The sequence below is a fragment of the Monodelphis domestica genome, chromosome 7, assembly GCF_027887165.1.
Source record: "Monodelphis domestica isolate mMonDom1 chromosome 7, mMonDom1.pri, whole genome shotgun sequence".
Taxonomy (NCBI): Eukaryota; Metazoa; Chordata; class Mammalia; order Didelphimorphia; family Didelphidae; genus Monodelphis; species Monodelphis domestica.
This window is the reverse complement of record NC_077233.1, coordinates 85,370,635-85,514,813: the sequence shown is the minus strand read 5'-3', so window position 1 is coordinate 85,514,813 and position 144,179 is coordinate 85,370,635. Positions and strand designations below refer to the sequence as shown.

Below are 144,179 nucleotides of genomic sequence, written 5' to 3'. Positions count from 1 at the left end.
GAACAGGGGGAGTCTCGTCCCTTCAATCTGCGGAGAGTTATTTTTTCTCCCTGCCAATCAGCTGCTGAGCACGAAGTTACTGGAATGTTCAGAGATTGCTTTGAACCTGACAGCTCCAGTGGGGCTGGCACACTGTGGGGGTAGGGGAAGAAAGGGGGAAGAAATGGGCAGAGGCTTATTTTTGGCCTTGCTCTTTTCAGCAGTAGCAACTGAATTCAATTCATTTTGCATATCGTGTGTGTTCGAAATCCTATTTCTGGGCTTGAGAGATCCAAGGATCAGTGAGGTCCCAAGTAACCTCCACTCATTAGTTATAATCTAGCAGCATTGATTTATATTTATTTAGTGAATAATTTGCTGTCTATGGTGCTGGGGGGATGAGGGAAAGGATCCTAGAACCACTGATCTAGGCAACTCTCTAAAAAGGAGTTCTTAACCTTTTTTGTGTATGTCATAAACCCTTTGGCAGTTTGGTGAAACACCGATTCCTTTTCAGAAGAGGGAAGAAGAAGTCACAATAAACTGAACAAACCTATTCTCTACTCTACAGGAACTCACATTCCATCCCAAATTGCAGACATAAACTTTATTTTCTCTTTTAAATTTATTTATTTTTAAATATTTTTCCATGGTTACGTGATGTGTGCTCTCTCCCTCCCCTTTTCCCTTTCCCCTCTCAGAGCTGACAAGCAATTCCACTGGGTTATACAAGACATAAACTTTCTCAATAACCTTAGGTAAGTCTAAATTTCCTGAACTATACAATTGGGAGAGTAGACATAGCTTTGTAAGATGTCAAAACTGGAAGGATTTTTTTGAAACTGAACAAATAGGAGATTAGGAAGAAGACCTGTGATTTCAACATAGATGAAGAGCACTCCCTATACCAGTACAGACTGACACCTTCTCTGCAATGTATTGTCTGAGGGGTTCTTAATCTGGTTCAGGAATGTTTTTTGGTCCATGAATTAAAACATTTTTGGACATTGTATTTCAATATAATTATTTTATTTCTATGTGTTTTATTTTATGAATTTAAAAACATTTTTCTGAGAAGGAATCCATAGGTTTTGCCAAATTGCCAAAGGAGTCTATGACACAAAAAAGTTAAGAATTCCCATTTAGATATATGACTTATCACTTATCGTTTGTATATATGGGTATAAGATTGCTCTATAGCAAAAATGAATAATACGGAAATAGGTATCGAGTGATAACATTCAGACAATTCAGTGGAATTGCTTGTCGGCTGGGTGGGGGAGGGCAGGAAAATGAATCATGTAAATATATTTTTAAAATAAAAATATTTTTTAAAAGGATTCCCATTTAGAGAGTTACCTAGACCAGGGGTTCCCCTTTAGGGGCTCACAAATCTTTTGAAGATTGGAGAGGATAGTCTAAAAGATGCATGCTAAAAATACTTTAATGTTACCTTAAACAGTATGCTATCATATAATCTGACATAGTACATGATATAATATCATACTATAACTTAATATGGCATATTAAGTTACTCTGGAAGTTTGCAACACCTTCTTTTGTTGTTGAAAGAGAACAAAAGTTGAAAACCACTAGCTTAAACCATGTAGAATTTATGTGACTTGTACAAGTCCATCCACCTGCTGCCAAAATATAACAAATCTTCTTGACTTCCTGGCCAGCTGTCTATCCATTCTGCCACCTCTACCCACACTCTGCCCAGGTTAACTACTCATTTTACAGATATGAAAACTGAGGCCCAGACAGGGATAAGGTTTTGCCCCAAATGCCTCACAGTTAGTGACAGAGTTAGAACTAGAACCCAGATTCCCTGACTGCCTGTTTGGCATTCTCTCCACCATGTCTTGGTGACCCAATTCTCTTTTACTGGGATGATATAAGGAACAAATGAGATACCACATGTGAAAGGGCTTTCCAAGCTATAAAGCTACTGGGCAGTATGAAGTATTATTATTATAAGGTAACTCATCTACTGAGATTTGCTCAATATCATTTTCATGATGCTCCAAAGCCCATTAGCTTCCCTACCAACTTTGCCCTGAAGTATTACTTAAATGCAGTGACTGGCCTTCTTCTCCCAAAGAAAAGAACCTTGTGCCAAGAGCCAGGAACTCTAGTTGCATTCCTGGCTCCACCATTGCTGGCTCTGTGACCTAAGGTCAGTCCCTTCTTTTTTTTTTTTTGAACCTCTATTTCCCTTCTCTATCCAATGACAGAGTTAGATGGTCTCTCTGAATTTCCTTCCAGCTCAAATGATCTACTCATTATGCATTACTCAAGTGGGCTTGGGAAGCACAGATTTCCCTTACCAGCCGCTATCCCAGAAGAATCACAAATGACAAGAGGAAAGAGGTGAGTTTTCATCCCAACATGCTCTGTAGGCATGAAGATGATCATATGATCCTTAGCGGCTCCCTTTGTCACCCAGTGACCACTCCTCCCACCACTGATTCCCTGTGGCTCAGGAATGATGCAATTGCCTTATGATCTTCCTGGACAGTTGTAAAAAACAATTACTTAAACTGATTAAGAGACATTTTGTAAGTGAGTGTTGCTGTGACTTAATAGCAGTCTGGAGAGCTGGCCTGGAGATGCCTGGGCTGTGCAAAGAAAGGAGGAAGGGAATCAGTGAAGCAGGGCTCTTGAGAGTCCCTTTGGGTTAGAGCTTAGGAAGCTGGGAATGTTCTAAGAGCCTATATATCATTGCTTTTTATGGGAAGCAGCTGCAGTGGAAGTAGAAGCTAGCAATGTGGACACTGGAGAACCACACGTGCTGGACAGCTAAGCCCAAGAGGACATCTTTGCTTCTTTCTGACTGGGCTCTTATTTCCCTGGCCTCTCACCCCTTCCAGCTAACTCCTTTGGCATGTAGGCAGTGGGGTCAGTCCCATGGCTGACAGTGTGCTGAGCTCATGGTACAAGGAAAAAATGTTTTCAGAGAGGGTGAAAATAGTTCTCTTTCCAAATATGATCATCGAAGATAAGAAAAATAAATAGAACAAGGAGGGGAGAGTGGACAAGGGACTGACCAGCCAAATAACCCATACAAGACTAGCTCTGATATTTATAACTATAGGACTTGGGGACTCTCAAGACATGAGGAAAAGCAACAGTTTTTTGAACCTTCAGCATGAGTGTGTGTGTGTGTGTGTGTGTGTGTGTGAAATCACAGGATGTTTGAGGCTGTTGTTAAGAAAGAAGACTGGGAGATTTCTCCACCTCCCCAATTGCCACTGTATGAAAGAGATTGCACACTCAAATTCATTCATTTGATGTGTAATATATGCTCCACTGTGTAAACTACTTGCCCTTCTGGGTTCAGTGTGAAGGAAAAGGAGATTTCAGATCTGATGAAATATAGTTTCTTCCCTAAGGTGTCCTTTGAGCTACAGACACAGAAAACTTACCTGAAGATATTTATAATTGGGCATCTGCTTCCAGGTATGTCCTAGGGAAGGCAGAGCTGTCCAAAGAAGAAAAAGAAAACAAAACATCCTGAGTCCTCCATCAATTAAAACACAGAGCCTCTGAGTACACCATTAATCTGATCTTTCCAGAAAGTAAAGAAGAAAACCTTCCCACTTTCCAACAAGGAAAACCAGAACTCTCAAAAAAGAAAGTTTGGAAAGCCAGGCTGAATCTTTGAATTTGGTAGATGGGGTAAATATGAGAGGGCTTTTCAAAGCAACCAAACTTGACCCAACTCCAACCTTATTTCCCATTCTCCCCAAAATGTAGGATCAAAGAATCATAGAGCTAGACAGTACCCTTTCAAATCATCCAGCCCCACTGCTTCATTTTACTTTAGAAAAGTAAAATGTAAACATAAATTTACTTTAGGTTCAGAAACTGAGACCCAGAAAGATCTGACTAAGATCACTTGGGTAGTAAGTAGCAGAGCAGAGATTTGAACCCATATCTGACTCTAAATCTGTTACTCTTTCCCCATACCATGCTGCCTACAGCATACACTTAAGTTAAGCCATTCTCATCACCGACCCTTGAAAACTCCATGATTGTGTATATACACTCAGATTGTTTCCCTGTTTTCTATGTTTTCCCAAGTTCTTCATCCTTCAAAGCCTAGATCCAATCTCACCTTCTCTAAGAAGCTTCCCTGACTCTATCATCCCATACTAAATTCACCCTTTTCGACTTCGTAGTGTACTTATAGTCTCTCCTATGTAATTGAATCATAAAATACTTTGTATTATTCACTTTTCTTCTATGAATATCTGGCCTCATTTTTCTAGACAGATTGTGAGCAAGCCAAGGAACTACATTTTCATCTTCTCTGTTCTCCTACCAGACTAGAAGAATATAAGGGCTGGGACCAATATGGTAGTTTGCTTGAAAGTTGTCCCTGATTCTGGCCCTGATACTGTAGGCATTCAGGTCTTTGGAGAAGGGTATCTGTTTAAGGTGTCTGCTTGCTAGTTTACCAAGACAATATCTAGGTGTATCACTTATTCACTTTTCTAACCAATGTTTACAAAATTAATTTTTTCCAAAAGGTAGGAATTATGTGACTAGGGTAGACTAAACAGGCAAGTGGTGTTTCTCCACTTTTTAGGGTCAACAATAATTCAAAGGCACTTGTTTTGACTGTGGGACTGTTTGCAAAAGAAACATGGGTTCCAATCAGTTATTCTCATTCTCTCCAAAGGTACCATGCTCCCTCAGAGGAGGAGGTAAAGGAAAGGAAGTGTGTGAGCTCTCAGGGGAAGCACCTGACTCAAATACTTTGTTGAGAAACCCAGGAGGGGAAAGTCCACATGTCACCACCCATCTTTGGAGGTAGGATGAAGGGGGAACTCCACAGGGTAGCTTATGCAAAAGAACCTCCCAGGACTATTTTGGGGCTTTCAGAAACCTTCAGCCCCATGACCACCATTTTCATTCAGTCTGGTCTTGAGCAGTTACTATGGTACGAACTCTGAGACAGATTCATGGTGAGCCAGATGAGTGTATCTTGGGGATCTAGAATGTCCTTCATATCATTGTAGGTCTGGGGCTGCCTTCATACCAAATATTTTATAGGACAAGCTTTTAGATTTTTCAAGTGCTTACAATAACTACAATAATGATTTTTGCTCTCCAAGGATCCCAATTAAAATTTATATTATAATAACTCTATAATTATGAAAACACTAAACATAAAATTATAAAATAGTTTGTAAGACTTTATGTCAAATTTCTTCATTTTATAAATTCTGTTGACTATAAATAACAGTTTAATGAAATAAACTATAATTTGCAAGGTATTTAATATAATAAGCACACATAAACTTAATTTTGATGTTGGACTTTTTTTATTTGAGCAGAGATTTGCAATATTTGGCAAGCCAAATATTTTTGGCAAACTAGAAATAAGGTTTTAAATCTGGTTCTGCATAAAGATTATTTCTGAATTTTTATTTAAAATAAGAATAAAATAAATTTGATTGTTTACATGAATATGTGGTAGAAAATGTCAGGAGAATTTTACAAGCTTTCTTAATGAGATGTAAAATTTCATGTTTTTAATTTTAGCCACCAGATCCATGACTAGTTATGACATAACATATTTACTTTTCTATAGTTAGGTAGCTCAGTGAATAGAGAGCCAGACCTGGAGACAGGAGGTCCTGAGTTCAAATTTAACATCAGATACTTCCTAGCTGTGTGACCTTGGACAAGACCACTTGACCCCAATTGGTATGCCTTTTCTGCTCCTCTATTTTGGAATCAGTAATTAATATTGATTCTAAGTAATTAATATTGATTCTATTTTTTAAAAAAATTATAAATGGACTTGAAATTCAATTGTACATACAAGTAATGCTTATATATAAATTAACTTTTGTAAGGAAAGAATCTTTTCAAATATGACTTTCTTCTATCACTGGAACTGCAGCTACACTCTCACAGAAATGTCCCTTAATGACAGTCTAATGTCACCATCCAATTCATTTGAAAATCTGCTAGACAAAAGAATAATAATATAAATGGAAGATAAGTTTAAGTTAGAAAACAACCTTCACACTACAATGAGAGGCAAGATAAGTAGAATGTTTGTGATGATTTGTGATAGTTTCAAGATGGCTTGTGATGTGTATGCCCAGTAATCGTGGTTTTCAAAGTCTGACATTTGTACTTCAAGAACACAAACATTCATAATATCTCAATCACATGATTACATGTCTCATGAGGTAAAATTACACAGTAAAAGAGGAGAACAAGAGAACTGGTGCAATATACAGAGCACAGATGAAGGCATATGGATGCATGTGACTATCAATTGGGAATCAGTTTGCACCTGTGGAAGTTTGGAAATATTTTGATGACAAGTTGAGAAGCTGCAAGAACACATTTCAATTAGTAAGGAGAGATCAGAGTTTGATGTAGTTGCTACACAAGTACCAAAATTGCATACATGAATATGATGGTTTTGAAACAAACCTATAATGCTTCAAACAAGAATATGATTTTTCATCATAGAGGAAAAATAGATTAATAACATAATTGGTTAATTATCTACTGTTCAAAATGCCATTAAAGAATTTTAGGATGAATCCCTTGGGCCCCTATTGCAAACTTCTGAGGGGTTTTGGAAGGGCTATATGGGCACCATTGGCATAGAAGCAGGATTGCACTATTATTTGAAATGTCTGGATTAGATGGTTTATGTTGAGAGAAAAGGAGGGAGAGGTAGTTTGGGGGTCAAACTTTGGAAAACCTCAAATGTCACGTTGAGTTTGCATTCTGTCCTGGCAGCAATAAAAAACAAAGAGACTTAGAGTAGTAGAATCTCAAAGTTGGAAGAGCTATCTCCAAAGGAAGTCTAGTCCAACCCATACCTAAGTGGAATCCCTCCTACAACACCTTTATGAAGTCATCATTCAGGCATCCAAGATCTCTCACCAGCAGCCTGGGTAAGAGCAATAGAAGATTGAGAACTGAGTCAGAACTCTTCAATACACAGTACAATCACTGAGGGCCTGAGGAGAGAAACTACATAGAAGGGAATTTAAAGATGAGGAAGGCTGGCCCACAGAGCCAATAGTTATAGACTGGTTCCTATTACTGAGTTTCAGGGCAGTTTTTGGTTATCTTTGGAAAACAACCTAGGGTCAGATGAACCCCTAAAAAGATAGGAGTCCTTAATCTGGGGTCCACTAACTTGTTTTTATTGTTTTTTTAATATTTTGATAGCTATGTTTCAATATAAAATAGGCCCATAGGTTTCAGTTGTGTCAAGGAAGTTCGTTCTCTTCCCCTCCTGAGTAGCTTGACCTGTCCATTAACGTTCCAGACATAACACAGTTACTCCAGGTTACATGCTATGCATCAATAAGAGTGAGGAGGGAGGTCCTGAAGGGGCTTCTTGCTTGGGAGTGGACTCAGGAGGGACTTGGGAGCAGAGCAGGGAGGTGAGGGGAAAAGAGGAAGAGACTGGCAGATTAGGTTACTTATAGGAATGATGAGATTTAAACTGATTATCTACCCTTTCTAATAAACTTTATAAGATATATATCCTGGTAGAAATATTAATTCAATTCTTACACAGTAGACTGCCAAAGGGGTCTATGACACACACACAAAAAAAGGATAAGCATTTCTGTTCTAGGATTTGGGAAAGGTGTAATTACACTATTGGGATCCTCTGTAAGGTGAGCATACCAATACATATCTAAGCCAGGACACTGAGTCTCAGAAAGTCATCCAGGGGATTTGCATATATGTGTCATGTTTATGTTACCTTGGCATAGGCTTCTTGTGTGTTGTAACTACCTCCCTCTTGTTTGGTGGCCAGTCTTCTATTAGAGGAGTCTATGAGAAAGTCTCTTTGAGCTACTCTAGGGATGTGTATCTGATATGGTGCCTTTTTGACACGATCTCATCAACTCTGGAGGTAGTTTGAGAGGTCTAAATATTATAGTTTACTGTTCCCCAAGGTAGCCCTTTCCATTGTTGGGCAACTTTCACTGTTAGCAAGGATTATTCTCCCCCCCCCCAATACTCTAAAATTCCATTAGTTCTTTTATCTTGAGGGAGGGTTCAATAATGATTCAATAATGAGGGTTCTATTCAACAATGCAGATAGATTCAGGCACAACACCCCTTGGGTCAAACTATCCTGTGAGACTCTTGTTCCCCCAACATGCTAGAGTCATGTCTCATGTCATCTTTATATTAAGTGGAGACCATTGGATTCTAGAGGCTTTGTTTATCAGTCATCCCTCACTCTTACTATATGACCAGCATGTCTTTTTTTTAAATATACAATTACACTTTGATGGCATTCTTACACTGCTTCTCCATGGTAATTACTCATTTATAATGTGTTACAACCTGTGATCACCACCAGGTAGCTCTCCATTACTCTTTGGATGACTATCATCAGTTCTTCAGAGACTCTAGAATTTCATAACTTGTACTCATATGCCATCAACAGAACAATGCTAGTATTAAAATTGAACTTTTGTTTTATCAGTGATAGAGTAATTAAAAGATAATCTAGCCAATTTCCCTCACACCCAAATCTCTCTCTGTAACTTCTACCCTTCTCGTTCTGTCTCTTAGGACCAAGCATAAAGGTACTCACTCGGATTCTTACAACTCCCACCTTGTACCCATCCATGAATTTAATGACTATATCATACCTCTATCACCTCATCGCCATCCCCACTGATCATGAGTCTTCTCTCCTGGACCTCCAACCTAGTTTTTTTTTAAATAATATTTTATTTGATCATTTCCAAGCATTATTCATTAAAGACAAAGATCATTTTCTTTTTCTCTCCTCCAACCCCCATAGCCGATGAGTGATTCCACTGGGTGTCACATGTGTTCTTAATTCGAACCCATTTCCATGTTGTTAATATTTGCATTAGAGTGTTAGTTTAGAGTCTCTCCTCTGTCATGTCCCCTCAACCGCTGTAGTCAGGCAGTTGCTTTCCCTCGGTGTTTCTATTCCCATAGTTTATCCTTTGCTTATGAATAGTGTTTTTTCTCCTAGATCCCTGCAGATTGTTCAGGGATATTACACCGCCCCTAATGGAGAAGTCCATTACATTCGATTATACCACAGTGTATTAGTCTCTGTGTATAGTGTTCTCCTGGTTCTGCTCCTCTCGCTCTGCATCACTTCCTGGAGGTTGTTCCTGACCTAGTTCTTTTAACTGCTGCTCACATGATATGGTTTGGGAATGACCATCCCAATCACCCTCTGGCTACTCACTCCAGTTTGTTAATGTTCTTTCTAAAGTGTGGCACAAAAATTCTGGCTACAACTGATCAAACCAGAAGGTGACATGATTCTAAGCAGCCTGAATTTGGACATTCTGTCTTTAATTAATGGAGCCTAAGATCATATTAGCTTTTTTGGCTCCCATGTCACACTGAGCAGTTGATTGTTTAATTATATTAATCTCCAGGCTGCATTCTAGGTTTTCTCTGCTATGCTCCTGTATCCCTAATTCTGACTTTTGAACTTCCTTGTAGGTATTAAATTTCCCCCATTAGAATGTAACCTCTTTGAGGGCAAGAATTTGCCTTTCTGCTTATATTTATATTCCTAACCATAGCACAGTATTTGGTACATAGTAAGGGCTTAAGAAATGCTTGTTGACTAATTGATTAACTATGTAGAATTTTACATTTATCCCTACTAAATATATTCAGCTGAATGATAGTCCATATTACTAACCTGTTAAAATCTCTTTGGATCTCCTGAATCTGTTATTTAAAGAATAAGTTTATTAAAGGTTGTTGGTTTTTTTTTTTAATCTGTAAAGCACACCATCTATGCTTTCATCTAAGTCACTGATGAAAATGTTGAACCAAATGGAACCAATGATGAATTGCTTGCTGAGTCATTCCCTGGAGTCCTCCCTTCGAGCTGATAATTAATCCATGTTGACATCAATTTTTTTTATTTGGGTCTGCTCATTTCACTATTTCCTAATGTGCCTACCTATATGCTCATTTAGCCACATCTCTTCATATTTATTACAAGAATGTCATGACAGGCCTGTCAAGAGTCTGGTTGGAATCCAAGTATGAAATGTCTATGGCATTCCCCTGACCTTTGACTGATGTTAGTAGATTTTGCTTTTTTAACACAATTATTGGTCTGCCATTATTCTTGGTGCCCAAGATTTGCCTATACTAACCATCCTTCCAATCTTCTTATACCTTTTCACCCACACCCACTGAATCAAGACAGTGGCTGACCCAATGTCTGGAATGTTCTCCCTCCTCATCTTCACCTCCCAGCTTCCTTTAGGTCCCAGCTAAAATCCCACCTTCTATGAGAAACCTTTCCCTATCACCCTTTAATTCGAGTGCCTTCCCTCTGTTGATTATTTCAAATTTAGCCTGCATATAGTTTGTTCATACACAGTCATTTGTATGTTGTCTCCCCATTAGACTATGAGATCCTTGAGAGCAGAGACTATCTTTTGCCTTTCTTTGTATCACTAGCTCTTAGCACAGTGCCTGGTACATAGCAGACACTAACTAAATGTTTATTGACTGAATATGGTCTTAATAATTCCTTCTAGAATTTTGGTAGATAGGTTGAGGAATCTACCTTCCTCCCCTGTGAAAACTGAGACTACATGTAGCATATTCTAGCCCCACCACACCTCTTTCATTCTCCTTGATTCTTCAGAGATCATTTACAATCATTTAGCAATCACAGTGGCCAAGGCTTTCAGCTCATCCTTAGCTTTAGTGTTCCAATGCTACTCTCAAAAGCTCCTACCACTCTTTTATATCCTTCCTGGGTTAATTAATTGCTTTTGCTACCTTCCCTAAAAAGTGTCCTTTTTTAAAATCAAGTTCATAAAGGAGCTCTCTGCTCAGCTTCTTTAGTCACTTCCTCCCTTTCTTTCCTAATGGAAAAAATTGTTTATTGCATCATAAGGATTTTATTCTTGAAAGCTTCTTATCCTTCTTGAGCTCACTTCCCTTTTAGAGTTTTTAGGATTCAAGAATTCGTTGAAATAGGGGCAGCTGGGTAGCTCAGTGGATTGAGAGCCAGGCCTAGAGATGGGAGGTCCTAGGTTCAAATCTGGCCTCAGACACTTCCCAGCTGTGACCCTGGGCAAGTCACTTGACCCCCATTGCCTAGCCCTTACCACTCTTCTGCCTTGGAGCCAATACACGGTATTGACTCCAAAACGGAAGGTAAGGGTTTAAATTAAAAAAAAAAAGAATTCATTGAAATATGCACTACCAAAGTCCAGGATACATGCCAGAATGGGCCTGGCTTTCTACTTCTTTATCTATCACAAACTCTAAGATGGCATGGTCACTTCCCCTCCCAAGATTCTTGGTATTTCTGCTTCCTTTTTGGTCAGAAAAGGTCCATAGGCAGTTTTGTTTACCACTTCCTCACTTTCTGTAAGATGAGAAGTAGGGAGAAAATTGCCAGTCACGAAAGAATATTTTCTAGCTGAGAGACCTTCAGCATATCTGTATAATTGAATAACCTGTCATATCAATCTATCAAATAGCATTTATTAAGTTCTGATGATGTGCCAGACACTGGTGTAGGTGCTGGGGATACAAATACAAAAGTGAGAGTTCCTGCCCTCAGAAAGCTTCCATTTAACAAGGGGGAATATAACGTGTTCACAGATAAGTAAGTACAGAATACATACAAAATAAAAAAACAGTGATGGGAGAGGCAGGGGAGTAAGTACAGAATACATACAAAATAAAAATACAGTGATGGCAGAGGCAGGAAAGTAAGTACAGAATACATACAAAATAAAAATACAGTGATGGGAGAGGCAGGGGAGTAAGTACAGAATACATACAAAATAAAAATACAGTGATGGGAGAGGCAGGGGAGTAAGTACAGAATACATACAAAATAAAAATTCAGTGATGGGAGAGGCAGGAAAGTAAGTACAGAATACATACAAAATAAAAATACAGTGATGGCAGAGGCAGGAAAGTAAGTACAGAATACATACAAAATAAAAATACAGTGATGGGAGAGGCAGGGGAGTAAGTACAGAATACATACAAAATAAAAATACAGTGATGGGAGAGGCAGGGGAGTAAGTACAGAATACATACAAAATAAAAATTCAGTGATGGGAGAGGCAGGAAAGTAAGTACGGAATACATACAAAATAAAATACAGTGATGGGAGAGGCAGGGGAGTAAGTACAGAAGACATACAAAATAAAAATACAGTGATGGCAGAGGCAGGAAAGTAAGTACAGAATACATACAAAATGAAAATACAGTGATCGGAGAGGCAGGGGAGTAAGTGCAGAATAAATACAAAATAAAAATACAGTGTTTGGAGAGGCAGGGGAGACAGAGCGATTAGTAGGGGGGGAAGGTAAAGCTATAGAATCAAGAGCTGGTTATCCAATTCCTCCTTCTGTCTGGGCAGTCTATAGTGCATTATCTTTATATTTTTCTATCTTTACTTTCTTTTTCCCTCATCCATATGCTGTCTATTGTTCTTCCTCTTGAAAATTTGTGGCTTTGCCCACAAGAGAAGAAATTCTTGATATAGGATGTCATTTTGTTCCTCCTTTAGTCAAATCCAGTGGTTCCCAATATTTTCAAATATGAGTCCATCTAATGTTTAAAAAAATATGAATTGTGGAATTCCATAAAGCAGTAATGACATTGACACTGTATCTTTTGTTGACCTTAAGGAACAATCAAAAATACTTGGTTTGCATATGAATTCACAGACCCCTTACAATAACTGTGGATGACTAAAGATCTGAGGGCTCCAAGATGCAACGAGGATCTGTTTGTTATTTGTGAATATGGTATACCCTTATTTTGTCCATCTCACCATGTCTTGGGAATGCCTATGAGGTCATATTACCACTTTTCATTACGGAATCTATTTTGCTTGATTATTTAGACTCTGAGTAGTCATGTGTTACAGTAGACATGTGTGGCCATGGTTATTATATTTGAACTTGCTTCCATTTATTTCCTGCAAATTCCTGGACTGGTCTGAAACATTTATTTTCCTACTTGATACTTGTTGCTCTCCTTGGTTTGGGATTTGTTTCCAGACAATGCTCTCGCTCTCTTTTCTTTCCTTTTCAGGGAAAGGCTCTGCAGAGCAGAGCAATGCATGTCCAGGCAAATACATTTTCCTGGCCCTTGTAGAAGCACTCTGTCCCTGGCCAAAGGCCCTTCTTCCAGTACATTCCTGTACCTTAAGCTATTGAGGGAAAGTAAAATTTCATTAACATCTTATGTTATCTTAGCCACTATATTCACTCCCAACATCAATCCCTACCTTCAGTGGCAGTGGTGAAGAAAGGATCACCTGGGTTCCATCCCAGTCCTTCAGTTTCACACCCGGAGATTTTTTTAGTCATAGTAACACTTTATCCTCTCAGAAATCATTAAGGATCTCCTCATTCTTCACCATCCTCCACTGAGAAGAGGCAGGGCCAGGGCTTATCTCATAACCTGATCTTTTGGGAATGACTGGGTTGCTTGGTGGAGTATAGACATCTCCCCTTGAGAGTATAGCTACTTTTAGATGATCCCTGACTCAGTACCTGCTCCCTAGGTATCAAGATCACCTTTGGGGGATCCAGACTTTGGATTATGTTTGAGGAAAGATAATAGGCAACTTCAGTGCTCCTGCTGAAGAAGCCTAAGGATTTGGAGTTGTAGGTGCTGGAAATATGCAAGAATTAGGCTAAGAAACCCCCATCAGAGAGGTTGGGAAGTGAGGAAAGGAAGCATGTTCTGACCCAGGCCAAGAGGCCAGACTAAATGTGTCTTGGGTTATTTTCAATTCTATGAGCTGAGGAAGGGGGTGACGTCTCCATAGGACACTCAATGGGCAGTGACACACCTTACAAGTATGACCTTAGACAAGTTTTTTTCACCTTTTTGGCCTCAGGTCCCTCCCCATAAGACGCAAGAACCGGACCAAATGGTACCTAGGAACATTATTAGTTCAGGTTCTCCCCGGTGCGTTTAACTTCTCCTTCCTTGTCTTCTTTTGCCCTCTCTAGGGAGGCAGTACAGCCCGATTTCTTGGCAACACGTGAACTCCGTGAGCTTCTGTTCTCTTCCTCGAAAGCACCTTGGATGACCTTGTGGTCCCCACCCTTCCATCCGGCCACCAGTCCCTGGGCAGCTCCTCCCCCCTGCTGGGACCACATTTCCCTCCTCACTCCAGACACCAGGGAGTCTGGCCAGCCAGTACACATAGCCCAGGTGACGCGTGGCTTTGGAGACCAGATGTGATTCCAGCTGTGTGGCTGCCCAACCTCTCTCCCCTCCTGGGCTCAGAGCCTTGTTTCCGTAGGGACTGGGAGAGGGAAGAGAAAGGAAAGCCAGCCACAGGACTTCATTTCCGCTGCTCTTTCTTCTGCTATCTCCTTTTCTTTCAAAGCTTTGGGTTTGGGGGATGACTTGGAATACTTTCCAGAAGAATTTCTATTCTCGTAGAACAGGAAACCAGGATTTAGCAGCAGGTCTCATACTTGCTGAGGCCTGAGTAAGGTTTGGAGAGTTCAATCTACCTTTCCAGTCCATTCCAAGCGACCCACTCCTTTGTTGTCCACATTACACCCCCTTGTTGTATGCTCCACTTCGTGTACTTCTAGAAGCCGTGTTAGACTCCTAGCTGTTCCCCAAACTATCATCTGTAGCCTACTAATCGGCGTTTCATCAGGCCCTCTCTTGGCTCCTCTTGGTTTCTCTAGATTTTTCTCTTCCATCGGAGCTTAGCTAAGGTCTTTTCTCCTTAGGCTCCGTTAAGCCTACTCTGATTCTCCAAACTAAAAGTGTGTTCTCCCTCTCGTTTTCCTGGAGCACACTGTCAGAACCTCTCCTTGGCCCTTCTTACACTTTACCTTCTATTATTTTTTTTATATGTGTTATATCCTAGCTCTTAAGGACAGTGCTTGTAATTTTTTATTTTTGTACCCTTTGCCCTGGGACCTGAACAATGGAGGAACCTAATTAATCAATATTTGCTGAATTGAGTCATTGTTGCATAGTAGTGTGATATTATACCAATCTCTGGAGCTCAATTCAACCACCTGTAAAATGGGCCTGATGTCCTCTAAAGGAGGTTGTGATGGTGAGCCACGACTTTGAAGGGTGGGATTGGGAAGAAGAGAAAGCAGTAGGCTGAAAATTGGGACACCTGGCATTGATCCCTAGTTCTGCCAGCTGTGTGACCTTGAGCAAGTCCCCTCTCCTGCCTCAGTTTGCACATCTATGGAAGAGGGGACTGAGAGAAAATAAGCATCTATATATAGCACCTACTATATTATCTCATTTGATTCTCACTGACCTTAGGAGGCAGGTGCTTTTGTTAGCCCCATTGTACAGCTAAGGAAACAGGCTAAATGACTTGCCCTCGTGAAATGACTAGCTAGTAAGTGTCTGAGGCGGGCTTTAAACTTCAGTTTCCTTTACTCCAAGCCCAGTGCTCTAACTGTGGTATTAGCTAGCTGCCTAGTTAGGCTTGGACTGGAAATCTCCTAGATCTGGGAAAGAGCTTGAGGCTCAATGTGGACTGAATTCTTAGGAGGGAATCTTTATCTACAAAATGGGAAAGGGGGAAGGGAAAGTTGCACTTAGTGATCTTCAAGTTCCCTTCCATCTCTGAATCTATGACTCTTTGATTCTAAAGTCAAAGAAAAGAGAGTACCTTGTGATTTGTCTGAATGGCTCTTCTTCAGATTTCATCTGGGAACCACAGCATCCCTCCAAGCCTTCTTGGGGAACCCAGAAACCATCTACTCTCCCATTTCCTCTACTCCTGGCTACACCCCTGGTGAACTCTGCACAGTCCAGCAGGATCTACTAAGAACTAAGCCACACTGCATCATTATATGGTGCTCAGAAAATGCAGGCATCCAAGTCAGGAGCAAGCATGGGCTTCTGGGGAAGGATGACTCATGTGCCCAAAGAGAAGTGTCTGTGCTCTAAGAAGTTGCCTTAGTGGAACACTGTAGTAGAAGTAGCTTCAGAGGAAGATCTGCAGTTCTCTAGTACTGTGTTCCAATGGTTAGAGCACCAAGTCTGAAATCAAAAGACCTGAATTTGGGTTCTGACTCCTATATTGACTAGCCATATAAATGCTGGCAATTTATTTAGTCTCTGGGACCCTCAGTTGTTTTATCTGTAAAATCAACATAATACTTATTTCTTGTTTAGTCATGTCCGCCTCTTCATGGCCCCTTTTGAGATTTTCTTTTTTTTTTATAGTATTTTATTTGATCATTTCCATGCATTATTCCTTTTGAGATTTTCTTGGCAGAAATAATAGAATGGTTTGTCATTTCCTTCTCTAGTTCATTTTATAGATTCATTTATAGATAGTTAAGTGACTTACCCAGAGTCATAGAGCTAGTAAGGATCTGAGGCCAGATTTGAACCCAGAAAAATGAGTCTTTCTGAATCCAGGCCTGGAACTCAATTCCCTGTGCCATTCCCTACCATAGAGGGAATGTTGTAAAGAAAGCTTTGGGAAGCTTAAAGTACTATTCCTAGGGTTTAGAGGTAGTAGGAATCTTAGAGATGATCAAAATCCAATTCCTATCAATTTACAGACAAGGAAACTGAGTCCCAAGTATTGATCTATGATCACACAACTAGTAAGGAACAGAGCCAGGATTTGAACCCAAGTTATCTGGCTTCAAAACCAATGATCTTTCACTGTTTTTAGTACAGATTATTACTGCTGTTAAATCTCCTCCTTCCTACCCTCCAAGATACCTTACCAGCTTCCAATGTCTCTCAACTCTGAAATAGGTGAGTTCCTTTCATTCAGAACAATCCTAGATTTCCAAAGTAATGGGATGAGGACTTCAGAGTTTATTTAATTCATTCTTCCTTGAAACTGGACTTTCCCCCTGTAGTAACTATGAAAGTAGTCTTCTACCCTCTTCTTGAACACCTGCAGAAATAAGGAGCTAACTCCTCTCCCCTAGGCCATCAGTTTTATTTTCAAAGTCAAGGTAGCTGGGTCCTAGATTCTGATTCTTCTTTGTGAGTTCAAATTCAGTCTCAGACTCTTACTAGTTATATGACCCTAAGCAAGTCATTTAACTGTTTGCCTCAATTTCCTCATCTGTAAAATGAACTGGAGAGAGAAATGGCAAGCCACTCCAATATCTTGCCAAGAAAAACCCCAAATCGGTGGGAGGGGATGGTTTTCATGACCAAATAGGGTCACAAAGAGTTGGACAGGACTAAAAAATGACTGAACAAAAAGAGTCAGGGATGGGGAACTGCCAAAAACCTGAGGGTCAGTATATGTTAGAGTGGAAGGCTGATTGGGAGAGACTCTAACAGTTGTAATTCTTTGCTTCTAATTACTGCCTAATACTGTATACTTGGTTAAGTGCCTGGATCTCCTATAGCCTGCTCTTTGCTATGTGGAACAGATACCCCAGGCCAGGGTCAGCCTTGGATGAGTAGGGAAGGAAAAAGAAACCATAGAGAACAAGTATTGTCCTCATTTCTGGCTGGGCTCATTCTCGACCCAATTTGGAGCATCCTCCTCTTTCTTCTTCCTTCTATCCTTGGGGGCAGCTCCAAGTCACCTACTTTGCTTGCCAAGAACCCCAGCCCAGAGAAATAAATAACATAAATCATTTGGAAGCCCATGTAAATATTTGATTGCTAACTCATAAATAATGTAGAGTCTTGAGGAAGCCAGACAGGCAAAATCTGATGGTTACCTGTAGCCTTGGCTTGGCTCTGGAAAGGGATACAGGCATCTAACAAGCCCTAGATCTAAAGGATAAACTTTGGGACTTTTTTAAGGTCAAATTGCCTGTTACACAAAGACACTGTCATTCTTTTGGGTTATATCACTAGCTAGGTCATCCCTGCTTTAGAATAAAAGGTAGAAGATAGATGGTCTTGTCTGAATTCTCTGTCAGTCCTTCGGAAGCAACACAAAGAAGCTGATTAAGAACAAGTTATTTAAAAAATCAGGACAAAGGAACATAAAGCAGAAGAAAGGGCACATTGAATCCTGGTTCCCTATACTGCCCCTCTTCTAAGTAGCTCATGGGTAATTTTGGTGTCTTTCATCCTATGCCTTAGTCCTGCTGATCTAAAGATAGGCTAGAACATAAAAATGGTCTATGGGGAGCAAAAGTAATTTTGAGAGAAAGAGCCATACTCTCTCCTCTCAAGGATATGACTAACTCAACAGAACTGTAGGGTGGGATTTTGTTGTTTGGTCGGTTCACTCAAATCCTGCTCTTTATGATCCTATTTGGGATTTTCTTGGCAAAGATACTGGAGTGATTTATTTGCCTTTTCCTTCTCCAGATCATTTTACAGAAGAAGAAACTGAGACAAAGAGGGTTAAGTGACTGTCCCAGGATCACCCAGCTACAAAGTGTCTGAGGCTAGATTTGAACTTGGAAAGATGTCCTCCTGACTCTAGGCCCAGCACTCTACCCACTGTTCTGCCTTGCTGCCCTAGCATAGGATGGCAGGAGGATTATTGGACCTATAAAGTTTCTGACTTACTGGATGTGTGACCTTAGAAAATTAATCAATCGACAAACGTTTATTTTTGTGCCAGGCACTGAGTTAAGTGTTGGGGATACAAAGAAAAAGCAAAAACAATCCCTGCCTTCAAATTTCCTTGCCTATATAATTAAGACAAAAATACCTATATTTTCTAACTCACAAGGTTGTTGTGGGGAAAGCACTTTTCCCAGCTTTAAAGAACTCTATAAATGTGAGTTGTCATCATCATCGTCATTGTTGTTGGTGCTATTGTTTTGTTTAGGGTCCTGTAAACTTTGACGTTGGTGTTTTCTAAGAAATAAGGTGTCTCATGAATGATGTCACAAAACTTTTGGTGGTCTCTGTGCCCAAGAGCTCAGGTAGCCCCCCGCATAGACTTCCCCAAGAACATAGACAATGTGGTGGAACCCAAACCTAGACACACCAGGAAAGCCACCCTATAAAGTCTGGGTGGGAGAGAGAGGCCTTGGTATGAAGAGTTTCTTTTTGAAACCCTTGCTTTCTGTCTTAGTATTAATTCTAAGACAGAAGAGTGGCTAGGGATAGGCACTTGGGGTTCAGTGACCTAATCAAGGTCACATACCTAGAAGTATCTGAGATGAGATTTGAACCCAGATCCCTCCTTCTTCAGACCTGCTACCTACAAAGAATTCTACTCAGGATCTTGAGGTCCTCCTCTGATAAACACATATAAACTACAACAGTCCTGTACCTCAGTCAAACACAGGCCCAGAAAACCTCCGTCTACATGATTTCACCTGAACGTTTAAAGAATTGTTCTTATTTTTCTTAGAAAAGAGAAACTGAGAAGAAACCTGGAATCTTCAAGTTTTAGAAAAGCTTCTGGACTGTTCTGAATTTAGGTCACACTTTTCCCCCAAATGTGGCTCATAGAAACCTGAATGTGGTGGCCTATAATTGGCAGTATTGTTCATTGCCTTTCTATTTATTTTTCTTTCTTTCAAAGAGATCTTACTTTAGGGATGTGGTCCACATTCAGCCCAAGGCAGTGTTATATTGAGGGATGGTGGCTGGCTCTTTTCCATACGCATAGAGGATAAGGTGAGGAGATTTTAGATTCCTAACAGGGAAGAAGACTTGACAGCTGTAATTTAGCCTTCAGAGGAGGGAATTTTTTAATCTGGTCACCCAGAAAGGGCTTAGTTTGTCCTATTTGGAGACTGAGTTCTCACTAGGGCGTTCCAGAGCTGGGTATCTATGGATATTTTGACTACCGTGTCCTCTAGACATAGGAGCTACAATGTCTTGGGGTTCTGGAACACAGGTGGCCCCACTATCTGGTGGCACGTCATTCCTCTCCTGACCTGACTTGGGTTAGCATCTCAGATGTCCTTGAAGGAAGCCAGTCTCCGGCAAAGTCCATTCCTCTTATCACAGCTGAGTCCTAGAGGGCACACTCGTCTGACTCAGTGGAATTTAAGAGTTTCCTGAGTATCTGTTACCCACTCAGCGCTGCATTAAGTGCTGAGGGGAATGTAAAGAAGGCTAAAGTACAACTTTTGCCCTCAAATTGTTGACCGTGTAGCTAGGGAGACAGGATCTATGCACATGAGATAGATAACACCAACCAGTGTATGGTAACTCCTGAATAGGAGGTGTAGACAGGGAGTCTTGTAGGCTATCACTGTGGGCAGTAATGGGTGCCATACTGGCTTCTTTGAGGTCTGGGGACTCAACTTAGATCTTGAAGAGTGGGAAGATTTAGGGATAGATAGAAAGTTCTAGAAATGGTATCAACAAAGGCAGATGAAACTGGAGCTTAAAAATATCTAAGGATCCATAAGCAAGCCAATCTGTCATGAATATAATACTAATATATAATTATACTGTTCAGTGTGGTCTGAAGCTATTAAAGCTTAAATTGCACTGTGGCTTTGGGGACATTCTGTCTTTCAGAATGTCCAAAGCTCTTTTACTCTCAGTAGCCCTTCGAGGTCAGTAATACAAATATCATTATCCCCATTTTATAGAGAGAGAACTGAAGTGCTAAGGGGAGGGAAGTGCCCAAGATCACACAGAAGCAGAACTTGAACCCAGATTTCTTGACTTCTTACTTCACCATGTGGCCTCTTGAAGTCATGGATCATTCTCGGAAGACTTAAACAAAAGGGTGGGGAGGGAGTGTGTACTAGGAGCTCAGGGGTTAAGCAGGTGAAGCTCTGAAGCTCTCTCCAGAACAGGGAACAAGACTATGTTTTTGAAGCAGTCCGACATTCAGTCAATCAAAAGGCATTTATTAGGTTTGTTGTGTGTTCAGCATTCTGCTATGTGTTGGGATACCAAGAAAAGGGGAAAAAAAAGTCCCTGCCCTGAAGGAGCTTATATTCTAATGGCAGGCAAAAAACTATGTACATGTGGTAGAAATGGAAGGTGACTTCAGAGGAAAAGCAGGGGAATAGGGGTTGGAAATCACTTATGGGAGCACTTCAGTGTGTGCTGGAGCCAGGTCAAACCAGCTCTCTAGAGCCAATTGTTAAATTTTTAGTGTGGGCATTTATAACTCAAAATTGGCAAATGCAACAAATCAGAACTTGATTTATTGGGTGACTGTCATGACTTGAGAAAGTGATAGAAATTAGTTTAATAGAGATTAAATTTACAAATATGGTATGTCTCCTCCCCCCCCCCCAATCTGATTGTTAAATATTTACCACCCTCCTGTATTTGTTCCATCCTGACTTCAAATACAGGTTTTTTAACCACTCCTAGATTAATAATATCCAGCTTTGAAGGCACCTAATGCTGTAAAACCCACTTTGCCATACTCCCCTTACAGCATTCTAAAACCAAAGGACAGGACTATTAGATGTCCCAGTCAGACTCAAAAATCCACATTTGACTGAATATGTCACCACACTAGTTGTCACCAAAAAGGCAAAGTGGTTGCATCTATGGGGCTCTTTCCTATTTCTTTCTCTGGGTCTTTGACCCAGAAGATGGGAGTGGTAGCAGGAGGTGAGGGATATTAGAGAGAAGTTTCTGGCTAGCTAGAAACAACTCTGGCCCAAGTCCAGGCTGGGTCCCAGAGGTCCCCTATGTCTGGCTTAGCTCCGGATGGGCAGTAAGTACTAGATCATCCCCAGGGCTGCCTGTAATTACCTCCCGCCCAGCGATTTGTGGTGGGCGCTGCCCATTTGGTTGCTGGGTGGGAATAGCAATTTTCAAGTTTTATTTTTGATGTCCAGACAGTGACTTCTGTGCCACCATATGCTCCTGTGGACTGTTGATGACCAAAGGGACCACCCTTCCTTGGAGATGAAGTCCTAAGCTCAGGACTCCAATTTTTTTACCTTTGGAAAAATAGGGTCTTTGTCATTTCTCAATCTCATCATTATCACCATATTATAATCACCATCACCAACATCTTCATCGTTCTTTTCATGTAACTTTTTTATTTTTTCAAATTACAAGTAATATTTTTCTCTCCCTCCTACTTCCTTCCATTTGGAAAAAAAACAAGAAGAAAAACTCTTGAAGCAAATATGAGTAGTTGAGCAAAACATGTTCCCACGTTGGCCATGTCCAAAGATGTATGTCTCATTCTGCATCTTGAATCTCTCATCTGTTCATACAAGTCTTCCATATTGCCACCATTCTCCCCATCACTAACACCATCATTTTTCTTTTTGGACTAGAGCTATGAGTTCATTGTTTCCCAGTGAGGAAATTCTTTCTACCAATGACAGCATATGCTCTGCAATTTATAATCTTACAGAATTGCTTGGGGGGGGGCACTGGGAAGATTAAATGATTTTCCAGGTTCACATAGACTGTAGGTGCCAAGGGTGGAAACTGAACCCAAGTCTTCCTAACTTAAAGGTCAGCTCTCACTCATCCTCATCATCCCCTTTCCCATCACCCCTTGCTACACAGAACCTGGGCTGTGCTGGGCACAGATTAAGTTCCCTATTTTCACTCCCATTCTGTTTTTCCCTTTACTCATCCCCTTCTTCCTCTCCATCATGTTCAATTGTCCACTGACCATATTCTAGATTGCTTATTATTGAATGTGAGCTCATAAGGGCTAACCTGAGGCTCCAAACCTCAGTACCACACACTTTTGCATCTTGTAAATGCTTTTGTATAATCCAAATCTTAGTAATGATGATGAAAATGCTAGAAATAGGGAGAAGGAAGCTAGTGTGGTGGGACTGCGTGTTATAATGATGATTATAATGATGGAGATGGCATGACGATGATTATGGAGAAAGGAAAGAGTGGGGGGAACAGTTATGTAGATAAGGATAGGAACATTCCTAACCATGTTGGCAGTTGGTATCAAATAGGGAAAAAGATGACTTGTTTTTAAAAGGCAAATTATGATATTGTTGATGTGACTGCTATGACAAAGCTAACTCCTACCAGCCTCTGAAGGCTGCCTGCCCACCAGCTACTTTCAAAAGGCTTAGAGCTTTCTATTTCCCTGCCGGAAGCCTATTGCTATCCTCTGACAGTCATCCCAGTGGGTTGCTAATTACAGTGCTGAGAAATCATTATGCCTAGTAGGTAGAGAAGTGATTTGGTGTGTAGGGAGCCACTTATGGGACTCTGATGAGTGCTTTGTGCTTTCCTGGGTCCCAGCATGACAGCCACCTGTGACCATCCTGTTGCCCAAGTGTCAGGCCACCAGGTTGAATCATGAAGAACTGAAAAAAAAAAAAGCCATGGCTGCATCTCTAAACCTTTCGGCAAAACAAGAAAAAAATCACATAATCAGCTAGAAAAATTGGTGTAGAGTCCACTCTTTTCTGTGCCTGTGAGCTCCTTAGTGTGGGCTGGTGGTCAGAGATTAGCCTGGAAATCAAGAGAGACCTGGATTCCAATTCTCCTCTGATACTAAACTGGGTGACTCTGGGAAAGTCCTTTTCCCCCTCTCAGTTTAACCTTCCTCATTTGTTAAAAGGGTACGATACTGGCATTATCTATTTTCTGGGCTCTTGTGAGGAAAGGTCTTTTGAGTTAAGCCAACAAGCATTTATTAAGCATTTACAACATGCCAGGCATTGCAGATATAAAAATAAGCAAAGAACCAGGGAAACACTACCAGGTCTGTATCCCAAAGATCTAAAAGATGGGGGGGGGATTTGCATAAAGATGTTTAGAGCAGCTCTTTTTGTGGTGGCAAAGAACTGGAAACTGAAGGGATCATCAGTTGGGTAATGGCTGAACAAGTTGTGGTATATAATTGTAATGGAATATTATTGTGCCATAAGAAATAACAAACAAGATGATCACAAAAAGCCTGCTGGAAAGACTTACAGGAAGTGATGTAAAGCAAAATGAACAAAACCAGGAAAATATACACAATAACAACAATAATATATGATGATCAACTGTGAATGACTTAATTATATCAGCATTGCAAGAATCCAGGGCAACTCCAAAAGACTCATGACAGAAAAGGCTATCCACCACTAGAGAAGGAACTGATGGAGTCTGAATGCAGATTGAAGCATGCCATTCTTCACTTTATTTCCTCTATGAATTTTTCTCTAGTGTAAGTGATAATGTGTCTTCCCTTGTGACATGACAAACATAGAAATATGTATTATATGATAACATATGTATAATCTATATCATCATATATCACCTGATGTCTTGGGGAGGGAGGGTGAGAATGTGGGTCACAAAATGTCATAAAACAGTGAAAATTGTATTGACATGTAATCTGGAAAAAAATTAAAAAAACAAAAATAAGCAAAAAGAAAGACAATTCCTGTCCCCAAGGAGGTAATCTTCTTTTTTTTTTAGTTTTGGAAATTTTTATTTAATTAATTAATTTAGAATATTTTTCCATGGTTACAAGATTCTTGTTCTTTCTCTCCCCTACCCCCACCTCCCTCCTATAGCTGACGCCCAATTCCACTGGGTTTTACGTCATTGATCAAGAACTATTTCCATATTATTGAAATTTGCGCTAGGGTGATCATTTAGAGACTATATCCACAATCATATCCCCATCGACCCTTGTGATCAAGTAGTTGTTTTTCTTCTGTGTTTCTATTCCCACATTCTTCCTCTGGAGGTGGATAGTGTTCTTTCTCATAAGTCCCTCCTAATTGTCCTGGATCATTGCATTGCTGCTAGTAGAGAAGTCCATTATATTTGATTGTACCACAGTGTATCCATCTCTGTGTATAATGTTCTCCTGGTTCAAGGAGTTTACCTTCTAATGGGGAAGATGGTATATCAAATGGAGCTGAGATGGGATGAGAGGAAACCCACAGGGGCTTGGTATGGAAGAATGAAGGCTAGCTAGTCTGGACCCTTCCTCAAAAATGGAGATTCCTGTAGGAATTCATTCATAAGACAAGAGTGGAGGATGTAGTCAGCTGAAACATGATGGCCAATTCTATTTTTTAGGGCAACAGAGAATGGTGTTAACTAGGAAAAACACAGAACCATTAAAATGGTCAGAAAAACCAAATCTTTAATCAGGTAAGAGACAAGTCCTTAATATTTGGCTGCCACACAGAGTTGAGCGCTTAGAAACCACACAGAGCCAAGGGCTCTTGGACCCTGGGGAACAGTGTCTCTGAGAAAATGCACTGCCAAAGATGATTCTTCAGAGTAAGAGAAGTTGGGGTGGGGGGAACAAAGGGCAGGGAAGGATGATTGATTGGTTCTACACTGGATACAAGGAAAGGAGGAGCCCAGAGCTTAACTGACAGGAAGAGGCTGATGCTTAGCACTAGCTGCAAAAAGATGCTTCTACCCAGCTCTGACCACTGATAAACTTTTAAAACTAAACAAGGATACCTAAGGCTTGATTGACTACTAATCTCACCTAACTGGGATCATTAAGTATCTCAAAGCCTATTGCTCAGTTCAGAGGTAGGGTCAGTTAGGTCATTCAGGTCAGTCGGGGGCTTCCCCCAAAGCAGTTTTCTAAAGGACAAGGGGAAAACTTGGGTTTTCCAGAAATAGTGTTGACACTGGAAATACCCATGGGGCAAACTTGGGTTTTCCAGAAATAGAGTTGACACTAGAAATACACATGACTTCCTCATAGAGAGTTTCTTCTTCCATTGCAGATCATATGTATCCAGGACTCAGTAGCTAAGTCCTAGGGAGACATGTGGTGGTGAAATTACCTGCAAGGAGTCCCACAGCTAGTAAGTGTCAGAGCCATGATCTGAATTCATCTTCTTGACTCCAACCCTGGTAATTTTTCCATTAGACTTCACTGGCTCAAGAGCTTAGATAAATGTAAATCATTATTGTAATTACTCATGGGTCCTATCCTTGTGGAGCTCACGGTCCAGCTGGGGAGGGAATATAAGGCAATAGATTAAGTGCTAATTGCAGGGCACACTCCAAATGCCACTAATCAAAAGGGCATAGGACAATGATCAATTAATCCATCAAAGAGCGTTCATCCTATGCCCATACTGTGCCAGAATCTATGCACTAGGATACCCCTTCAGCTGCACTGCCAAGTGACCTCTGATATGTACTCACAGATATGTAAGCAGGGCTGGGCACCAGAGTCCTGATATCAGGCCAATTCCCTAAGGACTGGGCCCTTGCCACTCTGTCTTCCTCCTCCCTCTAAAGACCAGAAAGACAGGAAATAGATATGCCAGCTAACTGATGAATTTCCTTTTACCCTCTGAAGGATTCCCATGCTAAATACAGAATCCTCTTTCTGTTTGCTGCTTATTTTATAATAAGAGAAGGATTCAATGTCACAGAGCAGTAGAAAAGATCTAGAGTAGGAGTCCCCAAATCTGCGGAATAGTCATGGTTCTATTGCTAATATATTGCATGACTTTGGCCTTTAATCACAATAAAAGATAGCATTTATATAGTCCTGTAATGAAGTAGTGTCAAACTCAAATAGAAAAGGAGGTACTAAAGCATTCCTGCAGGCCACCGTTTGAATTAAAAAGCCACATATTAAAATTATGTTTTGTGGTATTCTTATTTATTTTGTTACATATTTCCCAGTTCATCTGATTTGGGCTATATGCTCTCTAGAGTATTGTGGGCCCACATTTAAGGTCTTGTGTTTGACATCTCTGCTTTAAAGTTTGCAAAACAAACATCTCATTTTATCCTCACAACTGTGGGAGGTAGATACTATATTACACTCATTTTTCAGATGAAGACAGACAGAGGTTAAGTGACTTGCTCAGGGTCATACCACTATCAAGAGGATGGTCTGTGGTAGGATTTGAATTCAGGTCTTCCTGACTCACCTCAGTTTTCCTATTAGTAAAATGATTTTGGGACTAGATGGTCCCCAAAACATTAACCTTATAGGACAAACTGATTTTCACAGAGTCGTTTAATGTGTGATACTTCCTAGGAGTATTTGTATCATAAAATGGGTATGTGGAGAGGGCAGCTTACCCCTGCCAACATGAAGTCTGGACACCTCTATTTTACCCCTGCCCTTTGAAAAATCCCAGTATCAGTCATACCTGTTTTGGGTTGAACTATAGATCTTAAACTGTTTGGGGACCCTAGTGTGGGCAGGCTCTGTGGACATAGTCAAAAGGCTGAGTGCCTTTACTTATTTTAGAACCTTCTCCCATTACATTAAAGTCCTCTCAGGAAGCCCAGCTCTTAGTTTGACCTTTTCCTTTGTAATTGTAATAGTTGACCACTCCCTGATACTCCTGAGGCTGACTGCAGACCTCTTTGCAGCCTGCTTGCAGTTTGTCTATGCAGGCTTGCTGTACCAAGTTCTCCAGAGGATATAAAAGACTCCCAAATTCTGTCCCTTTTCAGAGCTGGCATCTAGAGGGTATCTTCTCCCAGGGATCCATCCCCAGAGTCCTCAGGGTGTAGGTCCTGTGTAGATCTTGGCGCTGGGCTCTGTGTGGCAGCCAAATATTGTATCTATCCCTATCCTAATGAAAGGCTTGGGCTTTTCTGACTATCTAATAGTTCTGTGGTTTCCCCCCCCCCCAAGTTAACACCCCCAAAGCAATGAGTTAATATTGACTGAATTTGAGCATTTGTTACAAAGGCTACTGCTTACTTTGCCTCTTCTGCCATTTGGTTCTAAGAATCAGTTTCCCATCAGGCCACCTACTGGAATTAGTAATAATGGCTTACATTTAAGTATCGCTTTAAAGTTTGCAAAGCACCATATACATACACATGTGTACATCTGTGTAAATTTATTTATTGTTATTTTCAAATATTTTCCCATAGTTACACGATTCATTTTCTCTCCCTCCCCTCTGCCCTCCCAGCTCCCAGAGCTAACGAGCATCCCACTGGCTTATCATGTGTAAATTTAACATTCTTAAAGCTATTTTTTCCTCCATTTTACAAATATGATTAAATTGTAAGCTTCTTAAGGGCAGGGAGTATGTTTTGCATCTTTTTGCATCCCCAGCACTTAGAACAATGCCTGGCAAATGAACTCTCAAATATTTCATTGAATGACCCAAATGTGGAAACTGAGGATCTGAGAAATTAGGTGACTTTGTCCAGGGTCTCACACCCAAGAAGTTTCAAAGCTAAGAGTAGAATCCTAGTCTTCCTGAATTCAGCACTCTAACTTCTCTACCTCTTTCTTATTCAAAAATCCCTAAAGAGATCTGGCAACCAGAAGAAGTCAGACGCATCCCTGGGTAAAATAGCCCTGAGCTGGGAATCAGAATACCTGGACTCTGATGCTGACTGTGTCGCGTTGCTTCACAGGATGCTCTTAGCTAGAGATTCCCTCCCCCCCCCCCCCCCCCCCCGGCCTAAATTTCCTGATCTGTATAATGGGAATAGTGGAGATGGAAGGGAGTGGAAGAGAGGAGGAGAGGCACTTTTGGATTGGATAACCTCGAAGATCGCTTTAAACTCTGACGCTTTAGGTTTCTCTGGTTCAATGTTTTGGGGCCAGTTTCCGGAAACGAGTTCTTCTCTTCCCTTCCCTCCGCTTGCTGCCCTCCGCTCCTCCTGAGTCCACCGAGTTCAGGCTGTCTTTCCTCAGAGATGTCGTCATCCTGTTGGCCCGCCTGGAGTGTCAGTTACAACCCTGTTCCAGCCCTAGCCTCACCCCCACCCCCACCCTCACTCGGCACTGTGAGGCTGAGTAACAGGCTCGGGACCAGAGGGGGTTCCTCCTTCTTGGGCAACAGAGGAGTCGTGGGTTGGAGCCAGAGCCGAAGCCGGAGCCGGAGCCAGCGTGGGTGAAAGTGGCTCCATGTGCCTAGCGTTCGTGCCGGGGGTGGCAGGAAAGGGGTGCAACCGCCTCCACCTCCACTTCCTAAAAGTTGCATCTACAGATGCATTCTAGCTCCTGGGCTCTCTCGAGTGAGTAACAACCCGAAGTCTTCATTCATTGAAAAACCAGCGGCGGGTTCTTTCTCCAACAACCAGAACAGGGGAAGGTCTACCCTGAAGGGGCCCCCGCCTCATCTTCTGACCCCCTCACCCCTGCAGTTGGGGGAGGCGGTACCCCTTGTTCCAAGGCTGGGCCCAGACTTTTCTCTGGACATCATTGGGCCAGAGACAGCCAAAGGCATTGCCAGAGGCTGTCCACATCCCAGCATTCAGTCAAATCAGACCTGCAGGATCAAAGCAGGCCTGCCAAACTCGTCCAATTTGTTTTATCTTGATTCCTGTACCGCCATCTGGGAACTGGTGCCTGGAGTCAGGACTGGGGCTCAGGGAGGAAACATTTCCCTCTCCCTATACCCGCTCCTCTCTGTGAAGTCACTCACATTCAGGGCTCATTCTATAGCTCAGACTATCTTGGCAGACCTTTCATTCATTCATCAAACATTTATTAATTGTTTATTCTGTGCAGGCCCTGTTCCGAGTCCTGTGATACAAAGATTACTTAAGAAATAGACCCTGTTCCCCTAGAGGTTATAGTCTAGCAGGAGGTTAGGCGACAAAGAAGAAACTAATAGAAAGACACCTTTCAAATTAATAACAAAAAATGCATCAAATTCAGCAATTTCAAGATGTATCCATGGCAATTTCCAAAGGATTTTGAAAAAACTGGAAAGGAAGAACAATTGAAAGAATAGTCCCTGGTGTGGTTAGATTGAACAACTATTTAAAAAAATCAACAACTCCAAAATTCATGTCTATATTTGAGCAATCCAAATCAAGATAAGAGTAGGTTACTTTATAGAAACAAAGTCATAAACATACATATGGAAAAGCAGATGGGCAAGCATATAAAGAACTATGAAAAAATAAACAAAAGAGAACTTTCCCCCCATGACTTTGAAATGCATTATAAAGCAATAATTATTTTTAAAAAGTTTGATAATGGGGGAAAATTGTGAAATAGAGCAAAGGACCAGAATAGAAAATCTGGAAGCAAAATTAAATGTAGATGAAAGATGATATTACATAAACATATGGTTTTTTAAAAGATCAAGGGATAGAATCATTAAAAATAAAAATCAGTGGGAAAATTGGGTACCTCTGTGTTAAAAGATAGACTTAGAGTCATACTTTAGGCTGTATACTATCATAACTCAATGAATTAATGAATCAATATTTTAAAAAATCTTTTAAAAATTGTAAAAGAATGAAATTTGTCTCAGTCATGGAGAGGAAGAATCTTTTTTATTGATCACAGAAATGGAGGAATTTGAAACAAAATTGATGTTTTTGATTATACAAAAAAGCATTTATTAGAACAAAAAGCAAACAGAAGTTGGTTAAAGTGCTAAATTTGTAAATCTACTTAGGTCATTTAATTATACTGATGAAGCCCAGCCATGCACATTTTTTGAATAACCAGTATTTATTCAAAAAATAAGAATAAATGAAAAATACTATATTATACCCACAGCTCTATAAGCATGGATATAGCGAGCAGATAAAAGTCTACCATCTAGAGTAAAAAAGGAACTGATATGTATCTATAAGAGTAATGCCAACTCCCAAAGAGAAAAATGATCAAAGGAAATGAATAGGTTATTTTTCAAAGAGGATATGCAAATGTTAAGAACCACAAGAAAATATACTCAAATTCCTTAGTAATCACAGAAGTGCTCATTAAGACAAACTCAAGATACTACTTTTTATTGTTATTGGTATAACAAAAACCTAGTTGCAAACTCATCCTATTAGAACATTGGCCACTATTCCACCATTTATTATTTTAGAGCTGCTTGAAGCACTGAGAGATAAGTAGGTTGGAAAGGACCAGTTGGAAAAGACCTTGGACTTTATCTGGTCCAACTATCTGACTTTAAAGATGAGAAATCCAAAGGCCAGAGAGGTTAAGATTTGCCCAAAGTAGAATTCAGAGTTCAGATCATCTGATTCCAAACTCAGCACTCTGTCCACTATACCAGACTGCTTTAGGGTTTCTTGTCTGAGATCACAGTGCAAACATGTTGTGGAGGTGAGACTTGAACTCAAGTTTCTCTGACTCTGAGGCTATTATGGCATTAGAGCATTAAGACTTTCAGGATGCTATTTTACACTCTCTAATGATAAAAATCTACAAAATTCAATATTGGCATTACCATGGGAAAAGTAGATACTGTTAAATTATTGATAAGACTATGGATTTTTTGGAGAATAAACTAACAATGAGTCATAAAACTGTCCTGGTTATTCTGCTGTCCTGGTATCAAATGAGATTGATTATCATTCTGGAAAACAATTTAGAATCATTAAAGTTACTAAACTATTCATTTCTCTTCCTCCACTACTTCCACTGCTTGTATCAAAGAGTTTGACAAAAAAGATTTTTCCCCTCAGGCTATTACTTTTCCTATTTATTGCAGCTGCCTTGATTTTGTTCATAAAAAAAAAAACCTCTTAATTTCACATATTCAAAATTTTTGGTTTTATTTTTTATAATTGAATCTAATATAACCTCTTTTACTTACCTGATTATGTATATGTTTCCATTTTTCAATAACCAGAATTGTGAAAGGTATGACTTCCTATTCTTTATTTTTTTTAATGATATGACCTTTTTTATTTAGATCACTTATCAAGTTGGAATTTAGATACTTGTCTAAACCTACTTTCCCCCCCAACTTTTCCATTGATGAATAAAGAATTACTTCCCAAGGAAAATTTGCATGTTCATCATATGTTGGACAGAACAGAAATTTCTTTCTAAGTCTTGCTTACCTAATCTGTTCCACTGGTCTTCTTTTTAACCAATGCCAAATAGTTTTGATCATTTCACTTACTTTATGCCATCATTTGAAAATTAGGACTACTTTTTCCTATTTACCTACATTATTTCCCTTGAAATCTTGATCTTTTCTTCCTCCAAATGAATTCTGTTGTTATTTAGCCTATTTCTGTAAAGTCATCTCTTCCTAGTTTGATTATTAAGGAGCTAATCTGTATATTAACTCAGGTCATACTGTCATTTAATTACATTGGTGAAGTCTAGTCATGAGCACTGAATATTTCTCCAATTATTTTGGGTTTTATTTCTATAGATTGTTTTGTAGTTATATTTATTTAAGTCTTATGTATATTTTGTCTTGATAGTTTAGGTGAACTCTGAGATTTTATACATTTCATAATTATATTCAATAGAATGTCTTTTTCTCCTTTTTAGTCTCTATATATTGTTGAAGTTATTAGTTACTTAACAATCCTCACAGGAAAAACAAAGTGGATAAAGAATGTCTATTGTCCAGATTATGACTTACAGTTGAATGGGCAGTTCTTTGAGTTAATCTATAAGAACAGATTTATTTGACAGGAATATGCAATGAACTGGACTAGGAACTAAATAATAGGAAAATAGTAGGTTAAAATGCATCTGCAAACTGAGCAATGCTTTTAGCATGAAGCTGTTCATTTACATTCACAAAAAATTTAACACCAGTATTTTCCTACAGTTCCTTTTTACCTCCATAGTGACACTAATGAACCAAAGAGAACCAAAGTGCTTTAAAAAATCATATAAGAACATTAATTTAATTGTGGGCTCTCTAAGTGGAGAATCATTGAGCAAATTCACCAGTGACTATGGGCAGACAAAAGGGTGATTGAGTCCTTCTTCATTCTCTTTTTCCTTTGTTGCTAGAAGAAAGCAGTACTATTTTGAAGTTTTCTTGAGGATCTGATGAGGGAGAACTTGTAGCCTGGTTGACAGTTGGTCAGAGGTGGCTGCCTCTGGCTATTCTGTATTCATTTCCCTGATTAGGTGAGTAGCAACTTTGACATGGACATGCCCAGACTGTGACCTTGTGAACATTTCAGGGTCTGGAGAGATATAATTTACAGCTGGTTTCTTCTCTTCTCCTGGAATTCAAGCAGAAATGGGAGAGAAAGAACCAGTAACTGTAGATAGAGTAGCCTTACCCAGCAGAGAAACAGCCTGGCCCAACTCAACACCAAATTGACCTGACTACACAGTGAACTTCATGAAGTTTCCACAGAAGAAAAAAGAACCTTCAGGGGTAGGGCTCAGGAGGATCTCATTTGTAATGTGTTCTTTACATTAGAGCCTCAATATCACTTTGCTTTTAAGTTTAAATTCACTCTCCTCAGCAATCTTGTGCACAATGCACCCAAGTCTGGGTGGAATGCCTTTGACCAACTGTTTTTAGCATGCTATCTTAGGAAATACATTTTCTAAAAGCTAATGGAATCAACGGGTTGATTGTTAATAAGCAGTACACCAATAGGGGCTTAGAAGTGATAGTCCTAAATACCCATTACTAGTATTTCCAAAATCCTAAGAGGATTCTAGCCATCCAGTGGGGATGGACTGGATCAGTGAAGGCTGGAAGAGTAAGCTTAGAAAGAATGCTTCAAGAATGAACCAAAAAAGCAACTATGAAGATAATTGTAACATGAGATACCTCTTGTGAATGTCGACATAGAGAAATTCTGTGAACTTCATATGCATGTTGCTCTACACTGATGTCAATGTAAAGATGGGAATAGTAAGGATCACAAAATCATGAAATTTCAGACTGTATCTTTGAAGCTATCCAATTTGTGCCCAAACAGGAAATTGCTCTTCACCATACCTGACAATTGATTCTATAGCCTATGCTTGGAGACTCCTAATGGTAAGGAGTTCAGTACTTCTGTAGGAGGCCCACTCTACACTGGGTAACACTAATTGCTAGGAAATTCATCCTTACCTCAGGCCAAAATTTGCTCCTGGTTCTGTTATTCAGGGCAAAGCAGAACAGGGCTCATCCCTCTTCCACAAATGAAGATAGCCCTTTGGAAATTTGAAAACACCTATTATGTCCTTCCTAAGCCTTCTCCTGAGGTTGAATATTCCTAATTTCTTCAACCAAACTTTCTCTTTTTAAAAGCATATTTTAAAATTTCCTCCCTGTTTTAAAATTGTTATTAAAGATACACTTCTATATTGGTCATTGTTGTAAGAGCACATTCAGACATAACCAAAATCCCAAAATAAAACCAAAGATACACTGATATGAAAGACAACTCCAACAGTTCTTTCTCTGGAGCATTCGCTGCCATAAGTCTCTCAGGATTGTCCCAGATCACTGCATTGCTGAGAATAGCCAAGTTTTCATAAATAATCATTGTCCAATATTACTGTTATTGTGTACAGTGTTCTCCCAGGTCTGCTTATTTTGCTTTGCATCAGATCCTGCAGATCTTTCCATCTTTTTCTGAAATCACCTTGCTTATCCTTTCTAATAGTACAATAGTATTCCATTACCAACATGTACCACAATTTGTTCAGCCATTCCCCAATTGATGGACATCCCCTCAATTTCCAGTTTTTTGCCACCACAAAAAGAACAGCTATAAACATTTTTGTACAAGTAGGTCCTTTCCCCTTTTTTAATGTCTTTGGGATATAGACCCAGAAGTGGCATTATTGGATCAAAGGGTATGTTCAGCTTTATAACCCTTTGAGTATAGTTCCAAATTGCCCTCCAGAATGGTTGGATCAGTCCACAACTCCACCAGCAATGCATTAGTGTCCCAATTTTGCCACATCTCCTCCAACATTTACCACTTTTCCTCACTGACATATTGGTCAATCTGATAGGTGTGAGGCATTTCTCTAATCAAGAATGATTTAGAACACTAATTAGAACACTAAAACGAATTTTTTCACATGATTATTGACGACTGATTTTTTTTTTCGTCTGAAAATTGCTTGTTCATATCCTTTGACCAATTGGGGAATGGTTTGTATTCGTATAAATTTGACTTAGTTCTTTATAAATTTGAGGACTTTGACCTTTTCAGAGATATTTGTTATAAATTTTCCCCCCAGTTTGTTGTTTCCCTTCAAATCTTGGTTTTGTTTATACAAAAGATTTTTAATTTCAACCAAACTTTCTATGGCATGATCGCTACCCTTTTTGGTCCTTTGCTATCTTTGTTGCCCTCCTCTAGATGTTCTCCAACTTATCAATGCCATTTCCAGTGAGAGGTGGGTGTGTGGCAGGGTATCAGGGAATCCTCCACATCCCAATTTTTTCAATAAGGAAATATATCTCCTCTTGAGTGTACATGTGCTCTGGCCCCTTTCTGTGAAACATGCCCTTTGTTGAGAAGACCCAAGTCATTACTAATGGTTCTTGGACAAAGAGTAGAGGTCTGGAATTCCCTCTCTCTCTCTCTCTCTCTCTCTCTCTCTCTCTCTCTCTCTCTTGGATTTCCAGTAGGAAAGCTGAGAGTTTCTCTTATACCTAGAAAATACTGTTATGCCTACCTAGAGCAGGAAAAAATTTCCTATACTGCTTCAATTATTGTTGTTTAGTCATTTCATAGTCTGACTCTTCTTGACCCTGTTTGGGGTTTTCTTGGCAAAGATACTGGAGTAATTTGCCTTTTCCTTTTCTAGCTCATTTTAGAGATGAGAAACCTGAGCAAAACAGCATAAAGCGATTTCCCAGGGTCACACAGCAAGTAAATATCTGAGGTCAAGTTTGAACTCAGGAAGATGAATCTTCCTGATGCCAGTCCTGGTACCCTGTCCACTATATAACCTAGTTGTCCTCTGAACAATATTGTATTTATAATAATAATTCAGTTAATACAAGAATATTTGGTTTGGAGATTTACCCTATGTCAAGTACAATTATTGGTTTGCCATGTTTTTGTTGTCATTGTTTGGCAAATGTTGATTTTTGTGACATTTTTTAAATGAATCTACGAAATACCACGCTATAAATATACAATTTTGTGACTGGTCAGGGCCTGGCAAAAAAGGAGCATTTAAATGCTTTTTGTTTAATTCATTGATTGATTGACCACTTACAGGAATTTCTATCCCTTCTCTTCTCTCCCCTGACTCTCCCAGCTTTCACAGAAACAAAATGTAAAAGAGAGAACTACAGATGGCCACCCTGGGAGGGAAGATTGTTCCCCCTCCTACCTACCCTTACTTACACCATGTCTCTCTCTTTAGTGTGGGCCCAGAGGGAGGAGGGCAGCAATCATGTCTGCCTCAGAAGCAAAGCTAGAATGATCCTCATCCCTGATATTTAGACTGCGTATTTAAGTTTTTAACATTGCAAAGCACTTCTCAGATGTGCTCTTATTTTGAAATTGAGGCTCAGAGAAAAGCTGCAAAGTCACTGACTGTTCCTTCTTCACTCTCCTTCCTACCCTACTCCATCAATTGCCAAGTACTGTCATTTCTACTTGGTAACACCTGTTCCTTTGAGACTCATCTCTCCACTCCCACAGCTACCCTATTAGTTCAAGCCCTCATTCCTCTCCCTCTGAACATTGCAATAGCCTCACGACTAGTCTCCCAGCCTCCATTCTATCCATTTTAATTTTAATTTCTGTAAAGTGGTTTTATTTTACCAATTATGTGTAATAACAATTTTCCACAGAAGTGTTCTGAAGTTATGCGATATAGGCTTTACCCTCAAGGCACTGAAAAATCTCTTTCCTCTCCCTGCCCATTATACTTCCCTCTCCCAGAAACAGTAAGCAATTTGATCTGGGTTATACATATATTAACTTGCAAAACATATTTCCATATTGTTTATTTTTGTAAGAGGATCATCATATAAAAACCAAACCTCCCAAATAAAAACCCAAATAGACTAAAGTAAAAAAGACTGTGTTTTGATCTGCATTCCTATTCCCACAGTTCTTTCTCTGGAGGTGGATAGCATTCATTGTCATAAGTCCTTCAGAATTGTCCTGGATCATTTCATTGCTGAGAGTAGCTAAGTCTTTCATAGTTGATCATCGTACAATATTACTGTTACTGTGTACAATGTTCTCCTGGTTCTGCTTATTTCATTCTGCATAAATTCATGCAGATCTTTCCAGTTCTTTCTGAAATCATCTTGTTCATTATTTCTAGTAGCACAATAGTATTCTATCACCATCGTATATTACAACTTGTTCGGTGTTTGCCCAACTGATGGCCAACCCCTCAAGTTCCAATTCTTTGCCACCATAAAAAATACTGCTAAAATATTTTTGTACAAGTAGGTCCTCCCCCCTTTTTAAAAGTCTCTTTGGAATGCAGACTTAGTAGTAGTAGTATTACAGGATCAAAGGGTATGCACTGTTTATATAACCTTTTGAGCATAGTTCCAAATTACCCTCCAAAATGTTTGGATCAATTCACAATTCCATCAACAATGCATTAGTGTCCCAATTTTGTCACACCCTCTCCAACATTTATCACTTTCCTTTACTGTCATATCAGCCAATCTCTCTCCTTTTCTAAATCCATCTTTCAGAACTATTGGAGTGGGAATGAAGATCAAAGCATACAATTTTTCACTATAGTTAAATTGGGCTTTTACTTTAGGGTTTTGGTTTTATATGATTATTCTCTTATAAGAATGAACAATATGGAAATATGTTTTGCATGATAATACATGTGTAATCCAGATTGAATTGTTTGCCAGCCCTGGAGAGGTGGGGTGGAGGGGATAGGAAGTAGGGAGGCAATTTGGATCATATATATTCAGAAAACATTCAAATTTGTTATTACATATAATTGATAAAATAAAACTTTTTTACAAAAAAAGAAAAGAAATAAATCCATCTATCACATTGAGGTATGAGTAAACTTTGGGATTACTTCTCCTTTGGAAAACCTGCAGTGACTTCCTGTTACTGCCTCAATCAATTATTAACTACTGAACTCAACACTGAAAACTATTCACAGTTTGATTCCAATATGAGTTCATACTACACCCTTTCACCTACCCTACCTTCCAGCCAAATAGAGCTATTCTTTGTCCTTCCCCCTCCTTTTTATCCCACCTTGTCCTATCTCTGTGTCTTTGCTCATATAGTCACCTATACCTGCAATAGATTCTCTTTCCTCCCCCTGCCCGTTTCCATTTGTTGACAAATGTTCCTTCCTTGAAGGTCTTTCTCTCTCCCTTAGCAAGTGCTCTTTCACTTTGAGATCATGCTATGTGGTGGAAATAGGTTGGTAGCCCCCCAGCTGTAAAATTCTACTTATTTAAGACCCAGGTTTCATGCCACCTTCTTCAGAAGCTTTATGTACCCTCCCCAACCAGAATATACCTATATAATTCTTCCAGCATTTTGTCTGGAAACAGGGACTGTGCCTTCTTCATCTCTGTATTCCTCTACAATGTCCAGGAGAGTAGCCTAGTAAGTATTCAATGAATGTTTATAGGCCACACAAATTAAACCCAAGTCCTGGCTCTGCCACTGGCATTCTATGAGACCTTTGGCAAGTCCTTTTCCCTCTCTGGGCCTCAGTTTCCTCATCTGTAACAAGGGGGCAGTGGATTAGGTAAGCTCTAAGGTTCCTTCTAATATTTTGTGGTCCAGTGATTGTATATCTAGGGGCACAGATTCCTACTAGTTCCTCTGCCAACCCCTTGGATAATACTACTGGGCAAAGTATCCACAGACACCCCTTGGGAATCATGTTCTTAGGTGGAAGCCTTTGAGATCTGTGCTAGAAGAAAGTCACTATTTACTAATTCATGCTCATTAACTTTTCATCAGGCAAAAAGGAATATTATTGCCAGTTTGTGCTTCTTCTTGGCTCCTTTTCAATTTGATGCAGCAACAAACATATATTAAGTACTCTACCTTCAGGGCCCTGTGAATACCAAGTGGAAAAATTATATAAGCTCTGCCTTCAAGGAACTAAAAATCTATTAGGCTCTTCATAGGTAACAGAGTCACTGAAGGTCTCCAGTAGAGAAATAACATGGTCACAAAGATTACTCACACCTCAGTGTGAAAGATGGATTTTAAAAAGGGATAGAATGAAAGCTGGGAGACCAGTAAAGAGGTCATTGCAATGTCCAGGGGGAAAAGAATGAGGGCTTGAACTAATAGGGTTGCCATGGAGGTAGAGAAAGGAGAGTCTAGAAGGGACAGGTACAAGATGGGAATGATGGGAAGATAAAAGAGAGCTAAAGTGCTCTTGGAAAATTTGAAGAAGGAAGGAAGGAAGGAAGGAAGGAAGGAAGGAAGGAAGGAAGGAAGGAAGGAAGGAAGGAAGGAAGGAAGGAAGGAAGGAAGGAAAAATGAAATAAGAGAGAGGGAAGGAGGAAAGAAGGGAGGGAGGGAGGGAGGAAAAAAGGAAAGAAGGGAAGAGGGAGAGAGGAAGGGAAGGAGAGAAGAAGGAAGGGAGAGGGAAGAAGAGGAGAAAGAAGGAAGAGAGAAAGAAAGAAAGAAAGAAAGAAAGAAAGAAAGAAAGAAAGAAAGAAAGAAAGAAAGAAAGAAAGAAAGAAAGAAAGAAAGAAAGAAAGAAAGAAAGAAAGAGAATGAAAGAAAAAAGAAGAGGAGAGAGAAAGAAAGAAAGAAAGAAAGAAAAAGAGAAAGAAAGAAAGAAAAATAGAAAGGAAGGAAGGAAGGAAGGAAACAAAGAAACAAAGGAGGGAAGAAAGGAAGGAAGAAGGGAGGGAAGGAGGGAGGGAGGGAGGAAACGAGCATTTATTAAATTCCTATGTACTAGGCACTGTGCTAATCACTTTACTAGTATTATCTCACTTAATCTTCACAACAATCCTGGGAAATAGGTGCTGTGTTTATTTGCAGAAACCAAGGCAAAGAAAAATTAAGTGACTTGGCCAAGGTCATGGCTAGTAAGTGTCTCAAATCTTCTTGATTATCCACCAGGTCCCTTAACTATAGATATAGGCTATAAGCTTTCGAGAACCAGGACTGTTTCAGTTTTGACTTTGTTTCTAGCACAGACTACTAAGTCTTGTTTGATTGTCACTTTCACTTTCAATAGGGGATACAGAATAGAGGTGAGAGAAAGTTTCATGGAGGATGGAACATCTGGTCTCATCCTTGAAGGAAGAGAAGGGAAAAAACAAACAAACAAACAAACAAAAAAACCCAGAAAATGCTTAACAGCCATAAGGAGATGTGGCCTATGGAAGTACACTAAGTCAGGGAATGGTAGGACTACTTGAGGGTTCAGTTCACTAGTTGACCCATTTGTCTGGGATGCAGAATTCCCTGAGGAGAGTTCTGGGTATTGAAAATGGAAAGGGAGGCTGAGTCACATTTTGGGGTGCCTTGGTATCACCCTAAGGAACTTACATTTTTTCCTGTAGTTAATGAGAAGTCAAAGCATGTTTGTTTGTTTTTTAACTCTTACCTTCTGTCTTAGAATCAATACTGTGTATTGGTTCCAAGGCATAAGAATGGTAAGGATTAGGTAATGGGGGTTAAGTGACTTGCTCAGGCTCACACAGCTAGGAAGTATCTGAGGCAAAATTTGCACCCAGGACCTCCCATCTCTGGGTTTGACTCTCAATCCACAGAGCCACCTAGCTGCCCACCCCCAATGAATGTTTTTGAGTAAAATAATGACATGGTGGACTTGTTTATCATGAATTTCAGAAACTAGATTTCTTTGGGGTGGGGTGGTAGAGAAAAGGGCTGGAATGTGGCAGAGCTTGAGAGCAGTAGAAATTTTTCTTACCTCTGTTTTAAAGGGGAATAGAGGTGGAAGTGGGGAGAGGATAGATGAGATAACTTTGGGAATGACTGCTAGCCAACTGGAATAGGTCCAAAGAATCATAAGCACAGAATGCTAGAGCTGGAGGGAGTGTTGAGGGTATATTGAAAGTCTAACCCACTCAATTTACATTAGGGGAAGCCAAGGTTCCAAAAAGTCAAGTAGTCATAGACACTCAGAATTAGAAAAGAGGTTGAAACAATGAGCAGGATGATTTCAGAAAAAGCTGGAAAGACCTACATGAACTAATGCAGAATGAAGTAAGCAGAACAAGGAGAACATTTTACACAGTAACAACAATATTATACCATGATCAACTGTGAAAGACTTAGCTACTGTTAGCAACACAATGATCCAAGTCAATTCTGGGTGATTCTTGATTGTAAACCCAATTCCCTTGCCTTATGGAATATCATATTCCAAGCCTTCCAGTTTTTCAATGTAGAAGCTGCCAAATCCTGTGTAATACTGACTGGGATGCCATGATATCTGAATTGTTTCTTTCTGATTGCTTTCAGTAATTTTACCTTGGCCTGGGAACTCTTGAACTTAGCTCTAACATTCCTGGGAGTTGTCATTTGGGTATTTATTGCAGAAGGTGACTAGTGGATTCTTTCAATTTCTATTTTACCCTCTTGTTCAAGAATATCAGGTCAGTTTTTTATATATATATAATTTCCATTAATATGGTGTTGAGGCTTTTTTTTTTATTAAGACTTTCAAGTAGTCCAATAATTCTTAGATTATCTCTCCCAGATCTATTTCCAAGTCAGTTGTTATGTTAGTGTGATATATCATATTTTCTTCTATTTTTTCATTTTATTTTGATTTTGTGTTATTGTTTCTTGATGTCTCATGAAGTCATTAGCTTCTATTTGAACAATTCTAATTTTTAAAGAATGATTTTGTTCCATGACCTTTTGATTCTCCTCTTCATTTGGTCCATGCTATTTTTCATGGAATTTTTTTTCTTCAGTTTAGATTTTTTTACCTCTTTTACCAGTTAGTCAATTCTGTTTTATAAAGAAATCTTTTTCTTATTTGGATTTTTGTTCCTCTTTTTCTACTTGACCAATTTTGCTTTTTAAGCTGTTGTTTTCTTTGTGCATTACTTTCATTTCTTCTTCCCTTTTTTCTTCCACCTATCTTATTTGACTTTTGAATTTCATTTTTTAGTTCTTCCAGTGCCTAAGACCAATTTCTATTTTTCCTTGAAATTTTGTAATGTGGTTGCTTTGTTCTCACTGACCACTACTGAATCTATTCTTTGCTCTTTGTCTCTATAAAAGTTTTCAATGGTTAGGTATTTCTTTTGCTGTTTGCTCATTTTCCCAGCTTTTTTTCTTTTTTTGCCTGTGGACTGGGAGTTCTGAAATCTGATGATTCTATATCCTCTACTGATGGCTTGTGGGACTCAGCACTGTGAGCTATTTTGTACTGGGGTTAGGGGCTTCACTGCACTCTTTTTTTTTAAACCCTTACCTTCTGTCTTGGAGTCAATACTGTGTATTGGCTCCAAGGCAGAAGAGTGGTAAGGGCTAGGCAATGAGGGTCAAGTGACTTGCCCAGGGTCACACAGCTGGGAAGTGTCTGAGGTTAGATTTGAACCTAGGACCTCCAATCTCTAGGCCTGACTCTCAATCCACTGAGCTACCCAGCTGCCCCCTTCACTGCACTCTTGAAAGGTCTCACTGCAGACTGGTGCCAGGGCTTGGAACTTCAAGGGGTGGGTGTGGGATGTTCTGCTATTGGTTTAGTTAGGATCTCAGGATCTTGAAGTTGGCCTATTCCCAGGCTCAGAACCTGATACAGTAGGTAGGGGGTAGTTGATCCATACGCTTCTGTGTGCCTGCCCTCTTTGTCCCCATTTCTTTGGGCTCTTTCCTTGTTAGGCTGGCATCAAAGCTGGGTTAGGTTTCCTCTTCAGACTGGGCATTGTACCCAGACTAAAGAAGGTTGTGAGGATGAGCCCAGCAGCCCAGAAGCCCAGCAACCCAGCAACCTCTGTGAGTTTTGCTTCTGATTCCCTCTTACCCCATGGAAATCAGTTCTCTCTACCTACCTTTCAAGTTATTTTCTGCAGAAGAGCCCCCTCTTTCCATCTTGTTGTTGGTTCAGTGACTTCAGTTGTTTTGAGGCACTATTTTAAGGTTGGTTTGTGAGAATTCTCAGAGTGGTTCCAGCTTTCCCTGCTACTGAGCCACCATCTTGGCTTTGCATATTCCCACTCCACCCTCTGCCCCATCCAATTCAGGGCAATTCTGAGGATTTATGACAAAGAATGTTATCCACTTCTAGAGGAAGAACTGTTGGAGTTGGAATGCAGATCAAAGCATACTATTTTCTACATTAGTTTATTAATGTTTTTTTTAAATTTTGGGATTTTGATTTTATATGAGTATTATCTTTACAATAATGACCAATATGGAAATGGGAGTATGTTTTGCATGATAATTTGTGTATATATATATATACATATATATATATATACATATATATATATATGTATATATATATATATATAAATACAGAACAAATTGCTTACTCTCTCCAGGAGGGGTTAGGGAAGGGGGAAGAAAGAGAAGGAAACAATTTAGATCTTGTAATTTTGGAAAACATATGTTTAAAAATTGTTAGAGGGGGCAGCTGGGTAGCTCAGTGGATTGAGAACCAGGCCTAGAGACAGGAGGTCCTAGGTTCAAATTTGTCCTCAGACACTTCCTAGCTGTGTGTCCCTAGGCAAGTCACTTGACCCCCATTGCCTAGCCCTTACCACTCTTCTGCCTTGGAACCAATACCCAGTATTGATTCCAAGATGGAACATAAGGGTTTAAAAAAATTGTTAGAATATGTAATTGGGAAAATAAAATATCTTTTTAAAAAAAGAAAGAAAGAAAAGATATAGAAGTCTTCTAGTCCATGCCTTCATAGCAAGGCCTTACCTAAAATTAGTAAGGTAGTAAGCAAACATGATAGAATGGAAATAGTCCCTACCCTGGAGATAGAAAACCTGTAGGGGGTCAATACTAGCCTTAAGGACTCGGCCCATCCTTGTTCTGAGTCCCTGGACATTCAGTCCTGTGGCCTGGCCTCAGGGACTTCCCTAATTGTGAGCCTACAGCCAAGTACACTTTGTACCTAGCTCTTGTTCACTGCTTCCCTGAGTCTCTACCTAGTTTATAAGTTCCAACTACATTATTCCTTCTTCTCTCCCCAGAAAACACTGGGTGCAACACAATACAATTTGCTATGCCATCTATCAGGACAATGTAAGACAAAAACTTATGAACATGAAATCACAAAATGTGGGGTTGAGATTAGGATATAGGTTTATAGCAGCCCGGGGGGAGGGGGAGGTAGGGAGGAAGGAAGGAAGGAAGGAAGGAAGGAAGGAAGGAAGGAAGGAAGGAAGGAAGGAAGGAAGGAAGGAAGGAAGGAAGGAAGGAAGGAAGGAAGGGAAAAGGGAGGAAAGGAGGAAGGGAGAAAAGAAGGAAACAACTTTGTTAAGTTACTATGTATCAGTCACTGTGTGAAGCACTTTACAAATATCTCTTAATCTTCTAAACATCCCTGGGAAATAGACACTATATTTATCCCCATTTTTACAGTTGAGGAAACTGAGGCAGAGAGAAGTTAAGTGACTTAGCCAGGTCATAGCTAATAAGTGTCTCAGCTTTTCCTGACACTTAGATAGAGATGTATATTGCTTTTCTATACCCTAGCTTCGCAGTCTATAAAATGGGGACATTCATACCTGTAGTACCTCTCTTCCATGTGAAGATAAAATGAAATGTGTGTACCTTGCATTATAAGCAGAAAGTATTACACAAACGCTAGCCAAAGCTATTACCCCCAGGCAGATTGTGCTCACAAACTTTGGGACAGCCTTGCCTGCTTTGGGGTAGTTTTCTGACCCTGCCCTCTTTGTCCCCATTTCTCTGGGCTCTCTCCTTGTTAGGCTGGCATCAAAGCTGGGTTAGGTTTCCTCTTCAGATTGAGCATTGTACTCAGACTAAAGAAGGTCGTGAGGATAAGCCCAGCAGCCCAGCAGCCTCTGTGAGGAATGGGGAGCGTCTGCCTCTTTACAGAGACCAAAGTAGAGATGGAAAGGGCTGCCTTGTATGACCAGTGTTTTAAAAAGGCTGCTAGTCCCAGAGTCTAGGGGAGTGGGGGAAGGCACCAGTGAGGACAAAGACAGGGGGCTAGCGGTTCTTAAAATTCATTCTAATACTGGACCCCCATGAGGGTAAGGAGGAGTGGCTGTGAGTGTTCTAGGGGACCTGATGACAGTGGTTTAAGGTAGGACCTTATCCTCAGCCTGGCTATTTCTGGGGAAGATGTCATATCCTTATTAGCCTGGTTTCCCTCATTCCAGCCTGGTTTCTCACAAGCAAATTAAGTCAGAGCTGGAGAGATGATGGGGCCAGAGAAACAGCCTTGGCCTTCCATCACATTCTGTTAATAGATGAAATTTCCATAATTTATACAGTTAACTAGATGATTTATCTCTTGTGAGCCTCTCTACAACTCCGAGTTATATGGGTGCATTATTATTCTACAAATGAGAAAACTGAGAAAGCAAAGAATTTGACTATCGTCACAAAGTTAGTCAGAATGGGAGCTGGGATTGGAAATGGAGTTTCTCAGCCTCCAGGCCCAATGTTCTATCCACTGCATTGCCTAGCTGTCCAAGGTAAAGATCATAGATATTAATATCCCCGTTTTTCAGAAGAAGAAAATAAAACCCAGAGAAGAGAAAAAGCTTATCAGACATCACTTAGTACCTAAGAGCCTAAATTTGAATCCAAATCTCTTAATTTTTAGCCCAAAGCTTTTTCATGCAGGTTACACACAGCCTAGGACATGTGGTCTTGCTACAGCCCTCAGGGCTACTCCAGGCTCTTTGATCCCATCTGGGACCAGAGCAGGTGATGATCAAAGGCATGTTTATTTATTTTTTTTTGAAAAATTTTTATTTAATGAATTAATTTAGAATATTTTTCCATGGTTACATGATTCATGTTCTTTTCCTTCCCTCTTCCCACCCCCCTCCCACAGCCAACAAGCAATTCCACTGGGTTTTACATGTGTCATTGATCAAGACCTATTTCCATATTATTAATGTTTGTACTAGGGTGATCATTTAGGGTTTATAACCCCAATCATATCCCCATCAACCCATGTGAGCAAGCAGTTGTTTTTCTTCTGTGTTTCTGCTCCCACAGTTCTTTCTCTGGATATGGATAGCATTCTTTCTCATAAGTCTCTCAGAATTGTCCTGGATCATTGCATTGCTGCTAGTAGAGAAGTCCATTACACTCGATTGTGCCACAGTGTATCAGTCTCTGTGTACAATGTTCTCCTGGTTCTGATCCTTTCATTCTGCATCAGTTTCTGGAGGTTGTTCCTGTTCACATGGAATTTCTCCAGTTTATTATTCCTTTGAACACAATAGTATTCCATCACCAACAGATACCACAATTTGTTCAGCCATTCCCCAATCGATGGGCATCCCCTCGTTTTCCAATTTTTTTGCCTCCACAAAGAGTGCAGCTCAAAGGCATGTTTAATTTTCTCCAACTGAGAGAGTCTGGGAACCCCAGCTAGGGATGCTAAAGGACCTCAGGCAACAAACTGCTTTAGTCAGCTTTGGGAAGAAGTGAATAACCTGTCTCTCTCTCTCGGGTAGTTAGCAGACCTGGTTTTTATTCTCTTCCCCTTGCTATTTGTGTGACCATGGGCAAACCACTTAACTGTCTGGACATCAGAGTCTGAGCCATTAAAATGGAGAGAGTAATCTGTGTCTTCCTAGAATTTTTGTGAGGGTAAAATGGTTGGACAGTAAAGTGATGTCTATGAGTGAAGGTTCAGGGCTTTCCTGTTATTAACCTGTACTCCTTCCTGAGCTATATTCCTGAGCTATACTCTGTAGAAAACTGTACTTGCAAAGAAGTTGTTCCATTCCCATATCCCACTCCTACTCTCAAAAGCAGAGCTGTCTGTATCCTGAATTCTTTCCATACAGATTGGGGATCTCTTCAATGGAGTTTCTTCCAACATTCCCACCCTATCATCTGGCCCAATTCTCCACAACAGAAAAATCTACTTGGGTCAAATATTACCTAGGACCCTTACTGTCCCCCCAGTGTAACCCTTTGGTCCAAAGATAAGCTAAAAGTACCCATAGGGTGATGTGGAGATAAGAGAGCCCAACCCACTTAACTGTCTGCCTACCAATGCTGGGGTCAGCCACACTGTTGTATCATGTGTGCTTCCTCTGCCTGCTGAGAGGCAGCATGGAGCAATGGGAATGGGGACTAGATTTGGAAACAAAGGAGCTCTGGGTTGAATTCTGGCTCTGTTACTTGCTACCTATGTAATGGTGGGGAAATCATTTCAGAGGAAAAGTCAAGATGTTGGAGTAGCAGATAGTACAGACCCCAAGCAGAAAGAGTTTCCCCTACTCCAGTTGCTCCAAATAGATCTAGAACGGCGGTTCTCAACCCGTGGGTCATGACCCCGGTGGGGGTTGAACGACCAAAACACAGGGGTCGCCTAAAGCCATTGGAAATACATATTTCTGATGGCTTTAGCCGCTGAGAAATCACACCACTTTACAGCAAGATCTCGGAAAGAACAGGGACCCTGATCCCCGCACATTGTACTAATATTAGTTACCTATCAGCAGCCTTCCCCCCCCTCCCCCATGAGGGGCGATGGATTTACCCTCTTGCCTGGAGACCGGACTCAAACAGAGACCCAGAGAGAGCACCCGGGTGCTGGTTCCGGAAGAGTTAAGAACGAGTCCTGGAGCGGATAACTCCTGGAGCAGATAACAGAGCCAAGTAACCCCAGCAAAGTAAAGCTTCAGTTCGAGCTGGAGGGAGATGAGAGGAAAAAGAAGGCAGTGTCTGTGGACCCCCTCCCCAGGCAGGACTTACCTCCTGCCCCAGCGCTCAGGCTGCCTCCTGCTGGATTAATATTTCTCAACATATAATTAAATATTGTTTTGTGATTAATCACTATGTTTAAATTATATTTGATTTGTAGCAATGAGAATACATAATGCATATCAAGTATTTACATTCTGAATCATAACTGTAGCAAAATTACAGTTTTGAAGTAGCCACCAAAATAATTTTTTGGTTTGGGGTCACTGCAACATGAGGAACTGTATTGCGGGGTCACGGCATTAAAAAGGTTGAGAACCACTGATCTAGAAAATGCACCAGATCATGCCTTGATCAGGAAATCTAAGGAAAAAACCACAGGGAGTCATTTTTCTAGCCTAGGTTGGCATAAGAAAACAGATGGAGAAATCAATAGACTCCAGGGGTCTAGCCAGGCACATCTAAGTATACCATTCAATTGTAGGAAAATGTTGTGCACCAAGGGAAGAAAAGGTGCCACATCTAACAAAGAAGACCCTAAACTCATTCAGGGTGCAGGACTAGGAATGAACTGGTAACTCTATTGTAAAGTATACAGTTATGTATCATAGATCCAGGGCTGACCTAGTACACACAAATGACATTCCAAGGGAACAAGTCTGCAGGAGTGTGTTGGTTAATGTTTAACAATTGGCTCTCTGGGCCAATTGTTATATAACAAATATAACACCTTAAAGGTTAATCTGCATTATTAGAATTTTCTTCATCATTTCTTAAGTCTAAGCAATTAACAGAACAATAAGCCAATTCCTAATTTGTAGCTTTTGCTTATTTCTGAGGGATAAATGCTCACACTGAAAATTTTAAAAGCATCTCTTCCAAGCCAGTGCAAGCTGGCTCTAGTATACCTTGGTAACTGGTAGGTTATAAGGCTTATTTTGTGTACTGAGCTAAAAGTAAGTTCAAAAATAAATAACAGCTGTTTTGCTTAGACAGCAGGAGTAGATGGGATTCTCAGTCCCAGATTCTAGTCCAGTTTGAAGCCTGAAGCAGACTATGTAGGTGAAGAATCCCAGATCAAAGGCGAATCTCAAATTCTGTCACTGAAACAGCAGAGCTTTCTAGCTGACTTATAATAGTAGAACCCAGAAGCAGTCAACTGGAACTCTAAATGGGGAAAGCCTATACGTAGACTGGAAGAATGAGAATAGAAAAGAATTCTACCCTAGAAAGCTATTTTGGTGATGGGACACCCAAGACACAAACACAGAAGAAGAGTATGACTCCAAAATATTTATAAAGGAAACTTCATAGAAAAACATAGCTTGAGCAAAAAGAAAAGAGTTTTAAGATATTTTTTATAAACTTAATGAGAAATCTAGAGGAAAAATGGAAAAGAAGTAAGAGTTATGAAAGAAAGCACTAGAAGGGGAATTAACAACTTGATAAAAGAGGTATAAAACTTTGCCAAGCAGCAAACTCCCTAAAAATTAGAATGGAAAAATAGAAGTCAGTGATTTCATGGGACAACAAGATTAAAACAAAATCAAAAGATGGACAAAGAAGAAAGTATAAAGTATCTCACTGTAAAAACAATTGATCTGAAAAAGAGATCAAGAAAAGATAATAAATATCATTGGATTACCTGAAAGCAATGACAAAAAAAAGAGGTGAAACATCACATTTCAATAAATCATAACAGAAACCAAACAAGATCTCTTACAACCAGAGAACAAAATGAATGAATGAATGAATGAAAAGAATAAAACTCCAAAATGAAAACTTTCAGAGTCAAAATCCAGAGTTTCCAGATCAAAGGAACAATAGTGCAAGCATTCCAAAAGAGAGGATTCAATTACCAGAGTCACAGTAAGAAACATGAACTAAAAAGAAACACTAAACATGACTAATAATATAAAGGCACAGAGAACTTGGACGATACTCTTCTAGAAGGCAAAAGATATAGACTTAAAACCCAGAATAACTTACCCAGCAAAATTTAATACAATCCTATAGAGGGAGAAAGTGAATCTTTGATGAAGTAGAGGACTTCCAAACATTCCTGATAAAATGACCAGAACTGTGTAAAATCTTTAAAGTACAAATACAGGAGTTAAGAGAAATCTAAAAAGTTTTGCATGAGGTAAAAAAACAAAAAACATGAGGGACTAAATAAGGATAAACTGATTCCATTCTAAAATAGGGAGATGATACATATGTTCCTTCTGAACCCTATCATTATCAGAGGACATAGATGAAGTCTAGTTACAAAGAAGGCTGAGAAGTGGTTCTATTATGTCTCAGATGCCTTAGAAGAAAGGGAGGGCAAAGATAGGACAATATGTAGGCCAGAGAGATGGAGAAGAAGTTTAGGGGAAATTGTCTCATATAATAGAGGTGTGCAAGTAGAAGTTTGTACAGATAAGGAATAAAGAGTAAGGGGGAGCAGCTGAACTTGAACTTCATTCTTATCTGAATTTGATCAATAGAGGAAAGAATTCACATATAGAGTTGAGCACAGAAATACATGTCACTAAACACAGAAGCAGGGAAGGGACAGAAGAGGGAGAAGGGAAAGAGGGGAAATAAAAGGAAATATAAATTAAGGAAAGTTTTAGTCCTAAGTAAAACAAATTCTAACTAAGAATATACAAAATTATGTTTGGCAGCTCTTTTTATGGTGGCAAAGAATTGGAAACTGAGAAAGTGTCCATCAGATGGAAAATGGCTGAACCTATTATGGTATATAAAAATGATGGAATATAATTGTGCTATAAGAAATGAAGGAAGGGCTAGTTTCACAATAACTTAAAGAGACTCATATGAACAAAGTGAAATGATAAGAACCAGATCAATTTTACATAATAACAATAAAATTGTCAAGACAAGCAACTTTGAAAAATTAAGGATTTTGATAAATGTAATAACCAATCATGATTCCAGAGGACTTATGATGAAACATACTACCAACATCTTTCATCTAGTGATAGAGAAGTAAATGGTAGATTGTAGACCCCCCACACACACACGTTTTTACTTTTTTCTAAACGTGGTCAATATGAGAATTTATTTTGTTTGTAATAGTGTTTTATTTTCCTTCTTTCTCAATTGGAGGAAGGGAATAAGAGAGAAAAGTAGGGGTTTGCTAATTTAAAAAAATTTAGTTAAAAAAATAATTTCATCTCTCTGGCCTTTGGTTCTCGTCTGTGCATTGAATGGGTTAGATCAATGACCACTATGGCTCCTTCCAATTCTAAATCTACAAACCATGATGACCCTTTATCCTCCCAGAGTCATACCTCATAGTTTTTAGTACCTGAGGGCAAATTCAGTTATTGAGAACTAGGTATGATTCCCTTTTCTGTGTGATCGAGATACTAGAGACAGAGATTATGGGAAGTGAGGCCAGAGTATATAAAGGGGATAGTGATTGAGGTGGGGGAGGACCTATTATTGGAAAACCAGATACTCAGCAAATTGAAGAGAAAAGAGATTGGCCTGGAAGATCATAAATAAGTCAATTAGAATCAAAATAAGGGGAGAGAAATTTAAAAAAGGAGAGGTGGTTGCTGAGTGATAGTGGATGAAAGAGACAATGAGAGCATGGAATATACCAACTTCTCTTCCTGGCCCTGCCCATCACAGGATTTGAGTGAGACAGCTTTGAAAAGAGTGCCAAAGAGATGTGTTGTCTCCCAGAGAAAGCTAAGTTTCAGTGAGCACCAGAAGATGGAAGAGATCCACGAAGAAATCAGACTGGTTAAAAATAGAGGAGGCTTCCAGAGAGCAGAGTGGAAAGGGAAGACAGCTGAGGACAGGGCTAGGGCTGAGTTTAGTAGGGGACTGGAGAGAGAAAAGAATAGCAGAGAGGGGTCACTGACTTCACTACTGATCCTCCAGCTGAGCCCAAATGTGCCTCCAAGCACAGGTCTCTAGCTGAGACCTGTGGTTGTGATCAATTCTTTTAGGAAGGTACTCTGGGGAGGATCCTAAGGTGAAGCAAAACTCTAGTTCTCTGATGCTAGATCCCACTCTTCCTTCTCCCATTCCTCTTGCCTACTCCCCCCTGCCCTATTTAATCTATGGCACTGGGGCTATGATTTGGATGGGAGATTCTTTTTCAAGCTCTAGAATCCAAGAGAAGGTGAAAATTAAGAATGAGAAGCAAAAAGTTCCAGGATAAAGAAAAGGAAATGGTGATAGGAAGGGAAGGAAGCTACATCAAAGGAAAACCAACTGTTTGTCCTTCCAAATCTAGTTGCTATAATTGAAAGATGATCTTAGCTCCAGAAAACAAGTGGCACCAGAAGACTTAGGTCCAGTTTTCATGTTTTAGCTATATGACTGTGGGCAAGTGCTTTAACCCCTCTAAATCTCAAGTGAGGGGCAATGAGATGCAGTAGACAGAGTTCCAGGCCTGGAATGGAGAAGACCTGAGTTCCAATTTGGTCTCAGACACATCCTAGCTGTATGACCTTGAGCAAGTCACTTAATCCCATTTGCCTAGCCCTTGCCCTTATATTTTAGAGTTGTTATTAAGACAAAAGTAAGGATTTAAAAAATAATCTCAGGTGAATTGTTTTGTTTTTAGATTGAGCCTGTCCTATTACTGGTATAGGAAAATCTCAATGAGGAGATATCTCCACAACCATTGTTCATCTGCTCTGAAATGTATATTCTTAGAGTATTGCCTGGAGAACTGAGTAATTGTAACTCCTCCAGGGTCCCAGACAGTAGGTGACAGGTGGGAACCAAATCCAGGTGTTCTGGATGCTGAAGTCAGGTCTATCCACTAAGCCAGGCTGGCTCTGTAAGCCTCAGTTTGCTCATTTGTAAAAAAGAACCTGGTAACACTTGCTTGATGTGCCTGACAGGGCTGTTTTAAGGCAATGCTTTGTCAATGTTAGAGTTATAAAAATGAAATTTATTATTAAAGTCCATTTTCTTTACATTTACTAAAGCTATGTACTATACACCCAGTTTTGAGCTAGATTTTATCGCAGAAACAAAAGCTGAAGAATTCAAAAGAAATTCATAGTCTGGGGAAGAAGAAAGAAACATACAAAAATCAGACACTTGAAATAATTGAAGAACAATTAAAAGCTAGGTTGCTGTGGAGGTAACTAGACCTTAGAGAAGGGAGAAATAAATGTGTGCTGAAGAAGAAGGGAAGGCTTCAGTGTGCCTGGGCAGGGGTTCAAAAAGCAGCAGTGATCAGATCCCCTGGATTTTTTGACTTGGGGTTGCCTATGGGTAAAGCCAGGAGACCTTGGAGAGAGCTTCATTCTCTCCTCCCTCCATCCCTGGGCATACTTCAGTAATATTCCCCCTGTTTTGGGCAGGGTTGCCCTTGAACTCTCCAAGAAATGCCTCCTGAACTCATTATAAGCCTAACCTGGGGGAGGGGACAGACAGCAAAGACATTAACATGGCAGCTCTGAGAAGCACATGTTCTTCTTGGCTTCATGTAAACATAACTTTGTTTTCCCCATCACAAAGGCCTCAGCTGGGTTGACAGAGACCCAGAGGAAGGCAGCCAACTCCACTGTTGACTAGGATTGGTGGAAGGAGGAAAATGTAATGGGATACCTCATAAATCTTGGATTAAAGAAAGCTTAAAATGTTACTCCCCAGGCTAAACCAGGGCCCAGGTCAAGGTGCTCAGAAAATCTAGAGGTCTGTCCCAGGGATTTCAACAGCATCCTTGAGGGTTAGGCTTTGGGGGAAGCCTGGATACAGCTAAGCCCTGCAGACCATGCCCCCTCCGGAGAATTCTTTAGGCTGCAGTTCTGAAACATGCCCAGAATATGAAACGCACTCAGGACTTTGGAGCCAAGTCCTGGACTCTGCCAATAAAATCTCCCATCTAGCTCCAGGGAACATGAGAGTCCCTTACCTAGAACCATTTTAACCTAAGCAAGTAATAGAACATATGCCCTATTTGAGCGAGGAATAAGGTACATTTCCTCTCTAATGCTACCTTACCCTAACAGCTATCCTTAACCGGTGACCAATTCTCCTAAAAAACAGACACTAAGCGTTGTCTGTTACCCAGAATTACCCAGAAACTCCAGAATTTCAACAGGTATTCCAGCTTGTTCCTTACTGGAGGCCAGCTTGTAGGAAACAGGTAACACAACTTCTCCCCGAATTTCAGCCACCTAAACTGAACAGGTGATACAACTTGCCCCTTAATGAATAGCTAATGCAATTTGTCCCTTACTTGTAACCACCTTACCTGAATAAGTAACAGCACTTTGTCCTTATCTGTGACCACTTTATTTAAATAGGAAAGCTATAGTTCGTCCCTGCTCTGCAAACCACCTTATCTGAAACAGGTAACACCATGAGCATTTATGAGAAACAAGTAGCACAAAATGTCTTTTACCTAAACAAGGAATATATTATGTCCCCTACTACAGAGGCAACACAGGATGTTGAATAGGAAACCTGTATCGTCCCTAACCAATGACCACATTACCCAAAGGTGGTAATATAGCAATACCCTTACCTACAAACCATACTTCCTGAGCCCGTCACACAGAGTGCCTTTTACCTAGAACTTACTTAACTGATGCAGAGCTAAGTGTGAGCCTCTAGTTGTGTGCCGAGTCTTGTTCTTTCTACTTCCATAACATCTCTAGTCCCCTCCTCGCTGATCACACTAGCACAGCCTTAATGTAGGTCCTCATCACCTCTCCACAGGACCTTCTGGTTAGTCTTCCTGCCTCCATTCTATCCTCCAAGTACTGCTTCCAACACGATTTTCCTTAAGCAAAAGTCTGACCACATCACTCCTCAACTCAATAGACTCTAGTGGCTCCCTGTTGTCTTTAGGATAGAATGTAAAGTCCTCGGTTTGGCATTTAAAGTGCTTGGGAGCCTGGCCCAGACCTATCTCTCCAGCCTTGTTATATATTCCAGCCTTTCTATATACTGTCCAACCTGGTCTTCTCCATGTACTTCACATATATGAAGACTTTCCCATCTCCAAACCCCTTCCCAGCCTCCTTTTTATGCTAAGTGGGTCTTTTTGTTGGGGGTCAGTTGTGGAGTCAATAGGAAGCAAAGCAGCAGTTCCTAGGGAAATGCACTTGTGGCTTCTCTGACCCCTCCATGAGCACAATGAGCTCAGTTTCCTATGCAGAGATATTGGATGGTCATGAATCCCCTCCAACTTCCAGAAGAGAGTAAAGAATTTCCAGGTACTTTGAACCTGATGGATTGAGTTGAGCTCTGGGCTTAAGATTCTGGTCTAGGCTTTATTCTGAAGGTTAGGCTCTAGAATTTCTATTTTAAATTAGGCTAGACCCATGTTGGCAAACCTATGGCCTGTGTGCTGGAGGGGGCTGATCCCTTCCTCCTCTCTTGCACATGCCTGAGTACATTTCTCACATCATCTGCCCGTCTGCCCAGCAGTCCAACAGGGGTGCTTCCTCTCTCCCTAGTCTGGGGTAAGGGGGAATCTCATGTGCCTTATGAGTGTTGCAGTTTGGGCACTCAGATCTCTAAAAGGTTCACCATCACTGGATTAGACTGTACTGTAGGCTTGCTAGCTAAATCAGAACTGGGTAGCTTCTGTGGACTCTGGCTCTCAGGAGCAATTTCTATGCACATCTCCATGCCAAAGGATGAATTTCCACCACTTTTTAAAAAGTGAGTTAATCCAGGGGGCAGCTGGGTAGCTCAGTGGATTGAGAACCAGGCCTAGAGACAGGAGGTACTCTGGTTCAAATCTGACCTCAGACACTTCCCAGCTGTGTGACCCTGGGCAAGTCACTTGACTCCCATTGCTTAGCCCTTACCACTTTTCTACCTTGGAACCAATACAGAGTATTGATTCTAAGACGGATGGTGAGAGTTTAAAAAAAAAAAAGTGAGTTAACCTATCAGCCACATAACCAACCCTCAGACTGGCCAGTATTAATAATATTCTTACTGTAAAGCTTATGTTCCTATAGCACTTTAAAATTCAGAGAATACTTTCAGGACCCAAAACATATGAACAGACTAGAAAGACTGACTAAATTTCATAAATTAGATTTTAAATTTAAATTAGATCTAAATCTAATTTAATAGGGATGGAATGGAAAGTCTTACATCTAGATTTGAAAAGTCAATTGCACAAGCAAAGTATTGGGTTGTGGTGGTGAGACTATGAGAAAATGACCTGCTTCCTGTGTTCCAGGGTTTTGTTAACCCTTACCTTCTGTTTTAGAATTGATACTAAGTATCAGTTCCAAGAAAAGTGGTATGGGTCAAGCAATTGGGATTAAATGACTTCCCCAGTGAGCTAAAAAGTGTCTGAGGTCACATCTGAACCCAGGACCTCCCATCTCCGGGTTTAGCTCTCTATTTACTGAGCCACCCAGTTTGCCCTGCTCTGTGGATTTTAATAGACTGTGAACTTGACATCAGTCAATAGTAGCCAAAATGAAGGTCATTCAGTCTTAAATGGTATTATAGTATCTAGATCAAGGAAGGAGATCCTTTTTGTGTTAGTAAAAACCTGGGGACAAAAGAGGAGACCACCTATTGGAAAACAAACTGAGGAAATTGTGATGTGTGAATTTAATATTATTGTACTACAAGATATGTTGACTAGGAAGAATTCAGAGTGGAGAGATTTGTATGAACTGATATTGTAGCATGAAGAAAGCAGAACTAAGAGGACATGATACAGTATAACCACCTTAAAGTAAAGGAAAACAACATGGAAATTCAGATGAATTTAATGACCAATCCTAACCCCAGAGGATTAATAATGAAATATATTCCTCTCCTCTTAATAGAGAATCTGTGGACTACAGGTAAAGATTGCTTCATACGCTGTCAATTGAGGTGAATGTAGCAGTTTCTTTTTATGAGGTTTAAGGGGATTGGAGGGAAGTGACGGTGATAAAAACAAAACAAAAACAAGCATCAATAAAATACTAGAAAAACATAAAAAGAAATACTTGCTGTCCACTTCCAGAGAAAGAGCTGATGGAGTCTGAATGCAGACTGAAATATATGATTTTTTCCCTTTGTTTTTTTCTTATTTTTATCTGTATTTTCTCTCACAAAATGACTACTATGGAAATATGTTTTGTGTGATTGCACATGCATAACTTATATAAAAATTCACGTCACCTCAAGGAGGAGGGAAGGAAAGAGGGAGGAAAAATATTGGAACTCAAAATTCATAAAAATGAATGTTAAAAATTGTTTCTATGTGTAATTAGAAAAAAATTAAATAAAAAACCCAAAGGATTTCATCTGACTTTCTTTTGTAATGGTCAGAGCAAATCTGAAGATTTTTTTTTCAGTTCCAGATACAATATTTTACGAAGGAGAGATAAACTACCCAGAAGGGAGGACTACAGTCCAGGCCTTATTACTATAACCCAAGTTCCAAAGACCATTGATATGGGTCTCTCTCCTCATTGGTGGAGATCAATGCTCCTAGACTGCATTAGATGGAGGGGACAATTCTTTGGAGTGGGAAAGAGGAGAATTAAACTCCATTCTGATCTAGAGAGCTTCTTCAGATCCTGTAGAACCTTTGTGTTCTTCTGGCTTCTGCCTTCGAGAAAGGAAGATGGGTAATGCCAACCCCACTTCAGATTACTGAAGGAAAAGATTTGGGGAAGAAAACTGGCACGAGAGGAGCTGGTAGTGTGTATCCATTATGTCCCTATTCTCAGCTTGTCACACTAGAACTTCAGGGAACTTCCTCTTGGGTAAGACAGAGGACTTCATCTTGTGTTGTCTCCATTGAGAGGGCTCCTTCACTATACTGTCTGGCATACACTCAGCTATGTAGACTTTGTCTGATTTCTGATTTGATAAATCCGTTTATTTGCTACCTGCTGTTTATCTGTTCATTGCGGAACTGGCATCTGGTGGGTGTCGGTCATCTTGGCTATAAAGTTTGCCATCCTGCTTCCCTCATTAATGAAGTAGTGCTCAGCTGTTAGCCTGAACCCCAGAGCAGTGTCCCCTAGACTAACAATATTTAAGGGAACAGATAGATCTCATTCTAGCCTGGTGTTCCTGCTCCTTGAGGAGAGCAAAAACATCAAGCTTCTGGCCCCAACCTCGTGCTTTCTCTCCTGGCAGGAACTAGCCTCCCCTGGAGAAGGGGGCCTGGGAGAGAAGACACTAGAGATGTCCACTTTGGCTCCCTTTAAGCCACGCAAGAACACCCGCAATGCTGCATGTGGGAAGACACGCCCCCCAAAGACTAGGACTGAATGAAGGAAATGGGGATATTTAGTCCAGAGAAGAGAAGACTCAGGGGGCACATAATAGCTCTGCTTAAGTGCGCCATTAGAAGGGCTGTCGTTTGGAAGAGGGATTTGACTTGTGCTTAGCCCCAGGGGGCTGAACTAGGAATAAAGGGTAGAAATTGTATAGAGAGATTTGGGCGTGACACAAGAAAAGTCCTTAAAATTGGGGCTCTCAAAAGAGGAATAGGCTGCCGTGGGAGGCTCTGAATTTGCTTCCCACCCCTCAGAATCTTCAAGTAGAAACTGAATGACCATTTGTCCGCAAAACCCCAGAAAGGATTCTTGGTCAAATGGGGCTGAAACTAAATGGCCTTTGAAGTCTCTTTCATTTCTGAGATCCCGGCAGTCTGTAAGACCATGGGGTGTGTGGCCAGGGAGAGAGAGCAGGGCGGGTCCTACTCTGGGACTCCCCTCCACAGGAGGGGCCTCCGATCCTCACCTCTAGAATGGGCTTGGAAGAAAAATTGAACTGAGGCAAGACGTTCAGAAACGATCATTTGCAGAGAGCGACTTTGCTTTCTGCATGGCCCTGCCCACCTCTTCTTGCCAATGTCGGAACAGCTTTGATTAACCCAGCATTTGGGGAGCTGCCACCTCCATTCGGAGCCAGCCCCTTCCCCTCTCTACCTGCTGGGGCTACTTAGTAAAGGCAGAGGCGGCTTCTGCTCTTTCCAAGGCTGCTGAACCAAACCCCAGCCCTGAAGCACTAGCACAAGATGGGGTCTCCCAGCTGGAGAAGTTAAAGGTGGAGCGGGGGCAGGGCTCTGCAGAGAAACTCCTATTTGTATGGAGAGTTCTAAAAAAGGCCAAAGAAACGGATTCTTCAGGAGCCAGGCTGTGGGCAACAAAAGGGAGTGAGGCAGATTCTGGCACAGTGGGAAACAAGAAGGAAGCACCATTAATGGCTAATGTTCCCCTGCCAGGCTTGGAGAGGATCTGGCAGAAAGGTTTGGCTCTGACTTTGATTCCATGGCTGGAGAGGCCAGAGCTGGAAAGGGACTGTCCTTTGAGGTCTTCGACCTATTCCTGGGAGGGGAGATGCCCTCATAAATCTTTTACCCCTAAAAGAAACTGAACTTGAGATCCAGTGTTAGATTCCTTTGACGCCTTGTTCTCTTATTTTACTAATGGAGAAACTGAGCCCTACAGAAGGGAAGGGGCTTGCCTAAGGTCACACATATCAAGGTAAGTGGCAGAGTCAGGACTAGAACCCAGGTCTTCTGACTCCCAATACATGGCTCTTCCCATTGTATCCTGCCTCCTTGTTTGCCCTTTCCCAAGGGAGAGGCTGCTGCTAGGAAATAAGCATCAGGAAACTGACTAGTGACCTGATACACTCAGTTCATGTAGTGGCTCTGACCCAGCCCTGGGTTCTATAAGTGAATACTGAGCACCCCAATAAATATGCTCAACAGCCCAAAGTGCTCCTTCACATCAAGGAAAACTGAAATGTGGGAAAGGCTAAATATGGGAGGAGTAGGAGGATCATAGGATCTTGGAGCTTGTAGGGATCTAATTTTACAGATGTGGAAACTGAGATCCCAGAGAAAAAGGACTAAGTTCTTTGAACAGGGGACTAAATATTGTGAAGGAGATTAAGTCCTGACTAAGGGTGAGAACTAAATGCTGAGGCTTTGAAAGATAACAATAAACATTTGTTAGGCACCTTCTATATACTAGCACTGCCAGATGCTGAGAATCCAGAGCTAAAAATGAGGCATCCTCTGCCCTCTGGAAGCTTACATTCCCTTAGGGTACATATAACTATTACATAGATACATAAATATACAAAATATGTGCAAAAGAAATGTAAGATAGGTGTATCTAATTGGTTTGTCTAAATATTGAGATCCAGCAGCTCGAGTGATAAATATCTTTGTCATATATTCAACCCTTTCCTAGGGAGACTATGATTTCTACCTTGAAGGGAGTGAGAGAAAGGTCATGGTTGGGCGCCCAACCATGACCTTTCTCTTGCTTATCTCTAAGAGGGATATTGGACTAAAACGATATCTATTTGCCTCCTCAGGTACTGGCAGTCTAGGGGTATGAGTTTGGTGCAAAAGGGAAGCTTATTCTCTGATCAGTTTAAAAACAAACATTTACCTTCCATCTTAAAAATCAACAGTATGTAATACTATGTAAGAGCAAGGTAGTGGGGAGTGGATGACTTGTCTAAGGTCACACAGCTAGGAATTGTCTGAGGTCAAATTTGAACCCAGGACCTCCTATCTCCAGGCCTGAGCTCTCTAGCCACTGAGTCACCTAGTTTACCAATCTGTTCACTCTTAGACTCACAAACTGATCTCCTTTCCTACATAGGTTCCACAAAAGACCATCACAAATACTGAATACCAGGTGAACCATTATCTAATCAAAGCAGTAAGCAGGAATCTGAGTTCTTTTTTATTATTTTTAATAACAAATTTCCACATACATTTTTCAAAGTTATATGATCTGTATTGTCTCCCTCCTTTTCTCCCTCCCCCATCCCGAGGCTGACAAGCAATTCAATCTGGATTATACATGTATAACCTAAAACATATTTCCATAGTATTCATTTTTGTAGGCAAATAATCTTATAAAACCCAAACACCAAAATATATATCCAAATATCCAAATGAAAAATCATAAGTTTTTATTTGCATTCCTCTTCCAACAGTTGTTTCTCAAGAGGTGGATATCATTCTTTTTCATAAGTCCTCAGAATTGTCCTGGATCATTGTATTGTATTGCTTTTAGTAGCAAAATCGGTCACATTTGATCCTTCTACAATATTGCAGTTATTATGTATAATGTTCTCTTGGTTCTGCTTATTTCACTCTTCATCAGTTCATGAAGTCTTTTCAGCTCTTTCTGAAATTGCCCTGTGTATCATTCCAGTCACTGTCACAATTTGTTCAGCCATTCCCCAATTGAGGGACCATCCCTTTAGTTTCTAATTCTTTGCCACCACAAAAAGAGCAACTGTAAGTATTTTTGTATGAACAAGTCCTTTCCCATTTTTTTTTTTGGCTCTTTGGGATACAGACCTAGTAGTGGTATGACTGGATCAAAAGGTATGCATTCTTTTATAGCCCTTTGGGCATAATTCCAAATTGCTCTCCAGAATGGATGGATCAGTTTACAAAGGAATTGGAGTTCTACAGATTAGAATATACTAGAAAATTGACTGGAGTAAATGAGTTTTTCTGCTGAGAGTTGGTTAATATTTTAACTCCATCCAAGAGAGAGGCCCTGATCTCACCCAAGGTGGGAAATGAATAGAATTAATGTGTGTGAGGTCTCAGGAATAGCAGGCAGTCCCAGCTTCTGAGACCTAGAAGAGCTGAGATTTTATTTAGGCTAAAACTAGAAAAGAGGAAGAAGATCAGACTAACTCCCTTCCTCCCAAATGGGAGAACTGTGAAATGTGCCTTCCTTTTTTTTAAAACTAAAAACGTCTAGCATCTTTAATGTTTCACACCCACGGGTGCAATTTGCCAGAGCTAGACAGGATAGGGGGTGTTGGTAGCTTCTCGCTTTTTCATCTGAACTTCAGAAGCATGGGGCAGTTGGTTTTTTAGGGTTTGGAGACTATGGGGGTGTTTTTGAGAAGTAATAAGCTGAGAAGACACTAAAAAGACCCTCTGATTTCTTCTTCCCCAGGAAATTCCCATTCCCACTAAACTCCCACCATTGTTACCCTTGATATGGCTCTCATACACACTTTGAACACCCAGACACACACAAAGGCATGCCATATACTCAGAGAAATCTACTATATTCTTATATATCCTCTAATAATTAAAACATCTGCACCTATCACGTTTACTAACACCTACTCCTACTCCAATTTCCCAGTTTGTCCTTCATTCACTGAAATATAGATAAGCATGTAGAGCATGGCATGGGGAGAAGAGCCCTTTTCAGATTTTGATCTGCCTTTGCAAATCTGCATTTGAAAGGATCAGGCTGGCAGCTGAGCTGTGTTTTTCCCCTTGAGGGAAAGGGTTTAGGGGTTTTGAAAATGAAGGAACCCAAACCACAGAGCTGTTTGGCAGGAATTAGGCAAAAAACTCTCGCCTGGTTTATAGGCTAGCCTTCAGAGGCTGAAAATTGGGAAGTATATCAAACATAAGCTAAAGTGATGACTGATGATGAACTGAGGCCTGGATTAAGAAGAGGAATCCAAAGAAAAGAGTAATTCCACTTTCATTAGCTGGCTCTCAGTTTAACTCTTTGGTTACTGGGTCGGAGGCTAGAGAGAGGAAAAGTCTCCATGTTAAAGACTGAAAGAACACAAGGAACTTCTTTTCTAAAAAATCTAAAGAAAATATGTTGGCTTTAAGCTAAGAAAGGATGGCAGTACCCACCTTTCCTTGAGGAGCTAATGGACAAGTATTTCATCTGAGTCATAATCTGGAGACAGTGGGCACTATATGCTTTCTCTGTATTTGGGAAATATTTTTCCCAGGATCACATAGCTAGTAAGTGTCTGAGGTCAAATTTGAACTCAGGTCTTCTTGACTCCTGGTCCAGCACTCCATTCATGTGTGTTCCCTATGTATGTCTACTCTTCTTACTGATTCTCCATATATTTTGGGGAGAGTATGCTTCAGTTTTATGGGTGAAAGTTCATTTCCTTACCATGCTAATTAATTGAATTTCTTTCACCCAGAGTTCTCTGGCTGGTTATTAAAGGTAAACAACATCAATGAAAGCTTTAGTTTTAGGGAATGTAGGCCCACAGGATACTTGAACCTGGGCTAGCTGACTACTGGGAGACCTAGTCAATGAGAATAGGTGAGTTTCCTCAGGAGCTACACATATATGACTTCCCTCCCTCCCTTTATTCTCAAAAGATGACTATACCCATTATTATTTATGCCTTTTTCTCTTCTGAATCGATTCTCAGTCTAAACATCTTGCTATTGAATCCTCCTTTGGGACCAGGAAAAACCAGAGCAAAATCCAAACACCAAAGTAACTATATGTGATGGTATATGCAAACATTGCACCCTCTAGTCCCTTGCCTTTCCATCAAAAGGAGGGAGGTATATTTTATCTGCTTTTTTCTGGGACCAAGATTGGTTGTTGCAGTTAATCTGGATTTAGCATGATTTTCTTTTATCTTATTGCAGCCATTGTGCTATTATGCCCTTGGTTTTACTCACCCAATTCTCACTATCAGCTATCACCAGCCAGACCCCTGGTAGTTTCAGTTACTTACAGGAAGATCCAATCGCCATCCCAGCCCTGGCCCAAGAGTCCTGGGACCCTAATGGACATCACTCTCAGCCACTTGCCTTCCCTTCTCTCCACTCTCCTTTCCTTCTCTCCCATCCTCTGCTCCCCACCCCCCCCCCTGCTTCCTTTCCATTCTGTGGGTTGAATGCTTTCTTTTCATCTCCAAGATGAATTTAGATTAATGGACAGGCCTGCATAGGACTTGAAGGAACAACACAGTCAAGGAGAACAGGTGAAAGAGAAGTGCCCATGGATTAGAGCTATGTTGTTGAGTCATTTTCAGTTGTGTCTCTTTGTGGACCCTCTACTCCCTCTTTTTTGGTGGTTTTCTTGGCAAAGATACTGGAATGGTTTGCCATTTCCTTCCCTAGCTCATTTTACAGATGAGAAAAATGAGACAAATAGAGTTAAGTAACTTTCCTAGGATCACATAGCTAGTAAATATCTGAGGTCATATGTAAACTCAGGTCTTCCTGACTCCTGGTCCAGCACTCTATCCACTGTACTACCTGATTAGAGTGATAGACCCTATTAATAGACTGATTATGATGGATGAGATTTTCCATCTTATCTCTAAGGAGGCAAGATGGGGATAGTTTGGGTTTGAAAGTAACTGTCTCAGAGGCTGAAATTCAAGCCTTCTCCAAGGAAAACGAGAGGTAGAAAGATCCCTAGGAAGAGAGCACAGGAGTGAAAAGACTAATCCTAGGCCCCAAAATTATCTGTAACTCTCCAGAGGTGCCATTCAACCAAGGCCCACCTTATGGAACTATTCCCCATGAGCTGTTCTGGTTCTGCCCTCCTTAACAGACTTAATTTTTGTCAATAAATTGAGCTTAAGTGCTTTTGATATACCAGAGAATTCAACTCAATTTAATCCAACAAATATTTAGTTATCACCAAGGGTGAGCAAGGTACCTGGCCAGATTTTGGGATACAAACACAAAGATACAAAGGAAAACAACCCATGTTTTCTATGCAAACATGTTAAGTAAATACCAGTTGATTTGTTAAAAGAGAGCACTAGCAACTAGATCCTTAAATGCTTCCCCTTGGAGGTGGATGGCTCAAATTTGAAAAATGAAATTCTAAAGAGAAACCAAGGACAACCTCAGAGCTCCTACTGAGTCGTTTTCCTGCATCCTAGATCCTGTTATCCCACCGTATCTGGGTCCTCTGAACTTTGACACAGTCTAGGAAATGCATAAATTTGAAACTCTAAAATTGGGTGGATGAACCTCCCTCCCCATATTCAACTGCTCAGTAGGTGGCCCATCCCTGAAACTAAGGCTCTGGTGATTCCAATCTCCTCATCCGGCTATTAATCTTCTATGTAACCTTGAGAGAATTAGAGAATCAGAATTCTAGAATATCAGACCTATGAGTTCCTTAGGAACTAAAGCTTCCTCAGAGAGGAGAGAGAAGCTTTAAGGTAGGAAGATAAAGGATAGAAGTTTTTGATACTACGAGGGGGATGATGGAGTCGAAGCAGAGATATGAGGTGGCAGGAATGAGTCTTTATTAATTACCAATGAGCCACAGCCAAGCTCTGATCAAAGGACCCTTCCGAAGGCTTTTACCAGTCCAGAGATCCAGATTCAATACCACACAGGTTGGAGAGATGATAGAGAAAGATTAAAGATGGAGCCTGGCCCAAGGCCAGGCTCCAGCAGGGACAGGCCTCAGTGCGAGCTGGAAGGGAGGAAGAGCAGAAGAGAGTGAGGTGGAGCTGGCTGGGCCCTATTTATATATATACAATATATATATATATATATAATTTATATATATACAATACATATAATAATAATAATAATAATATAATAATAAAACAAATATACACAGTACACAGGAATGATCATCATTGGTTAATGACAAGGTATAGGTGTGGTTTCCCTTAACCAGGTGAGTACAAAGAAACCTGTGTTCCCGCCTAACCTGGGGGAAGCTGGGGTCAAGGGTCAGAGGCTTTCCCAGCCATGTGCAATACTGAGCATGCTCAAGACTGAGCATGCTCTCTTCTAAGACAATCTGTACATACCGTTTCCCTTGCCCATAGCTAGGGGTGGACTGCTACAGGAACATAGAGATTTTTTAATCTATTTCCCTAATTCTTAAAGATGGGAAAATTGAGGCCCAAAGATGATCCCCTCATTTTTAACTAGGGGGAAACAAAAGCCAGGAGATAGGAAAGGACTTGCCAAAGACTATCATGGAATAGTCCCAGGAAGAGAACCTATGTTTTCTGACTTCTAGCCCTGGCTCTTACCACTGCTTCTAACCTGTCTTTTGGCCTCTGGGTCAATCCAAAATGCACATTGTGGTACAGTGAAAAGAGTTTTGACCTTAGGGGTCACCAAATGAGTTTGAATCCTGGTTTTGCTCATTTATGTCCAGTCTTACTTTGGACAAGCCTCAGTTTCCTCATTTGTAAAATGAAGGGGTTGGGCTAGATGACTTTTAAAGGCCCTTCTAGCTCTAGATCTATGATCTTAGGAAATAGAAATAATAACCCCTGCCTGTTTACCTCATTGGACTGTTATGAGGGTGGAATGAGATAATAGATGTCAAAGCCCTTTATAATTACAAGAGAATTATAGAAGTGGACTATTATTCCTTCGGGTTAGCCTTAATTTATCCAGGCTCCATTTCTTCACATTTGAATGCTCCTGGGGTAAAGGGAGGGGTAGGGAAAACAACATTATGGCCATCAGCATCATCACTGGTATTTTTATAGGGCTTTAAGGATTGCAAAGCACTTTATATGCATTATCTTGTTTAATCCTCATAGCTGTCCTATGAGGTAAGTACTATCAGTATTATTATCTTTGTTTTACAGATGGGGAAACTGGGGCTCATTTGGGGGTAAAGAGACTTGTTCAGAGTCACACGAGTGGTACGTGTCAAAGGCAACATTTAAACCCAGGTCTAAGAAAACCAAGTCCAATGTAGTCTTTTCATTTCTGTTATTTAAAGTTGTCTACAATCTTGTTTCCATCTACCGACCTTTCCAGTCACTTCAAATGTCTTCTCTTCATTCGTTGCCTGGAACTCTTTGTTCCAGGCAAATCAGTCTACTTATGAGCTGTTTGCAATATAAAGCATTTCCATTTCCTGACCCTGTGTCTTGGCATAGAGGTTTTTCATCCCTGAAATATAATTCTTTATTGCTTTGGCCTCTTAGAATAATCCCTCTTACTCAAGGCTTTTCCTCATTTTCCAGTTATTACTCTTCTAATTATTTTGTATACTTTTGTGTTTAGTTATCTGCATACATGTTAAACACGTCCCCCCTCAGTAGAAATAAACTCCTTGAGGGTCACAATGATTTCATTTTTGTCTTTATATTCCTTCAAGTCAGTCCTGTGTCTTGTACTTTGGAAGCACTTCATAGAAGTTGGTTGTATGACTAAATGAATGAATGATTAGCTAGCTGAGCCCCAGGGTCAGGAGAACTAAGGATATACTGACCAAAGAACAGAGGCAAGATGCAGCAATTCAAGTGTGTAGCTAGACCAAGACCCAAACAAAGGCCTTGGCCTTGGAGCAATCTCAAGAAAGGAGAAAAGCTGAGGAGATGGGTAATCAGAAGGACAAAGAGAGCTGATCCCTTCCCCATATTCTTTCCAGTTGTCCTGAGTCCTACTGTTCTTCCTTGTTGAGATTGTGTGGCTTGGAGTCCCTGAGAGCAGTGCTGTGTCTTTCCTCTCAAACTGGAGGCTCTCTGAGTTTAGGAATGTTTCTCCTTCCGGACTGAGGTCTCTCTGAGGGCAGACCTGTCTTCCTGCTGGGATTGGAAGGGAGGCAATCCTGCCCTGGGGCAGTGGGTCCCAGGGAGTCTGCCCTAGCTTTGAGTCAGGCAAAATAACAAATTTCTTTTCCCTCCACAGGCTTGTGGCCCCAGATCTTCAACTAGGCCAGCTGGCACTGGCTGGCTGAGAGCCCATGGATCTAGCCACAGACCCTGTTATTTGTGGTTTCATACTCCTTTGCCTTGTTAGGAGCCTGCCAGGGCAGGAGGTGGGGTGGTTTGAGGGCAGCCCTAGTGGGCAGGGGTCGGACTGATTCTTGACCCTTACAGTTGTGGGACTGTAGGTGGGAGTGAGTAGCGCTCCTCTCTCTACCACAGATTTTGTCTGCCCTTTCTCATCCCAGGTGCTGTGTGCTCATAGCTCCTCCAAACCCATATTGCTCCAGGGACCCCAGTTTAGTTTTTCCTGAATGTTGAATGTTCTGCTTCTTTCTCTGTCCCTACCAACCCAAGACAGAACTTCCCACATCTCCTGGCATGAGTTTGGTAGAGTCTAGGCAAGGTTAGAGACAAAGAGGATTGCCCCGTTGACTCTATGTGGCAACTCTACCCTATAGATCAATGATGGCAAACCTTTTTTTTAAAACCCTTCTCTTCCATCTTAGAATCAATACTTGGTTCCAAGGCAGAAGAGCAGTAAAGGCTAGGCAATGGGGGTTACGTGACTTGCCCAGGGTCACACAGCTAGGAAGGGTCTGAGTTCAGATTTGAACCTAGGACCTCCCATCTCTAGGCCTGGCTCTCAATCCACTGAGCTCCCCAGCTGCCCTCTGGCAAACCTTTTAGAGACTGAGTGCCCAAACTGCAGCCCTCATGCCACATGTGAACATCTCCCCCCCCCCCAGCCCACCCTCCACTTTACCACAGAGAGGGGAGGGAGGAAGCTCTCCCATTGGGCTGCTGGGCAGAGGATGGAGTCATGTGAGAAATGTCTTCAGACATGCATCAAGAAGGGGAAGGGAGCAGCCCCCTCTGGCATGTTCTGGTATGTGTGCCATAGTTTCACCAACATGGCTATAGATGAATGGGGGAGGGGGCACAATCCTATCCTGTTTATGAGCTGTTGTAGGAAAGGCCATTAGCTTTATGCCTTATAAATCATTATAAAAAGCAGAGCTGCTATTGATACTACTGATTAGGCTGGATTGAGTATATTAAGCATTGGGAGAGACAGCAAAACTTGGAAAATCAATGGTCTTAGAACCAGGAAGACCTGGGTTCAGGAGTCCTGCCTCAGTTAAATACTAGCTGTGTGAACCTGGACAAGTCACTTAACTTCTTAGTGTCTCAGAAAACGCTCCAAGACTATATATAAGTCATGAGAAGGTGCCAACCTGCATTAATAAAGGAAGTTTCCTCCTCAGGGAGTTTCCTATATCAATAAAATCACAGCTTGAGTCCTTGACCCTATCCCTATTGAACCATGCTCACAGCTGGGGAGAGGAAGCTGCTCAAGAACCCCACTACCACACAAATAAAAAAAGCTTAAAAAAACTCTCTAACCAGTATGCAAACACATGCTTAACTATAAATTACAAATGGAGCTCAGAGTGGAGCCTTAAGGGGAGGGAAGTTAATCAGAGAAGACTTCTTGGAGTTGATGAATTTGCCAGATTGACTGGAACTGAGTTCCCTCCCATTTGGATCAGTGCAGCATAGCCCACCTCTTTCTCACACAAAAACCAACTCATTTGGGATGCTTTTTTCCATCTTTGAGATTGAAAGTTGTGTGGCTGTTTAACAACTTTGTGTCTTTGAACAGGCTTGGTAGACTAGGAGGTCCAGAGACAAGGAGTATTTCAAAACCTTCAGGGAACCCCACATCAGTCCCTGGTCTTGTAACCATTCCTGTGTCCTACTCTAATGGCATTTTGTGGGGGCAGAAGGGCTCAGTCCAGTCCAATAAGCTAAGCTTAAGGAAGATACTACTCTCTTCTCTCATCCCTATCCATTCTATATCTCTTAAGTCTTCACTGACAGATCTTTGGGGTGCCTTGGAAGCTCAAACACAGAGGATGACTTTGTTAAACTCTAAAATCCCTTCCAGATATAGTAATCATGATTCCTGGGACTCTAAATGGTGAAAAAACCTTCATGGCCTAAGCCACTTGCAGGGAATGTGATGAAGAGGAAGGTTAGGTAGGGGATGTCCCAGGCTGAGTATATGGACTTTCTTAGGAATCAGAGCTGCTGAATCATTTGTGAAACCCAGACTACTGCTTCTATCTTGTAATAGGTCCCCAATGATATAATAGCTAATAGCTTTTATGTAATATTTTGAGGTTCAAAAAAACAATTTGTAAATATTATCTCATCTGATCCTTGCAACAATCTAGGAAATAGGTGCTATTATTTTTTATTTACAGACGAAGAAACTGAGGCATGCAGTGTTAAGTGACTTGATCAGTTTCACAAAGCTAGTAAATGTCTGAGGTAAGAATTGAAATCAGGTCTTTCTGACTCAAAGTACCATGTTCTATGTATCCACTGTGTTATTTGGCTTCTCTGAGGCAGAACCCCAAAAGATTCCTCCAAGAGAAGGACAGGACATCCAAGTCTGGTCTGATCCAAGTCATTGGGTCTACTATCCTTACTGCTCAATCCATCTCCATCCCAAAGTCCAAGAAGGAGGAAGAAGTTAATATGGAGGGATTGGTCTCCAATTCCAAGTTCTAACATCTGGAGATGGATCTGAAGATACCATTGTATGGAATTCATGATGGGCCTCAGTGTTTCTATAGCGATAAAGCAGAGATTAGGTTGGCTCTCAAAAGTTTAGTCATTTTACAGATAGCTTGCTTTCTAACACTGAGAGGCAAAGTAGTCCAAATAAGGTTTTGTTTTGTTTTTACATAATTGACACATTTTATAGATGAAGAAACTAAAACTCAGTTTAAATGGCCTGCTAGTGACAGAAAAAGAAACAAAGCTAGAGATTCTGATTCAAAAACAAGATCTTCACATTAGATTGACTAAATCTGATTAAATAGGCCCCTAAACAGGGGCCTTCCAGTCTTCAGCAGGACCTCTCCTTTCTCCCCACATCCTGATCATCATTTGCAAGGGAAGTGACCATTAGCCTAGGAATAGAGGTTAGACTGCAGGAAGAACTTCTGAGGATGACTAAGAAATTGTGAACTCTCCTCAGCAATTCTGAAGAACTGGAGAGACCTAGCTCTGTACTTGTCCCTCTTCCCCTTTCTCTCTCTCCCCCCCACCCCCAGGTTGTAGACCTCTTGGTAGCCCGGAAGTAGCCTGTTGGCCTCCTACCCCAGGACTAGTGGCCAGGTGATCCTTGACTTTCACCCTTCTCCAGGAAGTAGAAAGTGCTTGTAATGGGAACTGATAGGGGTTGGGACAGAAGAAGTAGGGAGAGGCTCCAATGAGAGAACTATACCAACACCTCAGCTCCCCTTCAAGGAGCAGGGTTGCTTATCCTTTTCTTCATCTACTTTCTCTTTCTCCCACAAAGCCCAGGCCCTGTTCCTCCCTCTTCTTCCTTAAACAGTATCCACGAAGAATATGAGTTTGAGCCTGAGACCCTGGGCTCCTAGGAGGAAGGAGGGGAGCGTTGGGAGTGAGAGGGAGGGTTCCTCAGTTTCTCCATCCTTCTTTCTCTCTCCCTCTTTGGATTCCTGGCTTTCCTCCTCTAGGGCTCCATGCCTCGGTTTCCTTTTCTCTATCCTTGAATCTTCTGTGCGTCTCTCTGAGATTCCGTGCCTATCTCTTTTTGTCCCTCTCTACATCTGTCCCTTTAACTATAACGGAGGCTGGGAGGTGAGGTGAAGAGGAGATCAGATGAGAAGAGGTCGGCCCCGTCCTCCCCACGTCCGGCAAAAATCAGGGTCTCAGAGAGGGGTCCCACCTCCTCCCGTTACAGGTGAGAAAGCAGCCGCTGCTAGAGCCCACAGGTGCTAGCCCAGGAATAGCGCCCCAGCCTTTATAGCTCTGACTGGCTGCGTCACTGAGAAGGATACGGGCCACTCCCTCCGCCTTGGGCTAAAAATAGCCTCCAATGAGAGCTGGGGGCGGGGGGCTCTTTGGGCCCCAGGGGAAGGCTTTGGATGGCTTTTAACTTAGCCCGGGACTTGGGAGTGAGTGTGGGCGCATCAGTGTGTCGGTCTTTGGGCATGCCTGTCTGTCTGTATTCATAATACAAGCCTCCTATCTATGTATCCGGTAAGAATTTCCAAAGCTTTTTCACATCCATGATTTCATTAGAAGTTCACAACAGCCCGATAAGGTAGGCAGCCCAGGGATTATTATTCCCATTTTACAGATGAAATCGAGCCTCCTAAAGAAAAGTAATTTGCTCAATTTTGCACAATAACAGCAAAGAGAACGCAGAACTCATCAAAATGTTTTAAATGCTTTATTACTTCTTTATTTCAAGTTATTTCTTTTACTACTTCTACTTTTCTTTTTTAAAATTAAACCGTTTACCTTCCATTTTAGGATCACTAGTATATATTGGTTCTAAGGCAGAAGAGTAGTAAGGGTTAGGCAATAGTGATTAAGTGACTTGCCCAGAATCACACAACTAGGAATGTCTGAGGGCAAATTTGAACCTAGGATCTCCACATCTCTAAACCTAGCTCTCTATCCACGGAGCTACCAGCTGTCCCCCTATTTCTTTTCTATTTAAACGTTGACTTTCAAATTCTCTCCCTCCCCCTGTTCCCCCAAGATGGCAAGCAATATATCAATTATACATGTAAAATCATGAAAAATCTATTTCCATATTAGCCATTGAAGAAAAAAAATTTTAAACCTTTACCTTCCATCTTAGTATCAATACTGTATATTGGTTCCAAGGCAGAAGAGACATAAGGGGGTTGAGTGACTTGCCCTTGGTCTCACAGCTAGGAAGGATCTGAGGCCAGATTTGAATCTAGGACCTCCCATCTCTAGACCTGGCTCTCCATCCACTGAGCCACCCAGCTGCCCCCTTAGCCATTTTTTTAAAGGAAGAAGAATAAAGTGAGAAAATTATACTTCAATTTCCATTCAGAGTTCATCAGTTCTCTCTCTGGAGGGAGGCATAGCATTTTTTTGTCATGAATCCTTTGGAGTTGTCTTGGATTATTGTATTGATCAGAATGATCAAGTCTTTCACAGTGAATCATTACAACATTGCTCTTACTGTAGTCAATGAACTCCTGGTTCTTCTCACTTCACTTTGCATCAGTTCATAATAGATCTTGTCATGTTTTTTTTCTGAAACCACTCCCACCCTCATTTCCCATGGCACTCCATCACAGTAATCTGCCACAATTTGTCCAGACATTCCCCAATTAATGAGCAATCCTTAATTGCCAATTCTTTGCCAGCACACAAAAAAGCTGCTATAACTATTTTTGGACTGGTAGGTCCTTTTCCTTTTCCTTTGATAAATACCACCAGTTATAATATTACTGGAACCAAGGACTCTTGATTCCAAGTCTAAGGTCCTTTATACTGTAAGGTCCTATATACTAAGTGTAAACAGAAACATTGTGGTAGACTGGGGAAAAAATCTGGGCTGGGAACTGGGAAATTTGGGTCCTAGTCTTAGTTCTACCACTAAAGTTAGACAAATTCATGGAAATATCGTGATGCTGTGGAATGAGTGCTGACTCAGGAATCGGAAGACCTAGATTCAAATCCTACCTCTAATGTGTGGGTAGGGCAAATGGGACAGTAATGTTTTAAACCTGGATCATTTGTATAAGACTTTTTATTTTAATTTACAGAAAGAATGCTGGTCCTGTTTCACAACTGTGCAGTTTGAACCCAGAGTTACAAGTGTTATAGGACCTTGGGCAAATTGCTTATCCTCCCTGGGCCTCCCTTTCCTCATTTGTAAATATGAAGGAACTGGACTAGTTGGCTACTGAGGTTGAGATCAAGACCTTTGATTTCGTTACTCTTTTGTCCATCATCACTTAACTGTACTTACCAGTTTACTAATCAATTTTCTTTTCTTCTTTTTTGAACCCTTACCTTCTGTCTTAGATATGATCAGTACCAAGGCAGAAGAGAGGTAGTAAGGGTTAGGCAATTGGGGTTAAGTGACTTGTCCAGGATCACCCAGCTAAGAAGCAGCAATTTTCTTAAAGTGACTAGTGTAAGCATTATTGCCCTCATTTTGCAGATGAGGAAAATGAACTGTCCAAAATCACATAGTGGCAGAGGTCCAATGATCTTTGGGACAGTCTCTTATGAGCAGATGAAATCATCAGAGTTCCCTTCTGGCTCCAGAATTCTTTGTTCTGTAGGCCTGAAGGTATATCTGCCTATCATTAAGGGACCAGAAGACCTGGCCTGGGGCAGGAGGAGAAGGACTGAGACAGGGGAGAGAGGGAAAGGCAGTAACAGAAACAGAGATAGGAGTAGAAGGAAGAGTGGAAAGGGGCTGCAACTAGAGGGTTGGGTGAAAGTCACTGAGAGAGAAATGGGTGTTTCTGCTACTGTGAAATCACCCCCAAGCCTGGCTTGGTTCAGCAGTGAGTCATCAGGACCAGAGCAGGAGGGAAGGGGAGGGGGTGAGCCTAGTAACTATGTCAGGAACCGCCCTGGGGATCCCCAGCTCCTTTTTTAATATGAAAGACCTTTGTCCTTGTCGTAACTCCTGAGTGAGGGAGGGAGGAACCAAGGAGCCAAACCTGGTCAAAGAGATAATGCCTGGGCAGCTACAGGGAGATGGAATCATTTCCCTGTAAGTCAGTGAACTCCTCACTCCCCCAATAACCTTCTTTGCTTTAATTAAACTTTTGTTCTAGGAATGGAGCACAAAAGTTTCCCAGAAACTCAAAGTAATAAGGAATTATGGGCTAGGGCCAAAAGTGGGGAAGGGTATATGTAGTCCCCTGCCTCTGGGTTGGACACTCAATCAAGCATTTATTATTAATTTATTTTTATAATAATAATTTATTGCTGCATTAAGAGTGCAAAGCACTGTTTGGGGTACAAAAGTAAGCAATTTCCTGGCCTTAAAGAGTCCTTAAAGGGTTTTCATTCAATAGTGAGAAGCAACACGTACATTTACAGGCATGAACAAGAAATATACAAAGTAGAGAGAAGGTAACCCAAGACAAGTGTTGAAGTGGCAGTACAGAGAGTGTCCTGAGTGAAGCAATTACTAACAGGGTGGGTAGGAATCAAGAAGGAAGCATAATTTCAAATTACAATAAGTAGCCGCTTCTCATCCCAGTGTCTGATTCAACCCTTTTGCTCTTGTTGTGGATCTCATTTGAGTCTCATTCTAGTCGATCCCTTTCTTCAGAGAGGTCTCTTCTCAGAGCTGATGGTGATCATCATGAGCTTCTAGCTATTCGATTTTTCCAGCCCAAACGTTATCACCTTGGCACAGGCTCCAGGGACATTCCAGCCCTGGTGTTAATACATCTCATCCTTGACCATTCCTCTTCTCCAAATACAACTAGGATAGTGACAGAGACCAAAAGATACACAGTGAAAAATAGACAGACATATGGACATGAATGGAAAAAAGTCAGAGACAGGGATGGAGACAGAGATTGGGGTAGAGTCAGAGATAGGAATAGAGCCAAAGAAAAAAACGGGGGAAAAGACAAGAAAAAGAACAGAAAGTGACAGAAAAATAACTAATGATGAATTTTTGATCCTGCCATCTTAGTGTTAAGCAAGGCTGACTTTGGAGAACTATCCCAGGATTCACCTGGCTCTGGCTCTGAAGTGGAAAGTTGAATTGCATAGGAACTTTCCCATCTCTTATATGTCCAACTCAGCACCAGGGCATGTAGGAAGAGCTGTAGAATTGAAGGATCAATGTTGATCCTTGTTGGACTGGTAATAGGAGTTGTTCTACTTGCCTCATCAGCCTCGGGCTACTCCCTTCTTCTAAATCCCTTTTCCTTTGCTTCATACTCTGACCCAGTCTTAGTCCAGGACTTTGGCACCCTGGGGTTAGGAAGTATATGGGAATGGAGGTGATGAACAGAGAATGGTTGGAATCAAAAGACCTGGGTTTGAATCACAGCTCTGTTACCTGCTACCTGTGTGGCCTTGATCATTCAACTTCTCACTCCTCAGTTTCCACATGTGTAAAATGATGGATTTAGACACTAAGATGCCTTCTACATCCAAATCTATAATCCTGTGATCTCATTTGATCCTCACAATTATCCTCTTAAGGTAGATATTCCTGTTTTATAGATGAAGAATCTGAGGCTCTGTGATTTGCCCATCATTGGACAGAACTAAGAGGCTGCCTGACTCCAAATCCAAAATCCTTTCCACTTCAGGGTTTTCCCTCTAGTCCATTCTTCCCCCATCTTTCGACTCTTCACCCCCCAATTTTAAAAGGAAAGATGTAGTAAACAAGAGTCCTCTGTCCCGGGGAGAGTTCTACTAATGGCCCCACTCCAAAGAATCACAAAATGTTTTGGGGAACTCAGAGATCTGATATAATCAGTATAATCTATACCTGAACAGGAAAAATAGGATCATAGAATTAGAGTGGAAGGAACCTCAGAGGCAATCAAGAACAGCCTCTTCATTTTATAGATGAGGAAAATGGGACCCAGGGAAGTGGTTTCCCCAAGGTCACACAGCTAAGAAGTATCTGAAGCAAGATTTGAATTTAGGTCTTCTTGACACCTCCTATCACTAGTGGTTCTCTAGCCTCTACCTAAGGTCCTCTAGTGTGGGAGAGAGCCCATGACCTCCCAAAGTAACTAAATATGCTTATAGATAACTGGTTTTTAGGAAGTTAGGAAGGTCTTGCCAGACATGTCCTCTTCCCCTCTACCTTTATAATGACCTGAAATCTGCTTCTCTTCTAATTCCAATCAATACTCTTAAATCTACTCTCTGGCACCAAGAAAAATGAGCCAAATGTCTCTTCCCTATCAGAGATCTTAGAAAACTTGAATAGCTGTCATGTCTCCCAAGTCTTGTCTTTTCCATATCCACTTCCTTCAACAGATGATCCATACTATTCTTATATTGTGAAATAGCTAGTTGGCACAGTGGAGAGAGCATAGGGCTTGGAATCAGGAAGACTCAGCTTCATCAGTTCAAATCTGGCCTCAGACACTTACTAGCTATGTGACCCTGGGCAAGTCACTTGACCTGCTTATCTTAGAACTTTATCTATAAAATGAGTTGGAGAAGAAAATGGCAAGCCACTCCAGGATCTTTGACAAGAAAACCCCAAATGGAAGAGCTGAACAACATCAAAATTTTATACCCCCCACTTATCTAAGTCTTGTCTGTTCCTCAAGATTTGACTTCTGACTCATCTTCTTCATGAAGCCTTCCTTCATCATCCCCAACTATCCCTCAGTGACTTCTCCCTCTTCTGAACTCTGGCAGTATTGATCGACTGTAACTCTCATTTGACCCTTGCCATAGACTTCCCAGTAGTACGAGCTATCTTTTAACAGGTGTTTGTATACTTCTTGATGGCAAGGAATGGGTTTTTACTTATCTCTGAATATTTGGACTCTTGCACTTAAAAGGTGCCCAGTAAATATTTGTTGAAAACGTTGATGATGATAATGACAGTAATTTAAATTAACAGCTCCCATTTTCTATAGGGCTTTCCTCACAACAGCTCTAGGAAGTTGACAAGGCAAATATTATTATTCTCACCTTACAGACAAGAAAAATGAGGCACAAAGACACTTAAGTGACTTGCTCAGACCCACACAAGTATTTTAACCCTTCAATCTGACTATAGTACTGTCAAATGCCTACAAATGTCATCCTGTCCAGTCCTCTGCCCAGACAACAATCCTTCTTCTGAGAGAGTCCTCTCAGAAACCATCTTGTTCCTCTCCTTGGAAAAAAAGTAGGTCAGTTAGTTTCCATTAAAAGTCTCTAAAAGCTGAAGGATTGTCGCCCCATTTCTCCATGAATTATCTCACTGAGAATGGCCTTTGGGATGAAGGCATGCTACTAACCTAGGAGAAGTTGCAGTCAAAGAAACTCTAGCCTCCAGGTTGGGTCACTTACAATAATTGCACACATAATCCAGATCAAAGCAGCTATCCTTGCACATGGAGCAAGGATGTTCATAGAGGAGATATAAATGGGAAGATGTCCCATTCCCTACAAACTCTTGCTGGCCTCAGAGATGTAAAATTTCATTTGCTAGGAGAGAGCTGAGGTTAGGTGAGGAAACCAGAGAGCACTCTCTAGCCAAGAAGAAAGATCAAAAGAAAAAGAGAAAATGAAAGAGTATAAGGAGAGAGAAAATCATCTTGAAATTGTGATATGGGGAGGAGGGAAGGACCTTGAAGTTGCAGGCCCGCCCAATCTCCTGAAAGGTCAGTTTCCAGACCTTTTCCTTGAAGAGTCATAGTTACCCTGGGATAGTCACTTTTATCCTTGAAGTTTTCCAGCTATGCTTTTCTCTTCAATGGCAAAGAGTCCTGTGCTTTGGGTAGAGGGAACAAGGGGAGGAGAACCTACAGAAAAACTCTGCCTTGAAGTCTTTCCTCAGAAAACCAGAGCCCCTAGTCTACCTGGGATTGATTTTATTGGCTCAGAGTAGACATTCCCTTCTATCTTTGAGTTTTGGGCCTTTCCTGACAGAGGCAAATTGGCCCTGGAGATGAATGACTGTCTAAGTCCTGTTCACCATTCCCAGCTCAGGTTCCTATATATCTCATAATTGGGAGATATCTCAGTCTTCTTAACCTTCTTGCTATGTCCCTAAACTGGCACCTCAAGCTGGTCCAGTGACCTAAATATGGGTTTGGTTGCACCTGCCTGATGCTTCCTGTGTTCCATAGGCATTCTTTGACCAGTGTTTTGCCCATTTTGAGTTTCAGTTCAATCAATCAATTGAACATAAGCATATTTACTGAACTATCACTGTATGCCCAGCTCCTCAACATAGGCATTCAGTAGGATGCAAGAAAATAAAATATAGATGTGCTATGAAAGGTCAGGGAGAAGAGTCCTTGGCCTCTTTGAGCTTCAGTTTTTCCACTTGTAAAATGATTAGGTTGCTCTTCAAGGTTCCATCCAGTTCTAACATTCCTGACTATGTAACTCTCAGCTCACTGTGGAGGATGTGGGATTTGAAGGATGGGCAAAAAATCCTCCCAGCATGAAGTAGGAATAAATTCTCCCAATTCTTGTCTTCTTCTCTTCTCCCAGAATCATTGTAATTAGGTTTGAAATCTATTGATCTGAGTGGGGAGTGGGGAGGAGGAATGTGACCCTAGGAGAGCTGGAATATTTATCACTGGGACTTAGCTGGCGGATTCAGGAATCTTTTAGCAGTAGGGAGGTGAGAGGAACAATAAGCAGAGAACTTTGATCCCTCTTCCTTCCCTCTGAGATAAGACCCCTCCCCCCCAATCCTCAAGCCGAAGGGAATGATGGTCCCCACCGAGAGGGTGTCTGGGGGCAAGAGATGAGGATGAAGAGAGAATGGGAATGGAAGTAGGCTGTGGGCCAAGAAACATCCTTTCCCCACTGGTTCACCCTTCAGTTCCAAGTCTCTGAACAGTTGGGAGAGGAAGAACGTTTGGTAGGAAAGGAAAGGCACAGGGGACGCGGACAGAGGAGAAGAGACCCACTGAACAGAGATGGCACACCGACATAAGCAAAGAAAAAGGAAGACGAGGGAAATTAATGATCTCTAATGTTCTTCACAAATGTATGATTTAGTCTATGATCAGAAGACAAGACAGACACAGACACAGGAAGAAGAACAGGGAAAGAAGGATAGATATTTGGGAAAACATAAGCACAGCTAGAAACAGCGGCAGAGACCATAACACGTAGGAGAATGAATAAAGATGGACTTAAAGGTAAAGTTACAAGAGACTGAGATCCCGAGACTGACAGCCCTGGGAAAGAAGGAGTGAAAGTCAGGAGAGACTTCTTAAAGACTGAGACAGGGATAGGAGAACTCATCAGAGAGAAGCTACTCTTCTTCCGAATACACACACACGGACACACTTCTGCAAGAGACTGAAAGTACAAAACGTAGCCTACAGCTGCCGAGCAGCGGCAGAGTTGCAGCTAGGGGGGCCCGGGGAAAAGGAGGGCGGGGAGGGAGAGAAGGAAGAAGGGAGACCTCGGCCGAGGAACGGGAGGAGGGGAGGGGCGCGGAAAGCGGGGAGCGGCGGGCTCTAGGCCGGCCTCGGAGGCGGCCCTTGGAGGCGCTGGGCGGAACTGGGCGGGCCGCCGGGGTTCCCAGCACCTGGGTGAGGTCTTGGCCGCCCCGCCCCCCACCCTGCACTTCCTTGTGTGACTGTACCCGGAGCTAGAGGCGACCGGAGCGGCGGAGTCCCGGCCCCGGAACCGAGCAAGAGAGGGAGCTACCCCACCCCCAGAACGGAGGTATCCTGAAACTGGGAGATCTTCCCAACAGAAGTGAAGAGTTACCCCCTTCCCACCAAGAGATCAACTCCCTGCCCCTCCCCCACCCCCGCCCCCTGGAGCTGGGAGACGCCTGGGCCAAAAGATACCCCGCCACCCCTCCGTCGGGCAGAACCGAGGCACTCTCCGAAGGAAGCGACTCCTTGCGCAGAGCCTTCCCTCCTCTCCCCTGGGGCGGACAGACCCACTGGGACCTAGAGATTCTCGCATTCTCCCACCTAATTCCTAGGGTGGAAAGACCCTCGACGACTGGCGATCCCTTCACTCCCGGGGCGGAGTCACTCTGGGGACCTAGCGATCTCCCCATTCCCGAGGCAGAGAGCCCTCGAGACTAAGTGATATCCGTACTCGCAGGGCGGAACAAGCCCCAGGTCTGAGAGACTCCCCCCCCCCCCAACCTCCTGAGAGCCCAGTTCCCAAGGACTAAAGCGATTCCCGCTCCCTCCTAGAGAATCGAGACGGCCCCTGGGGGTTCCGACTTTCACTGGAGCAGAGTACCAGAGACTTCGCTTTCTCGATCCTATTCCTCTCCTTTTTTCCCTCTCCAGAGCGCTGAGAGCCTGGGGGTTGTGCGACTGCCCTGGAAGCAAGACACCGATCCCCCCCAGAGCCTTCTCTCCACCCCCGGAACTAAAGAGAGACTCTCCACCCCCAACCCTCCTCCATCCACTCCCGCGTAGTCCTAGACTGTGAGAAGACCGTGAGAACAGACTGCAGAGACTCTCCAAACCCGAGACCACCATCCGCCCCAGAGCAAAGAGCTCTCTCAGACCCCTCGACCCGGCTAACCTGGGATAGAAACCTCGCAGGCGAGGAAGGCTACCCGGATTGGAGAGATCCCTGACCCGAGGGAGAGTACCCCGCTTTTCTGGCCACCGGAAGGTATGGAGGTAGGAGGGAACCTCGAGTGAGGCTAAGGACCCTCACCCTCAGGATTGAGGGATTGGGAGGGGAAGCCTGTGTGTGTGTGTGTGTGTGTGTGTGTGTGTGTGTGTGTGTGTGTGTGTGTGTGTGTGTGTGTGTGTGTGTGTGTGTGTGTTTCCCCCCAGAGCAGTCAGGACTACTAATCAATCTCCAGGTTCTGGACTTAGAGAGTGTCAGGTTCCTTCTGAAACTGAACTAAGTATGGCCGATGGCCCTTTCTACTGCTTTGCCTTAACAGCAACCACTCATCAAGCTTTCTCTTAGTTGTCCTTGGTACATCTCCTGGTCTCTCATTGTCACCCTTTCCTTAGCTGATGAAGACTTCACTCTCAAGGAGTTTGCTAACTGCCCCAAAGGCATTTCCCGACCCTCTCCCTCCTTATCATCTTCCATCTATGTCCTATCATCCATAATCCTCTCATTCATTGAATCCTAAATTCATCTTCCCATCATTGTCCTTCATCCAACATCCTCCTAATCCAACGTCTCCCAGTCCATCATTATAATATTTTGATGTCCCTCATTCTTCTCCAGGCTAATCTTCTTTCCACTTACCTCTTTCTATCCATCATCCCATACTCATTAACTCCTTCACTTATTCCCCTTGATCCATTGCCACCCATTCATCATCTTTAGGTTGTTTCTCCTGCCAGATTGATTCATTTTTGTTTGGTCTTGCCCTTTGACTCCCACCATTCTGTCCCGTATCCCCTTGGGCTTCCCTTCCTTTCTTTGCCCTCTCTTTTGCACCCCCCCCCCAGTCCCTCACCTTCTGCCCCTCATCCAGCTTGACATTGTCCTCTTCTACCTTATTTCTGACCCCTTTTCCCTTTGGAACAAAAGGGAGGAGGTCCCTAATTTGGTTACATGACTACCTGCTTTCTATTCTCTTCCCTTGCCTCAGGGTCTCTTTCTTTCATGCATTTCTCTCTTTCTCTGTCCCTGTCTCATCCTCCTGTTTTCATCTTTCCCAAACTTTAAGGAACATTTGTGCCTAGTAGATCTGGGACTACTCTACCCTTTAAGTCTGGTCCAGATAAGAAGAGAACTGTGGAAGGGGAGTGTGGATACTGCTGGGTTTGATGAGTGGCCTATATATTGGGGGGCGGGTGTAGAGAATGGACCTACCTGCCCCCACACATGGAAGTTATCCTTATTCATATATACCTCTTCCATTTCTGAGTTTTGGTGGGAAGTGGAGAAAAGTGATCTGTCCTTATCCTACCATCTTTTCTCTTCCCCTCCACACTTGCTCCCTCTCTTGAGTTCCTCCCATGACTGGCAGCAGTGGGAAAGATTGATAGGGAGTTTCTCATCATCATCCAGGTGGGTTTTCTTAGAGGTTTTTCCTTTATAAGCTGTTTTTATGTCTCCTAGCTCTAGGTAGGCTGCATTTTTCTGTATCTGTGTTCTTTCTGTGATCTACTATCCCTGCAAGTTTCATTTAGGTACAGGACAGTTTACCCATGCAGAGATTACATAGTGAGTCTATACTTTTGTGCACCTGATGTGTGTGTGTGGTTTTTCTTTTTTCAGACATGACCCTAGAGCAGCCATAGTGAGAGGTCACTGAGAGGTGGAAATTCAGGTCACTTGGGCTTCCTTGTGGTAGACATAGTTTGAACCAGAGTGTCTACAGACAAGCCAGCAGAGGGCGAAAATGCAACTAAGTGTGTGGGAGGGAGTGAATTTGAGTGTGACTGTGAGTGATTGAGTGACTGTTACTATGTGGGTATGTCTTACTTGTGTGAGTGTGCATGACTATTCGAATGCCTGGTGTATTAGTGTGTGAGACTTACTCTCTGTGAGAGTGTGACTCCATGCTTTATTCTGTAATTGAGTATGTATGACCAGTGATGCTGTCCGTATGTTTGTACATGTATTCCATGCATTCCTGTGTGTGTGCAAGGATCACGTTCACCCAGTTCAGTGAGCACTCAGTGTGGTATAATGGAAAGAGTTGGCCTCAGGGTCAGGAAGACCAGGTTCACATTTTGTCCCTTTTCATCTCCCATTCACTGACTTCCTTCAAATCCCAGCTATAATCCAAGCTTTTACAAGAAATCTTTGCTTCTCCCTCTTTAATTCTAGCACCTTTCCTTGTTGATTATTTCCTGATTATCTTTACTTGTAGCTTGTTTCTGCATATTTGCTTGGACATTGTCTTTCCCTTTAGATTGTGAGCTCTTCTAGGGTGGGGATTCTTTTGTCTTCCTTCATATCCCCAGTAATTAGTACAGTCCTTGGCACATAGTAGGGGTCCTTAATAAATAGTTACTGACTGAAATCTGCATTGATAAGGAGTTTCATCATGCTTATGAAATTGCAGGGCTGAACCCCAAACTGCATAACATTCCAGGTACTGTATCTGGCTATGGGGATGGTCAAAAGGAAAAAATAAAACATTCCTTACCCTGGAAGAACTTCTGTCCTCCTGGGAGAAAACAACTTGTATAGAAATAAAAATGGCGATTTCCTGGGGCCTGGAGAACAGCTCTGATGACTGGAGGGATGGTGAAAGGTCTCTTGTAGGAGGTAGCTTATGAACTAGACCTAAGGGAGCTAGCCATTCCAGGAAGCAAGGATGAGGGGTCAGTACATTCCAGACTTGGGGGATAGCCTGTGCAGAGACACTGAGATGGAAGATGGAATGTTGAGTTAGGTTCTAGTTTGGCTGGAAAATAGCCTTTGAGAGGAGCGGAGTAAAATTGGCCTGGAAAAGATGGTTGGAACCAGATTGTGATGGGCTTGAAAAACCAAAGAGAGGAGTCTGTCTTTCATCCTTTGGGCAACAGGGAACCAAGGAAGCTTCTTGAACAAGGGACTCACAGGATCCAGTTTTCACTTTAGGAGTTCTAACTGGGCAGCTATGTGGAGGAAGGAATAGAGATGGGGGAAAGACTGGGGACAGAGGGACCAGTTAGTTGGCTATGGAGATAATCCAGGTAAGAAGTGATGAGATCTGATTTAGGATGATTATGATGTGAATGGAGGGAGGAAAGGATACATGGATAAGACATATGGAAGTAAAATCCCTAAGCTTATAATTAGATATTATTAGATACAGATTAGGACAGAAAAAACCAGATAAATAAAATAAAATCTAGATAATACCAAGAATTTGTTTTAGGTTTAATTCTTGACCCAGATCCCTCCCCCTTCCTTCTTGCCTCTCTGACCCTAACCCTAGTTTCACTTCCCAAGTGCTCCCATTACAAGTGGATTGGAGCCAAGATGGCATGATGGAAAGAGTACTGGATTTGGGGGCAGAGGATCTTGGTTCTAATCTAATCTTAAGTCTCCTTTTTATTTTCCGAGTGACCTTACTTATAAGTAAGTGACTTACTTATAAGCAAGTTATCTTACTACTGTGGGCCTCAGTTTCCTAATCTTAAAATTTAAGGAATTGGATTATAGGCCCCTTCCTCTTTAAATCTTTCTTCCAGAACTTCTTTACCTGGTTTACTAAGAGAATGATGAGGGAATGCTCCCAGGCTAGGAGCAGGAAGGAAAATTAAAGGTCTGGATAATCTACACATTGGGATATTAAGCCTATTCTGGGTTGATTCTGGGCTATGGCTGCAGGGGACTGACACCATTTAATAGGAAGAGATCATTCGAATTTAAATTAAAAGTAAAAATAATTTAAAATAAAAAAGGAGAAATATTAAACTAGTTAATATAGTTTGGCCCCTGGGACTGGGTCTGTGGCCTTTTGGACTAGGGCATAAGGGATGAATGAACAAGCATGTCTGTGCCTTGGGGGGTGGCTATGAGGATTAGGCTGTAGGCTAGGGTATGGTTCATGCAGTACTCAATATTCAGCTGCCCTGTATTATTGAAATGACCTGTCTGAAATACCTAGAGAGCAGGGATTCTATTTTATATTTCTTTGCCTCTCCCTTAGTGCCTAGCACAGGGCTGGGATCCTAGAGGCTGTCCATTAAAGACTTGAAAGCCTAGAATGTCAGAATTAAAAGGGACCTTAAAGATTCTCTAATCCAAGGGTTACTAACTTGCAGATCTAGAAATTTGTTTTCTTTTATATAGCTAGCTAAATGAGACTACATCAATAGAATTGGATTTGTTTGTATTATGTATTTTAATTTACACATTTAAAAACATTTTTTGATGTTAGGCTCATAGGGATCATTAGAAAGAAAAGGGATCTATGGTAGAAAAAAATGGATCTAATTAGATCTCCCTCATTTTCTAGATGTGAAAATGAGGCACAATAGGTTAGTGACTTGCTTAAGGCTACCGAGCAAATCAGCCATAGAACAAATCTAGAAAACCACTGATCTCCTAGCTCCTGGTCTGTTACCTCTTCTACCTCTTTCCTCTTGACCCAAAAGGCATTTTTGAAGCTGTTTCCTGATGAACCCTCTTTCTGTCTTGGACCTGCAGGTCTAGTGGGCTTTGGATGCCCTTTAGTCTTCCCTAGACCCAGCCCAGGCTGTAGCTTTCTTATTCCTCAGAATCACCTGTTAAACACATAAGAACTTTGGACAGACGGAGGCTCGGAACAGGAACGTCAAGTAATGATGATCTAGGGGCCACCTAAGCAAATTTGCTTTCTCCATTTTGCCTTTTCGTTCCTCTAATGTCAAAGGCCAGCCCTCTGGAGAATCAGGCCCTGTTTTCTGCCTCTGGAACATTGGCTTTTAGAGTGTTGGACCCTGGGATGCTGACTAAGGTTGAAGACTGAAATGGGTTTGGGCTTAGGTTATCTGGGTTTAAGAGGGCTGTGTTCTCCTGTGTCATATTTAGGCAGTTTATGTTTGATATGTGGCTTCTTCGCTTGGTTCTGGCTGGGCTTCCTGCTCCTCAGGATTTTCAAGCACTTGTTTGGAAGAAAAATTGTAGACCAGGGAAGAAAAGGATGGAGGGTGAAGGAGAAAAGGAGAAGGAGGAGGGACTTGTCTGAGATTACACACAACCCTTCTGTCTGTATGCAAAACACTGTGCCCTCAACTGCAGCCTGTGGCTCTCACTCTCTGAGTAGAAATCTTGCTGTCCCAACCATCTTGGCATAGAAAGCTCAGGAAGGTTCCCTTTACTGGGGAGACAAGGGAGAATTCTGTACCCTGGGGGTGCTAGACTCATAAAGTCTAGTCAGAACCATATCATCCTAGTATCAGGGGCTTTAACAGCTAGGCTTAGATAGCTAACTTAGAGACCAAATTTCTCACTGAACCAAAAAAAAAAAAGAAATCAAAGCTCAAAGAAGGGAAATAACTTGCTTGAGGCTATGTGGTGACAATGCCAAAGGAAGCACTCCTACCCAAGTTTGCTGACTCTCAGATTGCCTTCTTAGAGGTCTTGTGCCTCTCTATTATGATACCCACACCCTAGGCTAATCTATAGTGTAAGAGAAATAAGGAGTTTAAATCTGGCATTTCTAACTGTGTGACCCTGGGCAAGCCACTTAACCCCCATCGTCTTGCCCTTACCACTCTTCTGCCTTGGATCCAATACACAGGATTGATTCTAAGACAGAAGGTAAGGATTTAGAGGGGGGAGAAGGGAAAGAAAGAAAGAAAGAAAGAAAGAAAGAAAGAAAGAAAGAAAGAAAGAAAGAAAGAAAGAAAGAAAGAAGAGAGAGAGAGAGAGAGAGAGAGAGAGAGAGAGAGAGAGAGAGAGAGAGAGAGAGAGAGAGAGAGAGAGAGAGGGAGGGAGGGAGGAAGGAAGGAAGGAAAGAGAGAGGGAAAGAAACAGAGAGAGAGACAGAGACAGACAGAGACAGAGACAGAGAGAGAGGCTGGTATCACTGGGGTGGGATGGAATTTGAAAGAGATTATCAGAAGGGTCCCAACCTCATCTCATATCTTTCCTCCACTGGCCATTATCATTGCTATAAATTTTGCTTTTATGAATTCATTCCTGTAGGTTAAAGATTGGCCTCTCCATGATGCTTTTGGGAAATGTTAATTTAGTTTAATCCTTAGATGAGTAGTGTATATCATATCACTAGTAGCTCAGAGGGGATGAATTTGTCAGAAGCTTTTGTTCAGTCATTCAACAAATGTTTATTAAGCACCTACTATGTAAGGACCCTTTCCTAACCACTGTGAGGGAAGACAAATTCAGTTAAACCATGTCTGATATAGGAGAGATTTCATGAGGAGGGGTCCTGAAAAAGCAGAAAAATGGGGAAAAGGAAAGCAGGCATACTAAACTTGCTACTTTGCAATTTTGCCTGGGAGTGCCCCAGTTCTGTCTTCCAAGAAATCTTCCCTACCTTGCTCTGGTCTCTCCTTTCCCTGATACCATTTCAACAGATTTGGGGATACATTTCTGTGTTAGTTTTCAAGGGTTTTGATATACAGAGTATCTTTCACATATGGGAAGGGACTGTTTAGAGGAAGGACTTTGCTAGTCATGTCAACTTTTGGGGGCTTCAATCCCTTCCCAAGTTTTACCTAGGGATATTTGATCTTGTCTCAGATTCTCCTTCCTACTCAATTAAAAACTTTGCAAGAAACTTGAGCTTTCGCAGCTTTCTGTCCCTGCCCTTCTCCATGGTCCTCGGTTCTGTTACTCGACCCATTCTTCCCTCCCTTTCTGGGTGTTTGTCACAAGGAAGAAGACTAGTAACAGAGCTACCAAGGGTAAGGTTGCACACACACACACACACACACACACACACACACTAACAGAACAAGAGTACTTTATCAAAGAAAACCTCTCCAAGCTTGGAGAAGCATCCTCTCTTTATCTCCATTAATTCCCCAATACTTGGCCCCATCATTCTTTCTAGACCTAGAGCTCTTCCCCTACCTCCCCAAGCCAAAGAGAATAACATCCATTATTTCTGAAGTTTCTGAAGTCAAACCCAGGGCTTCTGATTTACTAGTCTTGTGTGCTCTTTCAACTACAGTTTTCCAGAAATACTTACTGAATACTTCAGCTGACACCTCCATCATGACATCATGCCTGCCAAACTAGGACAATGTTGACATCTTTGTTCTCATCAGAATAGAAGTTTACCAGGTGCTTTTCTCTCTCCCTTCCCTCTCTTTCCTCTCAATTGTCATCTTTTACCTCATCTTTTCCTTCCTCTCTCTCCCCTCATTCCCTCTTTCATTTCTCCTTGTCTTCCTTTTCCTCTTCCCTCCCTTCCTTTTTCTTCTTTTTCTCACTCCTTCTCTTCTCTGTCTTCCTCTTTCCTCTCATTTCCCTCTCCCTTCCTCCTTTCTTCCTCCTCCCTTCCACTGTTGACCACTGTCTATACAGCACCAAGGTCACTCTCCAGATTATGTATCCAGAGCCAGGGGCTGATTGACTTTCTCTAAATCTGGTCCCCAAGCTGGAGTCCTGAGAATGAAGAGAGGAGACAGTGCTGAATTCTTGAGGGCTTGGGAACGCTTGGAAGGACCTTCAGAAGAAGAGATATATAGAGAGGTATCTAGCTGGTCACAGTTCAGTGGGGCTTAGGGAGCCAGGCAGGGTCCCCATCGGGGAGGCTCATTTTGGTGATTCAAGCATCTGGGGAACAATAAAAGAGGGAGAGAAGGAGGCATGGCTCTCCAAGGTCTAATATTTTGGGGGGAAGGTTCCAGCTTGCCTCACTTCCCCTCCTTCACTTCTCTCTTTTGCTCTGAGGAGCTCAATCCTCAGCTTCTCTAAACAGAACAGAAGACAGAGGGACGGAGAGAGGAGGGGGTGGACAAAGGGAAGTACATGTGCTGGTCCAGCCTCAGATCTTCTTTTCTTTTCCCTTTCCCTGTGAATTTCATTACTTAATGAGGTTAATTAGCCTTGGGACACCCTTCCTGCTACCGGTACATAACACATGTTTACAGGAACACATCAATATATATCAGGCCCAAAGATACACACACACACACACACACACACACACACACACACACACACACAGCCCTTATGTCTATACTCAGAGAGAGGACATTTATCTATCAAAAAAGCTTTTATTAAATGCCTTCTATGTATCAGCTGCCATGCCAGGCACTGAGGGTGTAAAGAACAAAAAGCAAAATAATTCCTGCCACCCAGGAGTCAGAGGGGACAAGCCGGGGATCTGCATATACCTATTTGTATAGGATTACATACAGGTACATGGATAAACCAAAGAAATATAATCTGGAAAGTAATTGTAAGGGTGTGTGTATAGACACATAGGAATGTATACGCATATGTCTGGGTCTGTGGTGTCTGTCTGTTTGTTTGGCACTTATGTGAAGGCAGGGTGTGTGTCGGGGATACATATGTATGCAACAGTCCAGCACGATGTATACACACGTGTGCCTTGTATGTGTCAGGAATAGCACATGCTTGCATGTGAGGTATCATGTGTGATGTGTAAGGTACATGGGGCTTGAGTAGGGTATATGGTATTGTGTGTTATATGTAGATTTGGCCCCTATGGCTATAGCTATAGTCTATGTGAGTAGATTATACAGTACATGACATATGTGTGTTATCATATGTGGGTGTATGTCCATAATCTGTATGGTGGGGGGTGGTAGGTGGTATGTGCTACGTAATATGTGTTTGCCTTGTGTGTGTGTGTGTGGCATATGTGGCTTAAGGGTGCATAGTGTGTGGGTGGTATGTAGGGATGGAGGGACAGTCTATGAGTTGGGGATGTGTGTGGCCCGTGTGGTGTGGGAGCTATAGAGTGTGTGGTGCACAGTATTGTGTGGAGGGTAGCGCTTTCGGTGCCTGTGTGGTGCATGTGGCACATGTTAGTGGTTGGTGGGTGAGGTGTAGGTGGTTTGTGTGGTATTGTGTGTGTGTGTGTGTAGGAGAAGAACCTCATGTCCTGGGTTGCTCCGGAGGAGGCGTGTCCATCCGTCTGTCTGTGTGTCCTCCCTCCCCTGCCGGAGGAGGTCTCCTATCAGCTGCAGCTGAGTGCCGTTGGTGGCTGCGAGCTGGGAGGAAGCCTTGGGGAGTGTGGTTACAGGGGCTGTTGGAGGCCCCCATAACCACATGGAGAAAATGTATGGGGGCAGGTGGCAGCCACTGGCATAGTTCTCTCTTGTCCTGGGCTTTGTAGGAGGCCCCCAGGAGCCCAGGACTCTTTTTGGAGGGGAAAGAGGGCACTCTGGGGAAGGCACTGACCTGGGGAAGAGGTGGAGGGAGATACGGGAAGTATGTGGAAGAATCCTGAGAGTTTCTCTAGGGTTGAGTTGCCTGACTTTAACCCCTGTGAGGGACGTGACTAGATAAAGCACTTCCCCTTTTAGGGTCTCTGTTCTGTCATCTGTAAAATGGGATAAATATACTTGTTCTGGTGCCCTCACAGGGCTGACATGGGGGAAGGGGCTTAGTAAAGCCTGAATGAAAATAGAAACATGAGCTGTCACTAGGATGGCCCCATTTGGGAGGTGCTGGTGAAAGGGACTGAGATGTCTGGTGAATCTCCAACCCATATAGTTCCCTTTGTGGCTGAGCTAGAAAGTGGTTTACAAGATGGACAGTCCCTCATCCTCCCAGCATGCTGCTGGCCAAGCGCCTTGGGGGAGGGCAGATTCTGTCCATCTCCACCTCCACCCTCTGTCATGTCTAGTAACAGTGTCGCAAGGCAAGAGGCGCTGCCTCAGACTCCATGAGTAAGGCATACTGGGAAATGACCGGAACTATTTTCCTGGTGGTGCCTACACAGATGGAACTTTTTTTTACCATGAAGATGTTATTCGGGAAGGGCAGGAATTTGCCATTCTCCAAAGCTCATATTTTTCACTCAGTTATGTGTCAAAAAATGTAATTTCCCTGGGTCATGGGACAGACATGAGCATGTTAACTAAAGCTAGAAGGTACTTTAGAAGTCATAAAGTCTAATCTTAAGCATTTTATTGAGGTTGAAACTGAGATATTGAAGGCTCTTGTCCAAATGCCTTGCCTAAGGTCACATAGGTAATCCATGGTAAAGAGCTAAGATTAAAACCCAGATTTCAAGATTCCCAATTACATATTCATTCCACTGATTTTACTGTATATTAGCCACACCTTTCAGGTGAGGACTATACAGTGATGAGATGAGGCTGGATCTTCATCAGCAAATCTACAAAGATTCTCCTTTCCCCTCTCAGCCTTGATTGGGGGGGGGGGGGTGGAATTTAAAATAAAAATTACTCTAAAAGTAAATGACCCTGAGAGCCCGGTGTCCCCTTCTGTTCAGACCCCCCAGGCAATCAATCAATAAACATTTCTTAAACACCTTCTATATACTAGGCACTGTGCTAAGTGCTGGGGATACAAGAAGAGGCAAATAACAACAGCCCTTACCCTTAAGGAGCTTATAATCTAATAGGAAAGACAACATGCAAACAAATATATGCAAAGAAAATTATATACAGGAAAAAAGGAAATAATTAATGGAGGAAAGGCCCTAGAATTAAGAGGAGCTAAGAAAACTTCCTGTAATGAGATTTTAGTTGGGGACTTAAGGAAGCCAGGGAAGGCAGGAGGTAGAGTTGAGGGGGAGTGATCTAGGCATGGGATACAGCTAGAGAAAATGCCTGGAGCTGAGAGACAGTATCTTATTCATAGAAGAGCCAGGGGGTCCTTGTCACTGGATTGAGAAATGCAGGTTGGGAAGTAAGGTATAAGAAGGCTGGAAAGATAGGAGAGGGCTTTGAATGACAAACGTGGAGCATTTTGTATTTGATCCTAGAGGCAATAGGGAGCCACTGGAGTTTATTGAGTAGGGGAATGACATCATTGGACCTGCACTTTAAGAAAATCACTTTAGTAGCTAGATAGATGATGGATTGGAGTAGGGAGAGACCTGAGGCAGGCAGTTCTACAAATAGGCTATTGCCATAGTTTAGGTATGGTGGCAGTGTCAGGAGAGAAAGGAGCATATTCAAGAGGTATTGCAAAGGCAAAATCAACAGGTCTTGAAAACAGACTGGGTATGGGGAAATGAGAGATAGTTAGAAGTCCAGGATGATTCCTAGATTGTTAACTCAAGGAACTGGGAGAATGGGGTTGCCCTCTACCATATTGGGAAGGTAAGAGGTGGGTTGGGAGTAATGTTTAGGAGGAAAGATAATTTAGTTTCATCCTGGACAAATTGTGTTTAAGTTGTCTACTGGACATCCAGGTCAAGATATCTAAAAGACAGTTGGAGATGCAAGATTGGAGGTCAGCAGAGAGGTTGGGGCAGGAAAGGTAGCTATGAGAATCATCAGCACAGAGATGATAATGAAATCTACAGGAGCTGATGAGATCAGTAAGTGAAGAAGTTTAGATGAAGAAGAGAAGAGAGCCCAGATCAGAAACCTGAGGGGCATCCACAGTTAGAGGACATGCTCTGGGTGAGGATACAGTACAGAAAGCTGAGAAGGAGTGGTCAGATAGGCAGGAGGAGAACCAGGAGAGCACAATGTCCTGAAAACCTGTCAAGGAGGAGAGTATGATCAGCAGTGTCAAAGACTGCAGAGAGATCAAGGAGAATAAGGATTGGGGAAAGGTCATTGGATTTGGCAACAAAACTATTACTGATAACTTTGGAGAGGGTAATTTCAATGGAATGATAAAGTTGGAAGCCAGAGAGTGAGAGGAAAGAAAGTGGAGGCCGCCATTGTAGGCAGCCTTTTTGAGGTTAGCTACGAAAGGAAGAAGAGATAGATGATGATCGTTATGGAAAAGGGTTGGATCAACTGAGAGTTTTTTCAAGACCAGAGAAACATGGGCATGTTTGTAGACAATAGGGAAGGAGCCAGAGCATTGGGAGAATTGAAAAAAAAGTGAAAATAGAAATGACAGAGGGGGCAGTCTATTGGAGGACACAGGATAGAATGGGATTGCTTGCACAGGTAGAGGGGTTCACCTTGGTAAAGAGGAAGGCCACTTCATCAGCTCCCATCCTTCAAATCCCTAGGCATCCTTCTTCTGCTTCTCTGTTACTGCACAGCCCTGAATGAAGGAGAGGGCATTTGTAAGCTCTCCCCATGTGCTAATCATTCTGCTAAGCTCCAGTCCAGCACTGTGTTATCACTATCTGTCTCATGATTATGGGGCTTTGTTGTAATTTTTTATCTACTTTAATATATAGTGGCTTGAATAAAGCTTACCAGAGTTTGCCTACTACAAGAATTCTTAACCTTTTTCCATGTCAGGGACACTTTGGACAATCTGATGACGACGCCTCTAGACCCCTTCTCAGATTATGTTTTTAAATAGCTAAAATAAAATACACAGGATCACAAAGCTCACCAATTATATTGAAATACATTATCAAAACACTAAAAAAACAAAAACAAAACAAATTCAGAGACCCTGTGCTAAAAACCTCTTATACTCAGTGGTAATTTTCAGGAACTGTATTTACTTACTAAATAAAACAAATTTATGATTAATGTGTCACTTTGATCTATTCTAAGAATTTAACTCTTATTTATATAGTTTGCTCTCTGAAATACTTTAATCAACTTCTATCCAATTATGATTATGTTGCTTATTTGATTATAGTTTAAAATTTAGTTGACTATATCTAGTTGCAAAGGTAAATTTCATTCCCATCAGAATGAATCAAGTTACTGTGATTTTACTATATTTAATCAACCAGTCAAACAGATTTATTGTGGACCTCCTATGTGCCAGGAATTGTTATGGCGGAGATACAAAAACGAAAAAATGAAACCATCCCTGTTCTCAAGGAGCTTGCACTCTAATAGGTATCTGTAGGAAGAGATGCAAAATCTATAAAACTAAATACAGCTTCAGGAGGCCAAGTCTTAGAGGAAGTAAAGGATTCTTAAAGAGAAGGTAAAAGGGGAGTGCACTCTCCATAAAGGGAAGAATGGAACTGTCATTGCAAAGGGGGGCAGAGATGAGAGGTAGAATCTTTGTGTGAGAATCGACAAGAAGGCTAGTTTGACCAGACCAAGAAAGGGAGTGATATAGAATGAGGCTGGAAAGATAGGTTGAGACTAGATTATGAAGCCCTTTCTTTTTGTAAAACAGGAATTTATGTTTGATCCTTGAGACATTAGGGAGCCACTGGAATTTCTCAAATTGGGGAATGATATAATCAGACCTCTACTCAAGGAAAACTAGTTTGCCATTTGTGTGGAGGATAGGATGTCGAGGCCAGAGATTTGCAACAGGGAGAACAATTAGGAGGTTATTGCAATAATCTAGCCGAAAAGTGATGAGTCTAAATTAAGGTGGTTACTAAAGAGAAGAAGATGGACCCAAAAGATATTGTAGAGGTCTTTGTTTAGTTGTTTCAATTGTATCTGACTTCTTCATGACTCCAGTCTGGAGGCTTCTTGACAAAGGAGTGGTTTGCTTTCTCCAGCTCATTATACCAAGACTGAAGCAATCAGGGTTAAGTGACTTGCCCAAGGTTACACAGCCAGTAAGTGTCAGGGGGCAGATTTGAATCTTTCTGACTCAGCCTGGCACACTCTATCCACTGAGCCACCTACCTGCCCCTAGTATAGAAGTAGGAATGGCAAGTTATGACAACTAACTGGATATGTGAGGTGAGGAAGAATTGAGGAATCAAGGATAATACCCAAGTCAAGAACTTGGCTGAAACTGGAAGAATGGTGGTTCCTTTGACAGAAAGAAGGGAATCTGGAAGACGGGTGGGTTTGGGGAAGAAAGAGAATGTGTTCTCTTTTGGACAAAATAAGTTTGAGACGCTCATGGGCCATCCTGTTTGAAATATCCAAAAAGCAGTTAATAATAACAACATGAAGCACTTAGATAGCATTTTAAGGTTTATAAAGTACTTCACATGGAATTATCACAGTTGATAATATGAGACTTGAGATCAAGATGCTGATGCTGGATGTATGCACATTTGTATACTGGAGGTGGGAGGAAGCAATAAAAGAATCCTAGCATCCAGCAGACCATGTAACCTATAAAATGTGGCATTTGACTAGATCATTCTTTTCAGTTCTAAATCTCTGATCCTAAATGTAATTCTTTGGGGTTTGAATTAAGGGTTATTGTCTATGGGGAGGGAAAAGTTACTCTATGGGGGAAAATTGAGGGTTAGAGCCTGAGGAATATTTGTGGTTTAGATCCACATTTAGGTGAGAAAAGTTGCTATTAAGGCAGCCAGGTGGCACAGGGAATAGCACACTGGCCCTGGAGGCAGGAAGTCTCATCTTCATGAGTTCAAATCCAGCCTCAGGTACTTACCAGCTGTGAGACCCAAACCCTTTGCCCCACTTCTTCACCTGTAAAATGAGTTGAAGAAGAAAATGGCCAACCACTCCAATATCTTTGCCCAGAAACCCCAAATTGGGATCATGAGGAGTCAGATACAGCTGAAATGACTCAACAACTAGGGCTGGAGGTTTTGTTTGTAGGAAAATCAAGATTAGGGTCTTAGTTTGGCATTGCTGTGTAGGAGTGGCTAGCAGTAATTTTTTGGAAGAAGGTTGGGGGTTTGGACCTGGGTTAGAATTGAGGATTAGTGTTAAGGCTGGAGGCAACTATGAGGAAGGTTAAGATGTTCAGTTCAGAGGAGGCATCAAGTCAATAAACCATAGACTTAGAGGTAAATGTCTAAATTTGGAGACCCAGGAGAGAACTTCTGTCCAAGGATGTTGGGGCCCCTTGGGTTCATGCATAGTGTTGAGCTGTGGCTGAGTTTGTATTTCACAACATCCTCTGGAAGATTCTGAACACTTCTCTGCCCATGTTGGGTAAACAAGAGCAGCTGATCTGGGCAGTGACCCATGGGCTGGGGATATTGTGAGTCCAGATCAGGTTTATTGGCCTAGGCTCTTTGACAAGTGTCTTGTAGCTGTTGTGGAGCCAGGGATGAGAGTTTGTAGGTAGGTGAGGGAAAGACTGGATTTTCTTTTATTGAAGTTTAACACCAGGAAGACCCAACTCATTGGGAGTGAATAAGGAATGATTCTACGAGAAATTATATAAAGAATTCTAGGAACATGAGTGATTATTTAAAAAAAACAAACAAACCATGGAGGACTTTCTGGAAGAGGTGGTTCTTAGCAGTTAGCAAGATGGCTGTGGACATGTGACAGCTCTATTTTGTCTCTGTTATGATCAGTCATAGGATGACTCCCCTCTTTTTGAAGGTAGGGTCTTCAAGAGAACTTCACTTGGAAATGGTCCCTGGGGACTCTGATTTCATTCTTTTACTTTTGCCTAGGCTCAGACTTCAGCTACTCTCTCTTTCTGGCTCTAAGTCCATGTACAGGGTCCAGAGGGAGCAAAACTTGCTATCATGGATTCCCCCTGAAAACTCTCTGCTGGGCCTCCATCTTGGTCCTGAAAACAACTATCTTCTTTCCTTTCCCCTAGATCCCGGAAATTGTGGCTTTCCCGTCTACAGACTCCCTTTAGCTTTATCAGACTAGCTGGAGGTTCCCTACTTGGACTTTGTCCCATGCTATTGATGGAGCAGGTGGGGAAGAGGAGGGAAAGAGCTCCCCATATCAGCTATATCTGGGCTACTTCTATGCCCTGGGAGATAGGGCTTATTCCATCCTCCTGTCTTCGCTTCTCTACTCTGTTCTCTCCTCCCCCACCTAATGGGGGCTCAGTTTCACTCTGTACGTGGCGGATGTGGAAAAATGTGCATTTGGACATTTCCTGGATAAAACCAGAACCTGATCCTGAATGAAGGGGCCCCTTTACTGCTGTCCTTTCCCTCCCCCAGCTTTTCTGCAGGGCTGTTTCCATCTTGTTAAATGCCTCTCCCTTCTCCTCTTCCCAAGTAGCTCTCTTTTTCTCCCTGGTGGGCTTTCTTTCTCTCTGCTTTTGACTGTCCCTGACTTCATGTTCCACTTTCTCAGTCTTTATCTCTCTGTACCTCAACTCCTCCATCTTTGTTCCTTTCTCCATTTCTATTGCCTCTATCTTCCTCCCAAGCCGTGACTTTCTGTATCTCCTGCTTCTAAACAGGGAGGACTCTAAGGCCTGAAGATTTCCTGGAGTCTTTCCATTTTCCCTTTCCTTGAAGGTGCAAAAGCCTGGGGAGGAGGGAAATGGGGGAGGGAGCCACTACCAGCCTAGGCAGTGAGTGATCTTGTAGGTGGGCTGCTCGCCTTTGTAACTCTCTCCTAGATAGGAATCTGTGTGTGCCAATGGGTGTGGGTGTGGGTGTGGGTGTGAGTGAAGGCCCATCTCTGGAGGTGTGGCTGCAGATGTGTGTGTATTTGTGTCTATGTGTCTATCCCTGCATGTGCCTCTTTATGTTTGGGTATGTGTCTGTATGTTGGCATTCGCATGTCGCTGTTGGTGTGGCTCGAGGAGAAATCCACAGTGGCAGCTCCAGTCCCCCCAATCCCAGCCTCTGGCCAGTTTTCTCCTGTTGCTCCCTAACAGAGGCTGTTTTGTGCTCAGAGCCAGCACAGGGCTCCCTCCCAGCATGAGAAGGGCTTTGTCCCCTAAGGGGTGGAGTGTAGAGGGGGTGGGTGTGCCCATCACACAAGCTCCCAGGCTGGTCCAGGAGGCCCTGCTTGACCCTTTTGCCTGGGCTGTGATAGCGCTGGCTAATCCTTTTGTCCAGCACAGGTAGCCAGGATGTGATGAAAGTTCTCAGCAGCTGGACTTTCTTGATCTTTATAAAGGTCCACAGCTTGGTCCTCTCTATCTTTCTTCCTTATTCCTATTTATATCATCAGGCTCCTTCCCTGCTCTATTTATGCAGTGGGTTCCCTGAGTATTCTCTACCTACATAATCTTCTATTCATCCTTTACGGTCTACCTTAAGCCCTTTCTCTTCTGGGAAGCCTTCCCTGCCTTCTCCAGACAGCCCTTCATCAGAACCCCATAACAGGGCACTGCATTCTATTCTGCAGTGTTCTGTTGCAACTTGTACCTTCTAAACTGTGGCTCCTACCTGAATGACAGGGTCCCCAGTCCCTGGGCTCCCTTGGGACAAAACCTAGGTCTCATCTCCTCATCTTGGGCTGCCCCTAGACCTGGTTTCGTAACTCTCAGTGCCCCCAGACAGTTCTCCACATCTCAGGTCCCCAAGATCTTTTCAGAGGACCTACAAAGTCAAAACTATTTTTCTGATAATACTAAGATGTTTTCATTTCTAACATAGTAAAAATCCGTAGACGTAAGTCACATAAACAAAGCTCTTTAGGGGGAGGGTAGATTTTGGAAAATGTAAGAGGGTCCTGAATCCAAAGAGTTTGAGAACTTGTAGACTATAATTTCTAAACTAATTGTTGGCCACCATCAGGCAGTTTACATACAGAAAGCTCCATATGCCATAAGATCATAACTTCTGACTTTTAAAAAATGTATTTATGGGGGCAGCTAGACAGCTCAATGGATAAAGAGCCAGGCCCAGAGATGGGAGGTCCTGGGTTCAAATGTGACCTCATACACTTCCTCGATGTGTGACCTCAGGCAAGTCACTTTACCCCGATTGCCCAGACCTTACTGATCTGCTTTGTAATCAATACTTAGTATTAATTATAAAATAGAAGGCAAAGAGTTTTAAAGATATATATATATATATATTTATAAGGGGCAATGAGATGACTCGGTAGATAGAGAGCAGACCTAGAGACATAAGGTCCTGGGTTTAAAAATGGTCTCAGATACTTCCTAGATATGTGGCCCTGAGCAAGTCACTTGACCCCAGTTGCCTGGCCCTTACAGCTCTTCTGCCTTGGAACCAATACTTAGGATCAATTCTAAGACAGAAGGTAAGATTTTTTAAAAATGTATTTATCTGGTATCTAAATCCCTTTCTTGGCTGTTAAGATCCACCAATCCAGGAACTTTTTCTGAACCAGGAGTCCTTAGTCTTTTTTTTTTTTTGGCCCTGGACCCCTTGGACAGTGTCAGGTGAAGTGTATGAAACCCTTTTCAGAATCCTATTTTTAATGTGCCCAAAACAGCATAGGATTATAAACCAAACCAATTACAATGAAATACAACTATCAAAATACTAGAAAAACAAATTCATGACCCCTTCATTAAGATCTCCTGCCTTAGACTAATGAGATAAAATTCATAAAGCACTTAGCACAGTGCCTGGCACATAGAGGTGCTTATTAGCTGCTTTTTTCTTTCCCCTTCTAGACTGTGAGCTCCCTAGGGACCAGCCTCTTTCTTCTCTGCCTTCATCCAGAGTAGTTCCAGGTTGGGCAGGTGGGAGATGGAGAGGAAGTATCAGGAAAGATTTGTGGATTATAGATTAATATGGCCCTACTCCTTAGCTTTTAAGACGAAGGAGTTTCACCTTTTAGAGAGTCCCATGTAGGGTTATTAAATATCTCAAGTACAACCTTCTCCCCCACGCCCAGCCACCCCATTTTTGGAATCATTGTAGAACTCCCAAGGTCTTTCTGATTAAAGACAATCCCATGAAGGCCTGGCTCCCTCCACAGGGGCACCTAGCCAAGCAGCTTCCTCCATCTAGGGTTGGGCAGCTCCCACTCACCAACCCGCCCATCTGCTGGCTGCCTGCTGGGTCTGGTGTTGCAATTCTGTGTAGGGAGCTAGATGAAGCAGAACAGCCAAGAAGGGCTTCCCTCTCTGCTCTGTCTTGGCCACTTGAGAGAAGGAAGGGAGAGCTTGTTGCTCCCAGGAGCCCTTCCCTCCTTCCTTCATTCATGATTTTCTCCTGAGCACCTCTTGTGCCATGTTCAATCTTGCTAACGGACACTGTGGGCAAGACATAAACCTTAGCACCAACCTGGAGAGCTTGCTTTCCAACTGAGGAAATAAAACCTCTACCTGTCAGAGCTCACATTTAATAGGATTCTACAGTTTGCAAAGAATTTCAGAAATAGGCAGCAAAGGATTAATGGCTGAGCTACCAGCTTCCATCATAAGGGTACAAAGGAGGGAGAGGTAGATTGTGGTGTTATTTATTCTCCTTCTCCCCTTTTGCCTTTCCAAGAATAATTCAGTGACCCTGGGCAAGTCACTTGACTTTCACTGCTTAGCCCTTATAGCTCTTCTGCCTTGGAATCAATAGTTGGTATTAATTCTGAGACAGAAGGTAAGGGTTAAAAAAAAGTATGGTTATATATGTGTGTGTGCATGTATGTGTAAATAATATTTTTATTTATTTCATTAAATATTTCCCAATTAGATGTAAACATTTTAGCAATCATTTTTAATTTTTTTTTACATTTTAATTAGATGATTTAGAATAATTTTCCATGGTTACAAGACTCATGCTCCTTCCCTCCTCTCCCTTATCCCCTCCCATATCTGACGTGCAATTCCACTGGGTTTAACATGCGCCATTAATAAAGACTCATTTCCTTATTATTAATATTTGCACTAGGGTAATCTTTTAGAGTCCACTTTCCCAGTCATAGCCCCACCAATCCATGTGATCAAGCAGTTCTTTTTCTTCTGTGTTTCTTTTCCCATGGTTCTTCCTCGGGATGTGGATAGTGTCCTTTTTCATATGTCCCTCCAAATAGTTCTGGATCATTGCATTACTACTCATAGAGAAGTCCATTACATTCGATTGTACCACAGTGTATCAGTCTCTGTGTATAATGTTCTCCTGGTTCTGCTCCTTTCGCTCTGCATCAATTCTTGGAGGTTGTTCCAGTCTCCATGGAATTCCTCCTCTTTATTATTCCTTTGAGCACAATAGTATTTCATCACCAACACATGCCACAATTTGTTCAGCCTTTCCTCAATTGAGGGGCATCCCCTCATTTTCCAAGTTTTTGCCACCACAAACTACATGGCTATGAATATTCGTGTACAAGTCTTTTTCCTTATTGTCTCTTTGGGGTACAAACTCAGCAGTGCTATGGCTGGATCAAAGGGCAGACAGTCTTTTAGTGCCCTTTGGGCATAGTTCCAAATTGCCCTCCAGAATGGTTGGATTAATTCACAACTCCACCAGCAATGCATTAATGTCCCAACTTTGCCACACCCCCTCCAGCATTCATTACTTTCCTTTGCTGTCATGTTAGCCAATCTTTAGCAATCTTTTAAAAAATTTTTTGAGCTCCAAAATTCTCTTTCTCCTTGCCTGTTTTCACTCTTTCAGAAGGCAAGCAATTTGATTTTGATTATATATCTGAAGTCATGCAAAATATATTTCTATATTAACCTTGTTGCAAAAGAAAAATTAAAGAAATAAAGAATAAAAATTTTAAAGTATTTATGTACATATGTGTGTTTGTTTATATGTCTTATAGGCATGTGAGTACATATATATGTGCATGTTCTGTGTGCAGGTACTTATTCACCAAAGGTGGTTTTATGGGGGAATGTGCTGATCAACTCAGCAAACATTGATTTTATTGCTCTCTTTTGTTTCCATATCACCTAAATTTCCCCACATAGCCCTCCCTCCTGTCCAGCCATCCCTTATAACAAGGAATTTATTTATTTATTTATTATTTGTTTACATTTTGAGTTCTGAGGTGTCTTCCTCTTTCTCTTCCAGTCCTACATTAGAGAAGGCCAACATTTGATCCAGATATATATGATCCAGATATGCAATTCATACTTCCATGTATCACTTCTTTTTCTGCTTTTGGATAGCATTTTCCTTCATAGGTCCTTTATAGTTGATTTGAATGATCACATTACTCAGAATAGCTTAGTTATTCAGTTACTCTTTGAATAATATTGCTGTTACTGTATATAACCTTTTCTTGGTTCTGCTTGTTTCACTTTGCATGATTTCATGCAAGTCTTTCCATGGTTCTCTAAAACCAACCTGCTTGTCGTGTCTTACAGCAAAGTAGTATTCCAACACAATTGCATACCACAGCTTGTTCAGCCATTCCTCAATTGATAGACATTACCTCAATTTCCAATTTTTTGCTGGCACAAAGAGAGCTGCTATAAATGTTTTAAAACATATAAGTTCTTCCCTTTCCCCCTAATTTCTTTGGGAAACAGACCTAGGAGTGGTATTTCTGGGTCAAAGGGCATACACAATTTTATAACTCTTTGGGCATAATTCCAAATTACTCTCTTAAATGGTTCAGTCAGTTCACAATTCCACCAACAGTGTATTACTGTCCCAATTTTTCCGTATTCTCTCTAGCATTTACATTTTTCTCCTTTTATAATTTTAGCCAATTTGATAGGTGTGCGATGGTAATTCAGAATTGTTTTAATTTGCATTTTCAATCAATAATAATGTAGAGCATTTTTCATAAGGAATTTTTTAAAAGAAAAAGTCAATAACATGTTGAAAAAAACCCTGATATTTGATGCAATGATCCATGCCCATGGAATCCTGATCTCTGCAAAGAATTGATGGCAAATGTTTTCTCATATCTATTCTTAGGGGCAGGCTTTTTTTAAAAATGAATTTGCAGTTGTATTTTTTGAGATTTGTGACTTTTGCATGTCAATTTTGTTTTGTAATTCTTTCCATACCCTTTTTATATAGGAGGCAGCTAGGTGACTAGGCCTGGAGTCAGGAAGACCTGAGTTCAAATTCAATAAGATTTAGTAGCTGTGTGACCCTGGGCAAGGCAAGTTAACTTCTCTTTGCCTGAATCCATTGGAGAAGGAAAGGACGAACTATTCCAGTATATGCCAAGAAAACTCTGTGGACAGTATGGTCCTTGAGGTCACAAAGAGTCAGACATGAGTGAAAAACAAGCCATTGTATACATTGTTTTTCTGGCTCAGCTTACTTTATTTTGCACCAGGTCATACTTCTTTACATCCATCAGTCTTGTTCTTTCTTATAGTGCCTGTATTTCCATTACATTCATGAATCACAACTGAACAAATGTTCAGTCATTCCCCAATTGATGGGTATCTACTTTGTTTCCAGTTCTTTGTGATGACAAAAGAAAAGTAAACAAGTATTTATGAAGTACCTACTACATGAAGAACACCATGCTCATCTCCAAGGATATCTTGATACTTTTGTAGACATGGGATATATCAATGTGGGTACCCCTTCCCTTTGGGGAGATGATAACCTTCATCTCATTTGATCCTTACCATGGCTCTGTGTAATAGTTAAAATTAAATTATGAGGCTGCTAGTAGCTTCAAGAACTTTATTACATGGAAGTAGTAATAATAAAGAGAGGGAAAGGTAGGAAAGAGGTAGAGAATTGCTTAGCTTTCTATTCTATTGGCCACCATGATGGATTGAAGTTCACTGCCAACGAGGGTTCTTTCAGGTTCCAAGCTCCAGACAGAAGACACCTGAATAGGCTCCTGGTGTGACTGCACAAGTTCGTTTCTCCACCCATTAGCTCTCCCATGTCACATCTCAGGAGCAAACTATAGTTTCTTAATTTTCCAGGCTCCACCCAGGGGGCAGCGCCTGTGGGATCAGTTTCCCATTTCATTGGTTTCAACTTGCTTTCTCTAAGGGTTTATCTTTACCTGCACATCTCAGTGGTAAATGACCTCCAGGTCACTGATTGGTTACGTCAAACAAAGTGACCTAATGGAGAGAGAAATTCCCTTCCAACATCTAGGAAGTAGATATTACAAATGAGGAAACTCAGGCAAACAGGGATTGGGTGACTTGCCTAGGGTCAATGAGTAAGTACCTGGGGAGGATTTGAACTTGAGTTTTCTTGACTCCAGGCTCAGCATTCTACCCACTGTTCCATCTAGCTGTTTAAAGCATCACTAAAAGAATACTGATGTAAAAAAGTAGAATCTTTGACTTAGGGAAGAAGTTCAAAGTTACTAAAAACCCTACATCTCAGTTTAGCTGCATGTCTAGGCAGAAGGAAGTCATTGAAATGACTTGAAGGTGAGTAGTGATGGGTCTCCCCTGGACTTTATGGACTGATGGCCAAAGAAGGAGGCCTTTTCCTCTTTCCTCTAACTTGAGCTGAGCCCAGTTCATCTTGTCATGTAAACAGATGGGAATTCTGGCTTTGAACTGGGATGATAGAACCCCCAAAAATGGAGATTTCTTTTTTTTTTCTTTAAAAACCCTTACCTTCCTTCTTAGAATCAGTACTATGTATTGGTTCCAAGACAGAAGGGTGGTAAGGGCTAGGCAATGGGGGTTAAGTGACTTACCCAAGGTCACACAGCTGGGAAGTGTGAGGCCAGATTTTAACCTAGTACCTCCTGACTCTAGGCCTGGCTCTCAATCCACTGAGTCACCTAATTGCCCCCAGAAGGGAGATTTCACTGTTTCTTCTCAGCCTTCAGGGAAGCCCAGCTCTTTGAGGTATTGGGGCAGTAGAAGGAACAAGAGGTCTATGTCAGAGGAAAGTCAAACTTGAGAAGGAGTGTACTTTCTGAACTCCACCTCTTAACCCTGGAGCTCTCAGAGAGAAGGGAGACTTAGACCTATGAAAAAGACATTTGTTTCTGTCATTCCTTTGGAGTCTTGTACTATCTCTGTGCATTTGCTTTTATCTCTTTTCTGGCTTTCTCTAGCTTACACATTTGTGCCCTTGTCTCTGCCTGTCTGTCTCTGTTCATCTGATCTAGTGCCTGTTAGGGAAGGGCTCATACATAAAGGGCATGGCCCCAAGGAGCTGAGGAGAGCAAGTGGCCTCTTCCGAGAACCTCCCCTGGACTATTACCCTATAAGGAGAACACACCCTCGGCAAGGAATTGCTTCCTGCTTTCTGAGAGAGAAAGTCTTGATTCCTTCTTCAGGCCAAGGGAGAGAAACAGATACAATGAGAGACAGAGAGACATAGGCAGAGGCAGAAAGACAGAAGCAGAGGTGAAGGAGAAGAAAGGCTAGGAGAGTGGAATGGAGACAAACGGGGCAGGACGTTGAGAATCTCACAAAAAGAGACAACGGACACTGACACAGAAAGACACAGACAGATGCAGAGGGCGCGATAGAATCGTAGAATTTGATAGGCACAGAGACAAGAGAGACCAATAGAGAAGAGTCAAGTAAGGTGCACACCAGGACAAAAAAGACAGAGAAAGGTTTCTGAGGTCCCACACAGACCACTTGCTCATTCTGCAGAGCAATTCTGGCACGGGGCTCATCGACACCCAAAATGTAAAGAAAAGGAATATTGGTGGTGAGCTTTGGGGCGAGGGTGAGTGGGACCCTACATTATTCTGATATCTGAAGTGAGGGAAACGTGTGTGTGTGTGTGTGTGTGTGTGTGTGTGTGTGTGTGTGTGTGTTGGAATAGAGAGGGGGAGGGTTGTTATTTAGGTAAGAGATTACTTACTAATGTGGGTGGAGTCCCATTAGCCTGTCATCTAAATTCCCACATTGATAGGGGCCTGAGAATGAAGTTGTTATATAAGGAGATCAAATCAGTCAACACTTAATTGTTTAATTAATTCAGACTATTCATTGGAAGGTTACACACTGAATGGAAAGCTGAAATACTTGGATCCCATCATGAAAAGTCAGGGCTTGCTGGAAAAGACTGATGTTAGGAAGGATTGAAGGCAGAAAGAGAGGGGGATGGCAAAGGATGAGACGGATAGGTGGTGTCATGGAAACAATGACCATGAGCTTGGACAGACTTTAAGAGATAGCGTGCTGTGGTCCAGGGGATCACAAAGAGTTGGATGGAGCTCAATGACTCAACAACAACAATAGGCCAGATTTGGTTAGAGAAGCTTTAGTAGTAACAACATGGAGAGCTTATGAAGGATAGGAAGGGCTGGGAGAGGATTGTTGTTGTTATACACATTTTAGCAGCTCCCCTCTTGTGGATTATTTCTGATTCTGTAGATTCTCTTTCTCCTAGAGGATAAGCACAGGACTGCAATCCTAGGGTCTAAAGGAGAAAAAGGAAATGGGTGCTAAGCTCCCACAAAACGACTCTTGGCTAGTCAAGGAAAAAAACATGTGGATCAGTCATCCCTGGGGGCCAGGAAGATCTGGAATCCCAGGAATTGGGGTATAGATATCAGGATGAAAGGCTTCAGGCTAAAAAGACTGAGCCTCTGGCCAGCTTCTAGAAGAGATTCTGAGATCATAGCTGTAGAACAGAAAGGGACTTTAAAGACTATTTTATCTGATCTCTTCATTTTCTAGATGAGAAAACTGAAGTCTGTAGAGGTTAAGTGGGGGGGGGGGTCATACAGCACATTGTGGGATTTGAACACGCAACTTTTGATTCTAGAGCCTGTGTTCTTTCTGTTGTACCATACGCCATCCCAACTGCCTCTTGAAAGCTGATGAAAAGTGAAACTTTAGACCCCGGGTGCTTTACAACCACCAGGAGACTTTAAAGATGCTTCTTTCTCCCCAAGGACCTGAGCTAACGTGTCCTCTTTCCTATAGAGAATAATTATAATTTGTATGGTGTCCATTTTTAAATTTTTAGTGGGCCTTCTTACAGTTTCTCTCATCCAATCCTCACAACTGCCCTGGGCATTATTTCCATTTTACAGAAGCAGAAACTGAGCCCCAGAGAAGGAAAGTGTCTTACCAAAGACCAAATAACAGATTAATTATAAAACCTGGTCTAGAATTCAGGATTGTGAGTGGCTGCTGTTGGGAGAGATAAGGAGGTAAACAACCTCCCCAAACCCTTGGAAGCCTTGGAACAAATTGCACAGGCTAGGAAGGGGAGAAAAGGAATGAATTTCCTAATGATCTTTCCTCTGGCCTCTAGCCCATTTTCCCCAATCAGAGCCATTCCTAAGAATTGACCTAGATACAGAATTGAGAGGTGAAAGTTCAAGCCTAGGCTTTGACCTGTTGTTTGACCTTTACCTCAGCCTCAATTTTCTTATCACTAAAATGGACGGACATACATTCCCTTTCTAACAGTGTGAATTTTATGCTATCTGCCATTGACTTGCTATGTGACCTTGGATAAATTCCTTCCCCTTTTGGAACCTCAATGTGAGCTACAGATGAGGAGCTGTAGAAAAAGGGAATTAGATATTATTTCAGAACCTTCATGTTGAACATGATAGGAACAGAGGTTCTTTCTACAAGAAAGCTTCTTCACTCGTGAGACTTTTCCTCTAAAATATTAAATTATGGGGTTGATACATAAATGAAGTCAGTCCAACATTGGGGCAGGTCATGGCCCATCTGCACCTTTTCATCCTGTGCTATTTTTGTTCATGTCTTTCTATAAATCCTCCATAAAAAAGACCTACCCAAGATGCCAGAGGCCTTCCTCTAGCAAATTTTATGGGCATGGGCTACCCATGGAACACTCAAATAGTCCATCTGTTATCACTCATTCTTGCTACAAGACTGGCTCACCATCTTTTGCCACTCTTGTATATGTATCTATTTTCTATGTATCCATCCATTCATTCATCCATCCACCTTTCTATCTATCTATCTATCTATCTATCTATCCAGCCAGCCATCTATCTATGTCTGTATATGTATGTATCTGTGCACATACATATTTATAGTGTTTGTATATGTATATACAAATACTCTTGATAATATCTCTTAGCACCACTTCATAAATGCAAATCAACCTTGGTAATAATACACTAATTTCAGCACATTTTTTCCATGACTGGAATTTTTATTCATCTGTGATTGTGGTATTCAGTGGTTTACAGCCATATGGCATCATGAGGAGAATATTAATATTTTTTAAAATGTACTTTGGTGACAAGAAACAACTTGAAAGTATTTCATGTGGCAACTCGGTGGTGCATTGGATAGTTTGGGGCCTGGAGCTGAGAAGATCTGAGTTTAAATCTACCCTCACCAGCTCTGTGACTCTGGGTAAGTGATGGAACTGCTGTCTGCCTCAGTTTCCTCATTCGTAAAAGGGGAATAATAATAGCACTTACCTCACAGGATAGTTGTAAAAATCAAATCATATATTTGTAAAGCACTTTGCACTGTGCCAGACACACAAGAGGTGTTTCATAAATACTTGTTCCCTTCCCCTTTTCTTGCACATTTCCTCATGTTCAGTTTAGCTCAGTCTTCCCGTCACATTCAGTTCTTGATCCATTTGATAATAGTAAATGCCCTCTGCAGTACATGTCCAAGATATTTGCACCAATTCATTAAGCTTTCATTCAGCTATATGTTGGACAATACACATTTGTCATCCACTTGGTTTTTCCCATGTGAATTTCAGTTAGTTGATAAACTTTTATTAAGCACTTACTATGGACCAGGCGCTATATTACACGTTGGGGATATGGAGAGAAGCCAAAGACAGTTCTTGCCCTTGGGGAGCTAACAATCTAATAAATATTATCTCATTTGACTCATATAACGATCTCTGGAGACAGGTGCTATTGTTATCCTCATTTTTGTAGTTAAGGAAACTGAGGTAGATGAAGGTTAAATGATTTTCCCAGAGTTACACAGCTAGAAAGTTTCTGAAGTCTGATTTGAACTGAAATCTTCCTGATTTCAGGACCAGTAGTCTATCCACTGTGCCGCCTTACTGGATAGGTAGGTTTATTTTGAGTGGCCTAGTGTCATTGAGGAGGTAGTATAGTATAATGGGACTCAATAAAGTCAGCACCATGATCCCCACAAATAGGAGATTCTGGAGAATTTTTCTATCTATAGGGAATTCATTTTCCATATGTATTTTGTATTCCTTTTATTTAAGGAAACCTTCCTGATCCTTGCAAAAGACCTTTGGAAACTATGTATCTGTTTTATGCTTTTTAAAAAAACTCTTTCTGTCTTAGTAACAATTTTAAGACATAAGAACTAGGACTAGGCAAATGGGGTTAAGTGACTTGCTCAGAGTCACACATCTAAAAAGTATCTGAGGCCACATTTGAACCCAGATCTTCCCTAATCCAAGCCCAGCACTCTATCCACTAAGGTCCCCCTTTATGCTTATTATTTTTAAAAATCTTATTCTTACGGATGTCTTTTGGTTTTATATTTCACTTTCACTTTCAAATATGCCCTATCCTTTCCACTCCCTAAGAGCCATCTCTTGTAACCGAGATTTGAAAAAAGAAAGATAAAAAGGCATTCAGCAAATATCAGTTGTGTCTGACAGCAGATGCAAGATTTCATGCCCATAGGCTCCCCCTTCTGCCAAGGAGGAAGGGAGATGCTTTTTCTCTATCCTTCTCTGAGGCCATGGTTAGTCATGATAAACAGCGATCGGTTTCACATTTTTGTGCTTTCTGTTTACATTGGTTTAGTCACTGTGTATATATTTTCCCAGTTCTTTTATGCTCACTATTGATAACTCCACGGATTGTTGAGCGTAGCCCTCTCTCGTATCTATCCAGAAAACTTAAATGACCTCAACATATGCATGAGGGACATCTTTTTGGAGGAGAACCTTTAAGTCTGTTTTGCTCTTCTGAGTCAAATGCTCCTTTGTCATCAACCAACAATATTGTTGCAACCAACTGACAATAAAACAGTGGGTCCTTGTTTTCTCAGGGCTTCTCAGTCACTTAGATGACTGAGTATGTCGTCTGCTGGAGAGAATGGTCTGTAAAAGCCTGCCCTGTTCCCCTCTCATGTTTTCATTAAGGACGCTCTTGATACTTTGACCACACTCATAAAGATTTTTACAGAGATGCGAAAGTAAACATGTGGATTAATAGCTACTGAGACTTTCTCAGTAGCTTTGTGGGGAGAGAAATGTATTAGAACTAGAACTGCCCGTAATTTTTCCATCTTTTTGAGGTCTTTTGGTCTTTGAGATATTTCAGAAATCCATGTCATGGGGCACATGACTGTGTCACTTCTCTTCTCTATATATACTTTGGTCAGGTCTGACCACTTTTCCTGATTTTGTGTTCTTGGATGCCATTTTTGCTTCTTCGTAAAGCACACCAGGGATTGAGTGAGTCCAGATAGGGTGAGTCATCATGAGATTGCTTAGGGAAACAGTGGTGGATCTGTTACATTTCGCTTATATTTATTGTCCTTTCAGGTTCATTATATAAACATTTGTAGGACAACCTGGTTTAATTGGGTCTTATATCAAGTTTTCTGCAGTTTATTTATCTCTTCCACTTATTTCAGATATCTTATGTGACAATCTCTCTCCGTCCCTGTCTCTGTCCTCTTTAAAATCCTTACCTTTGTTTTAGTATCTATTCTAAGACAAGAGAGAGGCAAAAACTAGGCAATCAGAGTTAAGTGACTTGCCCAGGGTCACAGGGCTAATTTGAACCAAAGTCCTCCCAACTACTACCCAGATGCCTCTGACAATGTCTCATACAATATTATTCTGTCCTTCTAGATAAGCTGTTACAAACAAATGTGTACTCTAAACCAGTGTGACTCTAGGAGCCACTCCTTTCCAGTTAACTGCATTTTTAATCTAGATTCGGATCCTTCCTGGTAGTGACTTTTATACGAGTTAACCATGTCTCACAGTGAGAATCAATTAATATCTTTATTTTGATCCATTTCCAATTGGCAGTTTGTTTAAATAGATTAGGATACAGTTGTAATTGCACATAGTGGTTTCTCATCTTTAGCCTGTCTTTTAATTTGATATTAGTTTTCATTTTTATGTTAACAAATTATTGGTCTGACTGCACATGGACTATTGCTTCTGAAATCGCTCCAGTTATTAGTAACTAGTTATTGTCTGTCTGTTGTGCTCTAATCTCTTTTTGTCATCTGTAAAACAGGGAAAGTAGCTTAGATGATCTTTAAGGTCTTTTCCACTTCTAAATCTGTGATCCTATGCAGACAAGTGGCATCAGGTCACACAAGTAACCCAATACCTATCTTAGCTGCCATATCAGTTACAATTAAAAGGAGGCAGTTTTACAATGTAAAACCCACTGTGGTTGACACCTCTGTGCTCTTAGGCCTTTTCTTTCTCCGTAACCTTACCATTGTGGCTTAGATCTGAGTTTAGAAGAAAAGGAGGAAAAGAGGGGGGGGGGGTTTGCTAGTAGTTCAAATTCTCATGATAAAAGTATTAGACCATTAAATAAGGGTAGATAGGTGGAGTAGTGGACAGAGCACTATACCTAGACTTAGGAAGACCTGGATTCAAATTTGGTCTCAAAAACGTATTAGCTCTGTGACTCTGGGCAAGTCATGTAACCTGCTTACCTCAGTTTCCCCATCTGTAAGATGAGGAACTGGAGAAGGAAATGGCAAGCCACTCTAGTATCTTTGCCAAGAAAATCACAAATGGGGTCACAAAGAATCAGACATGACTGGAAGTGACTTAACAACAACCACCATTAAAAAAAAATGATATGAAATGGAGTAGTTAGGTAGCTCAGTGGATAGACTTGAAGATGGGAGTCCTAGGTTCAAGTCTAGCCTCAGATACTTCCTATCTGTGTGACCCTGGGTAAGTCACTTAACTCCCATTGCCTAGCCTTTACAGCTCTTCTACCTTGGAACCAATCCACGGTATTGATCAAAAATTTACTTTTCATGATATTGTTTCAGGGTCTCTATATTTAATGTCTTCTGACTTTCTTCCTGAAGAAAATATTTATGATGTACAGATGTGAACCTTCTGAATGGTCTCCTAGCCTCTGGCCTCTTTCATTTCTTATTTTTTATTATGTCTTGGGTTTTTTTAATAGTCTTTTTCTCTGTTCTTCACTATGCCTGCCTTCAATCCTTACAACGGGAAAATCCTTGCAAGCCATTTTCACTTTTTGTCTTTGTATTCCCAGCACCTAGCACAATACCCAGCACACACCAGGTGCTTCATTTCATAAATGTTTGTTCAACTGATTGGAATTCACATTGAAGCACTGAATATCAAAATATAAGGCTGAGCTGGTTTGGAGGGTCCTGTCAAGTTCTTCATCTCGAGAATGACACCTGCTACTGATGTAGGTGCACGGAACCACCGGGTCTTTGTAGTGGTCTGGTTAGGCTTATCCTAAGCATGATGAGGAAAGGTGACCTAGCATTCTTCATTCCGTTGTTTCTTGTTCCCTTGAATGCACAATGAAATCTCTTTTACTCACCTTCCATTCAGATGCCACTTCCTCTGGCCATCTGGTTTCATTTATAGTGAGTGTAATAAGAATTAGGAGGCAGCTAGGTGGTACATGGGCAGAGTCATCAGCCTGGAGTTAGGGAGACCTGAGTTCAAATCCAGCCTCAGCTACTTACCAGCTGTGTGACCCTGGGCAAATAATTTAACCTCAGTTTCTTCAATTGTGAAATGAGGATCATAATAGCATTTACCTTCCAGTATTACCGTCAAGATCAATGAAATGAGATGTTATTTGCAAAGTGCTTAGCACAATGCCTGCTCCAAGTTAGAGGCTATGTAAATTCTAGTTAGTACTACTAGAGACTCCAAGACCCCCTCCATTTCATGGTGAGGTATCAGAGTAGGATTTTAAGTTATGTATCTAAAATGGTTATTACAAATGTCATTTTTTTTTTTGGTTCTGAAAATAGACTTTCCTCTATTTTGCTTCCCGTTTCTTCAACCTTTCTTTTTTTCTTCAAGAACTTCTTCCCCAGAGACTAATCTTTCCAATGTTCTATCAGTATATTTATATATAAGCATTTATTATTCTTTAGTCCTCTGTAACTAGATACAATTGGTCAGCATGGGGTTAGAATTAACTTGTCCAGCATTCTGTGATCTGTGCTATAGCAAACCAAACTGCTTTGCCCAGAGGAAGAACACTGGAATTATTGGGCTGTGACTCAGGGAAACAACTGGAGGGAGAAGAGAGAGGTAGGGACAAGGGATGAGGGCTGTAGGTCTACCCAATAATGTTGAAAAGATTATAAGACTTATGTACATATTGTCAGCCTGGGGACCTCCATCAGACCTGAGCCAAAGTGGTAATGTAGAGGACGTATCCCTCCTCCCCATTCCCAATTTTCAGGCTACCTTCATAAAATTTCTTTTCCCCTTTGGGCCTCATGGAGGTCCTCAGAAGTCTTTTTGTGGCCTTAAGGTGACCCTAGAATCTCAAAGACTATGCCAGCAGAGGGCAAGCCCCGACAGATCCTACCAAACTGGAAAAGCTTTAGGAACAAGCCCAGGGAAGGATTCTGTCTGTCACTACAGACTAGCCTAGCTAAATGCAAAGAGGCACCAAGGAAGGATGGTTTTTGACCATGGCGGTAGCTTGTAACACTGTTTTTCAAGGTGTGATGGGGCTGGCATTGGGTTAGTTTGAAGGCTTTGTCCACACTAATAAAATTACTAATTCCAGAAGCCTTTTTCTTCAAGGCTTTCCTGAATAGTCTCTGCAGCCTCAATGGGGGAAAGGCAACTTAAGCCCCAAAACTTTATATTGAGTTTTGAAATTAATATCCCAAGCAAAATCTCATTAAAATGATCTGTCTTCCTGGAAGACAACTGGGCTGCAAGGTGAAGGGAGGTCTGTCTCTGATGGGGTTAGGGGCTGGGTAGAGGGATGAAGAAAACAGCCCAGAAACACCATCAAGTATTGATTGTAGTCTCCTCCTCCTCCTCCTTCTCCTTTCCACTATACCATCATCACCACTCATGTTTCTTATTTTTCTTCTAGGATTGGGGGCCTTTTTATTGCTGGTCTATGATTTTACTTCAAGATTAGAAACCTCATCTTTGTCACCAAGTAGGTAAGGGCCTACAGTCCCCACAACTCGTCCCTAACTAGACTGGTTCACTAGCTTCTCAAGCCTTCCCATCACTTTCATACTTCTTCAACCCTAATCTCAGCTTCCCTGGGTTTATCCTCTAGTCCAGTGTTGGCAAATGTTTTCGAGATTGCATGCCCAAAGTGCAACTTTAAGCTGCCTGTGCCCCCTTCCCTCCCCCCCTCCCCGCATTACCCCAGACAGCAGAGGGAGGAAATGCTCACATTGGGCTGCTGAACAGAGGGGTGGGACATGCAAAAAATATCCTTGGGTGCTGTGGAGAGGGGGAATGGAGCAGCCCTGTCCATGCTGCCCCAGCACCCATGCCACAGCTTTACCAACATGGCTTTAGTCCCTTAAGACAATCCTTTATTGTCATCCCCCCCAAGTCATGATCTTCCCAGAGCCCATTCTCTCCCCTTACACTCCCCATATCCTTATGAGTTCCTAGGTTCATTCCCCCATCCCTCTAAGGTCCCCAAACTCCTTCCATCCCCATTCCAGATCTCCAGTCTACCACCCCTCTGGCCCCTAAATCCTTTCTCCCACTCGTATCCCAGGTGGTGAGTGATCAGAAGCTAGGGCAGAGAATTGGAGGTGTTCCAAGCTTGATTGCTATTCCCCAGAGGAGAAATTTCTACTGGGAAAGTCAATCCCTACATTAGGAATTTTTAAAAAAATCAACCCATAAGTATTTAGTAAGTGCAGACTATGAGATGGGCACTGTATAGACCCCCAGTAATTTCAGTTAAATATATTGTTAGATTGAGACCAGAAGTATAACACAGGGAAAAAATCTATTCATTTTGCACATCTTTGGTAGCCATTAGCTCAACGGGTTTTAAAAAAAAAAAATATATATATATATATATACATATATATATGTAGAGAAATAGGTATTCAAATTACATGTAAAAATAACTTCTTACATTCTTTAAAAATTTTTTTCTGAATTCCAAATTCTCTCCTTGCTTCTCTTTCCCTCAGGTATTTTTAAACTAAGGCCCAGGTATGGATTTCAGGAGGCCTATAATTCAAATAGGAAAAAATAACCTTTATTTTCACTGACTGAAATCAAGCCTTTTCTTCAATTATGTAAAAGCATTAATTCTGAGAAAGGGTCCTTAGGCTTTGGTGGCCTACCAAAGGAGGCCATGACCCAAAAAAGGTTTAAGAACTCTAGCCCTAGAAGGACCAAAATTGGGTTTCCATTGCTTCCTTGGGCTCTAAATCTTGGTCAGTGGAACCTTTGGCTTGTTTATTTCTTGAGGGAAGAGCCCTTGGTCCTCCCAATCCTTGGACCTGAAAACTTAGGAATCGCTTTATAGACACACGAGGTTACTTTGAGCCAGTTCCACTCTATTCTCCTTCCGTCCCCATATATCCAAGGCTGGAGTCAACTTCTTATGGATTTCTAATTAAATCTTATGTCCATTCCTAAAAAGGAAATGACCAATTATCTTAAAAGTAGAAATCTCAAACTCGCCACCATTTGCTAAGTTATATAATTCATCTGCTGGCTGGGTTTGGAGTCAGAAAGACCTGAGATCAAATCTCTTCTCAGACTATGTGACCAGCTGTATGATTTTACTAACAAAGGATCAAATAAGAATATTTGTAAAGTACTCGGCGGGCGGAGTATCTGGCATATAATAGGTGTTATATGCATGCTTATTCCCTCCTTCATTTATTTCTGCTTGTACTACAAAAATCTCAAAGGAATCAGGGACTGTATAATATGACTTGGGAGTGATAGTGAGGAGAGAAGGTTGTGAGCTGCCCAAATTAGAAGGAAATAGTTTCCAAGCTCTAGGTTCTAGTCTTGGTCCTAACACTAACTTGCTGTATGACTTACTCTCAACCTTCATAAAATGGGGATGATTTCCCCTGGCCTCCTTGTCTGCATGAGACTATCATGAACATTTTGAGTAGCAAGGCATTTTCTAAGTTGTCTAGTCCTATCCCCTTGATATGCATGTTGTGGATATGAGAGAACTTTGGAAAATACCAAGTGATAGAGCAATGTGTCAGGGATTATACCTGTTATTCTCATCTCCCTGGTAAGGAAACCAGGAAATTTAAGGCTCTCTTAATATTTACAGTCTCTGCTGTACCATCCAAGGAGAACAGTATTCCTCTGTCCTGAAACCACTTGCAGAAACTTCCCTGAGTTCTTTAGATAAGTTTTCTTCCAAAACTCCTTAAGCCCTTCTCATGGGCTGTCAGGTCTTCCATAAGATTATAGGATTCAAGATTTAGATCCAAGAGGATACTTAAGAGATCATCTAGCCTAATCCCTTTATTTTACAGTGGAGGCGGCAAAAAGAAGTTCACGGGTTTGCTTAAGGTTACACAGATAGAGAAGACCTTCCCCATGGCCTGATATCACCTCATCAGAGGGAGAGGCTTGCACCTACAACATTGGGTTGTTTTTAAGGGAGCACATTTTAAGGAAACATGCCTTCTGTTCTAAGGGCTCTCCAGGCCATGCAGAAATCCAATATCTTCAAGTTCTATGGTTTCATGATTATCTGTCAACCGGGCAGTGGCTATAGACCAGTGATGGCAAACCTTTTAGAGACTGAGTGCCCAAACGGCACCCTCACAGCTCATATGAGCAACTCCCTTACTCCCAGATAGTGAGGAAGCACTCCCATTGGGCTGCTGGGCAGAGGGGCAGGTCATGTGAGAAATGTCCTCAGGTGTAGTGGAGGGAGGAAGGGAGTAGCTCCTCTTGCATGTGTGCCATAGGCTTGCTAACATGGCTATAGACCACCTCCTTCCTTTCCCTCCACCAATCACTCCCCCCAGCTCAGCCTCTCTAGGCCTCAGTTTCCTCATTTCTTAAAAGGGGAGTGATTAAATAGTCTCCAAGGTATTTTTATAAGCTAATTTTTCCTTTGAGTGACTTCCCCCAGGTCACAGTCAGCTAGTATAAAGCTAGAATTAGAACTCAAGTCTTCAGATCTAAGGCTCTTTCCATTAGATCACAGCTGTTTCCTTTCATTTTTATTCTCAGCCATAAAAGCTATCTACTTCCGTTCCTGGCCCCGTCAGGAACATTGGGCTCCCAAGAATGAACACTGGGGCCCCTTCCTGAGGAGAGGCCATGATCATGAGGACTGAGTTAATTTGAAAAAGGCAATAAATCTTTGTGTCCCTAAGATTACCACCTGGCCATGCTATAGAATTCCTCTACTTTGGAGCTTGGGAGGGTAAGGGTCAGGCCCATGTTGACTAAGGGATGGACCTCCCTTCCCTTAGTCACTTGTGAGAGAGATACCCAAATGATGTCAGAATTTCTATCCTTCTTGGGGCTAGGGATCTGGATACTAGTTAAATGGGACTTGAGGAAGGGGTGAGCCTCAAATGAAGATAATAATTATAAAGTCCTTAGCAGAATACCTAGCACATAGTAAACACTTTATAAATGCTGGTTATTGATAGTGTTGTTATTTCCAAATTTACAGGGCTAGTAAGATGCCCAGATGGGTCTCAAACCTAATTCTTGATTCCCAGTTCTGGATTCCCCCCCCCCATATCATAGTTACCATCTCTCCCTTTCTGTAATCAACCTATAATCTATACAATTCTAAAGGGTAAAGGGAGAGAAATATGAGCTGTTTATCATTTGGGAATAGAAAGATGACTCTTCTAAACCTTAAGAGATTTAAATTTAGACCAAGTCAAAGACCATCCTCATTCATTCATTCAACAAATATGCTGACTCCCCACTGAACTATTTAAGTAGGATATTCATTCTCAAGCAAATAGATACATATTCAAAAAAGATTCTAGAAATTACTGAAAAATATATCCCCAATAATAAAGACTGAAACTTGGGAACTATCTCTACTCTATGAGAATAATTACCTTCACTTCACCATCCCACAACTATCCTGGGGAGCATCAGAGTCCAGGATTTCAGCCAAGGGGACCATGAACAGGATGTGACACTAGGCAGGTACTTCTGAGGATCTCAGGTACCCAGGGTCACATAGCCAGGAAGTATCTGAGGCAGCAGAGGAAGTTAGCTCTTCCTGTCTTCAAGGCCAGTGTATGATCTGTAGTGCCATTCATCAGCCTGAGCCCCAAGGTCTTTTCCAGTTATAAATCCTATGCCCTAGAAAGTATTATAAGAATCTCTAATAAGGTATATTCATCCTAATCTCTCTTACTTTGTGTCTTTAGGTCCTCTCCACTTCCTCTCTCCTCATTATGTTCTTTACTGGACTTTCTCTAACTCTAAATGGGTCTTTATCAATTAATTAATCAGCAAATGTTGATTTTCCTTCTACCAGGTCAGAATACAACACATTCTGGGTTAGGGCTGCCTGCCCTGCTCTGGACCAGGGGTGGAAAAGAGCCCCCAGTCTCTTTGCCCTATCCTCTCTTCCTTCTCTCACAGGTGTGTAACCAGTGTGATCAGCCATGGCCCCATTCCTGCGCATTTCCTTCAACTCCTATGAGCTTGGATCTCTGCAGACTCCTGAGGACAACTGTCAACCTTTCTGTGCTGTCAAGATGAAAGAATCACTGACAACAGGTAACATGGTGTTGGAGAATGAGCCCTTCCTAGGGACTCAGTCATAAGAGAAGGGGGGCAATGCTAGAGAATTCAGCTCTGGGCCCTCATGGTCACAAGATCTGAGAGCTGGAAACAAATAGAAAGGACATCTAAGTCAACCTTCCTGCCCCAGAATTCCCCAGCTCAGAGGCAGAGGGAAGGGACAGATCAGGATTGATGAACCTACAGGAACTCACAGACCACACTCTTCATCTACCAGCATCCCCTCACTTCTCCCTTATGCTGGCTGCCACTCAGCTGAAGCAGAGGAGGAAAGCAGAACGTCCCTTGCTTCCTGTTAGCTGCTGGGGCAGGGATGGGCAGTGGTGGAGACCTTACTTGTAATGAGGTTTGTAGATTGTCCCTGGTAGATAATTAGTTGTGGTTGGAGTGAGCTTTCAAGAGAGTAGCTAGTTGATGGGGAGACACCTTCCTGTGAGGGAACAGGGCTTGAAGAGGTGATGCATACTCTGTGTCCTTCCCCAACTCCCTGGGCCTCAGAAAGAGGGAAGACCCTGGTCCAGAAGAAGCCCACCATGTACCCAGAGTGGTCCTCGACGTTTGATGCCCACATCTATGAGGGACGAGTCATCCAGATTGTCCTGATGAAGGCAGCTGAGGAGCCCCTCTCGGAGGTGACTGTGGGGGTGTCTGTCCTGGCCGAGAGGTGCAAGAAGAACAGTGGCAAAGCAGAATTCTGGGTGAGGGGCGCTGTCCTCAGTGCTGACGGGCAGTCATCAGGGGTGGGGAGGGTTCTGTGTGGATACATGTGAGTATGTGTGTGTCTGCATGTATATCATTGTATATGTGTCTGTGAACATTTAAGCATTTCTCTGTGTGTCCTTTGTGTTTGTGTCTCTATTACTTTGTTTAGTGTGGTATAATGGGAAGAACACTGGCTCTGGAGTCAGCTTCAAATCCTGCCTTGCATGGTTACTACTCATGTGATCTTGGCCAAGTCACTTAATGTCCTTCTCCCTCAGTTTCCTTATGTATAAAATGAGGTTAGACTAGACAGCCTCTGAGCTCCTGTCCAGCTCTAAATCTATGATCCTTTTGTGTCCTTGAGCAAGCCACCAAACCCTCTCTGCATCTTAGTTTCCTTATCTGTAAAACTCTGGATGAGATGGCTTCTGAGGTCCCTTTTAGCACTAGGTCTATGATCCTGTGATCTTACCACATATATGTGTATGCCATCCTATGTAGCTATGTGCCTTTGTGCCTGTGTGTGTCTGTGCATGTTGTAGCAGCAGATAAGACCCAAAGAAGGTTATTGGGCTTTGCTCCCCCAAGCAGAGATGTCTCAACAGGAAAAGGCTTTATAACTGTCCATTCCTCTGCCTCTAGCAAGAACTGCTTGAGGCAAGATAGAGCAGGGACAGAGCCAGGTGTGAGCCAGGGTCCCCCATGAGGAGCAGAGGTCAGAGTCCTGAATCCAGACAGTCTTCTTTCTGTACCTCCTTCTGGTTGTGGTAGAGGAAAAAAGACTGGAGAAGAAAGGAACTCACAGACAGTTGGGGACAGAGAACAATAGCAAGAGAATAATGAGGAGCCACTGACCTGTAGGTGCCAAATAAGAGAGTCCAGACTGGGCCAGCAGGGCTTAGGAGACGCAGTCAAATCAGGAAGGGAAGGCTCCCCGCAGCACGTGAGTTTTTGACCCAAGTGAGCTGGTTTCTAAATTAGTTTGTGAGCAAAAGGTTGTGTGTGCCTTTTCTGGTGTCCCTGGGATCTAATGTGTGTTTATGATGTCGTAGGTTGGGGTGCTCTCTGCAGGCTGAGGACCCCCTGCCCCTTTCTGTCCTCCTCCTCTCATCAGAACAGCTGTTGGGTAGGGGTGGGGAGTTTCCCTTCCTTCTCATTCTGTCCCTGGGCCTGGGCTGAGTTTAGGTCCTTTCAGTTCCCTAAATGTAACTATGCCTCGTGGGGGATGGGAGCCCTGCCTCTCACTTCAAAGGCCCCTTCCTCAACATCGGCCATCCATTTGGATGAGGGTGTTTGGTAGGACCGAAGCCTGAAGGAGTGGGATCAGAGGGACACTGACTAGTGACTGAGTAGGACTACAGATTTGGCGCCTAGACTGAGAAAAAGGTGAGGGATGGAGGTTTGAGGGTCTGGCCCACTGTTTAGGGCTGGCTGGCTTTGGGGACCCCTCCCCTCTTCTTATGGCCATACCTTCTTCTTGTCTTCTCAGCTGGACCTACAACCTCAGGCCAAAGTGCTCATGTCTGTCCAGTATTTCTTGGAAGATACAGGTAAGGGATGCTTAGCCAGGGTCCCATGTTGTGTGCTGGGGCTATTTTTAGCTGGAAATGGGGTACGGTAGGGAGGGGAAGTAGACATGTCTATCTTGTAGTAACAGGAAAACGTAGAAGACAGAGCTCAGGGCAAGGCCAAAAGAGGTTTCAGACTGTAGTCTTCTAGGCTTACTGAGCTCTGTCTGAGGCTGGTCCTAACCCTCTAGCAAGACAGATGACCATTTCCTTGCTGGGTTCAGAAAGGGTGGAGCAGAAGATTTTGGGGAACCAGTTACGATTGCCTAGTATGGGTTACCCAAGTGGGCTTCCCTCACCCTCCCCTGCTCCTAATACCTTGCACTCACATCCCCTCTGAGGCTGGCTCTTTCTACCTCCTCCCCTCACCTCTCACTCCCTATTTGGAAAACATTGACTCATTGTGTGACCTTGGGTCAGTCTCTTCCCCTCCTGGACTCTAAAATGACATTAAAGAAGTGTTCTGGGTACCTTTTCAGGATCTGATGTGTCTTAATTATTCTGGAGTGAAGACTGACCTTTCTGGCCTTCTCCCCAGATTGCAAGCAGTCCTTGAGGATGGAGGATGAGAGCAAATTCCCCACCATGAACCGGCGGGGAGCCATCAAGCAGGCCAAGATCCATTATATCAAGAACCACGAGTTCATCGCCACCTTCTTTGGCCAGCCCACCTTCTGCTCAGTCTGCAAGGACTTTGTCTGGTGTGTGGCAGGGAGGGTTCCCAGGGGCAGAAGAGGAACCAGACTCTCAGAGTGGGGAGGGGCTGTGGGGAGAGCTGGGGAGCAGGACAGGAGCTGCCCCAAGAAGGCTGAGGAGGGAATGGGATCAGGGCAGCTTCTGTGGGGGCTGGGACTCAGGGGAGTAGGTAGGAAGAGTCATGTCTCACCTGGTCTCTCTGACTTGGCTTTTCAGGGGCCTTAACAAGCAAGGCTACAAATGCAGACGTAAGTGTGATCATGTGTATGTGAGTGTATGTATGTGTGTACATGTGCGTCCCTGGCACATTTGTGTGCATACATGTAAGTGTATGTGAACCAGTGTACAAATGTGTGAGTGTCTGTACTATGAAGGGGGGGATCTTAACACTGTCCCGAGGAGAAAGGAAAAGGTCCCCCTTCCATTTAGTAGAACTTCTCCTAGGGTAGCCCTTCCCTACCCACCTCCGTCCCTAACCCTGTGCTGCTCCCCCACCAACCTTCTCCCTGTTGTTCTGTGGTACCTCCTCGGATCTCCTTTTCCCAAGCTCCTAGATGGTACCTTCCATCCAGCAGGTCCCTCTTTCCCTCTGGATCCCTCCATGGCTTCCCCATCCCCTTTGTGCCCCTGTTCTGGTCATTATTTCTTCTCCTCCATTGCCCTCTTCCCCCAGGGCTTATGGTAACCAGGCTGGCAGGAGGTGGGGAGGGAAAAAGAATCAGGCCTTTGGGCTGGATGCCTCCCTAATGGTGTGGGAGGTGGGAGGCTACTCAGGCAGGCCTGGAGAACGGGGAGCTTTGTGCCTGGGGGCTGGGCAGTGCCGGGCGCCTGCTCACAGCCTCTGCCCCCTGCCCTGCCTCTCTTCCCACCCCCTACCCTGGCCTTGCCTCCCCAAGAATGTAACGCAGCGATCCACAAGAAATGCATCGACAAGATCATCGGCCGGTGCACGGGCACAGCGGCCAATAGCAGAGATACCATGGTGAGAAGGGATGTTGGGGTCAGGGTGGGGCTGTTATGGTGGCAGGACCAGGCCAGGGACATCATGTTGGCAGGGGATTGTTGGGGGTGGGGGCTGCTAGGGACATCATAGTGAGACCATGTAGAGCAGCTAGGGAGGGGCCTAAGAAGTGTTTGGGGAGGGCTTGGGGCATTGGGGAGCATAGAGTTTTTTGTGGGGGAAAGAGAAACCATCAAGTGTGTGCCATCAGCACCCACATACAATCTGCTCTTTCTTTAAAGCAGCTGAAATAGGAAAGGCTCTCAATGGTGCTAGGTATCCCCATTTGAAGCCTTCACCGTGTGCCCCTCATGGTGAAGAGCTGGCTCCCAGGGGCCTCTAGGATGGCTCTCCCTGATGATTTTGGGGAGGTGGGAGTAGAAATTGGGGATGAGAAAATCCCTGGAAGGTTTAGTTCTTCTCTGGGCTTTCTCCCACTCCCAGTTCCCAGTGCCCTCCTTGCCTGTGCCCTGAGGCACATCCCTTCTCTCTGGGCCTCATAGAGTGTCTCCCAGTCTTCTTCCAGTTCCGACAGTTGATGGCTTTAGGGAGTTCTGTCTGGCTGTCGGAGGGCTGGATGTTGGGGGCAGAGGGATGGGAGGAGGTGGCCGTGACTCATGGCATGTTCCTTACATTGTCCCCAGTTCCAGAAGGAGCGTTTCAACATAGACATGCCGCATCGCTTCAAGGTGTACAATTACATGAGCCCCACCTTCTGCGACCACTGTGGGAGCCTGCTCTGGGGACTAGTGAAGCAGGGTTTAAAGTGTGAAGGTTTGTGAGCAGGAACCCATGGTGGAGGGGGCTGGGGAGATGGAGGCAACAAGAAAAGGGGAGGGGGCGCCGCAGGGAGCTTTCAGGGGTAACTAGCCACTGTTCCAATGCCCAAGTTTAACTCTGTGCCCAGTGGCTCCAGGGATGCCGGTGGGACATCCAGGGGGTGATATCTTGAAGATAATTAGAGGTAGATTTGAGTCTAGAGCTCAGAAACAGAGATCAAGGCTAGACTGATTAGAAGTACAAGAAGTCCTGGTTTGAGAGCCATCTGTGGAAGTGGTGGTCAAAGCCAGGGGGCCGAAAGAAACTCCTAAGGAAAAGACGAGTAAGAGAAGAGGTAGAAAGGCAGAGCCTCACGAAGCATCCATATGGAGGGGGGGAAAGACAGTGGGGAACTGGGGGAGGCAGGAGGAGCTGTCCGAAAGATAAGAGACCTGGGATGATGTGGTGTCTCTGAAGCTGAGGGTGGAGTGTCCAGAAGAAAGGTTTAGCCAGTAGGGTTTCAGGACAGACCCCTTTCAACGAGGAGGTGCAATGGATAGTGCTGGCCTTTGAGTCAGGAAGCCCTGAGTGCAAAGCTTGTCTCAGATCTGTATGACCCTGTGCAAGTCACTTGATCCTTCTCACCTTCATTTTCTTCATTGGCAAAAAGGGGATAATGGTGCACCTTCTTCATTGGGTAGTTGTGAAGATCAGATAACATAGCACATGTAAAATGCTTTGCAAGTTTTAAAGTGCTATAGAAATGCTACCTAGCTATCATAATCGGTTTGTTTTTTTTTTTTTTTACTATGTAATACTGCCTCTCCGATAAAAGTAGGTCAGGCTGTGTGTAAATTTCACACCTGAAATCTCACTTCCCTCAGGGAGGAAAGAGGGAATTAAGTATTTATTTATTTTTCTAAAACCTTTACCTTCTGTCTTGGCATGAATTCTGAGACAGAAGAGTGGCAAGGGGAGGGGGCATCTGGGTGGCTCAGTGGATTGAGAGTCAGGCCCAGAGATGGGAGGTCCTGGGTTCAAATCTGGCCTCCGTCACTTTCCAGCTGTGTGACCCTGGACAAGTCACTTGACCCCCATTGCCTAGCCCTTACCACTCTTCTTGTTTGTTTGTTTTTTAACCCTTACCTTCCATCTTAGAATCAATACTGTGTAAAGGTTCCAAGGCAGAAGAGTGGTAAGGGCTAGGCAATGGGGGTCAAGTGACTTGCCCAGGGTCACCCAAGTATCTGATGCCAGATTTAAACCTACATCTTCCCAGTTCAAGTCCACTGTATTACCTAACTGCCCAAATTAAGCATTTATTAACCACCTCCAAAATGCCAATCACTAAGCTAAAGCACTTTATAAATTTATCTCATTTGAGACCAACAGGAACTCTGTAAAATAGATGCTGCTATCATCCCTATTTTACAGTGGAAGAAACTAGACAGAGGTTAAGTGGCTTGTCCAGGATCACACAACTAATAAGTGTCTGAGCATGGATTTGAACTATAGACCAGCCCTCTATCCACTGTCCCACCAACTTGCCTCTGGGGCCCTGGGTCTGTCTATAGCATGAGGAGCCAGATGGGATTCAGGCGTTAAGATTTAAATCAATATCCAATAACTCCAAGTATTATATTTGATAAGATTTATTAATAATCATTTGAAGAAGAAGAAAAAAGAAATAGAAGTAAAACCTGAGTAAAACTCTCCTGCCTCTCATCTCACCCCACCTCCACAAAAATTCAAGAACAGGGGGAAAGAGAGCAAGGGGCGGAGCTACGCAAAACTTATATCCTCCCTACATTAGCCTGTAACATGAGAGGGAAAGTGGGATGCTGGGATTTAGAGTTCTAGGGAGCGGATCCTAATTATACACAGGGAAAATTCCAAATGCCTGTACTTTCTCTCTCCCCTAGACTGTGGGATGAATGTGCATCATAAGTGTCAGAATAAAGTGGCCAATTTATGTGGCATCAACCAGAAGCTGTTAGCCGAAGCATTAAACCAAGTCAGCCAGGTATGGAGGGGAAAACATCAGACCTCAGGATGAGGGAGATGGGCTGGGGAGTGGTCTTACTGCTAGGACAAGGGGAGGCTCCAGCCAAAGCACTGATCCCCTAAGGACAGATGGAAAACCCAAAACCAAATTTGCAGACTAGAAAATGTAGGATTTGTTGGGGGAAGAGATTATGTGTGTTAAGCCAGGACTATAGAATTTCTTCATTCAGAAAACACCCCAGTACATTTCAGGGCTCTCTTGGTTCACCTGAAAGACCTAGAAGAGCCTTGTAGGGTGGTGGGAAAAGTGTCCAGAAACTTCAAACTGAAATGTTAGGAGGCCACAGAAGATCCATTACAAGTGAAATGATATCCCGAGAAACACAGAGGACATCAATGGGAAAATGAGACCCAATGAAGCCTTTTCAGCCATTGAATACAATGGAGTAAACCTGTATTGTTGAAATAACAGGGGTTCCACCTAATCAGCTCTAGAGGGGGTGTCAAGATTATGGGGGCCCAGACTCTGGCTTCTCTCTCTACCTGCCTCCCCTCCTGGCTGCAGACCCCCTTCTTTTTGTTCCCCTTTTCCAGAAATCTTCCCGGAAATCAGACACAGGGTCTGTGGAGAACTTTGGCATCTACCAGGGCTTTGAGAAGAAAGCCGGGTCTTCTGGGGAAGATACAACAGGTGAGATTTCAAAACATGGAATTCAATTCAGCCAACATTTTCTAAGCACCTATGAAGTCCAATGCACTAGGGATGAAAAGGTAGAAAAGAAGCAGGTCTTGCCCTTAAGGAAGGTACATTCTTCTTCTGTTTGTTTGTTTTTTTAACTCTTACTTTCTGTCTTAGAATCAATACTAGGTGCCAGTTCCAAGGTAGAAGAATGATAAGGGGTAGGCAGCTGGAAATAAGTGACCTGCCCAGGGTCACACAGATAGGAAGTGTCTTAGGCCAGATTTGAGCCCAGGAACTCTGGCCTCCAGGCCTGGCTCTCTGTCCACTGAGCCACCCAGCTGTCCCAAATTCTAGAAGGATACAACATGTACACCAATAAAGAGATCCAAAAAAATTTGAGAAGGCAGATCAAGAAAGACTTCATAGAGGAAGTGGCACCTAAGTTGAACCTTGAAGGAAACTTAAGGATTCAGAGACACAGAGATAAGGAAGATGTGGGGAAAAGGGGAAGGGAATAATGATTTATATAGCATCTATCATGTACCAGGCACTGTGCTAAGTCCTTTAGAATTAGGATCTCATTGGATCCTCACAACAACCCTGAGAGGTAGGTGCTATTATTATCCCCATTTTACAGATGAAGAAACAGGCATACAGGCTAAGTGACTTGCCCAAGGAGTCATTAGTAAGGAAGTGGTGACGGTGAAAATAAATAGTCCTTTTGAAGGCCTCAGCAAAATAAAGAGATGAGAGATATTGAAGGGTAGCTTGAGACGATGGCAGGGCCAAGTGAAGATCTAAAGATGGAGGGTAGGGACTTGAATATGCTTGTAGCAATGGAAAAGGACCCAATAGATACAGAAAGGCTGAGGATGAGAAAAAGGGGACAAAGACTGAGACAAGCACCCAGAAGAGATGGGAGGAGAAGGAATAAAGGGTCCAAGTGAAGGGATTGGCCTTGACATGGAAGAGGACCACTTTTTTTTCAGATTGGAATGAAGGAAGAGAAGAAAGATATATAGAAGAATATGAGTCGTAGAATAGGGAAGATCCAGGCAGTCATAACAAGTGATTTAGATTTTCTTCTAAAAGTAGTAGGCAAGTAAATACCAAGAGCAGTTCTGGTGGGAATGATGTAGGAAGCCAGAGGACAGAATCAATCAGGAAAGGATGGCCATTGTGGTGAAGACCAGTCAAGACCAGATAATGTATATTTGTAGTCAACAATTGTGTGACTTCTGCTACATTAAAATAGGAGTTTAGGAGGTGGAGGGAGGGAGTCTGAGGGTTGTTGGAGTATTGTTGGCAGGAGGATAAGGAAGGGGGCATTGGCAGAGGACAATGTAGTTGAACTGGTCAACTAAAAGTATTAATGGATACAGTTGTGAATAAGGATGTCAGTGCCTTCCTTCTCTCCCCCAAACAAAAGTCTCAGGCAGCCTTGTGAGGGGGGAGGCACCTTCCTAAGAGTCTCTGTGCCCCTCGGAGCCAAGCTTTGAGGTTCAGTGTGGGTGGACATGGAATGGGGTGCAGCGTCTCGGGTAAAGATCTGAAGTGTTTACTTTCTGTTTCCACAGATAATGAGACCTATGGCAAGATCTGGGAAGGCAGCACACCCTCCAAGTTCAACATCGACAACTTCACATTCCACAAAGTCCTGGGCAAAGGCAGCTTTGGGAAGGTGAGGGCTTCCTCCTTTGGCCACTAGCGCTGGAAAAGACAGTAGAGATCCTTCTGTCCAAGCCCTATATTTTACATATGAGGCCCAAAGAGGTGTAAATTGCAAAGTCAGGGTTTGAATGTTGATCCCATGGTTAAAATCCACAGGTGCTCCTAGGGAGTGGGAGAGTCATATCAACTATATTGACCACAATTAGCCACAAGGGTTTGATTAGATTAACTGATTCTGAGAGTGCCAAGAGGAGAAGAGAACATTTGAGTGAGAGCTGGAGAAAGGAGGAGCTGGCAGAGAGAGCCTCCATAAGGGCATCTTTTCAGCCTGTGTTAGAGAAGAGTTTATTAGAAATTGGACACTAAAATAGATGGGAACCACCAAAGATCCATCAGAAATGAAGCTAGCATCTGCATGGAAAACTTAATTGTCAGTTGATGGGAAAATAGGGTTTGATTTATGCAGGGTCTGTCTGCACACAATTTTGTTCCACTGTACCCAGCTGTGGCATGAAGCATAACACATGTGTGTTGTTGGGAAGGTGAGTGTCTTGGAGGGTGCCAGGCCCTTGGGACCAAGGGGAAATGTACAGACCAGTAGTGCAGGCACTTTTGTTTCCTCTAGCTTGCTTCCATCCTCTTTTCTCTCTACTTTGGTGGCTCAGGTGCTGCTGGCTGAACTGAAGGGCAAGGCTGAGTTCTTTGCAGTAAAGGCATTGAAGAAAGATGTTGTTCTGATAGATGATGATGTGGAGTGCACCATGGTGGAGAAGCGAGTGCTGGCACTTGCCTGGGAGAACCCATTCCTGACTCACCTCTACTGTACCTTCCAAACCAAGGTACTTTTCCCCCAGATATGTGCCCCTTTCCCCCTTGGCCAGGAGGATTCCCAAAATCAGAGCCATATGCCCCCCCCCCCCCACACACACACACCAGTTCAGGGCTATTACTACTCAGAATCAGGGATTTCTGAGACAAGGGATAGTGTCACTCCTGCCTCATCTCCTGATCCACTTTCTGTCCTTCCCCTCTTCCGATCCATCTCCATGTAGCTGACAGGATATCTTACTTAAAGGTCAGGTCAAAGCATCCGTGGTTCCAGAATTGTGCTAGCAAATGTTAAACAACCAGCTCTCTGGAGGGGGAGGTGGAAGGAGGGATATATGCATGACATACCATTAGATTTAATCTGAATCATTCACATTTTCTCCTTCACTTTCTTAACAGTCAAAACAATAAATCGACCCCTAATTTGTGGATTTTTGAGGCTAAAAACTCAAGCTGGCCCTAGCATACCCCTATCTGAGTGATTCCCCTGTCCTTGGATAAAATATAAGCTCCTCCTTCTGGCATTTAAGTCCTTCACAGTCTGGCAGAGTCTGTTGCTTCCTTTCTCATACTCCATTCTCACCAAACTGGCCTCCTCCCCAAACTTGGCCAACTGTCAGTGTCTTGCTGCCCTTGTACAGGCTGTCCCCTGTGCCTGGACTCTTCTCCTTCCTTGCCTCTGCCTTTTTAGCTACTTTCAAGGCTCATCTCCCCCAGGAAACTTCTCCCAGGCCCCCTTGTTGTTAATGTTCTCTCCCTTCTCTAGTTATCTCACTTTACCTAGTAGCAGGAGCAGCAGCAACAGCAGTAATAGTAATACTAACAGCTTCTTTATACAGGCTGTCCCAAAAGTCTCAGAGTAGTCTTGAAATTTAATAGCTAAAGAAGACACTAAGACTTTTGGGACACCCTGTATAGCACATTAATGAATGCAAAGTGCTATCTCATTTATTCTTGTATCCTTCTCACCCCTCTCCTCCTCCACTCCAGTAGGACATAAGCTCCTAAAGGCAAGGATGGTTTCTTTTTTTGTCTTCGTAGCCCCCAGCACCCAGTTGGGGCAAAATAACTGTTGAGTGGTTGTGTTCCAGCATCGATAAAGAGGTGCCCACAGGGGCACTCCATGGGGGAATCTACCTGTTTGCCCTCATATGCAGGACTGTGGCCCCTCTGCTCACCACCCTTTCCTTCTTCTGGTCAGGATCACCTGTTCTTTGTGATGGAGTTCCTCAATGGAGGGGACCTGATGTTTCATATCCAGGATAAGGGACGCTTTGACCTATATCGAGCCACGTGAGTGATGGAGCACCCAGATGGAGCTGAGTGATAGGAGAAAGATCCCCTTGCTTACATTGTAGAGACCCCTGGATCCTTCTATATTTCCCACACCTTTTACTCCCGGGAAACCATACTTAGCCTGATCTGAATCCCAGGGTTCAGGTCTGAGGGAGGAAAAATTCAAAACAGATGGGACATTCTTGGTACCCTCTTAGAAACCAGAGTGGATAGGAGAAGAGCCTGGGCCAGAAGTATTGGCTTCAAATCCCAGTCTTGTCTCAAATGAACCATGCCTTTAAGAATGCCTTTACTCATTCTGGACATTAATTTCCTCCTCTATAAGATGCCAGAGGTTGGGAAGTTGGATGAACTGATCTTAGAATCTGAGATTTTCCTACTCTAATGTCCTATTCTATGGTTGTGCAGAGGAATGAAAATAACTCCTTATGTGCATAAAGAACCTTTTCCTTTCATGGTCATTTATCTCCTGGAACCTCACACCAAAGGGACAAGGCAGGGATTATTATCCCCTTTTACAGATGAGAAGAATGAGGCCCAAAGGGACAATAATAGTACCTTGCATTTATAGAGCACTTCCATATAAATTATCCTATTTGATTACCCATCCACACTTTGCATGGGGACCAAGTTGAAACTAGAAGCTGGGTTTTTCCCTCCTGACTTTTGCCTTCAGGGCTGTTTCTTTGGCACTGAGTGTGGCTAGCCTCAGTGTCAGGTCCTGCTTTTGAAGAACTCAGTCAACCAGATTGTCTGAGAGAAAAAAGCAATTTTAGCTGGAGTTACTTAGGAAACACCTAGGAGATGTCCTTTTGGGGAAAGAGAGTTTAGGTAGAATAGTTAGATAGCTCAGTTGAGAGAGAGCCACATCTGGAGATGGAAGGTCCTGCATTCAAATCTGGCTTCAGATACTTCCTAGCTGTGTGACCCTGGCAAGTCACTTAACCCCAGTTGCCTAACTGTTTTCTCTCTTCTGCCCTGGAAAGAAAGAAAGGGAAAGAAGGGGGCAGGAAGAAAGAAAGGAAGGAATGAAGGGAAGGAACAAGGGACTGAGATTGAGAGAAAGGAGAGGGAGATGAGTTGTAGGAGGGCTAGGGTTCAGGGCAGAGAAGGCAGATCATAGGATCTCAACATGTTTTCAGCAGATGACTCTGTCAGCTTCTACCTTACCCCAGAGGATAACCCTACCACCTAATCCCACTCCCATGGTGCCCAAAAGAGCCCTGACCTGCTCTTATAATCCTAAACTTATCTTCCATAAACTTCACCTTCTCTCCAGATGACTATTAGCATTACTTCCTTTGGAACAGCCCTATTCAATTCTGCATGGTTCTACCCCACCCCTTATGGCCAGCTGCTGTCATGAGCCCAGTCCATGCTCCATGACTAAAACCCCCAGCAGAAGGAATCTAACATTCCCTGATGGCCCTGTCTCCTCTTCCTTCCAATAACTACCCTTCCAATGGCCATGCACCTTCCCATTGACCCCACTCCTTCCCACCCCCTTCCACTTCAGTGATCTTAACCCTAGTGGCCATATCATCTTCATTGTCATAACTCTTCATGCCCTTAACTGCCCCTTCCGTATTCCTGACCGTTTCAGTTGTGCTTAAACCCTACAGTGGCTTTAAGCTTCCTGATGGTCCTGCTATCTCTGGCGATGGTTCTACGTCACCATGGCCTTAGAGTCTACATCAAAATCCTCATAACACCCTCTGATGGTTTTAACTACAACAGTTAGCTCTCTGATAGCCAACACTTATTCCTCCATGGCTTAAACCCCTGCCCACCCTGAACACTGCTTTTCTCCTCCATGAAGACCCTAAACTCCCCCGATGACTTTGACCTCCCATGTTGTCATCCTCTCCTTCCCTAGCATTGACCAATTCTCTTTCTCCCTCGGGCAGGTTTTACAGTGCCGAGATCCTGTGTGGTTTACAGTTCCTGCACAGCAAAGGCATCATTTACAGGTGAGTTGTGGGCTGGGAGTGGCTGGGGCTTGGGGGGGTATAAGGCTACCGGGAGCCCCTGAAACAGAGGTTGGTCTTGACTAAATGGTATAGTTCCCCTGGATTGGAGTGCAGCATTTTGCCTGTAGTGGATGCTTAATAGATACTTGGTAGACTTAGTTAAGCCCAGAGCAGATGGCCAGAAGAGATTCAAGAGAATTGAGGCAAGAGATCTTTCTTGAGGATCAAGGACCAAAAGCAGATTTCTTTGAGATAGGGGGAAAAGAAAAGGAAGAAGAGCCCATCAAGGACTTATTTAATCACTCATCTTTTAAGGGGGTATTGGGATCCCCCTTAGAATCCCTTCTGTCTCAGCTCCATGGAGAAGAGTCTTTGACCCTTTCTCAGTGGCCCACGATACCCACCTTAAGAAGATATCCTTTTTTTGTCTCTACTCCCTACCCCCATGTCCCTCTCTGCCTGTATTACTTTGTCTCAGTCTCTGTCTCTGCCCATCTATCTGTTTGTCTATCCTTGGCCTCTATTGTCCCCCCTCCCCTTAAGGAGAGAATACCCTGGGACAGTTAGATGATTCAATGGATAGAGAGCCAGGCCTGGAGTCGGAAGACCTGGGTTCAAATCTAGCCTCAGATACTTACTAGCTCTGTGACCCTAGGCAAGTCACTTAACCCCAAATTGCCTAACTCTTGCCACTCTTCTGTCTTAGAACCAGTATTGGCTTTAAGACAGAAGATTAGGGTTTAAAAAAAATAAGAAGAGTATACTCTAAATGCTGGGTATCTCTGCTGAGGGTGGACAAGCCAGAAAGCTGGAGGCATGGCCTCTTCTGCTGTCAGGCTGGCTCATGGATCCCTCTCTTTTATCTCACTGTCCTACAGGGATCTCAAATTGGACAACGTGATGCTGGATAAAGAAGGCCACATCAAGATAGCTGATTTTGGAATGTGCAAGGAGAATGTGGTTGGAGAGAACAGGGCCAGCACCTTCTGTGGTACACCAGACTACATCGCCCCTGAGGTGAGAGTGGACCTGGGCAGTAGGCATTCCTGCCCCAGCCCTAGAGTGAGACCTACCTTGTGAGACCTGGAACGTGAGGTAGTTCAAATCAGGGTCCCCCATACCCAGATTTGGCCAGACGCTGATCATCACCTGACAGTACTCACCTATAAGTCCCTGGCATGGAACCTCCGGAGCCATTTGAGGCTTGGTCCCTGGAAATGAGAGTTCTTCTGCCCAGGAATCTCTCAGCATCTGCCCTATCTTAGTCACCAGTGGGTCCATAGGGGACCACCAAATATTTTAGCCTCTGATCAGAGTGGCTGGGCAGTGAAGCCTAGGTTGTATACCCCCACACCCAAATCTTGGACTTGGTGCTGCAGAGCTGGAGAAGTGGTCATTTCCTTTCTGTTCTTGACCTATTTAGCACCTCAAACTGCCTTGGCCAGCTCCAGGACTCAGTACTGTCACTAGGCAGGACACTTGGACCCTCTGTCTCTCGGCTTGTCCTGTAACCTTAGATGAGTGCCTCCCCCTCCCTCTGTGTCCCAATTTCTTGCATCTTCCTGATTCCACCAGGCAGATAGTGCTTTGAATGCAGGAGGTGTGGAGAATAGGGGCCAGGAAGAGGAATTGGTTTTCTGACTCCTTAGCAGAAGATAGGAATACAATCTGGGGAATGTCAGAGTTGGAGGAGACCTTAGAAGTACTGATCTACAACAGGCCAGGTAGGAAGGATGGTATAGAGAAAAGGCTCAGTGCTAGGATTCCAGAGATGTGGGTTCAAGTCCTAGCTCTGTCACTAACTTGCTTTCTGACCCTGGGCAATTCCTCTCTGGGACTTGATTTCCTCCTCTGTCAAATGAGAAAGTTGACCCTGATGCTCTCTTAGGGTTCTTTCTAGATCTGAAACTCAAGGAATCTAAACGGATCTTACTGGGAAGAGAAAAGAATGCCGACTTCCCACCCCCACACCATTCTTCGCCCATCCCGGAGGCAGTTTCTGCCTGCCTTGGCCCAGACTCTTCCACTTTCCTCCCACAGATCTTGCAGGGCTTGAAGTATACATTCTCAGTGGACTGGTGGTCCTTCGGTGTCCTCCTGTATGAGATGCTCATTGGACAGTCCCCCTTCCACGGGGATGATGAGGATGAGCTCTTTGAGTCCATCCGTGTGGACACTCCTCACTACCCCCGGTGGATCACCAAGGAGTCAAAAGACATCCTGGAAAAGGTATGAAGACCCAGATGGGCAGCAAAGGAATATTGTTGGGAGAAAGGGAGATCCTAGACAAGCATGGCAAGACTTGGAAGAAGAGAATACCTAATAATAGCTAGCATTCATATAGCCATTTATGGTTGGCAGAACACTTGGTAGATATTATCTCATTTTATCTTCTCAGAAACCCTGGGAGTTAGGCACTCTCATTTTGCAGATAAGGAAACTGAAATAGGCAGAGGTTATATGACTTGCCCAGGGTTATACAGTACTATGTGTCTAAGGTAGGATTCTAACTCGGGTCTTCCTGACTCTAGGGTCAGTGCTGTATCCATTATGCTATTTAACTGCCTAGATCAGTCAGTTAGTACGCATTTATCAAGCTCTGGAGATACAAAGAGTGGCAAAATATAGTCCCTGCCTTTGAGACACTCACAATCTGATGGCTGCTACTCTCCAAGGCATGAAACTTGTCAGAGACGGACCAAAATCCCATTCTTTCCTCTTGTTCAATTGTGTCTGACTCTGTCATCCCACTTGAGGTTTTCTTGATAAAGTTCCTAGAGCTCTTTTCCATTTCCTTCTCCAGCTGATTTTACAAATGAGAAAACTGAGGGAAACAGGGTTAAGTGACTTACCCAGGGTCACAGTCACAGCTAGTAAGGGTCTGAGACTGGATTTGAACTCAGGAAAGAGTAATCTTCCTAATTCCACACTAGGAGCTCTATCCACTATACCACCTAGCTGCCTCTTTTCCTGATCACAGCCAGGAGTTGAGATTTGCACTGCTTCAGGGGGCACTGAGTCACCACATGCTTCTTAGAGCCATGGCTTGGGGTATCTCTTTCTCCTCAAATTCCAATGCCATTGAGCTGGGCTGAAGTCTGGGTTGGGGAGGAGCTGCAGAAAAGGATGGAAAAAGTTTGTTTTGGAGCAAAGGAATAGTCCCAATAGCACTGTTAAGTAAGCGATTGGCCTCAGGTCACACAGGCAGTAATTGAGCTTGGGTTCCCAGTTCCAATCTAGTGCTCAAGGTGGCCAGGTACTATCTGTGTACCAGGTACTGACATCAACAGAGAAGCTCAAAACACAGGGTCCCTGCCCTCAGACATCCCACAGTCTAACTCAGGAGACTAGACTGGTGCACGTATTGCTTGCCATACGAGCTAGATTGAAGGTCACAGACAATAAGGACTTCAAAAGCCCAGAAGAAGGGGGGGAGGTCCCTTTTGTCTGGGGGCAGTCAGTGATGTTTTGCTGGAGGATATTGGTCTTGAACTGATCTATAACAGTAGAATTTGTTTGGATAGAGAAGCAAGGACTCGTGGAAATAACATCATACAATATGTCCCATTGTCTCATGCCACATACTTCTGATATTCCTTTTCCTCTTCTCCTTCCAGCCCCAGCTTTCTTGTCTGCTAATCCTATGTATGGGCAATTACTTCCCTTGCCCAGGGCTTCACTTTTCCCTCATATTTAAAATAGGGATAATAATTACAAACACAGGAATTTTTTAAAGATTATTTCATTTAGAAATGGATGTAAAGGGGCACAATTAGGTGGTTCAGTGGATTGAAAGTCAGGCCTAGAGATGGGAGGTCCTAGGCTCAAATATGACCTGAGATACTTCCTAGGTATGGGACCTAGAACAAGTCACTTAACCCCAATTGCCTAGCCATTACAGCTCTTCTGCCTTGAAACCAATATTTAGTATTAATTCTACAATGAAAGGAAAGAGTTTTTAAAAAAGAAAAAAAGAAAAGAATGTAAAGGTACCTTGTAACCATTAGGCATTATAAAAAAGTAAACAGAACCTTATTCCCATCAAGAACTTCTTGGTTATCTCACCAGAATAGTCATTCCTGCACATCTGCCCCAGGATCAAGCTTCTATGTCTGGCTGGGGCATTGATAATCAGGTTGGGGAAGGCTATGGCCAGCTTCTTTGATGCTGTCTTCATGCCTTCCATCATTTAAATCCCTCCAATGACTGGTTCATGTAGGCCAGTGATGGCAAACCTTTTAGAGATGGTGTGCCAGGCCCCACCCCCCCAGACCTAGTGCTGTGTGCTGGCCCCTCCCCCATGGCATGCCCTGCCCCTCAACCTCATTGAGTGTTGAGTATGCCCTGCCACCTCCTTTACCCCCAACACACACACACACACACACACACACACACACACACACACACACACACACACACACGGAAGGGAGGAAGTACTCCTATTGGGCTGCTAAGCAGAGGGGTGGGTGAAGTGAGGAATGTCCTCAGTGAGTGTAGAGAGGGGGAAGGAAGTGGCCCAAGCACTCTGCTCCCCTCTAGCTCTGCTGCCTGTGAGCCAGCCACCTTACCCACTGTGCATTCCCATTGGCTACTGGGCAAAGGAGCAGGGGATGTGAAAAAATGTCCTCAGGTACAATGGAGAAGGGGAGGGGAGCAACTCTGCCCAGTCCCTCTCCCTTTCTAATAATGAACTGAGGGTGGGGTTAGGGGAGGAGGGCAACTGAGTACCGACAGAGAGTACCATCTTTGTGCCATCTTTGGCACCCATGCCATAGATTCCCATCACTGATGTAGGTCTATTCTTTGCAAACTTCCTGAGCTTGAACTTGAGCTTGCATTTATATAACTTTCTATTATAACCATGGTGTTCTTTTGGGCTACAGCTGTTTGAAAGGGATCCCACCAAGAGACTGGGGGTGACAGGTAACATTAAAGTCCACCCGTTCTTCAAGACCATCAACTGGACTCTTCTGGAGAAGCGGGAGGTAGAGCCACCATTTAAGCCCAAAGTGGTAAGTGGTCCCACTCCCCCATAGCTGCATGGCCCTGTCTCTTCTTCCTCCCTTTCCCTGCCCAGATCCTTCTCCTAATGTCAGGCTTTCCTGCCTTTCTTCTATCTACCACCTCTCCTATTTTTGCCATCTTACCATTCTCTTCTTCTCTGACTTGGACCTTGCCCCTCTTCATTTCCTCCAATTCTCTCTCCTTGCCCTGAGCAGACATTTCCTGTCCCTATCACACAGAGACAATTTAACTTTTGTCTTTGTATCCCCAAACCTGGTACGATGACTGGCACATAACAGGTATTCAATTAATACCAATGAATTCAACTGAATTAAATAGGAGAATATTCAATGTTTGAGTGCCTACTATGTGCCTAACCTGAATCCAGGTCTTCTAAAGATTCTAGAGACACATAGAAACCAACCTCTGTCTTCAGAGAGCTTGCTGGGGCAGAAGCTAGATGTACATGAAAATCATATGGCATTGCAGAGTTCAAGTTAGATCTGTAGGAGACATGTAATCACCATCACCACCAACTCTCCTTTCATATATCCTTTTCCTTCCTCTCTACTAGTTGATTTAGCTTAGCTTCAGCTCTCCAAGGCAGCAGAGGAGGTGGGGCTTGACTAAATCAAAGCTGTTCTTCTGTGACATTTCCTTTCCATTCCCTGCTTTCGAGTTATCCTCTGGTCCACTACTTGGGCTTCACATAAGAATCAGACAAAGCAATAGGCCTTTATGTAACATGTTTTATCATCTGTGGTTTGACTTGGGACACTCACGGTGCACAGAATGGGGAGGTCATTGGGGTAAATGGGAAGACATTAGTACAGCACTTACTATCCCTCCTGCCCAAGAAGGACATCAACCTCTGCCTCCAAAGCTAGAACAGCCCCCATCCTCCACAGAAGGGCCATTGCCAATACATCCACAATGGGGGAGGAAGGTGAAGGGAGGGACGTAACTTAGGGCATGAGGTTTTCAGGCCATGGCAGTCAGAGAGAATCTATAATGGTCCCAGGAGAAGCCACCCATTTGGACTTGGACCAAATTACTGTTGATCGATTAATATTTATTTAATACTAATATTATATATTACTAATATATAGTATAATTAATAATAATAAAAAATATAAAATAAATATATTTATTTATATATACATTTATTTATACATAAAAATAAAAATAATAAAATATAAAAATAAAAATACTGGTTATACTATATACTAATGTAATATAATAATAATAATATAATAATATGAATAGATGGGACTCCCAAATCTATTACCATTCCATGCATGAGGGCATCTCTCAAGGGATTTTATGGGGCAGGGAAGGGCATCTCACATTCTGAGACTGGCTTCACATCTTTGATGTCACAAGGGGGGAACTAACAGGGCAGCTAGAGGTTTGGGGGACCTGACTGCAGGAGGGAACATATTTAGAACCATCTTGTTGAAAGGGTAGGCTCAGAAAACTAGAGAGGTTTTCTGGTCTGCCATATCCTCCTTCTCTCTCTCTCCATCATCCTGTGCTCTTAGGAGCCATTCTAGGATCATGGTCGTAGCCCAGTTGGGAGGGTTCCTGGAGGGGGCGAGTATATGGCCAGACCTTCTCCCAGCCTAAGGTTCTGCCCACTTACTCTGACCTCTGACATACTCTATTCTTTGCCTTCATACTTCCCCATCACAGAAATCAGCTGGTGACTACAACAATTTTGACCGTGAATTCCTAAGCGAGAAGGCCCGCCTGTCCTTCAGTGACAAGAACCTCATCGATTCCATGGACCAGACAGCCTTTGCAGGCTTCTCCTTTGTCAATCCCAAATTTGAGCGACTCCTGGAAAAATGAATATTCTATTGAACCATCTGCCCTTTTGGTCAAGAGCCTACCAGTGCTAGCTAGCTATGTCTATCAGTCCCCCAGGGTGAGCAGGGCGATGATCTCTCCTGGCCCTCTCCCAGTCCTCTCCTGGGCCCCAATAATATGCAACAATGTGATTGCATTATTTTTCCAGCTGCCTCCATGCCCATAGGCAGCAGGTCTTTTGCACGGTTGGGGTTTTAGGTACCTTCCTCTGTGAATCATGTGTGAATTTTCTGCTCCTCTGATTGAGGAGGGAGAGTGTAAATCCCATGTTTTGTTACTTGAATGTAGTTATCTATTGAAAATATATATTATATATATATGAAAAGCTGTATATATTGCTCCATAAGAAGAAACATGTAAGGGAACTGGTGATGTATTAACTTTTTTATAAAAACACACGAATGAAATCCAAACATAAACTATAAGTCCTCTTGGTTCTTTTATTTATGTCTCCAATAAATCAGTGGAATGGTCTCCCTGTCCTCACGGATTTTTCTTCTCCACCAATTTCTTGGCCACTGGCACACTCTGGTGCCCATCTAAGGGACTCAGCTGCCCTTGTCCTGGGCCAGCTGCACCATCCTCCCTCCAGGTCTGCTGTCTGTCTTTATACTTCTCCACTAGCTGCACATAAGTTCTCTGGAGCTATGCAAATGTTTGTGTTTCTATATGTTTTTACTAGATCAGGATCGGGAGGGAGAAAGCAGAATTTAATCAGCAGTCATCCTCTGGCCATTCTCAAGCAGGGATTGCTTTTGAGAGAGAGGCAAAGGGCACGCCTGGGCCTGTCCTTGGGGAGAGGATAGCCTAGAAAGAAGCCAGGGAGCCAGACCCTGCCCTAAGCCTTACTCCTGCGATGTGTGGAAGAAACAAAGGAGGGTGCGAGAGCCAAGGGAGTCTAGGTGGTGGGTTGGTAGAAACATCAGATCGATGAAGAAAAACAAAACTAAGTATAAAAGGTAATATTTGCTAAGTGGTGTCATCCAGAGTCAGCAGAGATCAGTTTGAGCTGTATTGATCAGGAGACGCTTTCTGGACTTTTGCTGGCCCTCAAAAGGCAGATAATATTTGGAAAAGAAGAATAAGGGAAAGAGCATTCTTGGGAGAAAATATGAGGCAAGAGGATGGAGGCCAGAATGCTCATGGTGGGTGTATGGGGAGGTGACAAACTGTCTCAAATAGTGGCCTTGTTGGAGCACTGGGTCCAGGGAAGGGCAGAGGGGAAGGTGAGGTTGGAGAAAGAAGGAGGCTCTGAGCCAGCTCACCACACTCTGGTCCAGTGTCCCTCGTGGCCAATAACATTAGTGTATCTAAAGCCCAGTGTTAGATGTGTAGTCGGTCTGTCTCAGGACAGAGCCAAAGGGTTGCCCTTGTTCCCTTTGGGTGTCTCTCTCACACTCAATTGCCAACCCTCCCATGAAACCTAGAGAAATGGGAATCTTGCAAAGGCTAGAAAGAAAGCTCAAAGCCTTCCTCAGTCCTCCCCCAAAGGGCTACATTCCTTTCCCTGAGAGAACTCCAGGAGGAAAGCAGCCGCTGTCTGTGGAACGTTCAACATCTGGCATCCACAGAAGCTCATTTCCTGCAACCACATTTTTATGGGCTGAAGTACAAGTTTCCATGGCTGGAGTGAGCCAGTCAGGGCGTGTAAAGCAGCCAGCTGGGTGGAGGGCCTGAGAGAGGGCTAGTGACCACAGGCCAGCCTTGCCGAGCCCAGGCACTCACCTGGCCAGCTGCGGGAAACGCCCAGCTGCATGAGGGGAAACAGTTCTTTAGCTCAGAGCCCTCTGCAAGTTGCTAGTTTGTACTTGAGACTTCAGCTCTGTCCTTCAGCCAGCATCATTTTCTATACACACCCTCTCCAGGGAAACCCAAGACCTAAATCCCAAGGGCCATGTCCATCTAGGACATGGGAAAGTAATCATGGAGGGGTTGGATAGAGGGAAATTCTAGTTGTTGAGAGCCATAGCTCGTCTGAAACCCCTTTGGGGGAGGGGTTTGAGAGGGAATTTTTAGGTGAGGAGAGGGCTGGATGCTCTGTGAGCTCCTATCAGCCTCCAACAAAGGCTTCAGGAGAGATTTGTGGGGAGTCTTTTCAACCACTGAGCCCTTAGCTGATCTGAATCTATCTTGTCAGAGTTCCCAGGAATGCAGTTTTCTAGAGGAAGGACTAAGAAGAAATTATCAGGTATTGGGAGATGGCAGGTAGGGGTTGGAGAGTATTACTTTTGGTGGTGGGACCACCCAGACTGGCCTTTGCCCAGGCTGGAGGTTTCCAGGGAGTCAGGGCTCTGGTCCCCTCTACCCAGCAGGAAGTTCTTCCCATCCTGATCCTCAGATTGAGCCATTATTAGGGCTCACACTAAGTCTGGTTCAGCTTCTGGAGAGGTCTGAAGAAGGGGTCAGCCTCAGTGCCAGTGGAATGAGGGCAGCCAGCAGTAGTGCCCCCCATCCTTGGACCCAGAGTATGAAGCACTGATTGCACCTGGAGAGAGGCAAGGTGGTTCTGCCATCTTACGGTACCAGGACAGCAATGCATCTTTTCTGTCTCTGGTCCTTGGAAGACTCCCTGGATCAGGGGCAGGGCTGAGAGGAGAGAGGTAGGATTGAGACAGACAGAAACACGGAGGCACAACAGAGAAAAGCAAGCACTAGTGGCAATGCATCGAGATGTATAGAGACGGCACTAAATGGAAAGTTTGGGATAAATTGAACCAAAGAATACAGCTCCCCACCCCAACACACAAACATTCCCTCCCACACACAGTGGAGATAGAGAAAGGCTCAGAGAAAAAGTACCATACACAGAGGCAAAGACAGAGGACATAGTCTGTGGGATAGGGAGATGGGCCTTGGGCCAAAGCAGGCCACATTCTCCTCCCGTTGTACTCCCCTCACCACCCCTTTCCCTTTCCCATCTTTGGCTCTTACCACAGCAGAGTATATCCTCTGGCTTACAGCTAAGATCTCTTCTCTTCTCCAAAATGTGAAATTCCAGGATGTAGTATACAAATATATATGTATATAAAATATACCTATATAAAAACATGTATGTATGCATATACATATGTATATACACATGTGTATACATGCATTATATATGTTATATGTTTGACTTATAATGATGTTCCAATTCTAAATCAATGACAAGAATCACTTTGGGGGAGGAAGGGTCAGGATTATTATCCCAATTTTATTGTTCAGGGAAACTGAGGTCCAGCCAAGAGAAATGAATTGCTGCTTAAGGTCACTCAATTCTCAAAGTAGAATATAGTTTGAACTGAAAGGAACTTTAAGCCATCTCTCTCAAGTGAAAAAAAAAAAAACCCTGTCCTAAGAGAAACCAACTCTGCAAGCTCCATTAATTTTTATCTTTCTTCTATAGTTCAGGGAAAGTTGGAGTAACCAGGATAGTGCAGGTGGTATGACAGAACTGAATGCAGCCCAGATTAGGGGATACAGATCCTGGGTATATTGGGCAGAGAGGCCAGTAGCAGCCAGGAGAAACAGCTGCATATAGGAGTTGCCAAACCATCACCCTAGGCATTCTGACAAATCACCCACAACTGCCACTAGCCAATTTGGTCTAACCCAACCTCCTTCCCAAGCCACTAAGACCAGAGCTATGCCTGCCACTGCACTGACTTCAGGAAATTCTTCTCATAACTGGGCTCTAAGCCATGCTTTAATTTGGGGAATGTAGACATGGAGAAAGCATCCCCAGGAAAGAATGTTATAAAAACAAAGAGGGCAAATCAGCTTCCATGTCTGTGTTCATGTCTGTTTCCTGGGGGTAGCAGAAAGGGTAGACTCTAAGAGGACCTCAGACATCTAACACAAGGAATTTTCCAGTTGTATCATTAAGCAGTTCTCCTGTTTTCTATAAAAATGGCTGAGGCCTACTAAACTTCCCACAGTCTCACTGCATGAGGACCCCTGAGAGACCATCTAGTCCAACCCCATCATTTTACAGAAGGAAAAACTGAGGTCTAAGAGCAAAATACTTTTTTTAGGCATATCTATCTAGATATCGATAGACAAATGTGCATATACATATGTATGTTTATATATGTATGTTTATATGCACATGTATATAAATATGTGATTTACTCAAGGTCACACAGCTAGGAAGTGTATGAGTCCAGATTTGGACCCAGTTCCTCCTGACTCCAGGCATCCTATCCATTGTGCCATCTAGCTGCCCCTAGCAAGGTACTTTCAAAAATGAAATTCCTTGTCCATGGCTATACAAGTTAGTTCAGTGCAAGGACTAGAACCTAGAACTAGAACCTTCTGTTTTCTGCCTGTTTGCCCAAAGCAACTCATTCTCTTTTGCCTGATTCATTCTTCCATGTATCTGGGGCCCAAGAATAAAGTCTCCCCATTTCAGAAAGCATTGCCAAGGAATGAGATGGAAACTCTCTATGCACCCAGAATCCTCTTGGGAGGACTCTGGCACATTTTTACCAAGTGTTTTTGGCACCTTGTATCTTAGATCAATACCTGCCATTTTTACGAGCACTGTATTTTTGCTGCTTGCTAGACCTTTCTTTCTCACTCCCATAAGACCAAAAAGCCATCTGGGGAATAGCAGCCATATGTGAGTTTCCTTTGCTTTTCTAATTTAGTATTTTTCATGTCTCTGGTGGGGTGTGTTCCTGAAATGCTGACTGGAAAGGGAATTCCTATGAACCAGAAGCTTTTTTCCCACTGATTTCCATCATGAAATGGAAATGCATCTCTGAATGGGACAATGGTAGCCCATAAACTTTAATAAAAACACCTACTAAAATAGTATCAATAAAAATAAATTTTAAAAGAGGATCAATATAATATTTTTAAGCTCCCAGAAAATTCAAATAAAATAAAATGCTTTATATTTATAATTATCAACCTAATCTTGGAAAAGACTTGAGAAAACGGATTTCCCTCCCTTTTATGCAGAGGAGGACTGTGGGTGTACAGTATTATATTTATCAGCAGCCAATGTGTTTATTGGCTTTGTAGAATTGCTTTTTTCCCCCCTTCTTTTTTAAAAAAAATCTCTGTTCTAAGGAGTGCCTTGCTGGATGATGGAAGAAGAGATATCCTCAGAAGTGAAAGTGCTATAAGAAGCAAAAGACATAAAAAATAAGATAGGGGGCAGCTGGGTAGTTCAGTGAATTGAGAGCCACGCCTAGAGACGGGAGGTCCTAGGTTCAAATCTGACCTCAGACACTTCCCAGCTGTGTGACCCTGGGCAAGTCACTTGACCCCCATTGCCTAGCCCTTACCACTCTTCTGCCTTGGAACCAATACACAGTATTAATTCTAAGATGGAAGGAAAGGGTTTAATAAAAAAATAAAAAATTAGATAAAAATAAAGCAAACCAAATATAGACTAAAAATATTTTTCAGACTCACTTATGGAGAAAAAAAATCATATTATGATCCAATAATAATAATAATACTTCAAAATTTCATCCATGATTTAAAAAAAAACACTTTATCTTCCTAATGAGGATTAATAAATTGGTTTCAAGCAGAAGAGTGGTAAAGGCTAGGCAATAAGGATTAAGTGACTTGCCCAACGTTACACTGCTGGGAAGTGTCTAAAATCAGATTTTAACCCAAGACCTCCCTTCTCTAAGCCTGGCTCTCAATCCACTGAGCCACCTAGCTGCCCCCTCCTCCATGATTCATTGACAAAGATTGTGAGTTCCTTGAGAGTTGGGACTGTCTTTTGTTATTCTTTGTATCCCTGCCACCTAACACAGTACTTGGCACATAGTAGGCACTTATTAGAAGTTTGTTGACTGACTGATTGACATTGGCCCTCCCTCCTGTAGCCAATACACCTTTTAATCCTGTGCAGCCTTGTCCACATTCTCTTAAATTCTCTCTTAAACTACTGGCCAATGTGCTGAGTCTCCTTTGACTTGATAGCAGGCAGATTGACCAACAATTTACTTTTAAAATGTCTCATCTTCTTTATGTATTGGCTAAGAGAAGGTAAACTGCAGGAAGCACCCATTTCTCCTCAAAGTCAGGGCCAAACTAAATCTTCAAAGGTCACAAGATTAAACAATCAATCCTACTTCTTCAATGCCCTTGCTGCTTGCTCCTCTACAATTTCATATATTTGAAGCCTGTTATGATAAGATTTTATTAATGTAGCTTTATATACATCAGGCCAAATCATACACCCACTCCGAAACAATTAGGATTTAATATTTTTAACTTGTTTGAATAGCCTCTTAAGGTAGGTGTTTGTTATTCCTGACTCCTCCTTCTTATCCCTGTAACAAAATTACAAAAGGAACTTATTGTATACATAGTTGTATTTAAACAGATACTAACACAATTAAATTATACCAATCATAGGGATTTTCTGAACGAGGAAAAGGATATTAAAAAGCAGTTTTCTTTGGGACCCAATATCAAATGCACAAATGAAAACCCAAAATGCCTGGGAGTTTTTCTACTTTAGTAGAAAACCACAACTGTCGAAGTGAGAAAAAGGAGTGGGTTGGTTTTGTTTTGATTTTGCAAGATTTTTCTTTTTCTTTTTTAGGTTATTGAAGTTGTTATCCCTCACCATCACTATCTGAATGGCTGCCTCCTCTACCTCATTAATTCTATGTAGTCTCCTTCATTAGAATGTATATTCCTTGAGGGTAGTGACTTTTTTTCTTCCTTTGAATCCCTAGCAGCCTTGGCTAAGATGTGACACCATGCAGAACTGGCACTTGGGGAGATGCTCCTGTCCCCTTTTCCCAGCATTCTAGTCCATTTTTGCATGCCCCATCCAACAGCCCAAAGCAAGCACTTTCTCCCTCAATTTTCTCCTGAAATGGGGCTCACAGGAAGCTTGAATTTGCCCTCTGGGCACTCAAACTCCAGAAGAGGTTAGCCAACAAGGCTAGAGTTTAACATGGTGTTAGTTAGGTAGTAAACATTTAATAAATGAGATCTGACTGACTGGTTGACTGTAAGTGCACCTGTTTCATCAACTCATAGGGTACACCGGTTGGCACACTTTCCTAGTATGGTACAACTATCTGGCAGGGCCAAAGCAGGGAAGGACTACATTTCCCAAGAAGCCTGGGATCAGTGAAGGGACACACTTTGGAAGAATTCCAATTCCCGCGAGATCTGAGCGATTGTGCCATCAGGATTGAAGAAGATTAATGAATCCTTTGTGGGATTGGGGTCACTCAGAAAGCCCAGTTGAGAGCTTCAAAGGGATTAAGATGGTTCTGTGAGGGAGCATTTGCTGGCAGGTGAAGTACAAGGCTGCCCACACTCCAAATTCTGGTTGCAGACCACCATAAGGAGGAAAAAGTATGGAAAGGTTCACTTCCCAAACTACCCT

General features: G+C 42.5%; 1 protein-coding gene across 8 annotated transcripts; it reads left to right on the top strand.

The window, feature by feature from the left end:
• Positions 1-70,630: 70,630 nt before the first annotated feature.
• PRKCD (protein kinase C delta) lies at positions 70,631-137,299 on the top strand. 8 transcript variants are annotated; one of them, XM_056804890.1, is made up of 20 exons: positions 70,631-70,755; positions 79,488-79,821; positions 112,116-112,188; positions 116,615-116,752; positions 117,275-117,474; positions 118,968-119,028; positions 119,585-119,747; positions 119,959-119,990; positions 120,639-120,724; positions 121,387-121,516; positions 123,424-123,524; positions 124,100-124,196; positions 125,765-125,868; positions 126,524-126,697; positions 127,888-127,979; positions 129,890-129,952; positions 130,831-130,969; positions 131,993-132,181; positions 134,836-134,964; positions 136,649-137,299. In XM_056804890.1, the coding sequence occupies exons 4-20, from the start codon at positions 116,638-116,640 to the stop codon at positions 136,805-136,807; spliced, it is 2,034 nt and encodes a 677-aa protein (XP_056660868.1). In that variant the 5' UTR covers positions 70,631-70,755; positions 79,488-79,821; positions 112,116-112,188; positions 116,615-116,637; the 3' UTR covers positions 136,808-137,299. The 8 variants fall into 8 exon arrangements, with proteins under 8 accessions (XP_056660868.1, XP_007500528.1, XP_001380158.1 ...); XM_007500466.3 differs by lacking the exon at positions 70,631-70,755 and adding an exon at positions 78,122-78,900 and having other exon boundaries at positions 112,116-112,184; XM_007500465.3 differs by lacking the exon at positions 70,631-70,755 and adding an exon at positions 78,770-78,900.
• The last annotated feature ends 6,880 nt before the right edge of the window (positions 137,300-144,179 follow it).

Excerpts from the sequence above, each read along its gene's own strand:
- PRKCD (XM_056804890.1), top strand. The coding sequence starts at position 116,638 with ATGGCCCCATTCCTGCGCATTTCCTTCAACTCCTATGAGCTTGGATCT. Across the intron at positions 132,182-134,835 it reads CAAAAGACATCCTGGAAAAG|CTGTTTGAAAGGGATCCCAC; the intron begins GTATGAAGACCC and ends TTTGGGCTACAG. Across the intron at positions 134,965-136,648 it reads CACCATTTAAGCCCAAAGTG|AAATCAGCTGGTGACTACAA; the intron begins GTAAGTGGTCCC and ends TCCCCATCACAG.